General features: G+C 43.1%; 6 protein-coding genes across 9 annotated transcripts in view; 4 read left to right on the plus strand and 2 right to left on the minus strand.

Moving 5' to 3' along the window:
* The first annotated feature begins 949 nt into the window (after positions 1 to 949).
* Positions 950 to 10,123, plus strand: LOC130043978 (zinc finger protein 793-like). The gene is made up of 4 exons (XM_056136523.1): positions 950 to 1,003; positions 5,019 to 5,148; positions 5,981 to 6,076; positions 9,090 to 10,123. Exons 1-4 carry the CDS (start codon positions 989 to 991, stop codon positions 10,073 to 10,075), a joined length of 1,227 nt encoding a protein of 408 aa, XP_055992498.1. The 5' UTR covers positions 950 to 988; the 3' UTR covers positions 10,076 to 10,123.
* A 15,415-nt stretch (positions 10,124 to 25,538) lies between these two features.
* Positions 25,539 to 31,809, minus strand: LOC130043987 (zinc finger protein 829-like). Its single transcript, XM_056136538.1, has 2 exons — positions 31,722 to 31,809; positions 25,539 to 26,931 (listed from the first exon to the last, which is right to left on the minus strand). Exon 2 carries the CDS (start codon positions 26,852 to 26,854, stop codon positions 25,958 to 25,960), a length of 897 nt encoding a protein of 298 aa, XP_055992513.1. The 5' UTR covers positions 26,855 to 26,931; positions 31,722 to 31,809; the 3' UTR covers positions 25,539 to 25,957.
* A 371-nt stretch (positions 31,810 to 32,180) lies between these two features.
* On the plus strand, positions 32,181 to 56,853 carry LOC130043958 (zinc finger protein 568-like). Its single transcript, XM_056136490.1, is given in 6 exon segments — positions 32,181 to 32,297; positions 33,523 to 33,596; positions 52,168 to 52,290; positions 52,544 to 52,639; positions 55,332 to 56,641; positions 56,643 to 56,853. Coding segments are annotated over 6 exon segments (1,698 nt in total). The 5' UTR covers positions 32,181 to 32,271; the 3' UTR covers positions 56,712 to 56,853.
* Positions 56,854 to 74,569: 17,716 nt separating this feature from the next.
* LOC130043960 (zinc finger protein 568-like) lies at positions 74,570 to 91,464 on the plus strand. Its single transcript, XM_056136491.1, has 5 exons — positions 74,570 to 74,601; positions 75,652 to 75,705; positions 86,249 to 86,372; positions 86,656 to 86,751; positions 89,568 to 91,464. The coding sequence occupies exons 2-5, from the start codon at positions 75,697 to 75,699 to the stop codon at positions 91,007 to 91,009; spliced, it is 1,671 nt and encodes a 556-aa protein (XP_055992466.1). The 5' UTR covers positions 74,570 to 74,601; positions 75,652 to 75,696; the 3' UTR covers positions 91,010 to 91,464.
* A 4,502-nt stretch (positions 91,465 to 95,966) lies between these two features.
* On the plus strand, positions 95,967 to 114,935 carry LOC130043965 (zinc finger protein 14 homolog). Of its 4 annotated transcripts, none has more exons than XM_056136504.1 (5): positions 95,967 to 95,998; positions 104,608 to 104,695; positions 107,465 to 107,591; positions 108,582 to 108,677; positions 113,252 to 114,935. In XM_056136504.1, exons 2-5 carry the CDS (start codon positions 104,687 to 104,689, stop codon positions 114,616 to 114,618), a joined length of 1,599 nt encoding a protein of 532 aa, XP_055992479.1. In that variant the 5' UTR covers positions 95,967 to 95,998; positions 104,608 to 104,686; the 3' UTR covers positions 114,619 to 114,935. The 4 variants fall into 4 exon arrangements, with proteins under 4 accessions (XP_055992479.1, XP_055992480.1, XP_055992477.1 ...); XM_056136502.1 differs by lacking the exon at positions 95,967 to 95,998 and adding an exon at positions 102,786 to 102,790 and having other exon boundaries at positions 108,579 to 108,677; XM_056136505.1 differs by lacking the exon at positions 108,582 to 108,677.
* Positions 114,936 to 127,151: 12,216 nt separating this feature from the next.
* The window catches only part of LOC130043967 (zinc finger protein 82 homolog), an 18,864-nt gene continuing 1,836 nt past the window's right edge, over positions 127,152 to 144,179 (minus strand). The window contains exons 2-5 of the mRNA XM_056136508.1: positions 140,958 to 141,035; positions 136,528 to 136,654; positions 133,382 to 133,471; positions 127,152 to 129,192 (exon numbers count right to left, since the gene is read on the minus strand). Of these exons, the coding sequence (XP_055992483.1) occupies positions 127,835 to 129,192; positions 133,382 to 133,471; positions 136,528 to 136,654; positions 140,958 to 140,966 (1,584 nt within the window). The 5' untranslated portion in view covers positions 140,967 to 141,035 and the 3' untranslated portion in view covers positions 127,152 to 127,834. The remainder of the gene's footprint in view (positions 129,193 to 133,381; positions 133,472 to 136,527; positions 136,655 to 140,957; positions 141,036 to 144,179) is intronic.

Raw genomic sequence — 144,179 nt, forward strand, 5'->3', positions numbered from 1 at the left:
AGGCCCATGCCTTGTACGCAGCTGATCTGGGTTTGATCCCTAACCCCTCCTCGTTCCCTGAGCATCATAGGCACAACCCTGGAGGTCCTTGAGCATTGCCGGAGTCGCCTGGGTAAACCCTAGCATCACAGGGCTTGGGCGGCACCACATTCTTGGGCCCTTGAATTGAGCTGCTAACTTGGTTTTCAGAGAATTTCCAGGAGGCAAACCTCCAGAGCACCACTTGGGAGGTACCCCCTCCCTTGATCCCATACAAGAGAAAGTTCATACCAGATCCGTGTATCTTGTTTGTCTGTTTCTTTGCTTGCTATTTCCACTCTAGAAAAGCCCATGTTCACTCCTGAAAACATATTTCCCCTCTTTTCCTCCTCTCACATTTTTCTAAGCAAGTTTCATTTAATAAAAACTACCTTGCTTGGGGCTGAAGTGATAGTACTGTGGTTAGAATTCTTCCCTTGCATGCAGCAAACCCCAGTTTCATCTTCAGCACTCCATATGGTCCCCTGCGCATGAGCAGGAGTGATCCCTGAGCTCAGAGTCAGGAGTAAGCCCTAAGTACCACCTGGTGTGGCCCCCAAACCAAACCAAAAGCAAAACTGACCTTGTTTCACTCGAAAGAGAGAGGAAGGAAGGGAGGGAGGGAGGAAGGGAGGGAGGGGGGAAGGAAGGAAGGAAGGAAGGAAGGAAGGAAGGAAGGAAGGAAGGAAGGAAGGTAGGTATCTTGGGAGCCAGACAGATAATATAGTGGGTAAGGTGCTTATCTTTCATCAAACCAGGATTTGATCCCCAAAACTACATGTCATTCTCCAAGTAGTGCCAAAAGTGATCCCTGCTGCAGTGATTCAAAGAAGGGTTTTGGTATATTCACAAGGTCCAAGATAGCCGGGTTCCTCATTATTCTGTTCTTTTCCCCCACTATCTCTCCCTCAATTTCTATCTCCACAGGTCTCAATTCTTTTTTTCAATACTTGAAAAAGAACAACCAAAAATGATTGAGTACCAGGTAAGTGTGCCATTAATAGCTTACTTTTGCTTCTGCATTAGTTTTTGGGGGGGTTTTATTTAGGGGTCACACCCAGCAGTGCTCAGGGATCAGGCAGTGCCAGGTAATCAAACCGAGGCCTCCAGACGCAAAGCATGTACTTCATCCCTTTGAGTTGTTCCCCCAGCCCCAATTCTCACTTCCTGGGGAAACTGTTCTAGAAAATATTATATGCAGGACCAGTGATGTAGCAACAGTAAAGTACTTAACCTTCCATATGTGATGTTTGATTCCTTGCACAAACAACAACAATAACAAAAAAGGTGGGGCTGGCGGGGGTTGGGGGAGGAGGGAGAGAGAAAAGAAAAAGAAAAGGCAGGCAGGCAGGAAGTAAGTCAGGCATTTCAATCATGTGTATTTTGTCATTTGCTGATTGGGTTCTTAGGAAAACAGACTTGGAGATTTGCACAGAGGAAGTTTCCCGTAGGGAGATTCTTGGAATACTAGTAAGGCAGAGACGGAATTGGGATTGGGTGGGAGAAATTACTGAATAGAGGTATTAGCTGATCTTATAAGATGACCTGGAGTTGAAATGGTATTTTTGGTAGTGTTCTTTGTGTTTGTTTGTTTGTCTGTCTTGGCTACATTCGGCAGTGCTCAGGATTTACTCCTGGCAGGACTCGGGGGACCATATATGATGCTGGGACTTGAACCCCAGTCAGACATGTGTAAGACAAGCATCCTGGCCTGTTGTACTCCGGCTGTGTGACCCAGGTTTTATTCCCAGCACTGCGCATCCCTTGCGCACATTCAGGGAGCTGAAAGTTCTAGCCCTCTAATCACAAACATGCTTCCTCTAATTTCCTTCCACCCTCTGAGAGTTACATCATTAGCATGAACCCCAGGGCTTGCTGTAAAGAATAAGACACTCCTCAACACTGCAGCAACCAAGTATCTTGACAGGAGCCAAGAAGAGCTGAATATATATTCTTTTTTTTCTCTCTCTCTCTCTGTTTTGGGTCACACCCAGCGATGCTCAGGGTTACTCCTGGCTCTGCACTCAGGAATTACTCCTGGCGATGCCTAGAGGACCATATGGGATGCAGGGGATCGAACCCGGTCAGTCACGTGCAAGACAAATGCCCTACCCTCTGTACTATCACTTTGGCCCTACATACTCTTTTATTATAATGTCATACCTTTTCACATTAGTAGCTGGGCATGTCCCTTTGCAGCAGGCTGGTCCTAAGGTAATGGCCTCTTTAGAGTTCAGGCTTTGGAGGTCTGGTTTTGGCATAAAGGCCATACCTAGCAATCCTTGGGCACCACTCTCAGATCCTTGCTTGGGGGTCTTTCCCAGGAGTGCTCAGGGGACTGTGCAGTACAAAGAATCGAACCCAGCCCTCCTACCTGCACGGCAGGCGCTCAGCCTTTGAGCTTTCTCTGGGCGGGCGGTAGGCTCTTTGGAGCACTTTTGTGCTCTGAGCAAAACCAGGTCACCTGGGGACTGCCAGCCTCAAGCCTGGGTGCCAGACTAGACTGCTTCTCTCTGGGCTCTCGATTGAGATCATCTGCTGTGTCGCAGAACTCCTTAACTGTTGAGACCTTGGAGGATCCTGACCTGGCCTCTCTGCCCCTCTGGTCTCTAGGCAGGGAGAGCGCACAGTTTCACAGTCACCCCCATCTTTGTGCTGATGACACACTTGACTATTCCTTCCTGACCTTCCCCCTGAGCCAGCATTCTGTGCCACCCTGCTGCCTGCCAAGTGTCCTCCAAAAACGTCCAACCCAAACACGTCCACCACACACATCTTCTCTTCCACCTCTTGGATTTATCACCACATCACCTCCTTGCCTGAGTCTCTTCCTTCCTTTCTTCTTCCTAGCACCTCCTCCTCCCTGCCCCCACAAGTTATAGGGTGCAGGTTTAACTGTCTAGCACAGTCTTCCTCCTGCTGTCGTACAGGTGAAATGGTCTCCAGAATCTGGTTCCTTTCACTTCTCTCTATGCCACCAACCATGTTTCTCTTCATCCATTTACTTTCTCACATCCATCTGTGAGTGCTTGTAAGCAGCATTGCTTTTTCATCCTGTTTGTCCATTTCTACCCTTTCAGGAGAGTGTGGTCATATATTGTTTTTTAAGGGGCTAGAGAGATAATACAGGGGTTAAGGTGCTTACCTTAACATTTTCCCAATCTGGTTCGATCCCCAACACCGTATATGATCCCCTAAGTGTCGCCAGGAGTGAGCCCTCATACAGAGCTAGGGATAGAACTTAAACATCTCTAGGTTTAGCTCAAAAACTAAAAAAAAAATAGGGGCCAGAGAGATTATACAGGGGTTCAGGTGCTTGCCTTGCATGTGCCAACCCCAGTCCCGTCTCTAGTAGTACATACGGCCAGGAGTAAACCCTGAGTGAAGAACTAGGAGCATGTCCCCCAAACAAACAGAAAGACCTAGCAAAAATAGTGGTGGAGCAATAGTACAGCAGGGACTTGCAGCTCGCCTTGTATGTTTCTGATCTAGATTTGATCCCCAGCACCATACATGGTCCTCTGAGGAGTGATCCCTGAGTACAGAGCCAGCACAGAGTAAGTCCTGAGCACTGTTTTTGGCCCTAAACTCAAAAACAGAACAAAGAATTCGAAGTATGCGTTGAGTATCACCGCTGTGCCCTCCCTTTCAGACAAAATATCAGCAACAAAACCCCAAATACAAAGTTGATCGTTAAATCTGTATCACTGTATCACTGTCATCCCATTGTTCGTTGATTCACTTGAGCAGGTGCCAGTAACGTCTCTATTCATCCCAGCCCTAAGATTTTAGCAGCCTACTGTATGAACTCCATCAAACATGGTATGAAAATAGGTAAGAGGTGTCTTATGATGTGTCGGCCACGCAGTCCAGAAAGCGGCCTGGAGCATGGTGGCGGTTGGGTAGTAGAGGTTGGCTGCCAGGGCTGGGTCCCTTGGGGTGGGGAGGGCTCTTGCCCATCCCCTCTGGGGCACCCCAAATGAAAACAGCCTGGCGCAGAGTCCCAAGATCGTTACATAATATAATATATAATGATTGAGATTAGATTAATATCTCATTTTTTTGTTTTTTTTATTTGTCCCATCTATTTTTTGTTTTCATTTTGGGCCCACACCAGGTAATGCTCAGGGGTTACTCCTGGTTCTGCACTTAGGAACTACTCCTGATGGTGCTCAGGTGACCATATGGGATGCCAGGGATCTAACTCAGGTCGACTACATGCAAGGCAAGCACCCTCCCCACTATACTGTCTCTCCAGCCCAATTAATTGAATACTTTCTAGCATTCTCATTTGTTTCAGTCCAGCTCTGCACACTATGATTTGAGTGCTCTCCCTAAGGATATGGTTTTCTTCTTTCACTTTTCAATCTGGTTAGAGTTACCAATTGTACCACTTGATAGAGAATACAAGGAACTCACCATAGGCCTTATTGAATTTGCTTTCTTCATACACCTTGCACCTCTCCCTTATTCGCGTTTCCATTATCATCCTCTCATCACTCCTTGGACCTCTGTCCCCGTTTCTGGTAGTGGGAAATCGCTGTTTACCCCTCTGCCTCAGTACAGGCTCCTCCCTAAGCATGGAACGTTTCGTCTCTCTGTAGACTCAGTTCCACACAGCCCTGAGAATTCCCGCCTGGACCTGAGCATTTTAGTGGAGCACTGATTTTTCTTATAGCCTCAGTATCCTGCTATTACTGCTTTTAGAACACACAGCTGCTTGTTAAAAACTCAGAGCTTCCTCAGCTCAGGAACTTCTCATGTCTGTGTCCTCAGTGTTTGGCCCTGGCTCATACACACGGGGCATCAGTTTATTGGCTCAGAGTAAATGCCATTGGCTTCCAGTGCCACTGACTTCCAGATGCCATTGGCTTATCTAGCCCAGAGCCAGGAATATTAATAGCATCTAGGATCCATGAATGCATAAGCTCTGGACTATGCGCATGAGAACATCTACCCCTGCCCACATACCACAGTACTCACTACCATTTCGTCCTCAGCAGAGACTTGTGTCATTCAAGGATGTGGTTGTGAACTTCACACAGGAAGAGTGGCACAGGCTGAGTCCCGCGCAGAGGGCCCTGTATCGGGATGTGATGCTGGAGACCTACAGCAACCTCGTGGCAGTGGGTAAGAACAGCTGCATGGGGCAGTGCAGAACGCACTCAAATGATCCCCTCTCTTTTTGCAGTTGCTCAAAGTAATGGAATCACCTAGAGCCTTTGAAGTTCCAAATACTTCCTATATGCCAAAAAGGACATTTATTTTGGGGGGTTGGGGGGTGGGGGTGGAGGAGATTGGTTTGGGGGCCATACCCAACTGTGTTCAGGGCTTACGCCTGGCTCTGTATGCAGGGATCACTATTAGTTGAGCTCCGGGAACCATATGGGGTGCTGGGGATCGTTGCAAAGCAAGGGACTTGCTCACTGTATAATCCCTCCATATGCCAGATACAGTTTTAGCTATTCTTGAAAAATCATCTTACTTAGGGGGCCAGAGACATATAGTACAGCAGGTAAAACTCTTGCCGATCCAGGTTTGATCCCTTCCGCTTCATATAGTCCTTGGAGTATTCCAGGAATGATCCCTAAACACAGCCAGGTATGGTCTAGAAACCAGAAAGGGACCTCCAAAAAATCTGCCCGAATGAGTTGGGCACTGTTAGTGCCACCTGTTGCTGTGGGGCTGCTAAGGCAGAGCCGTCTTGGCCAGTAAGGCTCCCCCTGCAGAGCAGAGCCAGGATGGTACTTGCACTGAGGCGGCCAGCGGCACACTCGGCGTCCATCCTGAGCTGCTGCAGTCAGTGTGGCTTGAGAGTCAGTGGTCCCCCATATCTGTGGGATTCAGGACAGGCTGTTTGTCATCAGCTCCCCAAACACTGCGTCTGGTGCAGCCTGTGTGCCACCTGCATGACCTTGGGGACCACATTGCTCAGCAGGGTCTGGGGCATGTCCCGGCACAGGTTATGAAGGCACCAAACCGTATGTGATCCTCCGGCTGGAGCAGGAAGAGGCGCCATGGATTTGTGAGGCAGCGTGCTCCGGCTGCCACTGTCGTGGTGAGTGCACTGAATGCAGCCAGAGGCACAGGGGGAAATGTATGCCATGGAGGGCTGGGACCTGTGACATTTTGTTCAACACCATGCTCTTAAAGCCTCAGGGTGAGGGGCTGGGGAGATAGTAGAGGGGTGAAGAAGCTCTCATTGCATGCTGCTACTCTGGTTTGATCCCTGGCATCCCTGGCATTGCATGGTTCCTTCAGAACCGGCAGGTGTGGCCCTGAGCATCTCTGGGATTGCCCTGAGCACCAAAGGACTGGAGCCACACTGAATCTTGGTGTCTAGCAATGAACTAACTGCTGGTATCCCCTGGATTGGCCCTGGGCCCCCTGAGTACCACTTGGGAGGCCCAAACTACCCACCACTTCACATAAAAAAGTAAAATCCTCAAGGCAAGCCAGGGTGGTGATTCAAAGGGTTAGAGACCAAGCTTTGCATACTGGAGCCCCAGTTCTCTGGCACCCCCTGATCCTGAGAGCACTATGCTGGGAATAACTCTGAAGCACTGCCAGGTTTACACTCCCACCCCCAGTCCCTCAAACACACACAGACAGACAGACAGATAAACAGACTCTCTCTCTCTCTCTCTCTCTCTCTCTCTCTCTCTCTCTCTCTCTCTCCAGTCTCCCCAAGCTTTTGTAAGCAATGGGAGCACCTCAGCTTTCTTTGTATTTTTCACATTTATTTTGAGCTTCTGGGCCACACCCAATGATACTCAAAGGCTACTCCCACCTCCAATGCTTGGGATTACTCCCGGCAGTCACTTCTTGAGTGTTGGGAGCCATTCTTAGGCTTTTGTTTCTCTACAACTGTGTCCTGAATGCACACCCAGTGAGCTGTCTCAGTACATGCATGATGGCCCTCCATGTACGATGTCTGCCTTATCTGGATGTTTCTCCTTTCCCTCCTTTATATCTCACATCTCTGTATGTATCACTGTTTTTTTTTTTCTCTAGAATCTCTGTCTCTCTCCAAAAAATGTCAATATTCCTTCTCTTTCATATTCAGTCATTCTTACAATTAAGTGTCCTTGACTCTCTAATTCTAGCTGGTTTCTTCCTGGTCTCTAAAACTTTGCAGATGAATCATCTCAAACCTGCTTGCTAGACCCTTGACCTTAGTTCCCACATAATCCCTTCCATCATCACAATCCCTTAACTAGAGGTGACAGGAACAGTTGTGTGGTTTTGCTTAGCTGGTCTTTTAGTTCTTATTATTTTGCGGGGGGGGGGGGGGTACCTTTATTGGTGCTCATGGCTTATTCCTGGCTCTCTGCTAAGGGGTGACCCCTGGCAGTGCTTATGGGACCATATTGTAGTGCTAGAGACCAAACAGGAGTCAGCTGCATGCAAGGCACATACCTTAAGCTTCGTATCAACTTGGTATCAACTCTCAAGGCTTAGTGGATTTTAGCTCCTTCTCCCAACAGTGTCAACCTTGCAAGGAAATTCTGTGTCATCTGTTCCCACACATCCTGCACCATTCATATTTGGTAGTTTTAATTAAATATTGTCTTGATTGATTAACATTTTAATTATATATTTAAATGATTGAATTAAATGTTATGTTAATTATAAGGAGCCATTTTTGTGCTTCTCCCCAGAATGAAGTCGTTGAATTACCACCACGCTGCTCTCATTTCTGTGTTCACAATAGCAGCTGTGGCAGCATTAGCGTGTTGGCTCATTCTCAGTATTATTTGCTCTGTGCAGGGTCTGGTACATCTTTCAACTCATCCTACCTTTACAGTAGTGCCCTCTCGCCAGTGAGAAAACTGCCTTATTGTTTAAAGGGCTGAGAGATGGCTCAAAGCACTAGAGCATATGCTTGCATTCAGTCCCCAGCGTTGCTTGGTTCTCCTGGGACCCTGAACGGAACCCCTCCCCCAACACTATGACAAGAGTAGCTTCTAAGCCCCTAAGCATTGCAGAGAGAGATACTTGTCTAAGAACATACAGCAAATTAAGTTACTGAACAGGGATTTGAACCCAGGCAGTCAGATTCTAGAACTGATACTTTTGCTTTATTTTTTCAGAGTAAATATTTATTATGAACATGAAAATTGCAGTATTGTTAGACTGGAGAGATAGAACAGCGAGTAGAGTATTAGCCTTGAATGTGGCCAACCCAGAGAACACATACTTTTAAGCATCACACTCTTGTGGCCTTCGGTACATTTTAATTGGGGGTGGGGGGAAAGGGTACAGCTGATGGTGTGCTCTGTACTCAGGTGACCATATATGTTACAGAGATAAAATCCAGGTCAGCCACATACTAGGCAGGCCAGCACCTTACCTGCTATATTCTCCCAGCCCTGTTTTGATTTTTTTTAAACTGCTCATTAGCCTCAAGGAAACCATTGTATTCTGTCTCGCATCTGCTTTTCTCTGTCCTCTTTTAAGAATTTCTGTAATGGCTATCCCAGGAAGAAGCATCTTGCAGTCCTGCTCTCTGAGAGCTCCGTGCCCTGTTGACTTGGCTGACCCCAGCCTTTGCCCTCCTAGTTTACTGTATGTTACCTCTTTTGAACTTTATTTGGGGGGGTATTTGGGGGCACATCTAGTGATGATCAGGGATTACTACTCCTGGCTCTGCACTCAAGAATCACAATTGCTCCTGGTGGTACTTGGAGACCCTATGGGATACCAAGGATTGGACCCAGGTCAGCCACATGCGAGGCAAACACCCTACCCACTGTATGATCACTATGGCCCCATGCACCCTTTAAGTTTTTTTTTTAAATATTTATTTATTTATTTATAGCTTTTTTGGGGGGGCTACACCTGGCGATGCTCAGGGGTTATTCCTGGCTCTACACTCAGAAATTACTCCTGGTGGTGTTCAGGGGACCGTATGGGATGCTGGGAATCGGCCGCGTGCAAGGCAAACACCCTACCTGCTGTGCTATCACTCCAGCCCCCCCTTTAAGTTTTTTCAGGCATTTTCTCAAATAATTTTATTCCAGATCATAATGGAAAGAGTCATAAAGAAAGGTTTACTTTACTTTCTCCAGAAAACATTTGGCAAGTTAATGTCCAGAGAAAAAGGCGGCCAGAAGTACTTCTGAGGCAAGGAGCATTCATCAGCAAGAAAACAGTGACCAAGGAAAGGAGCCAGGTATATAATAAGTTTGGCAAAGTCTCACCTCTGATGAGCCCTGATCGTTTCCCTTCAATTTCAAACCCCAGTCACCGGGACCCCTACGGCAAGACTGTGAACTCTCATTTAGACCTAATTGGTTTTAAGAGAAACTATTCCAAAAAGCAGGATGAGTGCTACAGATATGGGAAACTGTTGCAGCATACAAACCATGATAGAAGAGCCACTGGGGAAAAGCTGTGGGAATGCAGCCACTGCGAGAAAGCACTGAGCCCTACCCCGGCCTTGCTGTATAAACCCGCGGTTGCCAGTTCTCTGGTGTACAAACGGAAGAGGGTGTCACCCACTGAGAAGCCCCACGTCTGCAGTGAGTGTGGGAAGGCCTTCTGCTACAAGTCGGAATTCATCAGGCATCAGAGAAGCCACACGGGGGAGAAGCCCTACGGGTGCACGGACTGTGGGAAAGCTTTCTCACATAAGTCGACCCTCATCAAGCACCAGCGAATTCACTCAGGGATCAGACCCTTCGAGTGCTTTTTCTGTGGGAAGGCCTTCACCCAGAAGTCACACCGCCGCGAGCATCAGAGAACACATACCGGAGAGAGACCGTTTGTGTGCAGTGAGTGTGGGAAGTCATTTGGCGAAAAGTCATACCTCAATGTACATCGAAAAATACATACTGGGGAAAGGCCATATCGTTGCAGAGAATGCGGAAAAGCCTTCAGCCAGAAGTCATGCCTCAACAAACATTGGCGGACACACACTGGAGAGAAACCCTACGGATGCAATGAATGTGGCAAGGCTTTCTACCAGAAGCCAAACCTTAGTAGACACCAGAAAATTCATGCTCGGAAGAATACCTTTAGGAATGAAAACATCATGATTGTGGGAAAGCCTTGAACAAGATCAACAGTTTTCATTGTTCCTGCTTAGGAGAACTGGCATGGGTTTAAGTTTTCCAGTAAGTGATGTCACATGCCAGTCGTGATACAGAATTGTCCAGACACTGTCATTTAAAATACACTATAAGATATAAACAATGTCACACTTTGATATATAACATTTTTAAAATGTATTCAAATTGAATGAAAACAGAATACAAAATACATGAATAGAATGTGAAATACGTTATCACCCTAAGCCACATAACCAATATCCATATTTGAAAATGTACATGTGCAGTTAATATGGATTGTTATTGTCACTCACATATGTCGCATTAGCTGTGGAATGCCTTTTCCCATGCTTTTTCACTCTAAACATAACCATTGCCTTTGGGTGTCATTTCAGTATGAAACAACAATGGTAAGTCTGAAGAGAGAGTAGAGAGGTTTTGTTGCCAACACAGCACCCTTGGGAGTGACCTTGGGGGTCACCCCCACCCCTGCAAAAATTCCAACAATAATAATTTGGTGAACAACTAAAAAGTGTTAGGTTATTATACTTGCTATGGTTTGTCTACTATTTTGTAATATATGTAAATAACTAACATTTCTTCTTAACCTCTTCCTAACACTAAGGCAATATTTAATTTTGGCAAGTCAGCCAAAACCCTATTATATTTTTAATGCTAAAAAATTATTTACTGGGGCTGGAAATATAAATTATGAATTATAAAGGGTAAGGTACTTGCCTTGCACACGTCCAACTGTGTCACTGACCATATATAGTCCTCCAACCCTGTCCAGGAGTGATCCCTGAGCATAAAGCAAAAAGTAAATCTTAAGAGCCACTGGGGTGGCCCAAAATCCAAAACATTTATTTATGTTGCCTTTGTGTAATAGTAATCATAATTTTAAAAATTAATAAATTATTTTAAATAAGTTATTTGATAAATATGTATTAAATAAGCACTATAGCACTGTCCTTCCATTGTTCATCGATTTGCTCAAGCGGGCACCAGTAACATCTCACAACAAATTGTGAGACTTGTTGTTACTGTTTTTGGCATATCGAATATGTCACGGGCAGCTTGTCAGGCTCTCTGAGAGGGGCGGAGGAGTCAAACCTGGGTCGGCTGCGTGCAAGGCAAACGCCTTACCCCCTGTGCTATTGCTCCAGCCCATGTATTAAATAAATAATAGTACTATAGAACTGTAGCACTGTTCATCGATTTGCTTGAGTGGGCACCAGTAACATCTCACAACTAATTGTGAGACTTGTTGTTAGTGTTTTTGGCATATTGAATACATCACGGGTAGCTTGCCAGGCTTTGCCATGCAGGCGAGATACTCTCAGTAGCTTGCCAGGCTCTCTGAGAGGGGCAGAGGAATCGAACCCGGGTCAGCCATGTTGGCCGCGTGCAAGGCAAATGCCTTACCTGCTGTGCTATCGCGTTATTTTGCCTTTAGTAATACTGAAAAGGCAAAGCTAAGTAAGAACTTGCTGAATAGCCTGTTATTAACCAAGTACTATAAATTTCATTATAGGACACACTAGTTAGACAGTAGTGGTCCATCCTGTTTCACTGGGCCCTATTCCTATTGTCTTACTCTAGATGAAGTGTTTTTGTATCAAGTCAATAGAAATGAAGAAATACCCTGAGCTTTATAATTTAGAGGTGTTTTGTGAAAACTGAAAGAAAACTTAATTTTTCAGTTAAAAGTAATAATGCTATTTTTCCCTCTAATTTTCCCTGGGAGGGGCCAGAGTGATAGTATAGCGGGGAGGGCTCTTGGCTTGCATGCGGCCAACCCTTGGTTCGAGCCCTGAGCTTTGTCAGGTGTGGTCCAAAAGCAAAACAAAAATGTCCCCTGTGAATTCCCATGTGTTTTCATTATTCTAATCTTTGAAAAAATAGTCTCCTTGATGGCCAGAAGTTTTCCTTGATGGGGTAGGGGGGCGGAGGGGTGTTAAATGGTTTTCTTGACAAAAATTATCTGAGGTTATGTTTCCTTTCTCATTCCGGATTAGGCATTCTCACAGGGAAGCGAACCTTGAACTATGGGGTCATCTTTATGGACAATATGGCAGCTCAAGGAAACAGATTGAAACATTGTTTTATTTTGTTTTGTGGGGGTGATGGCATTCCCAGCAATGCTCAGGGGTTACTCCTGGCTCTGCAATCAGTTATTACTCCTAGTTGTACTTGGGAGGGAACCTTATGGGATGTCAGGCATGAACCAGGAGTTTAATCTCCAGCATTCCAGTCCCCTAGCACTGCCAGGATTAACCCCTGAGCATCACTGGGTGTAGTCCCCAAACAAAATTACATTAAATACCAGTGACTTTTCTTTATCTATGTGCATAGATAATAATGTTCTAAGGAAAAATAAATGCCATGCTAGAAAAGAACAAGAATGATGGGGGAGAGGGACTACAGTACAGTGGGTAAGGCACTTACCTTACATGTGACACACCCTCTTTTGATCTGTCATATATGGTCCTCCAAGCTTGCCAGGAGTGATCTCTGAGCACAGAGCCAAAGTACAAAAAGAACATTTCTTACCAGATGTCAGAATATAAAATGAAGTCAACTAAGCAAATGGATAGTTTTAGCACAGGAATAGATAAATCATTGGAACAGAATAGAACTAGACCTGAATATCTGAGCTATTCCATATACAAACATGGAATTTCAAACATACGCAAAAGGAAGAGATTATTTGATTAATTTTTAAAAAATTATAAAACAGCTAACAATAGGGCCAGAGAGATGCGGGGTAGGTAGGCATTCACAGTAGGAATGGATCTGGGGATACTAGATGCAAAGTATGTTCTCCGGTACTTTGAATCACTTTACCATCCCAGGGAGAGTATTTTAAAAGAATACCGGCACAGTTGAGTTTGGGGATTTTTTTTTTTTGCCACAGCCATTGGTATAGTGTCAAGATGCCTCTGGCTGTTTATGAGCAGTCAATATGTTTCCATACCCATGTGGTAATTTATGTGCATTGGCAAAAATATAGACGCCTATGCATGGGGTTGGGAGGAGATGGGTAATGCAGTTTGGTTATGGGACATTTGTAGAAAGAAAATGAAAGCCAAAAAGAAAAAAGTAGCAGATTATCATATCTCAAATGAGAGATGAAGGAATTCGAGTGGAGGCTAGAACACTATTAATTTGTTAAGATATTTATGGCATAATGATATGTGAAAACCAATAGAAAATTATGAATATATTTTGAGTATATAAATTATGAATATATGAAAAAAATCAGCCCTTATATGTGTACATATGCATGTATATGTTTATATGAAAAGTGTGGAATGGTACACAGGTATTCATTAAGTTATGATAATTGTTTCACGTATATATCTTTGTACTGTTTTATTCTTCTAACATATAAAGTAAAGTAAAGTAAAATAAAGGCCCTCCCGTTGATCATTGATTTGCTCGAGCGGGCCCAGTAACGTCTCCATTAGAGACTTTGTTGTTACTGTGTCTGGCATATCTAATATTCTCGGTAGCTTGCCGGGCTCTCCGAGAGGGGCGGAGGAATCGAACTCGGGTCGGCCATGTTGGCTGCGTGCAAGGCAAATGCCCTACCCGCTGTGCTATCGCTCCAGCCCTTCTAACATATATTACTTTGTAATATGAAAAAAATAAAGGGAGAAGTTTCAAAACCTCCTAATTTTTTTTTCTTTTGGGGTCACACCCGGTGATGCACAGGGGTTACTCCTGGTTCTGCACTAAGGAATCACTCCTGGCGGTGCTTGGGGAACCATATGGGATGCTGGGAATCGAACCTGTGTCGGCCACGTGTAAGGCAAAAGCCCTACCTGCTGTGCTATCGCTCCAGCCCCAGAACCTATTAAATCTTGCAGATGTTTCTGTCTTCTGACAAGGTGGCACACACAAGATGGGCCAGAGATAGTGGCCTATCTACTGCCTTCTCCTCAACTTCATCTTTGGAATATCACCAGAATTTAAAACCATATAGGTTCAATTTTGTAATCAGTTTTATCACAACATATAAGAAAGAGAATGGTATCTGAAAGTTACAGGCAGTTCCAAGAAATAATATTTTTCATTTGTGTTTGTATGGGGTAGAGGGTTGAGCCCTGGCAATGATCAGGACTTAGTCTTAACTCTGTGCTCAGGGATGACTCCAGGCGGGGCTTAGGGGACTGTACATAACCTAGGAGATCAATCTGGAATTGTTATATAAGGTAAACACCATAACACCTGTGCAGATCATCTCTCTGGCCCTATTGTTAGCTGTTTTAAAAATAGTAAAAATCAGTTGCTGTTCCATCTGGTAGAATGAAATCACTGTGCCTACCTAGGGCAAACGTTACTTCCAAGTCCTGTCACAAGAAACGCACAGCCATGCTGGCCATGGCCTTTACAGAGTCCAGCCGCTATGCTGGACCACCTGTCCTACTGTTCAAAGCACTCCACAGGGGCGGGCAGAACACATGCTGCAGCTTGGGCAGAACACGCACTGCAACTTGGGCATCCCTGCCAGATGCTGAAGCAGGCTCTGCAGAGTGGCCCTGGAGATGTTTTTGCCAAAGATGTTGAGCTTGTGGAGGTGGAGGCAGCAATATAAGGCCAGCATCAGGACCCCAAGGAGCTCACCTCGCAGCTTGCAGCCGCTGAGGTCAAGTTCCTGCAGGGTACCCGAGGCCTGCAACGGCAGCACCTTAAACACTCCTGGAGCGATGGAGAAAATCTTGTTCCCACTCAATTCCAGCTTGTTCAGACTTGAAGCCTCTGGGACAGGCAGCAGATGTCCGGGGGCTCCAGATCGCAGCAGGGGAGCTCTAAGGTCTCCAGGGCAGCAGGAGTTAAGGAGAGCAGCAGTTAAGGAAAGTAGCAGTTAAGGAGAGTGTCTCCACAGTCACTTCCAGGTCACACCTGTTAATGCTCAGGGGTTACTCCTGGCTTTGCACTCAGGAAATACTCCTGGCAGTGCTCAGGGGGCCATATGGGATGCTGAGAATTGAACATGGGTCGGCTGCATGCAAGACAAATGCCCTACCGGCTGTACTATCACTCCAGCCCCAGGAAAGAACCTTCTAGAAGGGGCTGGAGCAATAGTACAGCGGATAGGGCATTTGCCTTACATGCAACTGACCCGGGTTCAATTCCCAGCATCCCATATGGATATAACAGGAGTAACACTTGTGTATCTCCAGGTGTGACCCAAAAGCAAAAAATAAAATAAAAGTCTGTTGAAGGAGACAAACATGCTTTCCATAAAGGCTATTTGGTGAAGTTACCAGACATGAGCAGGATATCAGGACATTCAGCTTCATTCTGATGGTATGGAAGCCACTTAAATCAGACAAGACCTCATCTTGTCTCTAAATGCCACAGTGACTTCTGGGTGCATTCCTGAGGGCAGCCTGAGTCTTCTTAGAAGGCTATGTAAGAACAGGAGACTATTTTTATATAAACAGGAACAAAATCTGCTTTGTCTTTCTGTTTGGCTTTGATTTGGGGGGCTACACCCAGCAGGATCACTCCTGGTCAGCCACATGCAAGACTGTATTATTTTACTCCCTGTATCACTTCAGGCCCCTGCCATCTACTCTTTGTTACAAAAGTCATGAAATTTGCTCATACGTGGGCATGAAGCATATCATGTTGAGTGAAGTTAGTCAAAAGGAGAGAGACAGATGTAGAATGATTGCACTCTAAAAAAAAGCGTAATATGAGACTATTACCCACAGACAATAAAAACAAGGGCCAGGAGGACTGGTCCATGGATGGAAGCTCGCCACAAATGAAAGGGTGGGAGAACAGGCTAGAGGTGATACCAGTAAGATAGCAGTAGTTGGAAATGATCACTCAGCAAAAGAATAGAGTACTGAAAGTAGGTAAAGGGATATATATACATATATATATGCACACACATAAATATATATGCATATATATGTGCCTTATCAGTGCCTATGTTGCAAACCATAATGTCCAGAAGGAAAGAGAGAGAGAGAGAGAGAGAGAGAGAGAGAGAGAGAGAGAAGTGCCTGCCATAGACTGTCATAAAGGTAGGCTGGGGTAGGGGGAGGTAGGGCAGTTGGGGGTGGGGAAGATGGTGGGAGGGAAACTGGGGACATTGATGATGGGAAATGTACACTGGTGAAAGGATGGGTATTGGCACATTGTATGACTGAAACCCAATCATGAACAACCTTTTAACTGTGTATCTCACAGTGATTAAATCAAAAAATTAAAATAATGCATCAAAAAAAGACCCCACCCTATAGCATCTGCCTGAGGATTCCCTGTTAGAAAAAGATCCATTTATAAGTTTCAAAACTCTGGCTATTTCCCTGCTTGGCCCATTGAAAAGTCCCCAACCCCCTGGTTCCTGATTGTGAATCCAGGTCAAGATAAACTGTGTTCTGGAATAAAGGTGTTTCACACCGAGTAGAGCTGTCTCAGCACTACTCCATCAGGGTTAGAACGAAACCAGGAGCACAGCTGGGAGTGTTCCCCAAACTGAAACCAAACAAAGGGGTGGAGAGAAAGTAAGGGGGTAAGGAGCTTGTCTTGCACTGAGCTGACTCAGTTTCAATCCTTAGCATCCCGTTCTGGTCCACCAAGCACCACCATGAAGAGTCAGGGCTAAGGTCTGCGTATAGTCAAGTGTGTCTCCCATACACACCAAAAAAATTTTTTTAAAAATCATTTAAAAAAATATGTGGAAATGATTTCACCAAAAGCATGCTTCCACCCTTCCAATGACCAAACTATAGCAGTTCAAAGAAGGAATGTATTCTAAAACTACCAATAGCTCAAAAAAAATGGCTGAACTCCTCCAGGAGCTAATCACTGGGTGGTTACAAACACCATAGCAGGGTCCTGGAGTGCTTGGGAGGAAGCAGAAGAGTTCTGAAACTTACCAGGAGCTTTGACAACCTTCTGGAACTCTACCAGAAAGGTGAAGGGGATCAAGTTCCTCCCTGGGAGTTTTCTCCCCTCGATGTGTCTCAAGATCACAATAAAGCTATCTATCACAATTGGCTCATCTTCACCACGAAACTAGCGTCTATATCCTTGATCATCCATTCAGAAAAGCAGAAAGCACTCTCCCTGGTTGACTAGTAGTTAGGATTCAGTGCTCTCTCAGAAAACCAGGAAGATCCAGTACAGTGCCTCAGTGGTCAAAATGAGTTACTTTTAGGGCCAAACAGTACAGGGCTTACTATGTTTACTCTGCGTGTGGCCCATCTGAATTCTCTCCCTGGCCCCCGCAATCCCCACCAGGAGTGATTCCTGAGCATAAAGTCAGGAGTAAGCCCTTAACATAGCCAGATGGTTTCCAACCACCGCCCCCCCCCCCCCGCAAAAATGAGTTATTTTTTAAATATCTATTCAGGTAATTCATTATACTAGTTTACAAAAGGAGAAATGTCTGATGAGAGCAAAAAATAACCAAGATCATCCCCAGGCTAGAGCTTTAAGTACACAAAAGTGGAGTGACTTTGGGGCCTGAGAGACTGTACAACAGGTATGGCCTTGCCTATGACCCAGGTTTGAACCCTGGCATCCTATATTGCCAAGTAATTTCTGAGCACAGAAACAGGACTAACCCCTGAGTATCATTGAGTGTGGCCCCAAAACCAAAATAAATTTTATATACCATCCTACCCCCTTGTGCAATTGCTCTGGCCCTGAATGATATGCAAAATGTAAATGAATTAAAAATTAAATGAATTTCCAAAGGATTTTTAATGAGTTGCAGGGGTTTTCCTTCATTTGGGGGCATGAGTGGGGGTTTGTCCAGCAGTGTTGAAGACCACCAGGGCTACATCAGGCCATACTTGAGAGACCACATAGCACTGGACTCCAGCCTGGGCCCTGTGCATCCCACACATGTATTCTTCTCCTTTATGCCATCTCATTGTCCCCCGCCCCCAACATATACCCAGGGCTTTACGTTTACAGTATAAAAACAACTTAAAAGAAGCAAAATAAAAAGCAGTTTGGGGCCATGGCTCAGGGAGTAGAGCACATGCTTAACACGTGTGATACACTGAGTTCTATCCCTGGCACCCCACAGCTCTTCACCCTCAAGAACCACACTGTGTTGCCTTGGGGGTCCCCCACAGCAGCATTCTTGGAGCATACAATCCTGGGTTAGTTATATCAGCTTGGCTGGTCCAACACAGGAGCTGGGAGTACCTTTGAAAGGGGTACAGTGAAGCCCTCTCTGCTTCACTGGGTGGCCCCTTTGAAAAGAATTTTTTGTTTATTTGTTTTTGGGTCACGTTTGGCTGTGCTCAGGGCTTACTCCTGGCTCTGCTCAGGAGTCATTCCTGGCGGTGCTCATGGAACCAAATGAGATGCCTGGGATCTACCCCATGTAGGCCATGTGCATGACAAGTGTCCTACTTGTTGTATTATCTCTCAGGCCACGAAATGGGAGCCCTATGTAAGCAGAAATTCTCTAGCAGTAAAGTGTGTGTGTGCGTGTGTGCGTGTGTGTGTGTGTTTGGGGGCCACACCCAGAAATACTCTATGACTTACTCCTGGGTTTGCACTCAGGAATTACTCCTGGTAGTGCTCAGGGAACCACATGATATGCGGGAGAGCAAATCTTGGTAGCTGTGCGCAAGGGGAGCACCCACCCACTGTACTCTTTTTAACCACAAATGCATGTATGTGTTTTAAATAAGTATCACCTATGCCCAGGTGCTAAATATACTCACCAGGAGCAGACCACTGTATCCTCTGGGTTTTGGTAGGGACATTTACCATGAGGGATAAACACAGGCCCCATACACACAGGCAATATTTGCGTTCTACCAAAGAATTCTGAGATCTAGATCTGATATTGTTTTGCTTCTGATCTCAGAAAACAACTTTTTTTTTTCATTTTTTTTCTTTTTTGGTTTTTGGATCAAACATGGCTGTGCTCAGGATTCACAATGCCTACTCCTGGCATTGTGCTCAGGAATCATTCCTGGTGGGTTCAGGGGACCATAAGGAGTGCCTGGGATTAAACCCAGATTGGTTCATGCAAGACAAGCCTTACCCACTGTTCTGTATCTCCGGCCCCTACAGGGTTGAGAGGAGATTGGGCCATACCCAATGATGCTTTGTATTCAGGAGATACTCCAGGTGGTGCTGTGATAACCACATGCAGTGCCAGAGATTAAATCAGGGCCAGTTGCATGCAAGGTAAGCGCCTTACCCATTGTACTCTCTCCAGACTTCATCACTAAGTATGTTAGTGATGTGTGTAGTATGTAGGGCTTTGTCGGTGTTACTAAATTGAAGAAACTCTCCTTTGTTTCTATTTTGCTGATTTTATCATAAATGGTTCTTTTTGTTAATTGCTTTTTCTGTGTTGTTGGTAAAGATTCTGTAATTTTGTGTGTGTTTTTGTGCCACAACTATGGGCTCAGGAGCTCCTGAACTTATTGTGATGAATTACAGACTTCTTATTCCAGTAATTTTGTCTGTATTTGGGCCACACCAGTTATTCCTGGCTCTGTGTTCAGGAGTGACCCCTAGTGGTTATTGGAGGCCACTATAAGGTACCAGATATGTGGGAGGATTGGTGGCTTATAAGGCAAACTCCATACATTTGGCCCCCCTTCTCAGTATTATTGAGAAGCATTTTTTGTTTGGGTTCACACCTGGTGATGCTCAGGGATTACACGAGACTTGGTACTTTAGAGTTACTGCTGATGGTACTCAGGAGATCATGAGGTACTGGGGATTGAACCTGGATCTCCTGCATGCAGAACATAACTTAATCCTTGATCTTATCTCTGAGCATCTATGCACTTGTTAAAAATCTATGCACGCTTCATGAGCTTGGGGAACCAAATAGGATGCTGGGGACCAAACCTGGGTGGGCCACATGCAAGTTAAGTACATTACCTGCTATACTATGTCTCTAGACCCTTAACAGCTGTAGTCACAGCAACAGGTACTAGTTGCTTCGTTAGGTTATGGACCAACTGGACAATGGTTTTAGGGTGGAAACCCTGTCTCCTGAAAGACCCACTGAATACCCTTGAATCAACTTCATTAAATGGATATAGGTCTATGTCTTCAGAGAATCAGTCCATTTCAAAATTTTCACAATGAAAAACTATTATTAAAAGTAGTTTTTTCATAATATTCCCTGATTAAATTTTCAATGTCCATTAAATCTGCAGTAATGCTTGCTGGCAGTACTTGAAGAAATATATGGTGTCTGAGATTGATCTGGAGTGGGTCGCATGCCAGGTGAATTCAATAATCCCTGTACTCTCTCTCTAGCCTTTCAAGAATCGGCTTTTGATTTCCACTTTCAATTTCACTGATTTCAGCTCTAACAGTACTTTTCTTCTTTTATTTTTAATTTTGTTTGGGGGACACACCAAGCAGTGCTCAGGCCTTACTCTTGACTCTGTGCTGAGGGATCACTTCGGGACAGGCTTGCAGTACTGTATGTGGTGTTGGGGATTGAATCAGGGTTGTCCCTGTGCAAGGCAAGCATCCTACCCACTGTACTATTGCACCAGCCCTAACAATACTTTTTTCAGTCTGCTTATTTCAATTTGCTTTTCCTTTTCCAGTTTCCTAAGGTGGAAACTTAGATTACTGAACTTAGGTCTTTTTTCTTTCTAATAACATGCATCGAATGCTATAAAATTCTCAAGTTATTTTTTATACATCCCTTTTGTGGGGCGGGGCAAACCTGTCAAGATCAGGGCTTACTCCTTGCTCTGCACTCAGGGATCATTCTTGGTGGTGCTTGGGAACTTTATGGAGTGCTGGGGATCAAATCTGGGTTTGCATGGAAAGCATCCTATCTGCTGTACTATTGCATTCCACTTTTGATAAGATATATTTTAATGTTAAAATTTCTGAGATTTTTGTTCACTTGAGTGACAGACACGTTGATTCTTTATATCACTTGGTCCTTCTAAGTACTGCAGGGCAGAATATTGCAGTCTGGTTCACATAACTGTGCTAAATATCCAGTCTCAGCCCTCGGCACTGCCTGGGAATTCTGCAGCTAAGATTTTGGAGCAGATTTCTATCGTGATGAAATCTATTATCTAATCTATAATAAATGATCCTTTAATAGATTTCCACGATAAATTTTAATGTTTTCAGACACAGTACTATATGTCACAACATTTTATTATTTTTTATTTTACATCAGGATTATGAAAACTTCATAGAAATAGATGGAGACCCTATTGCTTCATTATAGATTAGAAAATCCTTTGCACATTTGATAACTAAGCAATTTAGCCTGGTGATTATTTTTGTGGGTTTTTTTGTGGGGAGGCCCACACCCAGCAGCGCTCATGGCTTACTCTTGGCTCAACACTCAGGAAATCACTCTTGGTGGTACTTAGGGGATTATATGGGGTTCCTGGGATTGAACACAGGTTGGTTTGTGCCAAGACAAGCACCTTCCCCACTGTACTATTACTCAAATCCCAGTGATCATTTTGTTTTGGGGTCAGGTCTGAGTGCTCAGGGGCTCCTCTTAGCTCAGTGTGCAGGGGTTGCTCTTGGCCATACTCAGGGCACCATATGGTACAGGGGACTGAAACTCAACCTCCCACAAGCAAAGCATGTACTCCAGTCTGTGAGCTCTTTCTAGCTCCTTGCCTTTTATTTTTATTGGTAGCTTCCTATATTTGGATTTGGCTGTTATTTGAAATCCTGGGTTTTGAACATTTAATCCATGAACAATCTGACATTACTTATGAATCTGTATGTTTGCTGAGCTACAGATTTAAACACATATTTGAATACCAACCCTCATGTTTTTCTTCTTCTTGTGGTTTTCACTTTCATCCATATAAACATTACAATTCAGGACTGTTCTTTAATTATGTTCTTTGGAGAAGTATATTTGTATTATTATTGCCTAACATGCTTTTTTTCCCCATTCTGAAAAACAATGAAATCTAAAATAATCTTTTTTTGAAGATTACTATTTCCCATCTTTCTCTGCTTTGCACAAATGTTTTTTTCTCTCTTGGGGGGGCAGTAATGGAGTCAATTTCACAAATACCATTGGGCTGTATTCAGTTTTTGATGGGGTTTTGGGGACTTGGACCACACAGTAGTGCTCAAGGTTTATTCCTGGTTCTGTTCTCAGAAGTGACTCCTGGCAGGACTCAGGAGACCAAATTGGTGCAGGGAATTTGAACTGGGATTGGCAGAATGCAAAACAAGTACCTCAACCTACTATCTCCTGTTCCCTTATGAATTTTTTAAACAAGTATGGTTTTGATTTTATTATGAATATTTTTATTTAATTAAGGTGTTTAAGATGGAGTGTCCTTTCCACAAATAATAAAATGTCAATTTTGATGTTAATATTTGATAAATTCTGCTAAGCACATGCTATTTGCTAGTAAAAGTTTCTTCACTTTACATTTATTAAATTCTAATAGTAATCTACTAGAGTATATATATATACTTACACAAAAAAATTACAACACAGCACTTTTTCTACAAGTTCTTACATAATTGGTTAACTAGGTCACGGTCTGTCACGGTCCTCCCATTGTTCATCGATTTGCTCGAGCGGGTCCAGTAACGTCTCCATCGTGAGACTTGTTACTGTGTTTGGCATATCAAATACGTCACGGGTAGCTTGCCAGGCTTTGCTGTGCAGGCGAGATACTCTCAGTAGCTTGCTGGGCTCTCCGAGAGGGGTGGAGGAATCAAACCCGGCTTGGTCGGGCTGGCTGTGCGCAAGGCAAACAGCCTACCGCTGTGCTATCGCTACTGCCCGGTTATCTAGGTACACACGCTCAAATAAAAAAAAATTTTTTATAGCTGTGCTATGACTGAACTTCAGATCTCAGGCATGCAAGGTGTATACTTTACCACTGAGTCACATTCTTAGCAGTAAAATGTTTTCTCAAAAGATCTGGAAGCGATAGCACAGCAATAGCACAGCGGTAGGGCGTTTGCCCAACATGGCCGACCCGAGTTCGATTCCTCCGCCGCCCCTCTCGGAGAGCCCGGGAAGCTACCGAGAGTATCTCGCTCGCACGGCAGAGCCTGGCAAGCTCCCCGTGATGTATTCGATATGCCAGACACAGTAACAACAAAGTCTCCAATGGAGACGTTACTGGGCCCGCTCGAGCAAATCGATGAACAACGAGAGGGCCTTTACCTTTACCTGGAATAAATAGCAAATTGGTATGATTTGATTGCAATCAGGGAATTGGGAGTTATTGGTTACAAGGAAACAATACTTTTTCTTCAAAACATAGAAACATAAGGGCTTTAGGGTCAGAACTGTGTCTTAGTGGTAATGCAGGTGTCCTGCATGAATGAGACCTGCAGAGCCAGGAATAACTCCTGAATAATCTGCAAAACACAAGCCTAAAAAGCATTAGATCTTTTTTTAAAGCCACATTCTGAGTTGCTTCTGTTTCCTATGCAGTGCTTGGATGTCACTCCCAGCAATACTCAAGGAATCATAGGGATCGAATCTAGGCCTCCATCATGCAAAGCCTGGGGTCCAGCTCTCTGAGAAATCTTCCTAGCCCTTAGAACATAAATTTCCTAACAGTGAAGTTTTAGCAGGCACCATGTTTGTCAAATAAAAGTCAACCACTGCAGTTTTTGGTTTTTTGACCACACACCGAGTAATGCTAGGGGAACCATATGGAATACAGGGGATCAAACCCAGGTGAGCTGCATGCAAGGTAAGTGCCCTAACTGCTGTACTCTTTCTGGCCCCAAGGAGAGATTATTTTACATCATTTAAAAAAATAAACATCTAGGTGCTGGAGTGATCTTATTGCAGGCATGGTGTTTGTTTGCCTTGCCCGTGGCAGACCAGGGTTTCATCCTGGTTCGCCTTATGGTTCCCTGAGCACCACTGGGTGTGGTCCAAAAACAAACAAACAAGAATACACGGCCGCGCGCGACATCTTATCAGAATTTTTTATTATGACATCCTATTATCTCATTCCTACTTTGGACAAACTTGCAGGCTATCGAATGTAGCCTGCCCACAGGGCAGAGTCTGGCAAACTCCCCGTGGCGTACCAAATATGCCAAATACCAGTAACAATGATGGGTCTCATTCTCCTTAAGAGCCGTGAATATAATCTCAGGGCTAGGATGAAAGAGACGTTACTGGGGCCTGCTCGAGGCAATCGACGATTAACAGGATGATGAAATGAAAATGAAAAACACATGCCAAAGAATAAACATCTATACTACTTACTAAAGCAGCAGCATAAGCGCAGGCTGTTGTAGGCAAACATATGATTAACCAAAATAAACTCCTGAATACTAGTAATAGTTAGATATCAGATACTGAAAGCAGTGTGTCTGAAAAACCTTACAATCTTTTATTTTTGGTTTGGAGGCCACACCTCGTGATGCTCAGGAGTTACTCCTGGCAGTGCTCCAGGGAACATATGGGGTGTTAGGGATCAAAAACAAGTTGGCAGTGTGCAAGGCAAGAACCTTACCTGCTGTATTATCTTTCTGGCCCACCCATGCATTATTTTTTAAATAACAAAAGTTTTTCTACAAAAATGAGGCCTCCACCATAAACAGTTACAATTCTACAAGGAATTATAACATATATATCACAATTTATACTATTGAGAAAGGCAAAGATATCCAGGTCACAGCAACAGAAAAAGACAGTTCAAAAATATATATACACACAGATGTGCTTGTATATATTAGTATATATAAATACATATTTGATACACACATATACATATATAGGAATGAATGGAGACGTTATTGGTGCCCGCTCGAGCAAATCGATGAGTAACGGGATATTAAGTGATCAAGTATATATATCCAAGAAGGAATAGAAATCAAGAAAGAAGCAACAGTGTAAGGATTAAGGTGCTTACCTTGCATGCAGCCAATCCTGGTTCAATCCCTGACATCACATATGGTACCCAGTGTACTGCCAGGACTCACCCCTGAGCTTAGACCAGGTGTAACCTCTGAGTATCTCCAACTGCAGCTCTGGCCTCCTTACTCCAAAAAGGGAAAGAAGCAATTGCTGAATGTTTTGAGAGAAACTTTCTTGGGGGGAAGCTAATCTTCAACGAATTTAAGTAAACCTGAATTTCCATTTTGTGTTTTTGAGGGATCACATCTGACAGTGTTCAGGGTAGATATGCAGGGTCAGGTAGATCAGGGAAGGTATGTGGCACAATGTATAAAGAACCAGGCTGGCCACAAGTAAGGATTATCCCTTGTATATCTGGCCTAATATTTCCATTTAAAATACATTTAACTTATTTAAGAAGTTATACATAAAACAGACATACTAGAAAACAGTGTTAATGTGTTACAAGTTGAATTATGATGAAGCACCAGTCTCTCATACCTGTGAATGTGCTCCTATATGGAATAAGGTCTTTGAAGATTTTTTAAAAAAATTTTATTGTATAAAGTAGTTCACAATATTTAATTACATTTAATAGTCAAACACTAAACCCACCACCATTACACCTGAAGATCTGCTCAACTTTAAATGAGGTCATTAGTGAAGGCTCTAATTCAGTGACAGATATCTATGTAAGTCAAAACCAGAGATACAGTAAGTGCATTGTGAAAGTGGCAGAGACTGGACTGATATAGCAACAAGAAAAGGAACATCAGAAGTTACTAGATATTATCATAAGCAAGAAGGAAACAGAAAAGATTCTCACATAAGGAACTAATTCAACAACTCTGATTCTGAACTTCAAAACTAAGAATCAATCTATGGTTTTAAGTAACAGTTTTGTGGTATTTTTTATTATTTTGCTACAATAACCCTAAGACACACTATACAGAGGAACTTCACTTATGCATTATCTTTTTTGTTTTTCACAATACCAGGTTTAATCAATATTATAAAGGCTATCAAATAGGTTCAGCATTCATCCAGCATGAATTCCTTCATGGCGAATGAGGTCAGAGCGACTACCAAAGGCCTTTCCACATGCCTTACATTCATAGGGTTTCTCACCTGTGTGAATTCTTTGATGTCTGGTTAGATTTGAGCCTTTATTAAAGGCCTTGCCACATTCATTACATTCATAAGGCTTCTCATCTGTATGGATTCTTTGATGCTGAATAAGTTCTGAGGTCTGAATAAAGGCCTTTCCACATTCTTCACATCCATAAAGTTTCTTGCCAACATGAATTCTGTGATGGTTCGTAAGTGCGGAAGCACTACTGAAGGCCTTCCCACATTCCTTACATTCATAAGGTTTCTCACCAGTATGTATTCTCTGATGCTTAATGAGACTTGAGCGTTGAGCAAATGCTTTTCCACACTCCTTGCACTCATAAGGTTTTTCACCGGTATGAATTCTTAGATGTGGCAAAAGTTGTGAACTCCTAATAAAAGCTTTCCCACATACTTTACATTCATAAGGCTTTTCACCTGTGTGAATTCTCTGATGATCATTTAGGTTTGAAAAATAATTAAAGGCTTTTCCACATTCCTTACATTCGTAGGGTTTCTCACCAGTGTGAGTCTTAAGATGTTGGGAAAAATATGAACTACACCTAAAAGCCTTGCCACATTCCTTACATTCATAAGGTTTTTCTCCAGTGTGAATCCGCTGATGGCGAGTAACAAGTGAGCCACGACTAAATAATTTCCCACACTCCTTACATTCATAGCGTTTTTCAACAACATCATATTTCTGATGTTGAATAAACTTTGAGTTCTGGCTACAGGCCTTTTTGCACATCTTAGACTCAGATTTTTCTTCATTAAAATTTTTTTGATATGGAGTTAGAAATGTGGGCTGAATAAAAGTTGGCATGTCTTTATGGATAAATATTACTTGACTGAAATGTCTCTTTAGAAACAGTATCTTGTTCTCACACAGCGATTTCAGATCTGAAATAAAATAAAAAGACATATGTTAATTTTTTTTTTGTTTTATGGGTCACACCCGGTGATGCACAGGGGTTACTCCTGGCTCTGCACTCAGCAGTTACTCCTGGTGGTGCTCAGGGGACATTTTGGGATGCTGGGAATCGAACCCAGATCGGCTGCATGCAAGGCAAATGCCCTACTTGCTGTGCTATCTCTCCAGCCCTGGCATATATTAATTTTTGATCTGTTGTGGAAGAGGTACAATAGGTGGGATAGGGCAATAAGAAGAGAAAATAGAAGAAATGTGAGTGATTAAGCAACTAAAAGACCTCTATAATCCTGAAATTCTGGTGTGAATCAGGATTACATGGAACTCTGATGACTGCACACTGCTCAGGGCAATTCTCCATATTATACAGTGACTGGTATATATATACTTGTATATCAGCACATACTAACTTATAAAACAGAGTACACTATAAATTGTGTCTGTAAGACCTACATCAAAGGACCACTGAGGAATAAATGTGATGTATAAATGAAGGCTGGGTGGTATCAGTGATTCACATCAGGAACAGCCTGAAGTAAAGTTCAGATGCTGAATAAAGCAGACCAGAATAGTAGACAGATCCCTCCTGTGGTGTAGAACTGTGTTGGGAGTCAATGGAAAACAGTTTACTTTATTTTAGAATTCTGTGGTGATGACCTCGGAAGAAATAAACTGAATCCTTAAGTCATGTCAGTGACTGGGAAGAGGGGCAAATCTGAATGTGAGAAAGAGCAAGAAAACATACTTTGTAAGGAAAGGACTTCACATATCAACAGGTTTTTTTGGCTTGGGGTTGTGTTTTTTTTTTTTGCACTATCAATAACCATGAAAATGCTGTACATAATTATTCAAAGTGAATTCACAAAATAGAATTGTTAGCTTAGGTCAACTTCAGTTTGTACAAGAAGTCATAATTTGTGGGCAGGAGCGATAGTACAAAGTGGAGAGCATCTGCCTTGCATGCAGTTGACATGGGTTCAATTTCCAGCATCCCATATGGTCCCTCAGCCCACCAGGAATGATCCCTGAGCACAGAGCCAGGAATAAGTCCTGAGCATTGCTGAGTGGGGCCCTAAAACAAAACAAAAGGTATAATTTGGGTTAAAAATAAACTTAGGGGGGCTGGAGCGATAGCACAGCAGGTAGGGCGTTTGCCTTGCTCGCAGCCGACCCAGGTTTGATTCTCAGCATCCCATATGGTCCCCTGAGCACCGCCAGGAGTAATTCCTGAGTGCAGAGCTGGAGTGACCCCTGTGCATCTCTGGGTGTGACCCAAAAGCAAAAAAAAAACAACAAACATAGGTACTTAAGAGGCTACTTCTCATTCAGTGTTTAATGGCTGGTCCTGATGGTACTGGGAAACCATGTGTTGCTGGGGATCAAACCAGGGCATTCTGCTTGCTAAGCACTTGGTCCAGCTAGGAGAGCCATCAGCCTCTAGCTATTCATTCTTACATAATGAAACCTCCCACAAAAAACTCAAGGCATGACTGATAAACACTTTCTTGCTGGTGAACATATTTATATGCCAGAAAGTGACACTCAAATGGGCAGAATCTCCTGTGTGGCACACTCCTATACCTTCCTCTACATACCACATACATAAAGCTTTCATGAGTTCTTTGTTCTAATGAATTATCAAGCCGGAGGAAGTATTTATAGTCAGGCAGAAGTACGGATAATCTGGAAATCATGCTTGCAACTACTGTATTAATTAAGAGTGGTTTGTTGGATGATTTTTTTTTTTTGGTCCCATATGGTCTCCTGAGCATTTCCAGGAGTAACCCCCTGAGCTTTGCTGGGTATGGCAAAAAAAAAAAAGACAAGACATACCAGAAAACAAACATATCAGCCAAACTGTGAAAGTATTCCTTTTTTTTAATAACTGATTTACAAAGTTACCGATAAACTGAGTTTTAGGCATATAATAGTCAACACATATCCCTCTACCAGTATTCCCATATTTCCTCTCCTACCCTAACCCCTGCCATATCCCCATCTGTCAATATGACAAGCACCTAACAAAGCTTCAGTCCTTTCAAGTTTAGATCTCATGATTTCAGTTTTGCTGAGTCTGCGATTTGGTGTATGGCTATACCACTCACCCATATCTCCAGTATAACTGAAGTTCTAGTGCATGTTCACCCAGTATTTCTTGGTCTCTTTTTTCCCAACGTGATTTCTTTCCTTCTTTGTCCTTCTTCTCTCTAAACACTGGGATTAAGAGTGATCTAGGTATTCCCTTCTTTTACTACAATATATTTCCTCATCCAGTATTCTATATACCACAAGTTGAGATCATCCTGTGTTTGTCTTTCTTCTTCTGGTACTTAACTCAACGTATCTTCTAGTTCCAACCAGGTTGCAGCAAATTGCACGGTATCATTGTTCCTTGCAGCTGCACTGTGTATATATACCACGATGAAGTGTTCCAATTTTAAGATTGTTTTTTGACTTCTTACAAGGACCCATCTATAATACAGAAACTAAAACTACAGCAAGAGGCCGGAGCGATAGTACAACGGGTAGGGCATTTGCCTTGCACGCTGACCCAGGTTCAATCCCTGGCATCCCATATGATCCCCCAGCACTGCCTGGAGTAATTCCTGAGTGCAGAGTCAGGAGTAACCCCTCAGCATCATTGGGTGTGACCCAAAAAAGCTAAAAAATAAATAAATAAAACTACAGTAAGTGCTAGAAGAAGGGGTATCATGTAAATAGTTTTTAATAAAATAGGCAACAGCCAGACAAAAACCAAAACAACAATGATGTATACTGGTAAACAATAGACACACGCATTCATAGAATAATATAAATTTATTTTCTCTTATAATTTTCTTTTTGTTGTTGGTATTTTGTTTGCTTTTTTTTATCTTGGGATGCCAACCTGCAAAGCATGTTCTCAGTACATGGTGCTCTCTCTCTTGCCCCTCTTATGATTCTCTCTCCCCCCTTCTCTTCTCTCTCTCTCTCTCTCTCTCTCTCTCTCTCTCTCTGGGCCACACCGAGCAGTGCTCAGGGTTCACTCCTGATGTGACACAGGAGATAGTATATGGTGCTGAGGATTAAACCCAGGTCAATGGTGAGCAAGGCAAGCGCCCTTTCCTGCTGTATCATCGCTCTGTGCCCTAACTATTGCATTTAAAATTATAAAAACCAAGTAAATATGTGAATCCATTTATTCCAAATAAATAAACAGCAGGTATATGCATGATGTTGGGACTTTTCTCCAAAGAGTAGATTCCAGGATCCTAAAATCAAATGACCTATCTTTAGCTAGTGAGAACTTTCAGGAAGAAGAAAGCAGAAAGGAAACTACACATTCCTTGGGCACAACTTGTAGAAGTTCATCATTCATCCTTCCCCTCTGTTCCACAGTCATCACAGTGAGGAGGAAAGACCTGGGATAGGAAATGTAGCTGTGATAGAAAATAGCAAGTTTAGCATAACATGGGGCCCCCATAACCATGCCACTGGACTCTGCACCAGGCTGTTTTAACTTGGGGCACCCGAGAGGGGGGTGGGTGAGAGCCCTCCCTGCCCCAAGTGACCCAGCCCCAGCAGCCTACCTCCACAACCCAACTGCCACCATACTCCAGGTGCTCCTCACACGCTCCGGTCGAGCCTCACATATGAGTGAACATAAACCTGGACTGACACATCATAAGATACTCCCTACCCATTCTCCATAATTATCACACCATATTTCATTGGGTTCAGACAGTAGGCAACAAATCATGGAGGGAAATATATATATACATATATATGCATATATACATATTTTCAGATACCAAAGCTCACATCACCCAAACTTCAACATGTTAGTGATATCCTATAGAATGTCTTAATGGCTCCTGCCCCAATAGAACAACTTTTACACTGTTTCCTATAAGAACACTTTTTTGTAAGCATGTTCAGCAGTTCTTCATAACCGACAATACAAAATATATTCTTTCAGTTGTGTTTTGGGACAGAAACATCCCAAATTTGGTGTTGGGAAAGTGTAATGATGGTGGGATTTGTGTTTGAATATTAAATGTAATCAAATATTGTGAACTTATAAAATAAAAACATTTAAAAAAAAGAAAAAGAACATAGCAGGTTTTCACTGTGGCCCAAACTGGGCAGATCCAAGATCAACCGACCCCAACCAGGCACCAGCACCAGACTGGATGGAGATGGGTGGAGACCTTGAGCCTCAGAGAAAGGCTGAGGGAACCGCAGTTGTATTTTTGTTTTGGGGGACCACAAACGGTAATGCTCAGGACTTACTCCTGGCTCTGCACTCAGGAATCACTATTGGCTGGGCTCAGGGGACCAGATGGGATGCCGAGGGTCGAACTTGGGTAGGCTGTGTGCAAGGCACACACCTACCGGCTATCCTATCGCTCTGGCCCCAGTAGGCTATAGCCTGACCAATACCAGGAAGTTTTCCTGGGGACCGAGTTCTAGAACCTATAATGTTCTAGAAGGACACAGCTAGCAGGAGCCCTATGCCCGCACAATGCCACCAACACTACGCAGTCTTAAACCCAGGGCTACGCCAGACCCGTGCACAATCACGCGCGGCAATGAAATCACATACCACGAAGCCCCCACACTAAAGTGTCGCAGTCACAATCATACCCACGAACTGCCACGGTCGCGGGCCCCAAAATGACAGTGATCCTGGGTCGCAGTGTCACCATCGCTCACAATCCCACAACCGCCCTTTTCAGGCCGCCCCACCCGCACAGGTCCTCGGCCCCAGCTGCGAACTTACCGATCTTCAGTCCCCTCAGCTCCGGCTTCTCGGGTGTCCCGGGGTCGAGACGCGAAATCCGCGGCCGCTTCCCTTTCCCCCGGGTACAACCAGGTCTAACCTCCCGGACCTAACGGTCCCGCCAGGCATAACAAAACGTACGAGTTCCTGCGAGAAGCGAGTCGGGCCAGAGGGCACGCTGGGAAATGTAGTCCAGAGCGGGACCCACGGCCGAGTCCCCTTAACGCCGTGTGACTATGCCTCCAAACGACCGCGCCTGCAGCTCAGGGTCCGGCGGGTCCCATCAGAGTCGCAAGTAGCGTCAGACAGCTCGCTAACGCTCGATCTGCGTCTCCCGCGCGGACCGGGCCGCTCACCATCTCTGGACCGGAAATACAGTGTCCGCGCCGGAAGTCGGTTGAGCCGCGGGGCTCCCTGGGAGACGGTGTTGTATTCTGCGACTTCCGTTGGTAGGCGGGCGCGGAGTTGTAGGTGTGTGGCGTTCTGGCGGCCCGCCTGGCCCTCTCTGCGGGTCGCCTTCCCCCGACCTCCCAGAAAGAGCGCGCGCTGGATGCGCTTTCTAGGCGTTTCCGGCAGGTGACGCTGCCGCGTCCCTTTAAAGCGGGGTCTGGGGCTAGGGGTGGGGCGCGCTCGAGCCCGTGCTGGGACGAGTTCTCTGAGGAGGCCCCGGGGTGGCCCGAGGGGCTGCAGTGCGCGGTGTTGTGGTGGGAGTAAGTTTCTGGAGGGCAATGGGAGTTAATGTATGTGATGTGTAATGCAGTTTGAGGTTGCGATTCAAAGAGAGAGAGTGAGAGAGAGTGAGTACTAGGACAGTGAGATAGTGACCTGTGATTGTGTGATCCCATGGACTTGTGGTCCTCATCATTTTCATGTCTGGGGAGGTGTTAATAGGGGTGATAACATGGGAGTGATTCTTGTCTTACTGACTTGGCTACTATGTAGCACTTAGTATACTGGTAACTGACAAAACTACCCTGAATTTTCTTCCAAGTTGTTCTCCCCACCCTGGCCACCCTTGAGTTTCCTTTGCTGCTATACCCCGCACCCTCACCCAAGAGATCTGGTTTCCAGTTTTCTTTGGTTAAATTTCTTTTCTAGGTTTATTATCCCTGCTTCTCTGGTGATATCTGTTAGCTAGTCATTGTATGCCATGAATCCTCATGCTGCCTAAGAAATCACCCTAGGCTCAAAGGTGGAGCACAAGTATTTATTCTCGTGTTCCCAGGTTTTCAGATTCACTGTGTTCAGTTCTACTTAGTCTGACCTTGGCCAGAATTCCTGCCTGCTCCACATGTGTATATGTAAAATGCCAGATTATTTACAGATTATACCCTTAAAACCTCTGCACCTAAATATACCAATTAGCCTAAGCAAATATCATATTAAGAATATTCACTACACCCACAGTTCAAGGCTAGACAAAGTTAGATGGCAAAAAATGTGGCTGATATAATATTTTTGGTGTGAAGCATTGGGGCTGGGGCCAAGATTCTTCCTTACCATTTAAGATATATTCCTCTTTGTCCTGGCATATGCTTTTGAGTTCAAGCTCTCTCATTGCCCATGATTTTTCAGGTCTTGTTATTTTTGTTTGTTTGGGGGCCATACCAACTGGGTTGGCACTCAGGAATCCCTCCTGGCTGGTTCAGAGGATCATGTAGGATGCTGGAGATCAAACCCAGGTTGGCGGCATGCATGACAAACAAACTACCCACTGTACTATCACTCTAGGCCCAGATTTTGTTATTTTATTTTCCAGGAATTTCATCTGTTCATCCTTTTTTATGACTTTTTGTTTCAGGTCTGCCCCCTGTAAAGAACATATTATTACTGAATTTTCTGTCCTGTTATCCTGTATGATGGTTATTCTGAAAGGTAAGTTGGATTCATTTTTATTTATTGTGATTGCTGTTTATTTTATTTCTTAGTTATTATGCACTTTTGTGGGGGTTGTTTTCAGCAGGGAGGTGGGGGTACATCTGGCAATGCTCAAGGCTAACTCCTGGCTCTGAACTCATGGATAACTCCTTGTGCGCTCCAGGGACCATATGGGTGACAGGAATTAAACCTGTTTTAGACACGTGAAGACAAGTACCCTACCCACTCTTTTACCTCTCCAGCCCTGAAATAATCATAATAATTTTATAGAGCCCAGAAAAAAATATTTTAGTGATTTTGAGTGCCTATTTTCACATTATTATGCCTCTATTGCTACCACCCATCCATATAATTCCATTTTGCATAAATTTTTGCATAAAATTCCATTTTGAATAAAAATTCTATCACTTAATCACTTATAATCACTTAATCCCCGTTATTCATCGATTTATTCGAGCGGGTGCCAGTAATGTCTCCATTCATCCCGGTTGCGTGCTAGCGTAGCCCAATGGTATCTGTTCGTTCTAGGAACATGCAGAGCCTCAAACCGATCATTCAGGGTCTTGACGAAGAAGTCTGACCATCTTATAGGTGGGCGTCCACGTGATCTTTTGATGTCCCGTGGAATCCAATCAGTAATGGCTCTAGTCCAGTGGTTGTCTGTAAACCTCATTACGTGTCCAGCCCATCTGATTTTTGATGTCTTGGCAAATGAGACAGCGTCCCTGATTCTTGAGCGTTGACGAAGATCAGAACTCCGGATTCTATCTCTCATTTGAGTGAATCGTGATATTCCAAGCATAGTTCTTTCGATTCCTCTTTGAGAGACCCGAATAGCGTTCTCATCCTGTTTTCATAGGGTCCAGGTCTCTGAGGCATATGTTAATGCAGGAAGAATAGTGGAATCAAAGAGATGTGCTCGTAGTTGGAGGTTCTTTGTCCTTTTAGTTATTTCTTCAATGCTCTTGAAGGCATTCCAAGCCGCTCTCTTCCTCCTGCGCAACTCAGGTGCCAGGTCATTCATCATGTTGATTTCTCGACCTAGGTATATATAACTGTTGCATTCGGAGATGGTGGTTCCGTTGAGAGCGAATGGAGCGTCAGGAACAAGGCTGTTTCTCATAAACATTGTCTTCGTAAGATTCAGCTGTAGTCCGACCTTTCCACACTCACAGTCGAAGTCGGTCAGCATTTGTGCCGCTTGGCTGATGTTTGGTGTTATTAGAACGATGTCATCAGCAAAGCGGAGGTGGTGTAGTTGTCGACCATCTATCTTCACTCCCATGTTTTCCCATTCCAGTCGTCGCATGATGTTCTTGAGGGTGGCACTGAAGAGTTTTGGTGAAATGGTATCACCCTGCCGAACCCTTCTCTTGATATGGATGATTACTTCTTTGTAGAATGGTGAGATCTTGGTAGTGAATCCGCAGTAGAGCTCACGAAGGATCCTGATGTATTGAGTTTGTACGCCCTGATTGGCTAGGGCTTCCATGACCGCTTCTGTCTCAACAGAATCAAAGGCCTTCTTTAAATCAATGAACGTTAGACAGAGCGGCATCTTGAACTCCCGAGATACCTCAATGAGCTTGGTTATTGTGTGGATATGGTCGATGGTACTGAATCCTTTTCGGAATCCAGCTTGTTCACATGGTTGTCCTTCATCTAGTGTTCTGGTAATCCTATTCAGGATGACTCGAGTGAATAGTTTGTAGATGACAGACAATAGGCAGATTGGGCGATAGTTGCCAATGTCGTGGATGTCTCCTTTCTTGTATAGTAGTACAGTCCTGCTGGTTTTCCATTGGGATGGAACCTTGCATTCAGACAGGTAGCGTGTGAAGAGTCGAGCCAATGTATTGATGAGTACTGATGGTAAGTTCTTCAGGTGTTCAGGTCTGATCTTGTCTGGGCCAGGTGCTCTTTGTTTCTTTACCGACGAGATGGCATGTTGGATTTCGGAAGGGAGAACATTGGGAACGACATATCCATCATGTGGTATGTGGTATGTGGGCAAGTGGATGTGGCTATTAAAGAGATCTGAGTAGAAGTCATGAATAATCTTCTCCATTGCCCTTCTGGAAGATGTGATAGATCCATCATGATGTCGGAGGGCAGTCATCTTGGTTTTGTAGTTGGTGAAGGACAGGTGGGCATTACGAATGTTTTTTCCAGCTTCTGCTGCATCTACCAGTACTGCTGCTCTCCTGTTTTTGAGGTCATCCTTGATGGCTTCTCTGCACTGTTTTGCCAGTTTGGATGTTCGCTTGTGGTTGCCTGAGGCACGTGCCAAGCCACGTTGGCGAATAAGTTCAAGAGTGTTCGAGGAAAGACGGTTTTTTGTGGTTATCTCTCTCTTGGCATTCCTTGCACAATCATGGAGGTGCTGAATCATTCGATCGTATTCCTCATCAATGTTGTCAATGACGGCATCTTCCCATGTTGCCACAATAGAGCCAAAGAGCTCCCAGTTGGTGGTTGTTCTGGGAGTCCTCTTCTTAAACCTTGCATTCTTTTCTCCTCGTTCTGTGAGGTAGAATTTTGCACGAAGAAGACGGTGGTCTGATCCCGTTTGGAATTTTGGGACAACAGCAACATCGGTTAGGCAAAACCGCCGATTGAATATGATGTGGTCTATTTCATTGTGGAACCGTCCATCGGGAGACTCCCATGTCCAACGTTTACATTCAGCCTTTTGGAATTGTGAGTTACCATGGAAGGTTTTGGTTGACATGATGAACTCAGACAGTCTGTCGCCCTGTTCGTTCCATTCCAGGCCATGGTTTCCGATGTGGAGTTCATCGACTGATCTTCTTGGTCCTATCTTGGCATTAAAATCACCGACAATGATCTTGTAGAAGGTGTGATCTTCTTTATAGAACTTCTCCAGCTCCATGTAGAATTTCTCAGTTTCTCTTTCACCATAACTGGATGCTGGTGCATAGACAACAAAGATAGAAACTGCCGGTAGTGAGCCACATTTATTCAAGTGTAATTGTCCGATTCAGGTTGTTAGGCATTCGAATGAATCAATGCTCGTGACTAAGTTTGTGTTGACAAGGATACCGACACCACCGACGCCTCTTTTATCACATGTTCCAAGGAACAGTTCTTCTCCAGTGTCGAAAACAGCATGATGGGATTGATGTCTTCTCGTTTCGGTCAGACCAATGATGTCGTACTTGATCTTTCGCGCTTGTAACATAAGGTCTTCAATGGATGCAGCAGATGCCAGTGTACGAGCATTAAAAGTACAGACAATCATTTTTGTTTTTCTGCGTTTTGGCCTTGGTGTCTGCCTTGGTGTTTTATTAGCCTCTCCTTCCATATCCTTCTCGACTCTGCATATTCAGGGTTAGGGAAATGAGATACATTTATTACTGGATTTGGCATATCAATTTGGTCTATTTGGCATAGACCACGGATAGTTTGCCAGGCTCTGCCGTGCGGGTTGGATATTTAAGGTACCCTGAAAACTTAGAGAAAAGTAAATAAATAGTCATGTGGCCGCGCGCTCCCGGGAGCTTGTTGTGATAATCTCTGGATCCTGGCCGTTGTTGGGGTTACACGGCAGTTGGAGGGTGTAACTGTCTAGCTACTGACAGGTCCAGTCCCAAACCGTGCAGGCTTGGAGATCTCAGCCCCGGGTCCCACACACCTGGGTTCCTCTGCCAGTTCTGTTATGTCTGAGGCTTATCCAAGTGTGTGGAGAGTGGCCCCAGTAAGGCCTTGATTGGGGCCTGGAGGTCTTCAGCTGTTGGGCCCTGGCGAGGATAGTCAGACACAGGGTAGGAGACTCTGCCTTGTGCTCTCCCGGGAGCTTTTTTAATAAAAAAATTCTATACATATACAAATAATAATTCCCTACTCAGTCCTCTACTACCTGACAAATACCACTCTTCTGTCTCTCTGAATTTGACTATGTACCTTATATAAGCAGGGTATACAATATTGATCCTTTTGTGACTGGCTTATCTTAACATAATATCTTTAAATCTCATCCATGTTAAATGTGTCAGAATTTCCTTCTTTCTGTGCTTGTTTTTGACTGGGGGTACACCTGGCAGTGCAGAGGTGCTATTCCTGGCTCTCTGCTTAGGAATGTCCCCTGGCTATGGTTAGGGAACCATATGTGGTGCCCGGGATCCAAACCAGGGTCTGTAGCCACATGTAAGCAAGTGCCTTCACTTCTGTGCTTCTGTGCTATCTTTCCATTCCCCAGTTTTCCTTTTTCTTTTTTTTTTTGTATCCTTCAAGCTGCTGTATCTTTCAGTTTTGTAATTCATTTGATCTTTGTAATTTTTTTTGTTTTTAATTTTAGTTAATCTTTTAAAGGGCTGTAACTGTAGCACAGCAAGTAAGGCATTTGCCTTGCACGCGGCCGGCGTGGCCGACCGGGGTTCTATTCCTCCACCCCTCTCGTAGAGGCTGGCAAGTTATTGAGAGTATCTTGCATGCACGGCAAAGCCTGGCAAGCTCCCCATGATGTATTCAATATGCCCGAAATAGTAACAAGAAGTCTCACAATTTGTTGTGAGACATTACTGGTGCCTGCTCGAGGAAATCTATGAACAACGGAAGGACAGTGCTACAGTGCTACAGACAGTGCTTCATTTTTAAGACTGAATAATTGTGGACATATATTTTGTTTATCCATTCATCTCCCAGTGGATATTTAAGTTGGAAGTAATGCTGTTATAAAATTGAATATACATTATGCTTGGATACTTGTTTCAGTTATTTTTTTGTTGTTGTCATTTGTTTTTTGGTTTTGTTCAAGGATATAACTGATGCTTCTGTGTGCAAATAGTCCTTTGAGCTATACCCCAAGCCCTGCTTTCAGTTCTTTTGATTCTATAATCAGAAGCAGAATTTCTGAATGATAGCATAAATTTATATAAAAATATTCTTTCTACCATACCTTTTTCCATAGTTACTATAACAATAAATTATGTTTTTCTTTCATTTCTTTTGTTTTTGTTTTTAGGTTGTTGCTGCTTGTACTGGAATCAAACTTAGAGCTCCTGCATGCAAAGCATGTGTTTCAGCCCTTTCAGACATCGCCCCAGCCCAAAATCTAAATTTTTTGAGCACACCCAGCAATGCTCAAGGGTTACTCCTGGCTCTTCACTCAGTAATTATTCCTGATGGTGCATTGGGAACCATATGGGATGCCAGAGATCGAACCTGGATCAGCCTTGTGCAAGACAAACACCCTATCCCCTCTACCCCAGCCCCAAAATCTAAATAGATTTAATTTACCTTTATATCTGTCATTGCATCAGACCTATGCTTTTATGCTCACAGGGCATGAGGAGCAGATATTTTGTGAACATCACTTTTATATTTACTTGATATAGACTCTTTGTATTTTTCAAGTACTTGGTTTAGCCTGGATTGCCCAGTCTTGAGTTTTTCTCCAAACTTCTGTTATCTTGAATATAATATCTCTGGTCAGTGATTCCAGAGAATATGAATCCTCAACAGGAAAGCTTATTGTTTGAAACTGTTTTGTTTATTACTTTTAGCAAATTACTGTCAAATTTAGTGACAAACAATAGTATCTATCTTATAGTTCCTGTGGTGATCAGAGAATTTAATGTGTATTGTAGTTCAAATACTTCATGAACATTCAGTCATATCAATAGAACTGCAATGATCAAAAGGCTAAGAACTGAAGAATTTGCTTCCAAGGTGACTGTCACAATAAAGTTTCCTCATCCTTGTTGAGTGTCTTCAGGACATAATGGCTGACTTTCCTCAAATGACATGATACAAATGTGCAAGACAGAAGCCATATGTCTTTTATAAACTAATCTTGGAAGTCATAAACCATCTCTTCTGCAATATCATATTTGGTATATTCAGTACAATGTGTGCTTGGGGAAGGGTGGGAGGGCCAGAGGGGAGGAAGATGTCCAACATGTCAGAATACTAGAAGGCAGTGATTATTGGGGCATAATGTAAATTGAATTTATGCTGTAAGCCTGCAGGTCCTTGCTCTCCAAAGAAAAGACTTATCTCTGGAGTGAGTAGAAAGAAGATTGAAGAGCAGACATGTCTTGGAAGGAGACCATACAGCAGAGTGCTGAGAATTGCTGAACCTGCAGACCACCTTAACTCTTTTGCCCAGGGAATGCAAAACCTAAACAGCAACTCAGTCTTCTGAAATCAACAGGATCTGTGTGACAATGGAACATTTGACCCAGATCATGGAAAGAAGAGGTGAGATAGTTCAGAGGTAAAGAGTCTGGAGCATTTAGGACAGAGAAGATGTACATCCAGGCCCATAGAGTCAAAAGAGGAAAACAGTGTTCCTTACTGCTAAGTTTACTTGGGTATTATTAACTACAGTATACGCATTTATTATTCTCTTGACCATCATCTGCTTTTTGTAAAGTTTTATGAGTGGATGGGCTGTACCAAGTGGTGCTGGGGGGACCAGTTGGTACTGAGAATTGAGCTGGGGGTTTCTGCATGTAAAGTATGTATGTCCTCTACTTTTTGTTTTGTTTTGTTTTGAGGCCATGCACAGCAGTGATCAGAGCTTATTTCTGCTTCTGCACTCAGGGATCACTTCTGGTGGTGCTTGAGGGACCATATAGAAACCTGAGGATCAAAACTGGGTTAATGTGTACAAGGCAAGTGCCTTACCCATTGTATTATCTTGCTGGCCCCTTAGTTTTGTTTTGGGGTCACACACAGCATTGCTTCAGGGCTACCCTCAGTGGAGGCTACTCCAGGCAGTACTCCAGCAACCATGCGGTGCAAAGAGTCAAACGCTGGCCTCCAGAATGCAAGAATGCAAAGCATGTTCTCAGCCATTTAAACTGTCTCTCCAGCTCCCATTTTACATTTTTTATTCTTTTTATGGGGGGGTGGGGAAGTGGTAGAGGAGGTGGTCACAATGGCAGTATTAAGGGACTACTATTGGCTGGGTGCCCACAGGGTTCTCTGGTGACCCATACAGTGTACTGGAATGGCTACTGTTGTACTATCTCTCTGGCTCTTAGTCTTCCATGTTATTTGTTTGTTTGGGGGCCACATTCAGCAGTGCTCATGTCTTACTCCTGCATCTGTATTCAAGGATTACTCCTTGCAGGCTTGGGGGACCATACTGGGTTCCGGGGATTGAGTCCATTTTAGATGCATGAAAGGCAAGTGCCCTGCCCACTGTACTATCGCTTCAACCCCATAATCTTCTGTTTTAACCTAAAGGCTCTGGGTTTATACATAAGACAAGAAATTGTTACTTTTATTTTATTTATATATTTATTCATCTATTTGGATTTTGGGTCACATCTGGTGTTGCTCAGGGAATACTCCTGATTCTGCACTTAGGAATTACTCCTAGCAGTGCTCAGGGGACCACCATATGGGATACTGGGGATTGAACTCAGTCTATGGGCAAGGCATATGCCCTACCCACTGTATTATCTCTCTGTCCCCTGATTGGTTTCTATTTATTTGGGGGATGATGGGGCATACCAAATGATGCTAAAAATTTATTCCTGGCTCTGCATTCAGGCATCACTCCTGTAGGGTTTGAGAAACCATATGGGGTTCCAGGGATCCAAACTGCATAGGCCGCATGCAATGCAAATACCCTGTCTGCTCCAGCCCCCGATTGTTACTTTTGTTTATTTTTATTTTCCTTTCTTTGGGCTTTTTGGGTCACACCCAGTGATACTCAGGGGTTACTCCAGCCTCTGCACTCAGGAATTACTCCTGGTGATGCTTGGGGGACCATATGCAGTGCCAGGGATTGAATCTGGGTTGGCTGTGTGCAAGGAAAACATCCTACCCTACTTACTGTCACTCCGGCCCTGATTTTTATTTTTAATGTCATCAGAATCATGACAGCATATTTGAATGGTCCACATAGTACTGTTACTTGCCTCTGATGAAGTTTTTCCAAGTTCTTTACAGTACTTTAAAATTATTTAAGCCTTTCAATTATGATTTAGATATCATAGGAAAATATTACATTGTCACTAGATTTATTGGGAACCCTTTAACTTTTCAGAAATTCCTATCAGACCATATAGGACTAAATTTGTTATTTCATACACATTTTTCTGTCTTTATATCGTGATGATGGTTAACATTTCTCACTGCTCTAAAGAATATCATTAAAGATCTTAGAGCCATCTGATGTTGAAGATTTTTTTGTTTCTTTATTTGAAGCTCTGAAATGTTTCATTTTTCTTCCCTCAGTGTGGCATTCTGAGGACTCTGCTTTATCCGAAGAAGAGGATATGACCAATTCTCTTGTATGTTTTAAGTATTTGTTTCCTTCATTATTTTCAGTGCAGTAGCAGTGGATTACAATACTTTATCAGTAGGTTGGGGTGATTAATTGATAAAAATAAATCACTTAATCACTTAATCACTTAACTTCCCGTTAGTCGTCGATTTGCTCGAGCGGGCGCCAGTAACGTCTCCATTTGTCCCTGTCACGTGCTAGTGTAGCCCAATGGCATCTCTTCGCTCCGGGAACATGGAGGGCCTCAAACCGATCGTTCATGATCTTGACAAAGAAGTCTGACCATCTGGTAGGTGGGCGGCCACGCGGTCTCTTGACATCCCGTGGAATCCAATCAGTAACAGCTCTAGTCCAACGGTCGTCTTTAAATCTCATTACGTGACCAGCCCATCTGATTTTCGACACCTTGGCAAATGAGACAGCGTCCCTGATCCTTGATCGTCGACGGATGTCAGAACTCCGGATTCGTTCTCTCATTTGAAACGTGATATTCCAAGCATAGCTCTTTCTATTCTTCTTTGGGAGACCTGAATGGCGTTCTCATCTTGTTTGCGTAGGGCCCAGGTCTCTGAGGCATATGTTAATGCAGGAAGAACAGTGGAATCAAAGAGATGTGCGCGGAGCCGGAGGTTCTTCGTCCTCTTAGCTATTTCTTCGACGTTCTTGAAGGCGTTCCAAGCCGCTCTCTTCCTTCTGCGCAGCTCGGGTGCCAGGTCATTTGTCATGTTGACCTCTCGACCTAGGTACACATAGCTGTTGCATTCGGAGATGGTCGTTCCATTGAGAGCGAATGGGGCGTCAGGAACAAGGCTGTTTCTCATAAACATTGTCTTCGTAAGATTCAGCTGTAGTCCTACCTTTCCACACTCACGGTCAAAGTCGGCCAGCATTTGTGCCGCTTGGCTGATGTTTGGTGTTATTAAAACAATGTCATCAGCAAAGCGGAGGTGGTGTAGTTGCCGACCATCTATCTTCACTCCCATTCCTTCCCATTCCAGTCGTCGCATGATGTTCTCGAGGGTGGCACTGAAGAGTTTTGGTGAAATGGTATCACCCTGCCGCACCCCTCTCTTGACATCAACGATCACTTCTTTGTAGAATGGTGAGATCCTGGTAGTGAATCCGCAATACAGCTCACGGAGGATCCTAATGTATTGGGCTTGAATGCCCTGATTGGCTAGGGCTTCAATGACCGCTTCCGTCTCAACAGAATCAAAGGCCTTCTTTAAATCAATGAACGTTAAGCAGAGCGGCATCTTGAACTCCCGAGAAACCTCAATGAGCTTGGTTATTGTGTGGATATGGTCGATGGTGCTGAATCCTTTGCGGAACCCTGCTTGCTCACATGGTTGTCCTTCATCTAGTGTTCTGCCAATCCTATTCAGGATGACTCGAGTGAACAACTTGTAGATGACAGACAATAGGCAGATCAGGCGATAGTTGCCAATGTCATGGATGTCTCCCTTCTTGAACAGTAGTACGGTCCTGCTGGTTTTCCATTGAGATGGAACCTTGCATTCAGACAGGTAGCGAGTGAAGAGCCGAGCCAGTGTATTGATGAGTACTGATGGCAGGTTCTTCAGGTGTTCAGGTCTGACCTTGTCTGGGCCGGGTGCTGTTTGCTTCTTTACTGACGAAATGGCGTGTCGGATTTCGGAAGGGAGAACGTTGGGAACGACATACCCATCCTGTGGAATTTGGTATGTCGGCAAGTGGACATGGCTATCGAAGAGATTTGAGTAGAAGTCATGGATAATCTTCTCCATTGCCGTTCTGGAGGATGTGATGGATCCATCAGGACGTCGGAGGGCAGTCATCTTGGTCTTATAGTTGGCGAAGGACAGGCGGGCGTTACGAATACTTTTCCCGGCTTCTGCCGCATCTACCAGTACTTCTGCTCTTCTCTCTTTGAGGTCTTCCTTGATCGCATCTCTGCACTGCTTTGCGAGCTCGGACGTTAGCTTGCGGTTGCCTGAGGCATGCGCCAAACCACGCTGGCGAATTAGCTCAAGAGTTTTCGAAGATAGGCGACTTTTTGTGGCTATCTCTCTCTTGGCGTTCCTCGCACATTCATGGAGGTGCTGAACCAGTCGATCGTATTCCTCGTCAATGTTGTCAACAATGGCATCTTCCCATGTTGCCGCAATAGTACCAAAGAGTTCCCAGTTGGTGGTCGTTCTGGGAGTTCTCTTTTTGAACTTTGCAGCCCTTTCTCCCCGCTCTGTGAAGTAGAATTTTGCACGAAGGAGACGGTGGTCCGATCCCGTTCGAAATTTTGGGACAACAGCGACATCAGTCAGGCAAAACCGTCGATTGAATATGATGTGGTCTATTTCGTTGTGGAATCGTCCACCGGGAGACTCCCATGTCCATCGTTTAGATTCTGCCTTCTGGAACTGTGAGTTACCATGAATGGTCTTGGTCGACATGATGAACTCAGACAGTCTCTCACCCTGTTCGTTCCATTCTAGGCCATGGGTTCCGATGTGAAGTTCTTCAGCTGATCTTCTCGGTCCTATCTTGGCATTAAAATCACCCACAATGATCTTGTAGAAGGTGTGGTCTTCTTTATAGAACTTCTCTAGCTCCATGTAGAACTTCTCGATTTCTCTTTCATCATAATGAGATGTTGGTGCGTAGACAACGAAGATAGAAACTGCAGGCAGTGAGCCACATCTATTCAAATGTAAACGTTCGATTCGGGTTGTTAGGCATTCGAATGAATCAATGCTCTTGGCCAAGTTTGTGTTGACAAGGACACCAACGCCTCCAACACCTCTTTTATCGCATGTTCCGAGGAACAATTCTTCTCCAGTGTCGAAAACGGCATGGTGAGATTCGTGCCTTCTTGTCTCGGTCAGACCAATGATGTCGTACTTGATCATTCGCGCTTGTACCATCAGGTCCTCGATGGATGCATCTGATGCTAGCGTACGTGCATTGAAAGTACAGACGATCATTTTTGTCTTCCTTCGTTGTGGCAGCCTAGGTCGGCCTTGAGATTTTGTCGGCCTCTCCTTTCTCATCGTTCTCAGTGCTGCCATGTCGGTGAAGCCTTCAGGGTCAGGTGAATGAGACCAGTTGTAGTTACTGGTTTTGGCATATCGAATACACAGCGGATAGCTTGCCAGGCTCTTCCGTGCGGGCGGAATACTCTCGGTAGCTTGCCAGTCTTTCTGAGAGGTATAGAGGCTTTTGGGGTGACCTCTAATCCCCCTTGTAGGTGTTACCATATTTGAACCCTATCAAATATGGTACGACAATTCCAGAAGACAGGTATTTAGTGTCTTATGATGTGTCGCGCGGCCGCTTGCGGCCGCGCAGGTCCAAAAAGCGTCCTGGAGTGTGGCGACGGCTGGGTAGTGGAAGTAGTGTCGAGAGTGGACACTACTTCCACTACCCAGCCGTCGCCACACTCCAGGACGCTTTCCGGACCCGCGCGGCAGCTCCGGCCTAGACCCACGCACAACTGAAGACCCACAGAACAAGGTAAGCGGAACTCTCTGAGACCTTGGACTCCAGGCTCGCCGGACCCAGGGACAGAGCTTCTCTGCTTGCTCCCACCACCACAGGTGACAAAGGGATTCTAATCAGGAGCCCCACCCTACCCTGCCCTGTCTGCTTCCATCAACCACCCAGGGATCGAATTGTGCACAGGAGACCCACCCTACCCAGATAAATACCCCACTGGCAGACTTCCACTCTCGATAAAAATAAAGGTAACAAAAATACAGATGAGGGGCTGGAGCGACAGAGATTAGGGTGTTTGCCTTGCACAAGGCTGACACGGGTTCCTTCCCCAGCATCCCATGTGGTCTGAGCACTGCCAGGAGGAATTCTGAGTGCAGAACCAGGAGTAACTCCTAATCATCACCAGGCATGACCCAAAAAGCCCCCTCCCCCCGCAAAGAAAGAAAGAAAAAAAATACAGAAGAATCAGAACTAGAGGAATTTTGGGATTGCTTAAGCAGGTTATGCATAAGCATGTCTGTAAGGAATCATTATAGGGCCAGAGTGATTACAGCAGATAGGTCACTTGCCTTGCACATGGCTGATCCAGATTTGATTCCTGGTACCACAGATAGTCTCTGAGTTCACCAGGAGTTCACCAGGAGTGAGCATAGAGCCAGGAGTAAACCTTCAGCATAGACAAGTGTGGTCCAAAAACAAAAGAATTTTTACAATTGTGGAGCCTAAGAGTACAGGAGGAAAGCATTTTCCTTGCTTGTACCTGACCCTGGTTTGAATTCCTGGTACCACAGATAGTTCCCCGCATACAACCAGGAGAGATACCTGAGCACAGAGCAAGGAGTAAGCACTGAGCACCTCTGGGTGTGGTCCAAAAACTGGGGGTGGGGAGTGGGGTAAAAGAATCATTGAAGTTGAGTTCAGATTTAATGTGATGCAGAGAAGTAGTGGAAACAGAGACACTAAGTATACCCCATAGTTTGTAGTGCTTATTAGGAAGAAGCTTATTTTCCAAAATAACTTAGTAATTTTTACTTCAGTGCTATTTTTTTGTTGTTGTTCTTTTTGTTTATTACTATATATGGTGAAATATCACATTGTGGTATCATAGATATGCATCTGTTTTTTATTTATTTTTTCAGAAGGGGGATGTTTGGGCCTGTTAGTAGTAGACTTGGTGGGCTATTCCCAGCTTGGTGCTTGAGAATAGATGCATGCAGTCCCAGGGGTCAAACCCAGTGCTCCTGCCATATAGAGTTACTTTTTTTTTAAATTGAATCACTGTGAATTACAAAGTTACAAAGATATTTATGATTGAGTTTCAGGAGTACAGGGTTCCAACACCAGTTCAGTTCCTTCACCACTGTCTATTACCCTCCACCAATGTCCTCAGTTTCCCTCCACCCCCACTGCCCAGTATGTCTCTGTGACATACAATGTTTCCCATCCACCATTATCCTACTCACACCAAGTGCTGCCAGGAATAACCCCTGAGCATTGCTGTTTGTGGCCCAAAACCTCCCCACCCCTCAAACTAAGAATTATTTCCTTCTACTGTTTATATTCTTATCTTCTAATCTGGAATCCATCACATGTGTATTTTAAACTTTTTTCACTTCACTGCTTTTTATCCCCCACTGGCTCCCCACCCCTGTCTTTACACACACACACACATATTTCTGTTGACCATATGATTATGTAGTTCATATTGGCAAGTTTGTTTCTGGGCCTAGACAGATTTGAGTTCACCAACTTAAGTGAATTACCATAATATGATTATTAACAAATTTCTTAGTCTCTTTGACTTCTCCAGTTTTTACTTCCAAATCCCCCTGGTTTTGCATTATCTATAAATGTAGGAATTCTGTGAGGTTTTTGTTTTGTTTTGGGGCCACACCTGGCAGTGGTCAAGGTGTTCCAGGCTCTGCACTCAGGAATCATTCCTAGCAGGTTCAAGGGACCATATAGGATGCTGGGGATTGAACCCAGGTTGGCCATGTTCAAGACAAATCCCCTACTGTACACTCTCCAGCCCAAGAGTAAGTAGTCTGTAAGTGATAAATACTGTTAGTCATTACTGGCTATATAAACCTTTGCTACCATTAAAGATATTTAGGTGTTGGCTGTATTCATTGACCTGCTCTTTTGGTTTGATATGTGAAATTGATAAAATAAGTAGCCTTGGGCCAGAAAGATAGTAAGAAAAATAAGGTATTTGTCTTGCATGCTGCTGCAGTGGTTGCAACCCTGGTTCAATCCCCAGTATGAATATGGTCCCTTTTTTTGGGGGTGGGGGGTCACACCCAGCTATGCTCAGGGGTTACTCCTGGCTTTGCACTCAGGAGTTACTCCTGGCAGTGCTTGGGGAACCATATGGGATGCCGGGGATTGAACCTGAGTCAGCCACTTGCAAGGTAAATGCCCTACCCACTGTACTTTCAATCTGGCCCCTGAGTATGATCCTTGAGCACTGCCAAGTAACTCCTAAAAAGAGAACAGTAAGCCCTCAACACCACCGAGTGTGGCCCAAAAAACAAAACATAAAATGACCTTATTTTTGGATTGAATTAATCTCTCTTCAGCTAAACTACCATAAATACTGCTAAAATGTAAAAGTTTTGAGGCCTTTGACATAGTTCAGTGGTTAAGGCCTTGTATGTAGCTCAACCCAGGTTCAATGCCTATATCACAAGTACTCCACCCACTATACTACTCTGGTCCAAACCATTCAGATTTGCAAGTATGTTTATTTATTTTGGATTTGTGGTTACACCCCTCAGTACTCGGGGGATACTCCACTCTGTTCAGAGGTCACACACTGTCATGCTTAGGGGACATGAAGTGCTAGGATTGGAACTCAGGACTCATGCAAGCAAAGCATGCACTCAGTCCATTGAGCTATGACTCTGGCTCTGAAGATACTTTTTTTATTGAATCATTGTGAGATACAGTTACAAGACTTTCATGTTTGACTTTCAGTTATACAGTGATCAAACACCCATTCCTCCGCCAGTGCACATTCTTGACCACCAATGTCCCCAGTATACCCCCCCCCCTTTCAAGCCCTCCCCTGCCTCTATGGCAAACAATTTCCCCCATACTCTCTACTTTTGGGAATTATAATTTGAAATATAGATTCTGAGATACTATCACATTTGGTCCTTTATCTACTTTCAACACACACTCCCATCCCAAACAATTCCTCCAACCATCATTGACTTAGTGATCCCTTCTCTATTTCAGCTACCTTCTCTCCCAGCTCATAAAACAAGCTTCCAACTATGGAGCAATATTCCTGGCCCTTGTATCTATTCTCCTTGTGTGTCAGTCTCATATTATGTTATTTTATATTTCACAAATGAATGTTGTCGTTCTATTTCTGTACCTCTCTGACTCATTTCACATAGCATAATACTCTCCATAACCATTAGATTCAATTTTAAAGTATAGTTTGAGGGGTTGGAGTGGTGGTACAGTACTTGTCTTGACTTGGAAACTCAGACAATTTCAAATAATTAGTTATTTGAAATAAATAATTGTAATTGAAATAAATAATAAATTTTAAAGATAAAATAATTGTAGAGTAAAACAAAGAATTACAATCTAGAAACATCTACATAGCAACTAGAAAAGTCCTGTAAAATAATAAATAATAAATTTTTTTGTTTGTTTTTGGGTCATACTGGCTGTGCTCAGTACTTACCCTGGCTGTGCTCAGGGGACCATGTTGGGTTCAAGGGATCCAACTGGGTCAGTCGCATACAAGGTAAGCACTCGATTCACTGTATCACTTAGGCCCAACTGTGATTGTTTTATTAACTCAATTATATTGACTCAATACATGCAAGGTACATTGTGTCATAATAAGCTGAGAGTACTGTGACCAGAGAGTTTACTCAGTCCCTGGCACCCAGTATGGTGCCCCAAGCCTACCAGATGTGGGCCCTGAATGCAGAGCGGAGTAAGCCCCTGAGCACAGTGGATATGACACCAGAACAAAAAACAAAAAAATAAGCTGAGCACCACGAGAGTGACCTTGTTGATGACCACTGCACACTAATTGATGTGGCCTCTTTAAAAAATAAAATTTATAAAACATTTAAATGCATCCATGAATTTTTTAAAAAATATTTTTATTGGGAACTGGAGCGAGGTGGGATGCTTGCCTTGAATGTGGCCAAATTAGGTTCAATCCCCAGCATCCCATAGGGTTCCCCCAGCCTACAGGAGAGATTTCTGAGTGCAGAGCCAGTAATAACCCCTGAACATGGCCAGATGTGGCCCAAAAACAGACAAAAATGTATTATAACACCGTATTTACCAAATTGTTCATAAAATTGTAGGAATTAAGTGTTCTAACACCAACCCCAACACCGGTGTGACCTTTCCTTCACCAGTGTTTCCAATTTCTGACCCACCAATCCAGCCTGTTTCCTTAGCAGGCACAATCAAATTTGCTTCATACTGTTTGCAAACAACACAAAGGCAAATGGAATTTTCAAAACTTAGAACAATAAAAATATTCATGTTGTTTTATCTCACAATGGTGTTACTGAATTCATTGTCTGAAAATTTACTTGGTGGATTGGTGGTAGTTGAGTCTTCTCTGTGTTACTGTTTCACTTAGTGAGCTTGTTGGAATTCTGTAGGATAACAATTGGTTTGTCCTTTCTGCTTGCCACAGGGAGCTTGGGTTTATTGGGTTACACCCATCACAGTGCTCCCATTCCTCTGTTTTTATTTGTAACTTCTTTCTTTGTGCTCTGTTGACTTGTAAATATAGTTTTTCTCTTCTCCTTAAGTCAGAGCAATGTACTTTTTGTATGGACACAAGAAGACAGTTAATGCTATGCTTTTGTAACTTGGGAGTTGACTCTGAATGATATTTACCTCCTGGACATCTGTTCTTTCGACTTAAGCCTCAGTTGTCCTTACTTCCTGGCACCCCAAAAGCAGGGTCCTGACGAGGGAGTGGATGGACCCAAGGCAAGATGTGAGCCATGTACTACCCTGGCATCGAAATGGGTCTGGCCAAAGTGCCATAATACTTAACTATAAATTAAGAGCATGGTCATGGACAAATTCTGTCATGATCCAAAAAGTAATAACTAGATTCAGACCCTGCTAGGGTTAGGAAAGATTAATCTGGCATGAGCACAGTAGTCTGAGTCTGTGGCGAGATGTTCCCAGGAGAGCTACCCTACAAGCTTAGTCTATCTCTTACTGTGTCCATACAAAATAACTAATGTTAAGAAGTAGAATTAAGATGCTAATTAAGACTTTAATTAAGTTATTGAACTACAGAAAGGAAAAAACACCTTAAGTGGTATTTTGCCTGTGAGCAAAGGAAGGCCTTTCTTGTGGTGGTTTTGCTACAGGACTGGGTGTAGTGTCTACCCCCAATGCTGGGGAGTTGGGGAGAAACAAGAGAGAGACCAGGACAGCAAGATGGAGCACAGAGAGACTAGCAAGGGGGACAGAGGGAGAAGGATGTAGAGGAAGAATTCAGGAGCAGGCACGCAGAGAGATGAGAGAGAGAATGCGAGATGGAGCACAAAGAGATGAGTGGGAGAGACAGGAGGAGACGGGAATGAGGGGAAGTATGAGGCTAGAATGGGGGCTTAGTGAGACTAAAACAGGCACGTGGGGAGGATAGAATAAATGGCAATTGGTCATCAACCAGCTTGGCCCTTGCTTCCTCCTTCGTCTGCCGATGGCATGGGCAGCCCTGGGTTGGGGAGCAGTCCAAGACCACTCAACCCAGTTTGTGAGAGGGAGAGCCGCTGGGGCCTTCCCTAGCTGCCCGGAGACTATACAGAATTCTATGCAGTTTTCCCACCATACTATCTATAATCATACTGGGCTCACAGTACTATGAAAATTGGAAGTGTTGCATGGCCCCACACATGGCCACATGGCCCAGGATCTATGGAACTAGAATGATTTGGCGACTTGGTAGCTTAATGGGGTTCAGTTCTGGATCTGTACCATTTCTATGTTGGAGAGTGCTGGGTATGGCTTTGGGCTGCTGTCCCTTAAAGCAGAAAAATGGAATTGTTCACCCCTTTTCTGAGAAGGCCCCAGAATCGTCAGCCCAGCCTGGTCTACCTGGGTAGATTCAGAGGCATCATGTACTTTTCGAGATTAGTTGTGAACCTGGGCCATTTCCCTGCCAGCAAGATACCGGCTGTGGACAGGGACTGCTGAGTTTTCTGGGGATGAAGGGATCTGCCTGTCTGCACTCCAAGAATGTCCTAGACCAGTCCCTCCTGGGAAGATTCAGCTGCTCGTCGTTCTTTGTTTTGGGGCTACACTCAGTGATGCTCAGAGGTTGCTCCTGGCTCTGTGCTCAGGAATTCCTATCAGTGCTCGAAGAACCATATGGGATGCTGGGGGTCAAACCTGGGTTAGTCGTGTGCAAGGCAAACACCCTCCTGCTGCAGTATCGCTCCAGTCCCTGCTTGCTACTCTTTCCTAAGATTAGTTGTGGAGGGGGCTGGAACAATAGCACAGCAGGTAGGGCATTTGCCTTGAATGTGGTCAAGCTGGGTTCGATTCCCAGCATCCCAAATGGTCCCCTGAGCACCGGCAGGTGTAATTCCTGAGTGCAGAGCCAGGAGTAACTCCTGTGCATCACCAGGTGTGACCCAAAAAAAGAAAAAAAAAAGACTAGTTGTGGAGCTGGACTCTCTCTGGCAGCAAGATGGTAGATATGGGCAGGACCTGATGGCAGAGTTTTTAATGAACTTTGATCCCTAGCTTAAGGAGTCCTTAGATGTTTTGCCCATGTCATTGATTTTTATTTCAGACTAACTATGGTTGTGTTTTTATAGGCAGCAGTGACGTTTAAGGATGTGGCTGTGGACCTCACTCAGGAGGAATGGCAGCAAATGAAACCTGCTGAGAGAAACTTGTACCGGGATGTGATGCTGGAAAACTACAGCAACCTCGTCATAGTGGGTAAGGTTAGCATTGCAGTTATATGAATAATTCTTTTTCTCTTAAAATAAACTATGAAAATTTTAATTTGCCATATGAATCTAGCTTTCCCTTTTGTCACTTAATTACTGTGCTTGTGTAGAGGCTAATTCCCTTGTCCCATTGTAGAAGTTCCTCCATCTTCATCCGTCACAAGCCCTTATGCTCCATGAACAACATCTAGAGACTTGTCTCCAACATTAATACCCCAAATATTTGATGTTTCACTTGATAGGCTGTCAAGTCACCAAACCAGATGTGATCTTTAAGTTGGAGCAAGAAGAGGAGCCATGGGTGGTAGAGAAGGAAGTGTTTGGAAGACACTGTTCAGGTGAATTAGTTAAAAGTAAGCTCTGAATGAGAAAGCCATATGGCAGTTGTTTCAAGGGATTGACACCATTTTATATTTTTCAAGATTTTCAAATATATTATTTTAATATTTGGGGCTAGAGAAGTAGTACAACAGATAAACCACTTGCCTTGCACATATACTACCTGAATTTGATCCCCAGTACCTTATATGGTCCCCTAAACCTATGAGGTGTGATCCCTGAGTGCAGAGCCAGGAGTAATCCTTGAGTACCACTGGGTGTGGCCCAAAGATAAGATCGAAAAGACAGCCTTTCCTTCTTTATTTTTGTTTGGTGACCACTTCTATCTATGTTTACACATTTACATACATACATACTTTGTTGCATTATTTTGTTGAAACTTCCTGTTCACCTTCTTTACAGTCCTTTTTTCTTTTTCTTGTGGATTTGGCCCTTTATTTTTTCACTGTCTTTTTTTTGTTTTTGTTTTGTTTTGGGCTACACTGCATGTGCAGGGGCTACTCCTGGCTTAGTGGTAGGGAGTAACTCTGAACAGTGCTTATGGACCATGAAGTGCCAGGGATGGAACCCAGGTCCACCACATATACACCATATAATCACCTCATTGAGCTCTCTCTCTCTCTCTCTAGTCCCTTTTACTGTTTTTTTCTTGTCATCTTAAAAAAATTTTTAAGGAGGAGAAATCTTTACATTCAGTTCATTGTTTCTAACCTATTCAGTCATTCATGGTTTTTTTTTTTATGGGCACTGTGGCTTATAATACTGTTAATGCTGTTTGTACTTTTATTTGTTTTGCTGATTTCTGCATTAGTTTCAAATCAAAGCTATTTGGGTATGTACATTTTAATTCTGTTTCATAGCATTTTCTATGAATTAATTTCTCAAAACAAAGGAACTATCGGACTAAAGAGATAGTACAGTGGGTAAAGTGATTGCCTTGCACACAGCTAACCCAGGTTTAATCCCTGGCATCACATATATTTTCTTAGCACCCCCAGCAGTGATTACTGAGTATAGAGTCAGAAGTAACCCCAGAGCATTGCCAGATGTGATCCCAAAACAAAAAGGAACTAGAGATATTTATATTTTGGCTTTTTCATATTGGGATTCAATTACCAATATCATAATCAACCCACTTCACCAAATTTATGAAATCATTAATAATGATGACAGTTGTCTGAGTCACTGTCCCACAGTGACCAGAGTCCTCTGGTGCATTCGGGGCTGATGACCGTCCGCCTGACTGATGGACGAAGGAACAAGGCCACAGACTGGTAGCCAGTGGCACTTTATTCAAATAAGTTAGGATTATTATAGAGAAATCATGAAGGGTTGGAGTACAGCAATTACATTTAGGAATGATTGAATGTTAACATAAACAATGAACAGTGTAAATCCCCTCCTTCAGGGAAAATTCTTCTAGGAGATCCACCCAAGGGCAGCATTCCATCTAGGGAAATATTGCTTTCTCCTTACTGGTGATCCATTTAAATTTAACATACTAAATTTACTTAATAATATTTCTAGTCATTTTGTGTAAACACAGTAGAAGACATAAACTTTTACCTACATCCTAGATTAAGCTTAAAGTGGTCGCTTTGGATTCATTGTAAAGAGTTACTTTTCCTGGGGACATCTCCCTATATTTCCCAGACTATAGTCCTAAGTCAGGTTAGTTTTTTCTAACCCCAATTTTCCTAACCTCTTATTCATTTACTTCTTTTTGGGAATGACAAGTTTGTTCTATAACCAAGTTTGTTTGATAACCAGGCTCTTAGCTAATTTTATGTCTTATGGCCCTTAGGCTGTCCCATGTCAAAGTCAGGGAAGCATACAGCTTGTTCTGGGTTCATCCAAGTCCCTCAGTGGGACACACTTTTGGGTTGTAAGGAACTAAGGTCAACCTAAGGGCAACTGAGGCTTAAGTCAGGTAAATGTGATAGATACCAGGAGTAAATTTTATTTGGAGTCAATTAACACCCATGCTATAAAAGTATTTAGCATTAATTGTCTTCCAGTATCTATACAGAAAGGACATTGCTCTAAAATAAAAATATGCAAAGGACATAAACAGGAAAGCAATATATCACTTACATATACAAAATCCAGAGCTATCAGAAAGTTTGACTTTACATGTTACCATGTCTGCTTTGGATATATTTGTGACTAACAGATATGGGGAGTAGGAGACAATGAGGTTAAAGATTTAAACATGGAAGATAGGGAGTGCCCTGATGGAATTAGGTAGGTCCCCCCCCCAGGAGCACTTTAGCACAGTAGCATTATCCTCCTGTTGTTCATTGATTTGCTCGAGCGGCCCACTAACGTCTACATTGTGAGACTTGTTACTGTGTTTGGCATATGAATATGTCACAGGTAGTTTGCCAGGCTTTGCCCTGCGGGTGAGATACTCTTGGTAGCTTGCCGGGCTTTCCAAGAGGGGTGGAGGAATTGAACCCAGGTCGGCCAGGCAGGCCACGTGCAAGGCAAATGCTCTACCACTGTGCTGTGGGTGTTATTCAATTATCTTAAGTTCCCTGTGGGAGGAGAAAGGACATCCCAATGTTAAGCCTAAGATGCCTGGAACTATGATCCAACAATACTAATCATTTCAGTTGTAGTCATCATCATAATAGCTATAGCAATTATTAGTACAATTCAAAAGTAATCATTTTTGGCTCTTCATTTTAGAAGTTTGGGAAGTTGATGAACAGATCAAGAAACATCAGGAAACGCTTGTGAGGAAAATCACATCTGTCTCCAAAAAAACTTTGATTAAAGAAAACATAAGTGATTATAAAAATGCAACAAAAATATTTTCTTTGACCTCAGACATTGTTACTTCAAAGAAAAAATTCTATGAGTGTGAATCATTTGATAAAGATTTGGAGCACAGTTTACACTTACATAATTATGAAAAAGAATATGTAAAAGAGAAAGATTATGAATGTAGTAAGTATGGGAAGCCATTTTATCATTATTCATCCTGTGTTGTGACCCCATTTAAGTGTAATCATTGTGGACAAGACTTCAATCATAAATTTGACCTCATCAAACATGAGAATATTCATGCTGGAGAAAAACCCTATGAATGTAAGGAATGTGGAAAAGCTTTCAGCAGGAAGGAAAATCTTATTACACATCAAAAAATTCACACTGGGGAAAAACCATATAAGTGTAATGAATGTGGAAAAGCTTTTATTCAGATGTCAAACCTTATTAGACATCAGAGAATTCATACAGGGGAAAAACCTTATGCATGTAAGGATTGTTGGAAAGCCTTCAGTCAGAAATCAAATCTTATAGAACATGAGAGAATTCATACTGGAGAAAAGCCCTATGAATGTAAGGAATGTGGAAAATCCTTCAGCCAGAAACAAAATCTTATTGAGCATGAGAAAATTCACACCGGAGAGAAACCATATGCATGTAATGAATGTGGTAGAGCTTTTTCCCGCATGTCATCGGTCACTCTACACATGAGAAGTCACACAGGGGAGAAACCCTATAAATGTAATAAATGTGGAAAAGCATTCTCTCAATGCTCAGTATTTATTATACATATGAGAAGTCATACAGGTGAGAAACCCTATGTGTGTAGTGAATGTGGGAAAGCTTTCTCACAAAGTTCATCCCTTACTGTACATATGAGAAATCACACAGCTGAGAAACCCTATGAATGCAACGAGTGTGGAAAGGCCTTCAGCCGGAAAGAAAATCTCATTACACATCAGAAAATTCATACTGGAGAGAAACCTTATGAATGTAATGATTGTGGAAAAGCTTTCATTCAGATGTCAAATCTTATCCGACACCAGAGAATACATACTGGTGAAAAACCCTATGCATGTACAGTGTGTGGGAAAGCCTTTAGCCAAAAATCAAATCTCACTGAACATGAGAAAATTCACACTGGAGAGAAACCCTATCATTGTAATCAGTGTGGAAAGGCATTCAGTCAAAGACAAAATCTCCTTGAACATGAAAAAATTCATACTGGAGAAAAACCATTTAAGTGTAATGAATGTGGTAAAGCCTTTTCTCGAATCTCATCCCTCACTCTTCATATAAGAAGTCATACAGGGGAGAAACCCTATGAATGTAATAAATGTGGGAAAGCCTTTTCTCAGTGCTCTTTACTCATTATACACATGAGAACCCACACCGGTGAGAAACCTTTTGAATGTAATGAATGTGGGAAAGCGTTCTCTCAAAGAGCATCCCTTTCTATTCATAAGAGAGGACATACAGATGAGAAACGTCAAGCGTATTAGTTGAGGGAGACCTCTTAAATTCAGCTAAGGAGCCAGAGAAATAGTACAGTGGGTAGGGTGCTTGCCTTGCAGGAAGATGACCCAGGTTTGAGCCCCAGTACCCCTATATGGACCCCTGAGTCAGCCAGGAGTAACTTCTGAGCACTGCTGGGTGTGTCTCCCAAACAAAATAAAAATCAGCTAAGCTTTTTCAAATGTCTTGACAATAATTAAAGCTAACTATCTTTATGGAAGTATTGTAAAGATGTATTGACATCCATTGGACAGATAAGTAGACATAAATACCCAGGAAAGGCATCAGATCTCTCCAAGACATGGGGCTTAATAATATAGTTCCAAGTTCCAAACATTAAACATTTTCTGGAGCAATAGCACAGCGGGTAGGCGTTTGCCTTGCACACAGCCAACATGGCCGACCCAAGTTCGATTCCTCCACCCCTCTTGGAGAGCCCAGCAAGCTACCAAGAGTATCTCACCCTCACGGCAAAGCCTGGCAAGCTACCCATGGCGTATTCGATATGCCAAACACAGTAACAAGTCTCACAATGTTACTGGGCCCACTCAAGCAAATTGATGAACAACTGGAGGACAGTGACAGTACGATCTTCACAAAACAATGTAAAAATTCTCATGAAATAGAAGTTTTATTCTAATTCTTATGTAACAGAATAAACATTAAGTCTATTTCTTATGAAATAGAAGGTTGCTGAGATAATTTTGACTAAACAGAGAGACACCATATACTACACATATTATAAAGTTATGGTCTCTTAAGTTGTGTGGGGTTTGTGGGCATAGCTCAGACAGAGTGCATGCCTCCAATATGGGAATTTCAATCTCAGCACCCCACCCCTAAAATTGTATGCTGTTAGTGTGTTAGTAGGTAAGTAAATGGATTTTACTGATAAACTGCATGGCAACAAACCAATGGACAGGTGACTAAGACATGAAATTATGAATAAGGCCCAATAAAAATTGGGTCATGTGATCCAGAAAATTACACACAACAGAGTTTTATATAGAAACATTTTTTTACAAAGGATTCCAGTGGTTTTGAAAACTGGAATGTGGAAAGCAAAACTCTGAAACCACTGGAAGGAAATAAAATGGCTTCTGTGAATGAGTAAAGGGAGCATTTTTTAAAGATAAAAAAGCTCTGCAGTTCCACTTCTGAATATACATCCTTAATAAACTTACGTGTAATATCTGAACTGTAAAAAATATTAATGATGTGATAATATACAGCAGTTAATGCAATGAATAGAATTGTTTTTTGTAACCTGAATACTTATCTAAAATAATATTGAGAGAAAAAACTCAAGATCCAGATGATGAAACAATTCATGTAAATTAGGTTGAAATACAGAATAATAAAAGTATGCTTTTGTTATGAAATATGTATACATGTAAAACTAAACCAGATCATTTATACCAAATGAATAGTATCTTTGCAGGAAACTTAGTTGAGGGTATTGATCAAAGGAGGGTTTTAGCTTTGTAATTTTTATACCATAAAAATAAGTATGGTGCCATATAAAATAAATTTTGAAAGTTAATTATATGCTATGGCAATATGGAGTTTTGGTTTTGGACCACACATGGCAGTGCCGAAGAGCTATTCCCAGCAGTGCTGAGGGACTTTGTGATGCTGAGCATCAAATCCGGAACTCCTACATGCAAAATATGCATGCTAGCCCTTTGAACTATCTCCCATGCCCCCAAGGACTTCTGCTTTTAGCAGACATAAGGAGCTTAGAAGTCTTGTCATTCCTGTCCTTTCAAGGGAAATAACTGAGCAAAGTGAAATTGTGACTTTCTTAAACCCACAGAGACTTGAGATCATAAAAAATAACACCATTCTGAATTGTGAAGAGAATAAATAAACAGTGACATCAGCTTAGCTGGAGGAAAAGCTACTGAACGATAAAGTGATAAGGACACCTAAATGATAATTGTGACAAATTGCTGAAAGGTGTGTCAGAAATTTTAGGGTCCCGACCTTTGGAGACGCCACACTTTCATGTGTTTTGTCTCTAGGAACTTGACCTGGTTCTTTATTTACAGATCAAAGAAAAAAATCCCTCATTTGGGGGACAGACAGGATGGAAAATAAAAAAAAAAACAAGCCACAGTGATGCTTATGGCTTTCTGTTGACTCTGAGCTCAGCAGTCACTCCTAGTGGTGTTCATGGAGTTGTAGTTGACTTTGTACAAGGGAAAGTAGTGCCAATCTCTGTACTAACTCTCCAGACCTAAAGTAACCTTTTCTTGAATACACTTAAGAGCTCATTACCAGAGAGATTTTTTTCCCTCAGCTCTCCCTTTTTTGGGAGCAGGGTGGGGAGGCAAGTGGAGGCACACCTGCAGTGCACAGGCTAGCCCCTGCCTCTCTGACTTGGGATCACTCCTGATTGTGCACAGAGGACTGTGTATGTGGTAGTGGGGGTTGAACCTGTGCAAACCCCAGCTATGTGAGAAGCAAGTTCCTTGCCCACTGTATTATCCCTCCAGCCCTTTCATTCCTATTAATTTGGGTTTGAGGCCACACCAGGTTGTGCTCAGGGATTACTCCTGGTTCTCCTCTCAAGGATCACTGCTGGCAAGACTTGGGGGGATCCTATATGGTGTCAGGAATTGAACACGAGTCACATTTATGCAAGACAAGCGCCCTACCAGCTGTACTGTTGCTCCACTCCCACTTCTGTTCTTTATTTTTTGCTTTTTGGGTCACACCCAGCGATGCACAGGGGTTACTCCTGGCCCTGCACTCAGGAATTACCCCTGGCGATGCTCGGGGGACCATATGGGATGCTGAGAATTGAACCCGGGTTAGCTGCATACAAGGCAAATGCCCTACCCGCTGTGCTATTCCTCCAGCCCCTTCTGTTCTTTTTTTAATTAATAAGTAAACCACACATATAATCAAAATGGAACAGAGATCTATACCATCCACCAGGAGTGGCAAATTTTTGGTTTTTGGTTTTGGACATAGTTGATGCTGCTTAGAGGAAACCCTAGCATGGTGATTGGGGGACCATGCAATGCCAGGGATTGAACCGAGACCTCCTGCTAAGCATGCACTCGGGATGGAGATATTGGTGTAGTACCCAGAAACTGAAAAATAACTTCAAATGGGGAACTTGGTGAAGGGTAGTGGAGGCTGGTGCTGGAACAAAATTCACCTTAAACTCATAAACATCTAACTACGTAATTAATGATAATTCAATTAAAAATAAAAATAGTTATAATACTATTTTAAACTGTTACTCATTTGTTTTTTGTTTTTGGATCACACCCAGCAATTCTCAGGGGTTACTCCTGGCATTGCACTCAGGAATCACTTCTGGCAGTGCTCAGGGAAACTTACGGGATATTGGGAACTGAACCCAGTTGGCCGTGTGCAAGGCAAACACCCTACCTGCTGTGCTATTGCTCCAGCCTCATGTGTTACTGATTTTTTAAAAAAAATAAGAGTGCATTTTAGGGACTGCAGAGATAGGTAAGGTAAGATAGGTAAGGTAAGAGCAGATAAGGCTTGGGGTACTATATGGAGTGCCAGGTATTGCACTCAGCCCCATGCAATGTACTATATCTCTGGTCCTCACAGAGGAATTTACAGGAGGAGGATCAGACATTAAAACACCATAAAGAGGAATTTTTGTTGTTTCTGTTTTGGACCACATCTGGCAGTATCTACAATATTTTATGGAATCTAACTGAATCTTTAGCTTCAAATGTAAAATAAAATGTAGAGGAAAATGTTGGTTAGTTAGAAGCAATCAAACAAGTCCCAGATGTATCTTCTGCACAAGAACTGGTGTTCTTGTTTCAGTAAAGTCAATGTCATAAAAATAAATATTGAGGGGGCTGGAGAGATAGCACAGCGGGTAGGATGTTTGCCTTGCATGCAGCCGACCAGGGTTCCATTCCCAGCATTCCATATGGTCCCCTGAGCTGCACAGGAGTAACTCTTGAGTGCAGAGCCAGGAGTAACCCCAGTGAATCGCCAGGTGTGACCCAAAAAGCAAAAAATAAAAAAGATTGGTTCCAGCATGTGTGAGTCCCAGGGCCAAATCTCTGGCACTGTGTGAACCCTGAACACCACCACCACCAACACAAGAAGAAACTTTTACTGGGGTCAGAGAGGTAGTTCAATGGGCTGGAGTGAATATGGGAGCCCCAGATTCAATTTCTAGCACAAAGATATCACGCAAGCAGCATCATGAACAACCCTGGAGCATGGGCTGGGAGAGGTCCCTAAGCCTCACATGATGTCCCCACCCCAAGATAAAAAATAATTTCCTTATGTTTTCATCTAAAAGTTTTATATTTTACCTTTCACGTATGTACACTCTAATACATTTTGGATTTATTCTAACATTTAGTTTGTTTTTCCCTCATTAACTTTTTTCCTTGGCTGTTTTTTGTTCATTTTTTTTAAGTGTTGGGGCCAGGCACGAAAGTTCTCAGAGTTTACTTCTGGCTCTGTGCTCAGGTCTGCATCCTGGTGGGGCTCAGGGGCCTGAATTGGTCAAAAGCAAGGCAAGTGCTTTACCTGCTGTGTTAGTTCTCTGACCGCCACTGAGCCCAGGGTTGTTTTGTGGGTGTGGTTCCCACATACCTAACTTTTGGCCATTTAATTTCTTGGGAAACTTGGTTCTGCGTTGATGGGGTCCTGCCAGAGGCACAGTGACAAATTGCAGGCATCAGAAGCCTGAAGGCATTATCAGGCTGCTGATGCACTCGCCCCCCCAGATACAGGTTGACTTACTTGTGGCACCACACCCCCCTGTCTCTTTTTTAAAAGCAAGATGTTTTTTATTGAATGAAACTTATTTAGAAAGATATGAGGGAGAGAAAGAGAGGAAGGATGTGTTCAAGAGGAAACATGGGCTTTTCCAGAGTAAGCAAGCAAAGAGACGTAGAAACAAACAAGCGAGATACGTGATCAGGGGAGAACTTGAAGAGCAAGCCCAAAGTTTTTGGCTCCTGGTTTACAAATGTTTTCTTCTTCTTGATCTATTTGACTATAATTCTTTCTGTTTGTTTTTGCAATCTGGGGAACTGAACCGAGTACCTCACACATGCCAGGCAACTGCTCTACTGCTGAGCTACATCCCCAGCCCTTAATTCTCTTTGTTACATATTTCATGGGCTGGAACAATAGCATAGCAGTAGGGAGTTTGCCTTGCACGTGTCTGGCCTGGCTGACCCTGGTTCGATTCCTCCACCCCTCTCGGAGAGCCTGGCAAGCTACCGAGAGTATCTCACTGTCACGGCAAAGCCTGGCAAGCTACCTGTGACGTATTCTATATGCCAAACACAGTAACTAGTGTCACAATGGAGACGTTACTGGACCTGCTCAAGCAAAATTGATGAACAAAGGAAGGACAGTGATAGTGACAGTGACATTTCATTCCTTGTGTTCCAGTTCTGGAATGCTGTTTGATCTACACGAATACTGACTCTTCATTATACTTCTCATTTTGTTTGTGTTATTTTCCTGATTTTTCCGGTGTGCTTTCTTATAGTTCATCGAGTTTTCTTAGTACCTCTATCTGAAAATTTGTTGATTTTTTTTTCTGTTTTGGGGCTACACCAAATGGTGCTTAGGGCTTACTCCTGCCTCTGTGCTCCAGATGGTGCTTGGGTAATGTATGTGGTGAATGGGCTCAAACCAGGATTGGTAGCATACCAGAAAAGTACCTTCACATATTATTTCTCTAACCCCTATTTTAACTAATTAATTTGTTTGTTTATGTATTTATTTATTTATTTGCTTTTTGGGTCATACCCAGCGATGCACAGAGGTTACTCCTGGCTCTTCTCTCAGGAATTACTCCTGATGGTACTCGGGGGACCATATGGGATTCTGGGAATCTAACCAGGGTCCTACCCACTGTGCCATCACTCCAGCCCCCTTTTTTTAAAAAAAATTTAAGTAAATTAAAAATCTTTGTCTTTTGAATGTTACTGTAAAATTGTTGTGATCCTTTTGTATTAGCATGTTTCTATGTTTATTCATATTTCTTTAAGTTTAATATTCCTTCGAATACTGTCAACACTAGTTAGGGGTTTTTTTTTGCATTTTTGCATTTTGGGTCACACATGGCAATGCACAGGGTTTACTGGCAGTGTTCAGGGGACTATATGGGATGCTGAGAACCGAACCCGGGCCGGCTGTATGCAAGGCAAACGCCCTACCCCCTGTGCTATTGCTCCAGCCCCAACACTAATTAGTTTTTACTAAATGTTTTCAATAGGGAAATACACTACCCCATTCAGGATTCTGAGGTTTTCTTAGAGTTTCTATGAATAAAACTGTTAAACTGTTCTTGCTTCCTGTGGCAGAATTAAGTTCGCATGCCTTCTCAATTCTGCAACATCAAAGCAGCTATGCTCACACTCCCTTTGGTTTCCCTAAAGCCAGGACTAAAACTCATATTCATGTTCTTTCCCTGGCTTCATATTTAGGCAAACTCTCTGCATATCTCCAGGAGTAGTGAAGTGTGTGGAGGAGGTATCCCATCTGAGCCCCGAGAAAGCCTAGAAATTTCAGTCACAATCTGAGTTTTTAACATTTTAATATCTCAGTGAGCTCTGTCCTGAGATGGTGGAGTCCAACCAGAGGCATGGCGGTGGTTTTGGATTGTAGGAGCAAACAGCTGCCAGGGACTGACAAGCTCCCCTCCAATTTACCTTGTTCTGTTCAGCTTTGGCACAAGTCCAGGATTAACTGTGGATTTTGATCTCTTTTGAATAAATTTATATAAATTTGATCTCATGAATAAATTTATGGGTCTCTGAAACAAGGCCAATAAATGAGCTTGTATAACTGAGACAGAGGTGGTTTGTGGGCATGGCTCTCACAACCTAACTTATGGCCATTTAATTTTTCAGGAAAATTGGTCCCAAGTTGTTGGGGTCCAGCGAGAGGCACAGTGGCAATTTTGGGGTATTAGGAAGCCTGAAGGCACCATCAGGCTGCTGATGCACTCACCCTGTAGATTCAGATTGACCTGCTGGTGGCACTGCACTCACTACCATGAAATTCTGTTGGGTTATTTATCCCTGCAGTAACATTAATTTTTTTTAAAAAAAAATTTCAGCTACACCTGGTGGTGCTCAGGGGTAACTCCAGGCTCTGCAATCAGGAATTACTCCTGGCAGTGCTCGAGGGACCATATGGGATTCCAAAAACTGAACCTGGATCACCTGCATATAAGGCAAGCACCCTACCTGCTGTCCTATCACTCCAGCCCAGTAACATTAAATTCTCATTTACAACTTTAGCACGAGTCTGGATATTTTTTAAGTCTCATGATTTTTTCGTATTTCATTGAATTTATAGATGACCTTGAATAAAAATTTTTATTTTAGCATTATTACAGTCAATGAATTTGAGAGGAAAAAGAAGGGACAGGTAGTTGAATAAATGGAAGAGACCAAAAGTATTTTGGAAAGGGAGGCAAAAAATTATGAAATCCTAATCTATTTTTTCCCTTTTTTGGGGGGCTCACACTTGGCGATGCACAGGGGTTACTCCTGGCTCTGCACTCAGGAATTATCCCTGGCTGTGCTCAGGGAACCATATGGGATGCTGGGAATCAAACCCGGGTTGGCCGCGTGCAAGGCAAACGCCCTACCTGCTGTGCTATCACTCTAGCCCCTGGAATCCTAATCTTTAATAGTACATATAAATCAACTCCATATATTATATGAATTGTAATATTTAAAATAAAACATAAAAGTGAATATATATATTAGATATACAGGTCTGAAAAGTGTGTATTAAAAAGTAATTGAGGGGGCCAGAGTGATAGTACAGCAGGCAGGGCATTTGCCTTACATGCGGTCGAACCAGGTTCAATCCCCAGCATCCCATATGGTCCCCCAAGCATCTCCAGAGTAATTCCTGAGTGCAGAGCCAGGAGTAACCACTGAGCATCACTGGGTGTGACCCAAAAGGCAAAAACAAACAAAAAAGTAATTGAGGAAAAACTAGAAATTGAGCTCACATTTGACCCAGCAATACTACTTCTGGGAATATACACTGGGGCCCAAAACACACAGCAGAAACACCATCTGCACTCCTATGTTCCTTGCAGCACTACTCATAATAGCAAGTATCTGAAAACAGCCTGAGTGCCCAAGAACAGATGAATGAATAAGGAAACTATGACACATCTACACAACGGAATACTATGCAGCTGTTAAGGAAAATGAAGTCATGAAGTTTGCATATAAATTGATTGACATGGAGAGTATCATGCTGAGTGAAATGAATCAGAAGGAGAGGGACAGATATAGAATAACTGCATTCACTTGTAGTATATAAAAATATATAGTAGAAGACTAATATCCATGACCAGGGAAAACGAGTTAAGAGGACCGGTCAGTGGTTGGAACTAACCACAAGTGTGTAGGGGGCTGAGAGTAGATAAGATAGGAAGAGACCAGTGTGACAGTAATAGCTGAAAATGATCATGCTGGACAAGATCTGAGGGTAAAAATTAGGTAAAGGGATTTTCTTGATAACCTTTCAGTATCAATATTGCAAACCAAAATACCCAAAATGAGAGAGAGAATGGGAGAGAGAGAGAGAGAGAGAGAGAGAGAGAGAGAGAGAGAGAGAGAGAGAGAGAGAGAAGAAAAATGCTTTCCGTAGAGCCAGGCAGGGGGTTGGGGGTGGAGTGATGGTGGGAGGAAACCTGAGGACACTGGTGCTGGGAAATTTACATGTAAGGATGGATGTTGGAACACTGTACAACAAAAACCTGATCACGAATAGCTTTATAAGGGTCTATCTCATAGCGATTCAATTAAAAAGCTAAAAAAAATAATTGAGGAAAAAAGTGATAGAGGTCCAGAGATAATTCAATTTGACTGGGGTGCATACTTTGTGTGCAGGAAGCCAGTGTCCATTTTCTGGACCACTTGGTCCGCAAGCCCCATGAGTAGCCTCTGTGCACTGCCTGCTGTGCCCTCTGCAAAAAGAAAGATATATATTTTCATTGGAGGGGTGTTGTGCCCACTCAGAAGTGTGCAGGGTTTACTTATGGTTCTGAGATCAGGCATCACTCCTGGGGATGCTCAGGGAACCATATTGGGATGCCAGGAATTGAACCTGGATCAGCCATGTGTAATGCAAACAGCCCACCTGCTATTCTATTACTCCAGCCAGTATAATAATTTGTTTTTAAGGGTATGTCCCCTGATGAGCACCGCAGCTAACAAAATAAGCTTTTTTTCATTCCCTCTTTGAAAACTGAGCTATAGCTGACATGCCATAAAATCTTAAACTCTTAAGTATGCATCATATATGTATATGGTTTTGTATTCATCTAGATCAAAGAATATTTCCATTTTCCAAGAAAGCTTATTTGATTCTTTCCTTGATAGTATCCACTTCCTTCTGAAGTGAGAAACATTTTAATTTCATCTTCATTGATGAGTTTTTGGGCTGGAGCGATAGCACAGTGGGTAGGGCTTTTGCCTTGCATGCAGCCAACATGGCCAACCAGAGTTCGATTCCTGTGCCCCTCTTGGAGAGCCCGGCAAATACTTCCGAGAGTATCTCGCCTGCACAGCAAAGCCTGGCAAGCTACCCGTGATATATTCAAATTGCCAAACACAGCAACAAGTCTCACAATGTTACTGGGCCCACTCGGGCAAATCGATGAACAACGGGAGGACAGTGACAATGATGAGTTTTATATGTTTTGTAACTCCATGTGAGTGTCATCATACAATGTCTTTCATATCTGGCTTCATTTTCCCAGTATTATAAGATTCATTCAGGTTATTGCAGATATTTGTTTTTCTGATGAGGATACTACAGTTTACTGATAACCTGTTGAACAGTTGACTTGTTCTAATGTGAGACTATTACAAACAAAGTTTCCATGAGTTTTTGATAAAATGTTTTTTCAATGTTTCTCTTGGATAAATACTTAGGAGTAGATTGGTTGGGCCCTATAGAAGATCTTGGTTTTCTATTCATTCCCATCTCAATATCTTTATTTTTCTTTTATTCTTTTTGGCTTTTTGGGTCACACCTGGAAATGCCCAAGGGATACTCCTGGCTCTGCATTCAGGAATCATTCCTGGCAGTGCTCGGGGGACCATATGGAATGCTGGGAATCGAACCCAGGTTGGCTGCTTACAGAGCAAATGCCCAATCCTCTTTTCTATCACTCTGGCCCCTAGTTTTATTTTTCCTAGGTTGTCAAGTCAAGGAAAATTACTCACAGTGGCTATGTTGACTACTTGCGTAGTATTTGACAAATACAGATGAACAGCTGCAGCAGGCTTTGGGCAGTGCGTCAGGGAAAAAGCCAAATTAGAGCTCCAGCAGCTGGTACTGGAGTTTAATTAATGATAGTTTCAGTGTTTCCAGAAAACCACCTGCTGTTGCTCTTCTAAATTTAACAACCAAGAACATAAGCAGTTATTTTATTCAGTACTCCCCTAGTCTCCATGGGTGTGACAGCTACATTCCAAATGCTCTTTTCACTCTTAATACTTCTGTATGTATTAGAGAGGCCCAAGTGCCATACAAATATATGATAATATTTGGAACCTTTGGAACACTGTACTTTCTTGATGCATGGCAAGCAAAGATCTTTTTAAGACCTGATGCTGGCATGCAAACAAATTTCTGCCATGTTATGGACTTTCTTAACAAGACTAATAGAGGGACGAGAATAAGCTATAAGTGTTATCTGAAAATTCAGGTACCTGAACTCATCTAATCTATTGGGGAGGGGTCTTTTAGGTTTTGGGCAATTCTCAGAGGCTACTGTTGGCTCAAGTATATGTTCCAACCCTCTGAATTACTTCCCCAGTCCCTAATTGGCCTTATCTATAAATCAAAATAAGTGAAGGCAGACATAGAGATAGTTGAGTCTGTAGCATATCCCCCACAGGATAACTAATCTCCCAGTGTTAGAGGTAGAAGGAAACTTGATAGTAAAATCATTCATCTTCATTTTTAATGATTTTGTTAGCCTATTTTTTCCATTTTAGGTACGTGATTTATAATGATAGGGTTTCATGTAGGCAGTGATCTAACACCACACCCTCCCCCTCCTCCAGAGTGTCCGCTTCCTTGCACTGTTGTCTAAGGGTTCTCTCCTCACTCCCACACAATTTCATTTTTACACTCTTATTTCTTAGTTAGGAAATATATCTGGCCTTTTGTGGTTTGGGGACATATAAAAAATGCTCTTTGAGGGTTGGAGAGATAATTCAGCCAATAGGGTGTTTGCCTTGCACGCAGCCAACCCTAGTTCAACCCCCAGCATCCCATATGGCCCCCAAGCACTGCCAGAGTGATTTCTTAGTGCAGAAGCTTACCCCTGAGCACCTCTATGTATGACTCCAAAACAAAAAATTAAAAATCTTGAAATTTAAAAAATATGCTACAGGAGAATATTAATCTGGTCATTCAGACATTCAGACATAAACAGAAATATTTACCATGGGGCTGAAGCAATAGTACAGCAGGTAAGGCATTTGCCTTGCACGTGGCCAACCGGGTTTGATTCCCAGCATCCCATATGGTCCCCCAAGCACTGCCAGGAGTAATTCCTGAGTGCAAAGCCAGGAGTAAACGCTGTGCCTCCCTGTGTGTGACCAAAAAAAGCCAACATAAGGGAGAAATATTTAGTTACAGAGATGATTAAAGCATTTTTTTGTTTTTTGGGGGGTTCACACCAGGCAGTGCTAGAGCTTACTCCTGGCTTCGCACTTATGGCTTAATCCTGGTGGTCTCAGAAGACCATATGTGGTGCCAGGGATTGAAAACCAAATCACTGTATGCAAGGCAAGTGTCCTACTTGCTGTACTATCACTCCAGCCCAAGCATTTTTTTTTATTGTGGTAGGGCAAAATAACCTCTCTTTATTTATTTTCTTATGAAAACAAATAGCCTTTATATAAATAAACTTCATGTTCTTGAGAAACTTATAGTCTCTCAAGAAACCCTCTCAGCTCTGTGCTTGAGGGGTTTCTTGGGAGACAATGAGGGCCAAAGATCAAATTCAGGCTCCCCACATGCAAAGCAAGTGCTCAGCCCACAAGCTCTATTTCTTTGATGACCATATTTATGTTTTTTTCCCTGCATATTTACTTTTTAAAATAAAATGGTTTGGGAGGCTAGAATAATAGTATAGGAGGTAGGATGTTTGTTTTGCACGTGGCTGACCGGGGTTTAATCCCTGGCATTTCATATGGTTCCCTGAACACCACCAGGAGTGATTCCTGCATAAAGAATCAAGAGTAACACCTGAGCAAAACTGGGTGTGGTCACCCCCACAAAAAAATGGTTTTATCAGCTACCAGAGTCCTTCCCCTTGATTTTTGCAACAACAGTTGAGGTCAAAGTTTTCTTTTAAAAAAAAAACATGTTTTTCCTGAGTGCCTGAGAACAGATGACTGGTTAAAGAAACTTTGGTATATCTACACAATGGAGTACTATGCAACTGTTAGAAAAGATGAAGTCATGAAATTCATATACAAGTGGTACTACATGGAAAGTATCATGCTAAGCGAAATGAGTCAGAAAGAAAGGGACAGACATAGAAAGATTGCATTCACCTGGGGAACTGGTTAGTACTTGGATGGGGAACATAAAGTAACAAAATAGGAGACCAACACCCAAGAATAGCCGAGATAAGTAACAGGAAGATTACTCCATGGCTTTGAGGACAGCCGCACATGCTAGGGAAAAAGGCAGCTCAGATAGAGAAGGAGTACCAAATAAAGGGTGTTGGGAGCTTCCTCTCAGGATGGGAAATGCATGATGAGAGTAGACTATAGACCGAACAGAATTGCCACTCAATGTCTCTTTTGCAAACCACTGCACTCAAAAGGAGAGAGATAACAAAAGGGAATGCCCTGCCACAGAGGTAGGGTGGGATGGGGGGTTGGGGGGTGAGAGGGATACAGGGACTGGTGGTGGTGGAGAATGGGCACTGGTGGAGGAATGGGTACTCGATCATTGTATAACTGAAACCCAAGCACAAAAATTTGTAAGTCTACAACTGTACCTCATGGTGTTTCACTAATAAAAATTTAAGAAAAAAAAACGTTTTTAATTTAAGGAACTGTGAGGGGTCAAGTTTTCATTAAGGGACTAGAGAGATTTACAGCGTTTCATCTTGCCTTGCATGTGGCTGACCTGGGTTGGATCTCAGGTACCTCAGGTATCACATACTATCCCCTGAGCACCACCAGGAATTGACCCCTAAACACAGCTAGGTGTGACCCAAACCGCCCACAGTTTTTTTATTAAATATGAAACATTTAATTTTCTTGGGAGTCTTTGGTGGTGGGTGTGACCCGTGTAATCCCATCAGCGGCCAAGACTCAGAGACTATAAAATCCAGATCCCGGAACCGCATTCCATTCGCAGCCGCGCGACATCTTATTATCTCATTCCTACTTTGGACAAACTTGCAGGCTATCGAATGTAGCCTGCCCACAGGGCAGAGTCTGGCAAACTCCCCGTGGCCTACCAAATATGCCAAATACCAGTAACAATGATGGGTCTCATTCTCCTAAAGAGCCGTGAATATAATCTCAGGGCTAGGATGAAAGAGACGTTACTGGGGCCTGCTCGAGGCAATCGACGATTAACAGGGAGTCTTTGGTAAATTTGATTAGAATGATAAATTATATCTTCAACGTAAACCATGAAATATTGCATCTCATCCTTTGCTTTAGTGCTATTTCTTCAATATAGAGAATAACAAGAGGAAATAGGAATGCGTGGTCTCAAAGGGGAGATGCCCAGACTGTCCTTGACCCTTGAACATAGAAATGAGAAGAACAGGGAAGGAAAGAAACCAAGGTGGGTAAGAAGGAGAGAGGGATGGAGGCATCAGGGGTAAGGTCCAGGGGCATTGAGTGCAGTGGGGAGAAGAGTTATATGCATTTATAAAGAGCCAAAAATGCTGTATGTCCGAACTGTAAGTCAAAATTCAAATTACAACAACCAAATTTTAAAATGTGCCTGTCAAAGACTGGGGAGTGGTGTGGGAGGGAACCTGGGGAAGTTGATGGTGAGATTGGAACTGGAACATTGTATTCCTGAAACAAAGCTAAGAATAACATATCAATCATGGTGCCTTAATGCTTAATTTTTTTAATAGCTCTTCTTAAATTGTCTGATGAAGACAAGGCACCTTTGTCTTTTTTTTCTTTAAATATTTTAGATGGGGGGTTTGGGGCCACGTGACAATCTGTTGTGGACTAAGACATTTGGAAAACATAACAAATTTCTGGAAAATGAGACCTACCCGGGGGACAGAGAGATAACAGAGAGGGTAAGGCACTTGCCTTGCACTGAGCCAAACCAGTTTTAATCCCTGGCACCCCATATGGTCCCCGAAGCCCATCAGAAGTGATCCCTAAGCACAACTGGGTGTGGCCCTCAAAAAAAGTCTAAAAAATTGATAGTTCAAAAGAAGTAAAAGAAAGGAAACGGGGGAAAAAGAAGACCTACAAAACACGGCCCGAATTTTAACTTATTTTCATGGGGGAAGAGAATGGATTTGTCCACACCCAGAAGTACTGTGTACTTCCTTCTGGATCTGCAATCAGGGATCACCCTGGCAGGGCTTGGGAGGGTCCAATTTTAAATCTTAGCCTCAAGACATAAAATTAATCAAATGCAGAATATAAGACGTTCTGCAGAATAATGTAATTTTTAAATTAAGGAATTTTTAAATTATCGTTTCAGTAACATAAATTTTTGTCTGTTTTGGGGCCATACCTGGCAGTGCTCAGGGATTACTCCTGACACTGCACTCAGGAATTACTCCTGGTGATACCTGATGAACCACATGGAATGTTTAGGTTCAAACCTAGGTCAGCACCGTGCAAGGTAAGTGTCCTACATGCTGTACTATCTCTCCAGACCCTAACAGATCTATTCAAGTTTCCAGGAACCAAAGAGATATTACAACAGTTAAGTTGCTGGCCTTGTAGGCAACTGACCAGAGTTCAATCCCCCCGGACTCCATATTGTCCTCTGAGCTCCAACAGGAGTGACTCTTGAGAGCAGAGCCAGGGGTCACTGCTGATTTGTGTGTTCCCAAAAAACACAAACAGCCAATTTCCACATTCAATCCATAATCATTTGATGCTATATGTACTACACATGAAAAATATTTTTGCCCCAAATTTCATAAACTAGACTTTTATTCTAGCACTTAGGATGCAGCATGAGGCAAGTTGCACAGTACAATTTTTGGGAAATATCCCAAGGTACAGGAACCTGTGTGTCAGCCCAGCAGTGTTCTGGGGACACCAGAGCCACAACTGACAGTGTTCTGGAAAAGACAGGGAACTTGGGTTCGATCTCTGACCCCAGAACTACCTCCTTGGACTCCACAATATTATCTTTAGCACTTCTCAGTGTAGTCCAAAATAAAAACAAAATAAGTCCCTTTATGAATATGGAGCTAAGAGATTGCACAGCACTTTCCTTGAACACAGCTGACCTGTGTTCTATCCCTGGAATCCCAGGTGGTCCCCCAAGGAATGATTCATGAGCAGAGCCAGGAGTAGCCTCTTAGCAACCAAAGGACAACAAATTTGATTCAATTTGTAATTTTCTAATTCATCAGTCTTAAGGGTTAAACTCATTCATTTTAAATTTAACAAGTGTGTTAAATAATGCATCATTTAAGAAAACATGATAAGGGGATGAACTGATAGTACAAGTAGGGCATTTGCCTTCCACACAGCTGACCAGGGTTCAATCTCCAGCACCCCATTGAGTCCCCTAAGCCCGTCAAGAGTGATCCCTAAGCTCAGAGCCAGAAGTAAGTACTGAGCACTGCCGGGTGTAGTCCCAAAACTAAATAAAACCAAAAAAAAAGGACACGATGAGTCTAAGGAGGAAGTACAAAGGGTAGAATGGCTTGCCTTCCATGCACTAACATATTTTAGATCCCAGGCACCTCTATGGTAAACAGAACACAATAGTGTGTAAGCCCCTGCCTCCATCCCCACAAGAAAGATCTGTTAGCAAAAGACAAGGGAATACTGATAAACTAATCATTAAAAAAAAGGGAGGAAGGACGAGAAGAGATAGTACAGTGGATAGGGCACTTGCCTTGTGCGTGGCTAACTCAGGTTTGCTGCCTGGCATCCTATATGGTCCTCCAAGCACCAGGAATAAACCCTGAGCATCGACAGATGTGGTGCAAAAACCAAAAACAAAATAAAATAGAAAAAATTCTAAACTACACATCTTAAAAAATTAAACAATTGTAAACAAGTTACTGTAACTTTCCAGAAATCTTCTTAGTCAAGTGTCTATTATACATGTATAAACACTAGTTTTTGCATTACAATACATGTAAACATAAATATTTCCAAGAATTTTGAAGTTTAGTAATACCTTTACCCATCAATATTATTTCTTAAACATATTTTGTATTTAAATCTTTTTGTAACTTAACTTTTTTTTTTTTCAATTTTTTGGTTTGGTCTTTGAGTCACACCTGCCAATGCTCAGGGCTTACTCCTGGCTCTGCAATCAGTAATTGATCACTCAGGGTGATCACACAGGGCGATCGAACCCGTGCCGGTGGTGTGCAAACTTTCTATTCGCAGTATTATCGCTCCGACCCCATGTAACTTAATTTTTTAATGATTGCAAGGGACCAGAGAGATAGTACAGCGGTAAGACATTTTGCCTTGCAAACAGCTCACCCAGTGCGATCCAGCCACTGCATCTAATCTCCGAACCCTGCCAGGAGAGATCCATGGGCACAGTGCCAGGAGTAATACTGAGCACCGCTAGGTATGGCCCAAACCATGGCAACCCTCTACACCCTGGGGGCTCACAACCTTGGGACTCTTGACTCCACCTCCCTCAGATTCTTCTCCAACTCCCCCAATCCTGCGTACGTCCAGTCTGTCACGTCCCATTCTGAGGCGAACGACTACGTTTCCCAGGTGTCTCCAGGGCGGGTCCAGCCCTCAGAAGGCGTCCCCGTGGCCCCGAGAGGTTTGTTCCGAGAGGCCAGATCGAGCTCCCGAGCGTTACTAGGTTTCTGAGTGCGGATGGCGCCTGTCGGCGGCACCTGAGACAAGCATGTGAATTCTGAGTGGGAATCTGGGATTAATACAGCTCAACCGGGAATGTGAGGCGCCAGGAGCTGAGTCGCCCCGGAGTCTGGGAGGAGGCGTCTCCGTTGGTGGCGCGGCGGGGGCTCGTCATCTCCTGAGCCCGCGCTGCGCCCAGGAGAACTGCGGGCTGACTGGCTTCCCGACTTTTCATGACTTCTCACTGGCTCTGGGCTTGGGGCGAAGACCGTCGCCGCGGGATAAACTTTGGTCTCTTCGGGGTTTCCTTGACCCACCCTGGGACTACGTTTCCCAGAAGCCCCCGCGGCTGCCGAATCGCCCCCCCCCCCGCCCCCTCCGCGACCACCTGTTGCTGTCACTCCCGGCCGATCCTCTCGGTCCTCGGAGGACTCTCGCGGCTGGGCGTTCTGGACCGAACTTGACTGAAGGCGAGAAACTCCACGCGTTTCCGGGAGGGAAAGACGGTCGCGGACCCGGGGGGGAAGGGGTTTAGCAGCGTTTCCCGCCTCTCCCGGACTCCAAGCCCCCTCACCCCCGCCCCCAGGACTCTGCCACTTCCGGCCGAAGTTGACCGCCCTGTGGTGAGTTGGCGGGAGTTGCTGGACTTTGAGGGACGGGATGTGCCGGGTGGGCTGACTCCCTGCCGGGAGCGGAATCGATCCGGCTCGAGAGCCCCCGGGCAGTGCGGGGGGTGGGGGCTCTGTCCCGCGCGCCCCGGGCTGCGTGCCGGCGCCTGGCCGGGTGAGGATGTTATGGGGGCTGGGGCGGATCGCTCAGTCCTCCCTGGGTTTCGGAGGTCGTGGCCGCGGGGGGTGTGGCTTCAGCGTGGGGGGCCTGGCGGGAAGCTTGGGGTCCGGTCTCTGGGGTCCGGAAGAGAGGTGGGCGCGCGCGGGCTATATCGGCCGGCGGTGCGGGCTGCGCTGAGGATCGCGGGGGTGCCCTGTCCACCGTTGGACTCCGCGCTCCCCTGGTCTGGCCGCCGACTACCTTTTCCGGGCTGGAGTTCTGAAGGACGCGCTCTTTGTTCTTTCTTAGTGGCCGCTGGCCAGGGTCTGCCTGTGCCTGGTGCGTTTTCCTCAGACCCCCAATTGCTGTGAGCGCTTGCAGCTCGCTCTGCGCTCGGAGTTCAGCCCCGTTAGATCTATCTCCAGCAATGAAAATCCGTTTCCGAGTTTCTGGTGGGAATCCAGGGTGGGACTGGCGGGGGGAGGGGAGGGGAGGGCTCCTCTTCCTTCCACAGGTCTGTGCCCTCATCCGTTGCCGCCTGGGGTCCCGGCGCAACGGAGGTGGCCCGGATTGGAGGATGAGTGTGGGACTTTGGGTGCATCCACTTGGGTTTTGGCTTGGAGCCACAGAGCTCCGCTTGGGCTCACTTAAAGACACTCGGCCATGAAGAACCCCAAGAATTTTTCTCTTAGAATAAGTCGCAGTCTGGGGGTATCTCTCAGTACTGCCGTCCTGAGCGGCCCCTGTTTCTGATGAGCAGAGGGTGGCCGTGTTGCAGGCTGCTCGAGCTTTAGTTTCTCCCTCCCGGTTTGGGGATTGTGGTGGCAGAGATTTGTTCTGAGTCTGTCTTGTCTCAGTCCCCGAGGCGCTCCAGTTCTTAACTCAGCACCTTTTTTCCTTAAGAGAATCCAGAAGAGGAAGAGGGAACCATCCCTGTGCAAACAGAAGTCATGGCAGAGGTAAGTTGCTATGGATTTGGGGCAAAAAAAAAAAAGAAAGAAAGAAAAAAGAAACCTTTCTTTTACCGTTTAACTTTTCTTATGGTCTTTTTGGGGGGGTGGGGTCCACACCCAGCAGTGCTCAGGGGTTACTCCTGGATCTGCACTAGGGATTACTCCTGGCAGTGCTGGGGGACCATATGTGATGCCAGGATGGAACCCGGCTAGGCCACCTGCAAGGCAAACGCCCTCCCCACCACTGCACTATCGCTCAGGACCCTTCTTATGGTCTTTTTCTTCTTATTTTCTCTCTCTCTCTCTCTCTCTCTCTATATATATATATATATATATATATTTTAGAAAATAGAAAACTTTATTGGAAAAGAAAGGAATCTCCCTGTCCAAGGAGGAATCTAGTATAGGACTAAGTTCTTTTGTTTTCCTTTGGGTTAGGTTTTTGTTTGGTTTGGTAGGTATCCATTATCAGATTACAAACATTGCTCTTTGTTTCTAGTTTATTCTGACTTGTTTCTTTTGGTTTGGTTTTGGGGCACCATCCCGTGGTGCTGAGGGCCACTCCATCTTGGGGATCAGAGATTGTTCCTGGAAATGGTTGGGGGGACACACTTGTGAAAGAGGTGGAACTCTGGACTTCCACAGGGCAAAGGATGTGCTTTGCAGTTAAGCTCTTTGGGCTCTCTTTCTGGCCCTGCTCTGATTTTTTTGGGGGGTTACTCCTGGCTCTACACTTAGGAATTACTCTTGAGGGTGCTCAGAGGATCATATGGGGTGCCTGGGATCAGAAACAGAACTCTCGAGTCTATCCCCTGCTGCCTGTAAAGTAAATGCCCTACTTGCTCTACTATTGCTCCTGCCTCTGCTCTGATCTTTTAATCATGAATAAGTATTGCAATTTTTTTTTCTTTTTGGGTCACACTCAGTGATGCTCAGGACTTGCTCCTGGCTCTGTACTCAGGAATTACTCCTGGCGGTACTTGGGGGACCATATGGGATGCTGGGAATTGAACACAGCCAGCCGCATGCAAGGCAAATGCCATTCCCACTGTACTATTGCTCTGTCCCCCAGTATTGCAATTTTCAAATGACTTTCCCCCGCCCCTTCTTTTCTTGTCATGCTGAATGGAGACTGCGCTTTATCCCTGACCCTGAAATACCTTTCCTACATCTCTTGATATGATCACAGTTTATTGGTCAGAGTTTGTTAATGCAGAATTTTTACATCTGTTTACATTTGTGGCAACAGATTATATGTATATGTAAAATTATATACATATACATTATAATACATATATACACATATACATGTACATTATATATGTATATTATAAAATTATATGTAAAATTGGTATATAATTTCTACATTTTAGGCAAGTTCTAGAATCAGTGTTATTTAATCCACAGGACACCACGCTGTGGCCCAAGTCAGTGAGCCAAGAATATTCTCTACGTTTTTATTTTATTTTATTTTGTCTTTTTTTCTTTTTGGGTCACACCCGGCGATGCTCGGGTTACTCCTGGCTTTGCACTCAGTAATTACTCCTGGCAGTGCTCAGGGGACCATATGGGATGCTGGGAATCAAACCCAGGTTGGCCGCGTGCAAGGCAGACACCCTACCCACTGTACTATTGCTCCAGCCCCTGTCTTTCTTTTTAGAGGGAGTGCCCAAACCCAGCAGCACTCAGTGCTTACTCCTGGTTCTGTGCTCAGGATTCTCTTTTGGCGGTACCCCAGGGTACCCTATATAGTGCTGGCGTTGAACCAGGGTCAGCATGCAAGTTAAGCCTCTACCCCTGTACTATCTCTCCACTCTTTAGTTTTGTTACTTAAATAATTCTCTGTTTAGGGGCCAGAGCAGTAGTATAGTAGGTGAGGAACTTGCCTTTCATGTAGCCGATAGGGGTTTTATCATTCCCGGCACCACATATGGTATCTCAAGCCTCACCAGGAGTGATCCCTGAGTGCAGAGCCAGGACTGAGCCCTGAGCATAGCTGGGTGTGGCCCCCAAACCAAGGGGGGGTTGGGGATGTATTTTTACTGATTTTGCCTGTTGAATCTATTATTTTAGGAGATGTTCAGGCAGTGAGGGTTTTCTTTTCTACTTCATGTGTATATGTGTACACAAGTTCTAACCGTTTACTTCGAGTTTTTCTGAGTATTTATGTTTTGGATATTTCTTATAAAAATTACATAGATAGTATCCTGTTTAAAAAAATGCCACGTTCATTAGTGTTTGGGGGAGAGGGATGCAGGGCTACTCCAGGCACTGCTAAAGGTTTAGACAGACAGTGCTTGAATTTAAATTTCACGGGCTTCACAACATGCTAGGAATGTACTCCACCTCTTGAATTACCTCCTTTGCCCTGGAATATTAAAAATTATTATATATTCCCACTCCCTTCCCTTCCTTCTGTTGATATTGTTGGTGTTACTGGAAGTTACACATACACACATATGCACACACACACACACACACACACACAGAGTGTGGTCCTTATACATTTGGTTCCAGTGCTCACCATGGGTCATACTGCCCAGTTCCAGGGGTTGCACATATACTTGGCAGGGGGTGCACATTTTAGTTGCTCTCACAGATGCTTACTGAGGATACCAAATCTGACAGGCCTGCATAATCTTTTTGCGGGGGGCACACCCAGCTGCAAGCCAGGATTACTCATGGCTCTGTGCTCAGGAATCACTCCTGGCAGGGCTTAGAGGACCATATGGGGTGCCAAGGATCATACCTTGGTCAGATGCATGCAAGGCAAGTGCCCTACCCACTGTACTATACCTTCAGATATTTTCATGGTTGTACTTACTGGGAGTTGCACCTTATTTTAGTTGTGGTACTTAAACATGCCTGGCTGTGTTATAACTAGAAATATCTTGCAGTGCCACCGGGATTTAATTCTCAATCTTATGCTGGCCAAAGCCTTTGCCATAGCCATGGGGTCATCTCCTGTCCTCTGGGATTTTTGTTTATGTTCTTGTTTTGATTTTGGCCACACTACTCCCAGCTCTGTGCTCTGGAGTCATTCCCAGCAGTGCTCAAGGGGGACCGTGGCTGGAACCCAAGGTTTTTGTATGCCAGCTTCGGTATCAAGTCCATTTATCTGTACTCATGGTGCTAGAGATCTGAACCAGGGTTGGCAGGATTTGTGAAAGGTAATTTTCTCATCACACTGAGTTATTTTTGCTGTCTTCTGGCTTACATTATTGCCTTTGAATCTTAATCTGTCAAGCCAACTGTGTTTTTGTAGACTATCAGTCTTTGTGTATTTAAGGTTTTGTGTATATGTGGTGTCAGGACTCGAACCCAGGACCACTCAAACTATGCAAGGCAAATGCTATACCACTGAACCATTTCCCTAGCCTGACAGTCTGGCTTTAATCTGAAATTGCTTTTTAATGTATATTTTTTAGCTGTGTGATTTTATGATAATTGTCTTGTTTTCAGTTAATTCGAAAACTCATTGAGTTCTTTAAATTTAATTTTACAGTTCTTAAAATTTCTTAGTTTGTTATTAATTTATCTGTAGCACTGTCCTCCCGTTGTTCATCGATTTGCTCAAGCGGGCACCAGTAACATCTCCACTGTGAGACTTGTTACTGTTTTTGGCTATCGAATACTCCACGGGGAGTTTGCCAGGCTCTGCTGTGCAGGCGGGATACTCTCCATAGCTTGCCGGGCTCTCTGAGAGGGACAGAGGAATTGAACCCAGGTTGGCCACATGCAAGGCAAATGCCCTACCCGCTGTGCTATCACTCCAGCTAGTTCTGTTTTTTTTTTTTTTTCATTTTTTTTCTCACTTTCCTTTCTAGAACTGTATCCATTAAACCATCTCACAAAGTGAGGTTTTTTGTGCTTCATTGACTTTCTTGCCAGCATTTCATGTAGTCTTTTGTTTTGACTCTTTTGATTGTTTGTTTGTTTGTTTGTTTGTGGTGTGAGGGAGACTACATGCAGTGCTGACGATGGAGCCTGGGGCCCTGGGCATGACAAATGTGTGTTCCAGCCCTTTAAGCTATCTCTTCCAGGATATATAGTCTTTGCGGGAGCAAGGGAACCAAACCCAGTGACGCTCAAGGGTACTCTTTGCACTGAGGGATCACTCCTGGCGGGGCCTGGGGTACCTTATGGGGTGCCAGGGATCAAACCCAGCTTGACGACCACGTGCACTACCTTCTGTACTATCACTCCAGCCCCACCTCAGCCATTTTTAAGTGTGTAGTTCAGTGGTACCTAGTGCATTCTCAGTGTTGAGTTGTTAGATTGTTTTTGACTCTGGTCTTTTCCCTTGAAATTTTGCTTCAGATTCTTATCAAGCACAGGCCCCTTTTTGCTTCTGCCAGGAGCATTGCAAAATAAGAGCCACCTTATTGTAGACTCCCACGTGACAGGCTTTTTAATTTTCTGATTCACTTTATCAATATGAGTTGCAGACTTGTATGGAGGTCAATTTGTGGTTATAGTTCTTTGTGTAAAGAACTACATTAAGGAACTGAACCAACTGCAAATCAGGCAGTTTTTTCTTGCAGGCCTGGAGAATGGGGTATTCCTCCTACTTTTTTTGACTCTGAAGTCATGGTCCTAGAGGTCTGCAGTTTCAGAAATAGTTAGACTCCCATCTCAGCCATCTATAAGCATGGTCTCCTTAAAGACCATGAATGTCAAAACATGTTTTCTATATTCAGTACATTGCTCAGTGGTGATTAGGTCATGATAGCCTGTCCCCCACACAATTTCTGTGATAGTCTCTGGGTTTCTGTTTTAATTCTGAGCTTTTTTTTTTCTTTTCTGGGTCACACCCAGCAATGCTCAAGGGTTACTCCTGGCTCTGCACTCAGGAATTTCTGCTGGTGGTGCTTAGGGGACCATATGGGATGCTGGGAATCGAACCCGGGTCTGCTGTGTGCAAGGCAAACTCCCTACCTGCTGTGCTATCGCTCCAGCCCCAATTCTGAGCTTTTTAACAGCAGTTCCCAGTGTTCACATCCGTTGAAGTCACAGCGGATTTAGAAAGCTTTGGAGAAGGGAATTTTGTTTTCAGAGCTATTTCTTGCTTACCTCTCCCTTCCACCTTTGAGTTCCCCTTTGGAGTTTTATGCTGTACAATGACAACACATTGAGCATTTTCTGCTCCCCCAAATGCAGACTACCTAACCAATTTTCTTTCAAAGAATCAGGACACCCCTGACTAGATCTATGCAAGCCCAAAGTGGAAGGCCATCAGCTACAGAGTTACAGAAATCTAGATTCAAATCTCAGCAGTGTCATGCTAATTGGAATAAAGGACTTCACCAAAGTTTCTTTTGAATTGGGATTTTAAAAATACAGACAAGGGCACCAAGAATTTAAAGTATTTAATGCACAATAATTGTATCTGAAATGCTATAAACACTGCCTGTGAGCAGTAAGACTGTGGGACCAGGAAGATGCTCAAAGGACTAGTGTACATATTTTGCATGCAGGAGGCCCAGATTTGATTCCTGGCACCACGTGTCCCTTAGCACCACCAGGAGTGACCCCTGAGTATAGAGCCCCTGAGAACTGCTGGCAGAGGGACACAGCCACGCGGGTTCCGGGGCCGAGACCTCCACGCCTACTCGAATTGGAGTCGAGCATCTTCCACCCAGATCCTCCAAATTCCAGTAGGCGGGGGTCACACCCACCACCTGGCCCCCTGGCGCCGTGTAATCCCATCAGCGGCCAAGACTCAGAGACTATAAAATCCAGATCCCGGACGAGAGCAGTGCAGTCTCTGCCCCCGCGCCTGGGTGTTCCTTCCCGGAGTCCCTTGGAGGGGAGCGGGTTGAGCTTTCCTCCCCGCCCCGACCAGGGCTACGGCAGCCGAAGACCTCCAGGACCAGCCACCACCATGCTGAGACCACTCTCCGCACCCATGAAGGTACTGGCAGAGGGACACAGCCACGCGGGTTCCGGGGCCGAGACCTCCACGCCTACTCGAATTGGAGTCGAGCATCTTCCACCCAGATCCTCCAAATTCCAGTAGGCGGGGGTCACACCCACCACCTGGCCCCCTGGCGCCGTGTAATCCCATCAGCGGCCAAGACTCAGAGACTATAAAATCCAGATCCCGGACGAGAGCAGTGCAGTCTCTGCCCCCGCGCCTGGGTGTTCCTTCCCGGAGTCCCTTGGAGGGGAGCGGGTTGAGCTTTCCTCCCCGCCCCGACCAGGGCTACGGCAGCCGAAGACCTCCAGGACCAGCCACCACCATGCTGAGACCACTCTCCGCACCCATGAAGGTACTGGCAGAGGGACACAGCCACGCGGGTTCCGGGGCCGAGACCTCCACGCCTACTCGAATTGGAGTCGAGCATCTTCCACCCAGATCCTCCAAATTCCAGTAGGCGGGGGTCACACCCACCACCTGGCCCCCTGGCGCCGTGTAATCCCATCAGCGGCCAAGACTCAGAGACTATAAAATCCAGATCCCGGACGAGAGCAGTGCAGTCTCTGCCCCCGCGCCTGGGTGTTCCTTCCCGGAGTCCCTTGGAGGGGAGCGGGTTGAGCTTTCCTCCCCGCCCCGACCAGGGCTACGGCAGCCGAAGACCTCCAGGACCAGCCACCACCATGCTGAGACCACTCTCCGCACCCATGAAGGTACTGGCAGAGGGACACAGCCACGCGGGTTCCGGGGCCGAGACCTCCACGCCTACTCGAATTGGAGTCGAGCATCTTCCACCCAGATCCTCCAAATTCCAGTAGGCGGGGGTCACACCCACCACCTGGCCCCCTGGCACCGTGTAATCCCATCAGCGGCCAAGACTCAGAGACTATAAAATCCAGATCCCGGACGAGAGCAGTGCAGTCTCTGCCCCCGCGCCTGGGTGTTCCTTCCCGGAGTCCCTTGGAGGGGAGCGGGTTGAGCTTTCCTCCCCGCCCCGACCAGGGCTACGGCAGCCGAAGACCTCCAGGACCAGCCACCACCATGCTGAGACCACTCTCCGCACCCATGAAGGTACTGGCAGAGGGACACAGCCACGCGGGTTCCGGGGCCGAGACCTCCACGCCTACTCGAATTGGAGTCGAGCATCTTCCACCCAGATCCTCCAAATTCCAGTAGGCGGGGGTCACACCCACCACCTGGCCCCCTGGCGCCGTGTAATCCCATCAGCGGCCAAGACTCAGAGACTATAAAATCCAGATCCTGGAACCGCGCGGCCGCATTTGCGGCCGCGCGACATCTTATTATCTCATTCCTACTTTGGACAAACTTGCAGGCTATCGAATGTAGCCTGCCCACAGGGCAGAGTCTGGCAAACTCCCCGTGGCCTACCAAATATGCCAAATACCAGTAACAATGATGGGTCTCATTCTCCTAAAGAGCCGTGAATATAATCTCAGGGCTAGGATGAAAGAGACGTTACTGGGGCCTGCTCGAGGCAATCGACGATTAACAGGATGATGAAATGAAATGAAATGAAAAATGAGAACTGCTGGGGTAGGGTCAGAGGTATATTGTGAGACAGAATATCTTGTCACAGGATTTGTATTTGTCACAAGGATTCTGAGAAATAAGCTTTCAAGTAAATCCATTGCAGCCCACATCTAAAGTATTGAGTTCTACTGAGGCTGCTCAAGATCTACCAGTTCTAGTGAATTGTCGGGCTCATTATTGATAATTCTGGGCAGAATGTTTATTTCAGTTTATATTCTTGGGGTAACAGTTCTGGGATATAGGAACAAAGCCAATAAGGAACTTGAAGCACCATGTCTGTTAGCCCTGGGAGGTACTGGAGGCCTCTGCTGCAGAAACAGTTGTAAAGAACTGGGCCTGACCAAATACCCTGTGCTCATGTACCCAACTAATCATGCTTTGGATGCTGGACTGGAGATAACAGCTAGTACATGCTCTGCATACAGGATACCTGCGTTTGCTCACTGACACTGCATAGTCCTGTGAACAACCATCCATCCCAGAGTCAGGGATTACCCCTGAGCACTACTGAGTATGGACCCCAAAAAAACCAAAACAGACATTCATTCACAAAGCCTTTATGGCTGAGTGGCTTCCAGGATGTAGAATAAAGGTTTACCTAGCACAGGTTAGAGCAGGTCCCTTCTGAGTTGGGCTCAGATCTGCTAATTATGGTGGGAAAGTTGTGTTTTCTGTTTTCTGTGGGATTCCCAGGGATTCAGACAAGGCAAAATTTTGTTATTCTCAAATTGAGAGGGGCTGGAGCCTTACAGCCCTACAGCTGGTAGGGTGTTTTCTTTGCACATGGCTGACCGAGATTCCATACCTATCATCCAATATGGTCCCCAAGCACTACCAGAATTCCTAATAACCCCTGAGCTCTGCCAGTTGCAACCTCCAAAAAAACAACAACAAAAAAAAACCAGGAAAAATAATAAAACTGAGTAAGAAGTAAAAAAGTGACTTCTTTTTCTTCCCTTCTTTACCTTCTCAGCATTTCTCTAGGTTAAACCTGGAATAAAACTGGGGAAAAAATCTTCTTAAAGCCATTATTTATGTGAATTTGTATTCGTCACTCCTTTATTTGCATGTTTTATTTCAGACAATTTAAAGAGCAGATTTCTTTTTCCCAAGGCTTCTTGCTACTGAACTCCTCTCCAGTTCTTCCTATTCTAGTGAGTGATATTACTTATAGCTGAAGTCCATTGTTTTCCAAAATGTATTTAGGTGTTATTCAACACAGCTCTTTAGCATTTCTTTTTTCTTTTGTGTTTTGTTTTTGTTTTGGGGGCACCCACTCTTGACTCTGAGCTCAGGGATCACTTCTGGTGGTTAACAGAGGACCATATGGGATGCTGGGGATCGAACATGGGTCAGTCACATGCAAAGCAAGTGCCCTGTTCTCTGTACTATCACTTCTGCCTCACTACTAAGCATTTCTTTTTTTTTCTTTTTTTATTAGTGAAACACCATGAGGTACAGTTATAGGCTTACAAATTTTGTGCTTGGGTTTCAGTTATACAGTGATCAAGTGCCCATACCTCCACCAGTGCCCGTCATCCATCACCACGGGTCCCAGCATCCCCCCCCACCCCCCATCCCCCCCGTCCCATCCTGCCTCTGTGGCAGGGTATTCCCCCTTGTTCTCTCTCTCTTCTTTTGGGTACTGTGTTTTGCAAGAAAGGCATTGAGTGGCAATCATGTTTGGTCTATAGACTACTTTTAGCATGCTTCTCCCACCCTGGGAGGGTCCTCACAACAGCCTTCATTTGGTGCTCTCTTCTCTATCTGAGCTTCCTTTTCACCTAGAACATGTGGCTGGCCTTCCATTCATGGAGCAAAATTCCTGGTACTAATCTCAGCCATTCCTGGGTGTTAGTCTCCCTTTTTGTTGCTTTATGTTCCCCAGATGAATGCAATCTTTCTGTGTCTATCCTGCTCTTTCTGACTCATTTTGCTTAACATGATACTTTCCATGTAGTAGCACTTGTATGTAAATTTCATAACTTCATCTTTTCTAACAGCTACATAGTACTCCATTGTGTAAATGTACCAAAGTTTCTTTAACCAGTCATCTGCTCTTGGGCACTCAGGTTTTTTCCAGATTCTGGCTATTGTAAAGAGTGCTGCAATGAACAAACAATTGCAGATGTCACTTCGACTATACCTTTTTGCCTCTCTGGGATATATTCCCAGGAGTGCTATAGCTGGGTCAAATGGCAGATCAAATTCTAATTTTTTGAGAGTCGTCCATACTGTTTTCCAAAAGGGTTGGACCAGCTGGCATTCCCACCAGCAGTGAAGGAGGGTCCCTTTCTCGCCACATCCGCGCCAGCATTGGTTGCTTTTGTTCTTGTGGATGTGGGCCAGTCTCTGTGGTGTGAAATGATATCTCATTGTGGTTTTGATCTGCATCTCTCTGATGATTAGTGATGTAGAGCATTTTCTCATGTGCCTTTTTGCCATTCGAATTTCTTCTTTGCGAAAGTTTCTGTTCATTTCCTCACCCCATTTTTTGATGGGGTTGGGTGATTTCTTCTTGTGGAGTTTAACAGTACCTTGTATATATATCCTTGATATCAACCCCTTGTCGGATGTGTACTTGGTGAATATCCTTTCCCATTCTGTAGGCTGTCTTTGTATTTTGGTTACTGTTTCTTTTGAACTACTAAGCATTTCTTAAGTGCATTAGGAGTGGGGAAACCAGCCCTCAATGAATACCTTTCTTAATAGAGCTGTTATATGAGGAAATTGAAGTGAATGGTTGAATGGGATCCCATGTTGCAATGGGTTTTCCTACTAGGCAAGAAAGTAACTGATGGGGCTGTATTGATAGCACAGCAGTAGGGCGTTAGCCTTGCATGCAGCTGACCGAGGTTCGATTCCCAGCATCTCATATGGTCCCCTGAGCACTGCCAGGAGTAATTCCTAAGTGCATGAGCCAGGACTAATCCCTGCGCATCACCATGTGTGACCCAAAAAGCAAAAATGAAAGAAGGTAACTGATACTGATTTGATGCATTTTTGTATGTCTCCATTTTCTTACATTGTGAAAATTGTGTTTATTAATTTCATGAGTTGTTTATTTATCTGTGGTTTCAGGGCGTGAAGTTCAAAGATGTTGCCATTTACTTTTCTCAAAACGAGTGGGAATGTTTGCACTCTGCTCAGAAGGATTTGTATCGAGATATAATGTTGGAGGCGTACAATAACCTGATCTCGCTGGGTAAGCTTTTCTGTCCCTCATAATTCAAAATTGATCTTCTGGAATTTTTATGTTCTTTGCAATGAATTTCTGTGCATTTCAAGTGCCAACTGGATTAATGATTCTTGCTTACCGAATAATTATTTGTCTCTTGTGAAGTTGGAGATAGACCATTCCATTAACAACTTTTATTCTTCCAGCCTTCACTGACTTTATTTGGCTTCTCTTTATTTGTCTGCAATTGATTTTTATTCTGGGGCATCTGTAACATAATGATGCCACCATCCTATTTTTCCTTGGACAGGACTTTGTGGTGCTAAGCCAGATGTGATCTCCTTATTGGAGCAGGGGAAGGAGCCCTGGATGGTTAATAGGAACGAGACAAAAGTATGGTGCCCAGGTGAGTGAAGATGATGTGGGGAAGGCTATGGCAGGTGGCAAAACATTTGTGACATGAGATCTTGACATATCTGAAAATTCTGAGAAACAGCTTAAGAACTAGGAGAAAAAGTAAGGATGCTTTGGCATGAGGATCTTTCACAAGTTTTTACTCACTTATCACTCTGCAACCCCAACTCATATTTCCCTCTGATATCAGGATGAAAGTACCTTCCTCCTCCTCATGATATTACTATATTTTTTCTGAGTCTGGGTCTACTTTTGTTCTGACTTTTCAGACAGTTCTGTTGAGGTAAAATTCACATGTCATAAAATTCACTCATTTACAGTTTTTTTAAACATGTTTAAGGAATTTTGCATCTGTCACAAACTAATTTTATCACTGCAAAGTGAATCCTATACTTACTAACAGTCATTTACCATACTCACACTTAAGCAACCACTGAGACTTTCTATACTTATAGATTTAAGTACTCTGAACATTTTCTATTAATGAAATCACATATAAAAAGGGTTGGAGCCCATGCCTTGCAAGTACGAGGCCCTGTGTCCAACCCTTGTCTCTGCATTACTTCCCCAAATACCAGGTTACTAGAGATATTCCCTCTTCCACCAAAAAAGTCTTGTAATTTTTTTTCAATCATAGGAACATTTCCCGAGTTTATGAATGTTGTAACATATACTTGTTCTGCAATTTGTATTGCCAAATAAAATCCTATATTACAAGCACATTTTATTTATCCATTGATTAGTAGATGATTTTTTCTATAGTTTCCACTTAAGATGATATATAATGCTGTTAGATAATGCTGCTAGGGCCAGAAAGGTAACTTAGTGGACTCATAAGGTAGTCTGGGTGTGATACCTGGTACCTCATGATCACAACCCACCTTCAGGAGCAACCCCCAAGCACAGAACTGGAAGTAGTCCTAAGCATTGCTGGGTATGGACCAAAAAGCAAATGAAATAATGCTGCTACTCTGAACATTCACATCCAGGTTCTATTCCCTAGTTTGTTATGGCTTTGTTAAGGGTTTTTTTGACACTCAGCAGTGCTGGAGGATTGCTTTTGGGGATGTCAGTACCAGGATTGAAGCTGGGCCTATCACATGCAAATCATGCTGTCAGCCCTTTAAGATACCTATGTGGTCCAAGTTGTTGTTTTTTAAAACCTTGAAAGGGATTTGGAATGTTTTTGTTAATTGCTTTATGTACATATATTGAGATATCACGTGGGTTTTTTGTTGTTATTCTATTTATATAATACATGAAATTGATGTATTTTAGAATGATAGATCAACTTTATATTCCCTGGATAAATCCCACTGATTCAAGATATACAAACATTTTCATATACTGATAGGTTTGGTTTGGTTTTACTTGTTAAGAATGTTTATGTTGGGGGCTGGAGAGATAGCACAGTGTGTAGGGTGTTTGCTTTGCATGCAACCGACCTGGGTTCTATTCCCAGCATGCCATATGGTCCCCTGAGCTCTGCCAGGAGTGATTCCTGAGTGCATGAGCCAGGAGTAATGCCTGTGCATCGCCAGGTGTGACAAAAAGTAAAGAATGTTTATGTCTGTTTATTCATAAAGGATGTCGGTGTGTAATTTCCTTGAGGTATCTTTAGTTTAGGTATTGGAGCAATAGAATTAGTTGGGAGGTGATTCCTCTTTTTTTTTTTTTTGTTAATTACTTGTGGAGGCACAAACAGTGGTGCTCTAGAGACCTGGGCTGATCTTTGGGGTACCTTAGGGGCTATTGGATAGCAGAAGTCAAAGCCATGACCTTGCATATACAAGGCATATGGTGGACCACTTGAGATACATCCCAGACTCTGTAAAGATTTCTTGGTGGTTAAGTTGGACTATCTCTGTATAGTATATATAATAGCAAGTTGTGTGTGACTAAGATTTGTACTCAGACATTCTGTCTCTAAAGCAAGGGAGGTAAAAGCCTAAAAATTCATGTAGTCTGACCCTAGTACATGACATGACAGCTCTGTGCTCAGGGGTCAACCCTAACAGTGTTTGGGGTATCATGTGCCAGGGATCAATCTTGGCCTTCTGCATGCACAGCCTTTTGAGCTTCCTCTCCAGCCTGAACATGTGTTTGTGTTTTTATTTTACTTCACTGTTTTTGTTTTGGGGCCACACCTATTGGTGCTTAGGGCTTACTCCTATCTGCACTTAGGGATCACTTCTGGTGGCCTCTAGGGACCGTATGGGATGCTGGGAACCGAACCTGGGTCAGCTGGATGCAACACAAGCACCCTGCCTTCTGTCCTATCTCCAGCCCTGAACATTTGTTTTTAACAATTCCTGCAGCTGTATATGATTTGTAACCAATAGTGAAGAACCACTTTGTGCCTGTCTCTCATCTTTTCATATTCTCTACTACTCCCTCTTTTTATCACATTGGGAGTATAGAACTATTAAAATTACTCTTTTTAGGTTTTCATTTCTACCTTAAAATATCACCTTGGGTTTTTTCTTTTTTTTTTTTTGGTGGGGGGAGAAGGGGTTTCACAAGCAATGCTCTTAAGGCCTGGTGACCTCATACTAAGACTTGGGGTGCATTGCTGTTCAGGACTGAAGAGATAGAAATTACACAGCAGTGCTAGGGTTCCTCCAGGGCTGCTCCTGGCAATACTTGGAGGGCCATGTTTTACCAAGGATTGAACCAAGGTCACTTGCACACAACCCTTACTATCTCTTTGACCCCAGACCTTTTGCTAACCTTTGCGATCTGAAAATGCCTGTTTTCTTTCTCTTGTCTTAATGCCTGTTTTTTTTTTGTGTGTGTGTTATCTTACAGACTGGGAGACCAGAAGAGAAACCAGAAATTTTTCTCTAAAAGAAAATAATTGTGAAAGTAAATCATTGCAACAGAAGATAGCGAAAACAATTTTAAGCCCTAACCTTGAGGACAATAGGGTCAGAGATAAGAGAGAAAACAAGTCTCAGTTGGAGAGACCAAAGGAGGGACATTTCAGACAAACTGTGATAGCCTCTGAAGAAAAGTCTACTTCCACTCAGCACAGAGACCGTAGTCTACCTCAGACAAAGCACACAAGAACAAAATCCAGTGATTGCAAGGAACGTAAGGAAGTTGCCCTGAACCAGTCACACCGCATCCCACAAGAAGTAAGTCATAGTAAGGAAAAAGATTCCAAATGTGGACAATGTGGGAAAACCTTTAATACTAGTTCTGACTTGATTAAGCATCAAAGAATTCATGAAGGTAAAACAGGTAATGAAAATAAGAACTCTAATTTTATTCATGACTCTGAAAGTACTAAACGTCAGAGCAGTAATACTGGGAAGAAACCTCATAAATGCAAGGAATGTGGGAAAGCTTTCCGTTCTCATTCACAACTTAATAAACATCAAAAACTTCATATAGGTGAGAAACCCTATAAGTGTAAGGAGTGTGGAAAGGCCTTTCCATCTACCTCCCAACTTAATTTACATCAGAGAATACATACTGATGAGATATACTATGAATGTAAGGAATGTGGGAAGGCCTTCACCCGTCCTTCTCACCTTACTCGACACCAGACAATCCATACTGGTGAAAAACCTCATAAGTGTAAGGAATGTGGAAAGGCTTTTCGTTATGATACACAACTTAGACTTCATCTGATCGATCATACTGGGGAACGCCGCTTTGAATGTAAGGAATGTGGGAAAGTCTATAGTTGTGCCTCCCAACTGAGTTTACATCAAAGAATTCATACTGGTGAGAAACCTCATAAATGTAAGGAATGTGGGAAAGGTTTTATCTCTGACTCACATCTTCTTCGACATCAAAGTGTCCACACTGGCGAAAAACCATATAAATGTAAGCAGTGTGGGAAGGCCTTCCGCCGTGGCGCGGAACTTACTCGGCATCAGAGAGCTCACACTGGTGAGAAACCCTATAAATGTAAAGAATGTGAAATGGCCTTTACTTGTAGCACAGAACTGATTCGCCATCAAAAAGTTCACACTGGTGAGAGACCACATAAATGTAAGCAATGTGATAAGGCTTTTATCCGAAGGTCAGAACTTACTCACCATGAGAGAAGTCACAGTGGTGAGAAACCCTTTAAGTGTAAGGAATGTGGGAAGACCTTTGGTCGTGGCTCAGAACTTAGTCGACACCAGAAAATTCATACTGGTGAGAAACCCTATGAATGTAAGCAATGTGGGAAGGCCTTTCTTCGTGGCTCACACCTTAGTCAGCACCAGAAAACTCATGCAGACTGGAGTGATTGAAGCAATGTGGGAAGGTGGGGATGCTCAGAAATTCATACTAGTAAAACTCAAAAACTCCTGTTTTTGAGGACAGCAACTCATGGATTCATGCGTAGATGTAAGACCTTTACTTAAGGGCTAAAGCAATAGTACTGCAGGACACTTGCCTTGCACTTGGGGATCCCTGGCATTATATACAATCCCCTAACATCTCTCAGGAGTGATCCCTGAACACAGAGCCAGGAGTAAACCCTGAGTATAGCTCAGTATGACCCCAAACAAAAAAAAGATCTTACTTAAGTACCAGAATATACATAACATTAATGTTAGACAATAACATCCTTCCTTATAAACATTAAGAATTGAAAGGAGGGGCTGAAGAGATAGCACAGCGAGTAGGGTATTTGCCTTGTACGCAGCCGACCCGGATTCGATATTCGCAGCATCCCATATGGTCCCCTGAGCACTGCCAGGAGTAACCCCAGTGCATCACTGAGTGTGACCCAAAAAGGAAAAAAAAGGAATTGGAAGGAGTTTGCATTACCGAACTTATTAGCAGAATTCAACTTGTGGAAATTAAAAGTTCCATGAACATAAAGAAATTTAGAGGGTTTAGGAAGGCATTGAATGTGTTAAAGACAATCATTTAAACCTTTCTCATTTTAGGGGTCTTCTCGGAAATCAGAGAGTTTATAGCATGAATGTATTTATGGGATACCAGTTTGCCTTGTCATTATTCTTCTGATAGTTAACACTTACAGAAGGCTTACATTAATATTTAAAACACAGCAGATTCTTCCCTGTAAGTCTTGTTAAATACTTAAAAGTTTATTATATAAAACTAACTTGAACTGAATCTTGACTTGCCTTCACCATTATAATGCACTAGTTAGAGGGCATATTACTACATCTAAATTCTCCCAATTATAAATTATAAGTATTAGTACGAGGTTTCTTTGCATTGTGAAGATACTTATTCAAATACTGTCTGACTCATTGAAGGTGCTAAATGAGAGCTGCTTTATTAATTTTTTTTGTGCCTTTATTTTCACAATTTTATATTAAAGATTATACAAAAAGAAGGCTTTCTGTGTGCAGTGACTCTGGGATCATCTTGTATCATCTTTAGTGGATGCTATTCTAAGAAGAAATTTAAAACCTAAACTTTCACAATTTGTCCTTTTATCTCCACGGGGGCTTCATAATAGATTAGCTGTGGGGATAAATCAGAAGGTTGGGGCACATGCTTTGTATGCAATAACCTTGCTCCCTTTCCCCAGCACTACATAGAACAATGAACTGCTTCCAAGCCAGGTATAGCCTCTGAGAACTAATAAGTATGGCCCAAAAAACAAAAATGAATGGCCGAACGATAGTACAGTGGGAAGGGTGTTTGCCTTGCACACAGCCAACCCAGGTTCAATCCCTGGCACCCAATGACGTTCCCCCAAGTCAAGTTAGCCAGGAGTAATCCCTGAGCACAGAGTCAGGAATAAACCCTGAGCACTGCTGGGTATGTCCTACCTGCCGAAGCCCCCTCGCCCCCCAAAAAGGATCCCAGAAGAATAAGGTTAGATTGCTGTGAGGTCAGTGGGAATATTTGGATGATATAACTTTATAGAAAAATAAAATGTATGCCACCTTATAGAAAATCGAAAAATAATAAAGACTTCAAGCCAAAATTTTATTTCTTCACCAACTGGAGTTTTATATACCAAAGGGAATAGAGCAAATTACACTTGAGAATGAATGACAGAGAAAACCACTTGAAAATTTGTAAGATATAGCAGATCTATGACGAAAAGTACTTTATGTGCTGAACAGTAAAGAAGTTTTAGAAAATTATTTTTTAATTTTTTATTAGTGAATTACCATGAGGTACAGTTACAGACTTACGAACTTTCATGTTTGCATTACAGTCATACAATGATTGTTTACCCATCCCTCCACCAGTGCCCATTCTCCACCATTGTTCCAGTATCCCTCGCACCACCGCCACCCCTTAGAAAATTCTTTAATATGCATAAGCACCAGAATACTTGGTATACTGCTTAATCCTACTAGCTTCTCAGTAAACATTTGTTGACCAGAGCTATTGAAGTGAATAAGCATTAAGCCCACACACAGAAAAACTAACAACATGCCAAGCAAGACAAAAAGCACTTAGATTGCACTGAATTAATAGGCTGAAGTAATAGTACAGAATATAGGACACTTGCCTTGCATGTGACAGACCCGAGTTCAATTCTTGGCACCCACTGTCCCCCAGGAACCTCAGAAGAAATAGATCTCTAAGTGCAGAACCTCACCAGAAATAGATCCTGAGTGCAGAACCAGAATGAAGTCCTGAGCATTACTGGGTGTGACCCAAAATAACTTTTTTTTTTTTTATAAATGAAGCAGCATCCAACTAGAGACAGCAGGTAGGGTGCTTTCCGTGCAAGTGGTCAACCCGGGGTTTTATCACTGGAATCCTTTGTGGTCCCCTGAGCATCACCAGGGGTAATTCCTGAATGCAAAGCCAGGAATAACCCTTGAGCATTGCTGAGTGTGCCCCCTTCTATTTAACCCAATAGAAGGAAGTGGCGTCACATTTGTAAAAGGTTATGTATCTACAAAAATAGAGATTTAAATAAGGCAGTATGGAGAGGGGACACTGTTGGTTTCCTCTGCCACAATTGTCTGCAGCCCACCCTGAGAAAACATGACTATTAGTTTACTAATTTGTTTCTGGGTAGTCTTGGACACAGAAAAGTTAAGCAAAACTATATGTGAGCTTCATATATATATAAAGCAAGATTATTTTGGGGTTTTTTAGGGCATACCTGGCTGTGCTCAGGGCTTACACCTGGCTCTATGCTCAGGGATCACTCCTGGCTGTCTCAGGAGACTGTATGGGGTGCCCAGGATGAACCAGGTTAGCAGTGTGTGACTGGGTTGGTAGTGTGCTTTACCTATTGTACACTCTGCAGCCTCTGGTTTGCTTTTTTTTGAGAGCTTAAAAATGCTCAAAGCAAAGCATGATGTAATAGAGGAAAATAAAAATAGATACCTCTGTTAATAATTACTCGGTTTAAGTGACCAAAATACAAAGACAGTCTACAGAATGGGAAAGGATATTCACCAAATACACATCTGACAAGGGGTTGATATCCAGGATATACAAAATACTGGTTAAACTCCACAAGAAGAAAACATCCAACCCCATCCAAAAATGGGGCAATGAAATGAACAGAAATTTTCTCAAAGAAGAAATCCGAATGGCAAAAAAGCACATGAGAAAATACTCTACATCATTAATCAGCAGGGAGATGCAGATCAAAACCACAATGAGATACCATCTCACACCTCAGAGACTGGCCCACATTCAAAAGAGCAAAAGCAACCGATGCTGGCGTGGATGTGGCGAGAAAGGGACACTCCTTCACTGTTGGTGGGAATGTCGACTGGTTCAGCCCTTCTGGAAAACAGTATGGACGATTCTCAAAAAATTAGAAATTGAGCTCCCATTTGACCCAGCAATACCACTCCTGGGAATATATCCCAGAGAGGCAAAAAGGTATAGTCGAAGTGACATCTGCACTTGTTTGTTCATTGCAGCACTCTTTACAATAGCTAGAAACTGGAAGAAACCTGAATGCCCAAGAACAGATGACTGGTTAAAGAAACTTTGGTACATCTACACAATGGAGTACTATGTAGCTGTTAGAAAAGATGAAGTCATGAAATTTACATACAAGTGGTACAATATGGAAAGTATCATGCTAAGTGAAATGAGTCAGAAAGAGAGGGATAGACATAGAAAGATTGCATTTATCTGGGGGATATAAAGTAACAAAGTGAGATTAATACCCAAGAATAGCTGAGATCAGCACCAGGAGGATTATTCCATAACTTAAAGGCCAGCCGGGTATCCTAGAGGAAAGGGCAGTTCAGATAGAAAAGGGAGCACCAAATAAAGGGTGTTTGGAGGATCCTCCCAGGAGGGGAGATGCATGTCAAAAGTAGACTATGGACTGAACATGTTTGCCACTCAATGCCTCTTTTGCAGACCACAACACCCAAAAGGAGAGAGAGAACACAGGGGATTGCCCTGCCACAGAGGCAGGGGGTGATGGGGGAATGGGGGTGGGGGGATATTATCCATGGTGGTGGAAAATGGGCACTGGTGGAGGGATGGGTATCTGATCATTGTATAATCGAAACCCAAGCACAAAAAATTGTAAATCTACAACTGTAAAAAAAAAAAAAAGAAACAAAATTTAAAAAAATTTAGTAGCACTCGGATGGGGGAGATGGGGGGTGGGAGGGATACTGGGATCCGTGGTGGTGGGAAATGGGTACTGGTGGAGGGATGGGTACTTGATCATTGTATAATTGAAACCCAAGCACAAAAATGTGTCAGTCTGCAACTGTACCTCATGATGTCTCACTATTAAAAAAAAATTTTTAATAAAAAAAAATAATTACTCAGTTTAAAAACATCAAAGGACCTCAGAATGACAGTACTAACCATCTTAACATAACTAACTTTACTAGAACGATCCAGATCCCTCAACTGCTACCTGCAGAGAAAAGGGTAAGACAAAAGCTGGTGTTTAAGCAAACCTAACCTGTATCTAGGTCCTGGGGCTGTTCTGTCTGCTAGAGTTTGGGGGCTATTTCTATCAAGGATCTGATATACCCACATCCCACCAGGGTATCTATGAGTACCTGCTATATGCCGGGTATGTATTAGACCCCAAGACTTCTTTCTCAAGCCACCAACTAGCACAAACCGGAGTTCGCGAGTGTGTTTCAATTGGGAATCGGCTTGAAACCCCTACCCGGACAATCAATTTTGGGGGGGGGGGGGGGGGGGGGGGGGCTGCCGGCGTTGGGCGTTCGCGCAAGCGCATTCCCGAGCTGCTCACGGGGGCGGGGACCAGGCCCTCCCGGACGAACTACATTTCCCACAGGCCTCCGCGCCCCGCTTCCTTCCTGCTTCCTCGGTGGTGTGGCCTCCGAGAGGTGAGTTGATCGCGTGCAATGAGGAAATGGGCACGGGGGTGGCGCGGGGGTGGCGCGGGCACATCTGTGAACCGGCCTGCGGTGACTGTGGCATTTGTGACGCTTGACCGGGCACCGAGGACCCTGTGGCGCCCTCTCCCCTCCGGTCTCGGGGCCGCCTCGGAGACCGCGGCCCAGAATGGCAGGCACCGAGTTAGATCCCTGAAAGCCCCAGAGTGCAGGCCCGCGACCAAGAGACGCCGTCCTGAGAAGAAGGGCCGAGCCTTAGGACGCGGGCGGCAACTCGGAGACGGATGTCAGCCCTGGCCTTCGTTCTGCGGCCTTTCACGCGATACCGCGAAGGGTCAGCGTTGCCACGGGCGTGCTTGTAATCTTCATCGCCTTCTGTGAGGCTCAGGGTGGGCGCAAGTGTGGTAGTGAGCCAGATCGAGGGTGTTAGCCCGAGAAAGGCCGACGGTGGCAAGATTCCTACCCAAGGAAGGCAAGAGAAAGGGGGGAAATGGTTGATAGTCGTGGGTGCGTTGGGGGGTGGGGGATGTTTATAGATAGATCTATCGTATGAATTTGTAGTTTCCGCATAGTTTCATGAAACGTTCTTACCTCCTCGGCCTTGAGGGACATTTGCTTCTATGAAAAAGAGCATATCTGCTTAGATGGAAAAGACGAAGCAGCCCTGTCGAGGTTGACCAAGAAGAGACAGATAAAGCCAGCTATTGGCGGGAAACAGTTTTTCCCGGGTCGTGCCACAGCTGTAAAATGCCAGCACGGGGTTCCAGCTTTCTTCATTCTTCCATTGATGAGCCAGAGAACTTTGGCTCTTGTAGCCACGCGGTCGTTGAACTGCCCTCGTTTCTTAATAGCTCTAATTGCTGCCCCTCCTGATCTCACTTTAGAAACGTCATCTGTTCTCAGAAATTATTGCCGACTACTAAAAAACCCTTCAGCTGGATCAGCCCCTTTCAAAAGAGCTTTTCTTCTCCCTCTCCTTCCAGCCATTCTGTGGAATTTTCTTCTCAGTTACTCTTTCTAAAAATTTTTGGTAGATAAGATAAGCATTTTCCTGGGTTTTTTAGCTGATGAGACTTTACCTCCTGAAATACTCAACCCATTGACCTGGAGCTTTTTCTTTCTCTCTCTCTCTCTCTCTCTCTCTCTCTCTCTCTCTTTTTCTTTTTGGGTCACACCCGGCTTTGCTCAGGAGTTACTCCTGGCGCTGCTCAGGGGACCATATGGGATATGCCCGGGATCCAACCTGGGTCTGCCAAGCAAGGCAAACGCCCTACCTGCTGTACTATCTCTCAAGGTCAACCCTGACTGGAAGTTTTTTTTGCATGCCCTTCCCCCACTGAATGATGGAGCCAATGAGGGTGGGCAGCCAGCTCTTTCCTCACACAAGATTCTCTCAAGTGGATTCTCAGGAATGTCTGACATCTAATTCCTCCTATAAACTGTTTCTGTGATCGTTCGAATGAACAGCAGACAAACCTTCTGAAGGGAGTTTAATTTCAGTCTGGTTGAGAAGATGACATTGTATTTTAAGTAAAATAGCTAGATTTCTTTGCTCTCTACTCCTAAGTTTAGAAGTAGAGGGAGAGGGAGATATAGTACAGGGGTTAAGAACAGATAGAGTACAAGGATTGAGATATAGTATAGGGGCGTGGGGGAGCGATAATACAGCGGGTAGGGTATTTGCCATTGCTGAGTGTGACCCAAAAAGCAAAGTAAATTAATAAAATAATTTTTAAAAAATATAGTACGGGTTTACATTCTTTTTATACATATAGTTGACCCTGGTTCGATCTCCACTACTACAAATGGTTCCTCAAGCCTCACCAGGAGGGATCCCAGAGCACAGATCCAGAATTAAGTCCTGAGCACTGTTGATGCATGAGCAGTGACAGGTTCACAGGTTCTTCAATATTTTCAAGAATGAATATACTGAGTAATGAGATGCTTAAAATCAGTTAAAAAATGATAGAAAAGTATAGGGGAGAGAGCGATAGCACAGTGGGTAGGGCACGTGCCTTGCACATGGCCAACCTTGGTTCATTCCCTGGCATCCTATATAGTCCCCTGAGCATCACTAGGAGTGATTCCTGAGTGCAGAGCCAGGAGTCATCCCTGAGCACCACCAGGTGTGGACCAAGAACAAAAAAAGAAAAGTACACTGGGCAGTAGTCCAAAAATAAGAAATTCATGTGTAGGACTAAAGTGTGGCTCATTTTGTCAGGTTTTTATAGTAAAACTGGGGCTTTGTGTTACTTGTCAAGTAACAAGAATCACTGTATCACTTTCATCCTGTTGATCATCGAATTACTCGAGCAGGCACCACCAATGGCTCCATTCCTCCCGGCCCTAGATTTTTAGCAGCCTCTTCTTACTCGTCTTTTCCCAATGATTGGAGGCTCTTTCAGGGTCAGGGGAATGAGACCCATTGTCGTTACTGTATGTGGCATATCGAATACGCCACGGGGAGCTTGCCAGGCTCTGCTGTGCGGGCGGGACACTCTCGGTACCTTGCCGGGCTCTCTGAGAGGCATTAATGAGTAAGAAGTGTCTTATAATGTGTCGGTTCAGAAAGTGGCCTGGATCGTGGCAGTGGTCGGGTAGTGGAAGTCGGCTGCCGGAGCTGGGTCCCTTGGGGTGGGGAGGGCTCTCACCCACCCCACAGCCTGGCGCAGAGTCCCACGTGACAAGAATTTTACAGAGAATACAGGGTGGTCTGGCTAGTTTAGGTCTTCTGGCTTATCTATTTGACCAGTTGCCTTAGGTGTTACCCATTATCTTTTAGTCTCCCATAAACCTAAACTTTGGGGCAGAATTTATGGTCATGGGAAATTGCTGACTTCCCATAGTCAGGAAGAACTCTAGACTTTGCAAGAATGGAATGAAAACATCTAAAATGGACTTGTCCGCAGTAGCCGATAGGAGGAAACAGGCTTCTTTCACTGCCAGGTATGGTCCCAAAACTAATAAAAGAAGCAGAAGACAAGATGGTGGGATTGGGATAGGGCCTTCCTTTTTTTTTTTTTTAATTTTTATTAGTAAAACTCTATGAGGTACAGTTGTAGACTTACAAATTTTTCTGCTTGGGTTTTAGTTATACAGTGATCGAATACCCATCCCTCCACCAGTGCCCATTCTCCACCACCACTGATCCCAGTATCCTTCCCACCCCCCCATCCCCCCATCCCCCCCCATCCCCCCCATCTCACTCTGTCTCTGTGGCAGGGCATTCCCCTTTGCTCTCTCTGTCCTTTTGGGTGCTGTGGTTTGCAAAAGAGGCATTGAATGGCAATCATGTTCAGTCTATAGTCTATTCTCAGCACGCATCTCCCATCCTGGGAGGGGGTCTTCTACTTTTGACGTTTTGAAGGAGTGGTAATGCTATTTTAACAGAAATAGTTTTGTGTTAATAGAGGGGAGACTAGTAGAAGAAGGGAATAAAGTTGAGTGGATTTTTGTTTTGATTTTTTTGTTTTTTTTTTTTTTGCTTTTTGGGTCATACCCAGCGATGCACAGGGGTTACTCCAGGCTCTGCACTCAGGAATCACTCCTGGCAGTGCTCAGGGGATCATATGGGATGCTGGGAATAGAACCCAGGTTGGCCATGTGCAAGGCAAACGCCCTACCCGCTGTACTGTACTATCACTCCAGCCCCTAAAGTTGAGTGTTTTGAACTTTTTAATGGCATGAACTTGTTTTATTTTTTATAATCTTATTTATTGGCTTTTTGGGTCACACCTAACTGTTGTTCAGGGTTTAATCCTAGCTCTTCACTCAGGAATTACTTCTTGCGGGGCTCACGGGACCATATGGGATACTGGAGATCAAACCCAGGTTGGCTGCATGCAAGGCAAATGCCCTCCCCACTGTACTATCAGTGAGTCCCATGAATTTGTTTTAGACCATATATTTATATGATCTTACAAGGGGCAGTTTAGTGTAGTATCTGTATCGGTTAAGAAGTTAACTTCTTAGGGGCTGGAGCAATAGCACAGCGGGTAGGGTGTTTGCCTTGCACGCAGCCGACCTAGGTTCAATTCCCAGCATCTCATATGGTCCCCTGAGCACCGCCAGGAGTAATATCTGAGTGCATGAGCCAGGAGTAACTCCTGTGCATTGCTGGGTATGACCCAAAAAGCAAAAAAAAAAAGAAGTTTTTAAGAGTTTAACTTAAAATTTGCCACTCACAGTGGTGGACTTGATTAGTGAAACTCAGTCCATGTTATTGTGCACAAGTTACTTCATCTGTAAAAGGAGGATAATAATAGAATCTACTTGGGCCCGAGCGATAGGACAGCAGGCCTTAAGTGTAAGATAGTACACTTGCCTTAAAAGCATTGACCCCATATGATCCCTGCTACCCCACATGGTGCCCCAAACACTGCCAGGAATGATCCCTGAGCACAGAGCCAGGAGTAAAGCTTGGGCAAAGCTGGGTGTGGCTTAAAAATACAAACAAACTAAAACCATTAATAGAACCTACTGTACAGGATCCATATGAATAAATTAATATTTTGAAAGATAATGCTTTGACACATAGGTTTAATTATACTATGTTGTATTTCTATTTTTTTCTTAAAACCCATATCAAAATAGTAGGATTATTTTAAATTTTTTTTTTTTAAGTTGAGGCCTCTCCTGCTGATTCTAGGCCTGTTGATGCAAACCTGAAGATTTGGTGCTTGGACCTGGGAATACATTGTTTTTCAAATCTCGCATTGCCTGGGGGTTATCGGGGCCACATTTGGTAGTGCCTGAAGGGAAACATGGGGCTAGGGATTGAATGCTGGGCCTTGAATATGCCAAGCTTTTGCTTTAACAGTTGAGCTGTCTCCTTGGTTCCCAAAACCACGAGGAATGTGCCACATTTGCTTCATCTCTTTTGTAAATTGTTAGTCAAGGACTTTCCTATCAGAGAAAAGCTTTGAAATTTATTAGTAGCCCAGCAGATAGGACGTTTGCCTTGCATGCAACTGACCTGGCTGACCCGGTTCGATTCCTCCGCCCCCTCAGAGAGCCTGGCAAGCTACCAACAGTATCTTGTCTGCATGGCAAAGCCTGGCAAGCTATCCGTGATGTATTTGATATGCCAAACACGATAACAATGAGTCTCACAAAGGAGACGTTACTGGGCCCGCTCGAGCAAATCGATGAACAATGGGAGGACGGACAGTGCTACAGTGCTACAGTAAAAAGTCAGGCCCCATTTTTTTGTGTGCGGTCAAAGAGAAAAGAAAGAACTCTAGAGAATTTTCTTAATTTTGAGAAGAGAATATATAACACTCTTCATTTTCAGTGATGTTTTTGACTTATTAACTGTTTATTTGCCAAATGTTTATTGGCAAATGTTTATTTGCTAGAGATTGCTTTGCATGTCAGAGACCCAGTCTGATCCCTGGTATCGCATGCTTCCCTGAGCTCTGCCAGGAGCGACCCTCTAAACACAGATGGGAGTAGTCTCTTAAGTACTGCCAGGTGTGACCCTAAGTGCCCCCTCCTGAATGAAAACAAAAAATGCCTTTTGCTGCTGTAAGCCCTTTATTGTGTTAGGCCTTTTCTCTTTCTCTCCCTTTCCTCCTCCGCCCTGTGGTCCAAAATCAAACATAGGATGCCCCAACGCCTCCCCCCCACAAAAATTAAAGTGTTCGTCATCTTCAAAAAAAAGTGTATAGCAACAAATTACCAATAATGGTCATTTCATACACTATTTTCATGGTTTTTCTACTTTTCTAGTTCTATTTTTGTATTTTATATATTTCTTTTTGGAGGGGGGCCACACCCGGTGATGCACAGGCCTTAGGCACTCAGGAATTACTCCTGGCGTTACTCAGGCGACCATATGGGATACTGGGACTTTTTCCTGGGTCGGCCGCATGCAAGGCAAACTCCCTACCCTCTGTACTATCGCTCCAGCCCTATATTTCTATTTTTATGTTTGCTTTAACAAAGTATAATAGTAGCCTTTTAAAATATTTTTTATTTTTACTTTTTTAGCCATGGCTATACTCAGGGGTTATTTCTGACTCTGCACTCAGGAATTTCTCCGGATGATGCTCAGGGGACCATATGAGATGCTGGGGCTCGAGCCTGGGTTGGCTGCATGCAGAGCGAATACCCTACCTGCTGTTCTATCTCTCTAGCCCCAGAGCCTTCTCACATACTCATTTTTAATACCTAGCTATTCATTTGTATGTATGTATTAATTATTAACTACCCATATTAATATTCATTTTGGGAGCAGAAGACATAGTGTAGTGGGTAAGGTGCTTGCCCTAGCCCCACCAGGAATGATCCTTAAGTACAGAGCCAGAAGTAAACCCTGAGCACTGCTAGGTGTAGTCCTAAAATAAACCAAATTATTTAAGCAAGAATAAAAATATATACAGCTAATATTTTAAAAAATACAGTTATGATATCTTTTCACATTAAAATGAAGGGACTAGAGAGGCAGGGTGGGACAGGGGGGATGGGGGGTGGGAGGGATGCTGGGACCCGTGGTGGTGGAGAATGGGCACTGGTGGAGGGATGGGTACTTGATCATTGTATAACTGAAAGCCAAGCACAAAAATTTATAAGTCTATAATTGTACCTCATGATGTTTCACTAATAAAAAAATAAATAAATAAATAAAATAAAGAGACTAGGGCCAGAATGCCCCTAAGCACTGTTGGGTATGCCCTCAAAGCAAACACAGACAAATAAATGGAGCTTATCCTTGTATTTCAAATGCCTAGGACAGTGCCTGATGGACAGTAGCTGCTCGGTAGATGTTTCATGAAAAGCTAGGTACGCTGTTTGCCCGTGTGTTGCAAATCCAGACAAGTTAGCAAGTAGGACATAGCTTTCTGTCTGACTTCATGGATTCTCATGGATGACTAGTAATAAATATTCATATCCACATATAATATATTGGCTTCACCCATTTTGTCAAAATTAAGACAACACTATCGCTTTTTTTTTTGAGAGGGTGGGGCGTCTACAGTGTTCTCAGGGCTAGCTTTGCACTCAGGGATCACTGTTGATAGGACGCCGGGGACTATATGTGGTGCTTAGCATTGAGCCCAAGTTAGACGTATGCAAAGTAAGCACTTTACCCACTTTCTTGTCTCTCTGGCCCCATGGTTTTTAATAGTGTAACTACACTACAGCTCCCCAATTAGGGTCTTTTTAACCTTTGTCCACCACATAACATCTCCACATGCATCCTGATGTCCATGTTTCATATGCCCCAGAAATATACATTGCCCCCATGTATACATTTTCCAGAATTAGTGTTTGTAGGTATGGAACTATTAAAATTACTGCTTCTCACTTGGAGGAAGAGACTGTCCTTTCCCCGTTGAACTTGTTAATAATGGGGCATCATTAGTCTTGTAGATTTCTTCAACCAGTCATCGTAAAAAATAATTTTTTGGTGACTTTTACCTGCATCTCCTTAATTAGTAGGGAGTTTAGGTATTTTGAGAGTTTATTTCTAATTTTTAGTGAATTTCCCCTTCCTTAAATTTTTCTCAATGAGGCAGAAATCTTAGACTTCGGGGGGGGGGGCGGGGGGAAGTTTTAAGCCTTCTTAGTGCAAAAAAGTTTTGAAATGAAGCTCTATTTTTGTTTTGGCCAGAGTGATAGTACAGTGGATAGGGTGCTTGCCTACAGGTTCAATCCCAGGTAGCTCATATGGTTGCCCATATGTTTCAAAAAATATACCCCATATAGTTCCTCAAAACTCACCCCCTGAATCCTTTTCTTTGGAGGGCCACATCTGGCTGTGCTCAGGGCTTACTCCTACCTCTGCTCTCAGGGCTCACTCCCAGCCAGTTGGGGGAACTATATGAGGTTATGAGGAACAAACCTGGGTAAACCACATGCAGCCAAATTACCTTATCATTCCAGCCCTCTATCACTGAGTTTGGACAATGATGGAACCCCTGAGAATCAAGTTTCCTGAGACGTTGAAAGGAGAGTGCTCTGCTAAAGAACCATGCTAAGGATCAGCATGTATGAGAGATTTTTGTACGTAATACTTAGATCTCAGTGATTGTAGCTGCGGCCAGCCAAGTCCCTCTCCCGGACTGGAATCGTGAAAGAGTGGGTGGCCAGGACATCAGGGATTGAGAGGTACTGATTGAGAAATGGGCAGGCCAGGACAGTGTTATAATGGCAGTAGCAGCCAGGCTCAGTCTGCGTATTTTCATCTTCCTGCATAGAGTCCAGGATCAGAAATCCCTTAAGACCCCAAGGGGTCTGTATTGGATTATGTGTCTTATTTCTCCATCCTGGAGAGTTGTCCTGGAGGGAGAAAAAACTCAGAAACAGTCCAAGTAGTTCACTGTCAGGACCAGACCCATAGGACAGGTGAGAACTGGCCAAAAATTCTATGAAAGTCTCTCAGCTTCTGCACAGAATCTGTCATTGTTAGCTGGGTTTCTTTGAGGTTTGAATCTCTCCTCAGTCTCTATTCTCTCCTCCAGTTTCTCTGTCTATGAATGGTGGAAAAGAATTAGAAGAGGCATAAAAGTTCACATTATTACGAATTACTGTTATTGCAAATCATTTTGAGGACGCTAAGGAGCATCTGGCTTTATGGCTTCTTTTTTCCCTTTCAGACCTGCCTTCTCTGGACTCAGCATTTTTTCTAACAGAGAAAGCTCAAAACGGACTGATCAATTCTTACAGCTGGAAACCATGGCCCATGTAAGTTGCACATTAAAGAAACCGTGTGATCATAAGGATATGGGTGAGTTGAATTGTCATCAGTTGAATACATTGACACTCTTAGCATTCTGCTCAGTCCCTTTGGACTGGGAATTGGCATGGGTTGCCTTACAAGAATGAAGACGTGCGTTTTATTTTTTGTTTGCTTTGAGGCCACACCCAGCAGTGCTCAGAGCTGCCTCCTGTTTAATACTCAGGGATCATTCCTGGCAAAAGTTATAATACCATAAGGAGTGCCAGGGACTGAGCCTGGGTTGGCCATATGCAAGGCAAGTTCCCTACCTGTAGTACTCCAGCCCATGAGTTTTATTTTAAAATTTTTCTTTTTTTAGTTTTAAGGCATACCTGGCTATGCTCGGTTCTTACTGCTGACTTGGCACTTAGGGGTTAGTCCTGGTCAGTTTGGGGGACCATAGGGAGTGCTGGGGATCCCACCTGGGTCAGCTGCATGCAAGGCAAGTGCCTTACCTGCTGTTCTGTTGATACAGCCCAAGCCCTGGGTTTATTCCCAACATTTCATGAACTTTGAGTACCTCCAGGTGTGTCCCACCCACCCAGCAGCAGGCAAAAAAAAAAAAAATGGAGGAGAAGAAGGAAGGGGAGGGAGGGGGGAAAGAGGGGGAGGAGGTATGATTTGAACATGAATTTTGTCTATTTTTAGAACTTCATGTGAAACCCTGTTGTTCCATGCCATCTGTTTTGGGGGGAGTGGGGGGATTCCCCAAGCAGTGTGACGCCCAGTTCCCCACCTGTGCTTCTTCGCTAGCTGTGCCATCAATCTCACCACTGGGGAGTACAAGAGATTAGCAGATCAAGGTTATCACTGGCAAACATTGCAAGAATGCTGAAAGCAATAGTTAGTGTGTATGTTTTCAGGATGTGCCAGTCTAGAACAAGGTTTGCTAACCTTGGATCTACTTAATATTTTGAGCCAGAAAACCTTGTCTTGTGGGAGATGCATTGTAGGATGTCTAACAGTGTCCCTGGCTTCTACCAGTGACATATCATTAACATTCAAACCTCTAGCCCTGTTGTGACATCCAAACCGACTTCAGTATTACCTATACACTGGATAATATATTATCCATATCCATTTTTTTATTTTGTTGTGTTTTGTGACCATACCCCACATGCTCAGAGGTTACTCTTGGCTCTCTATTCAGGAATTATTTCTGGTGGGGCTCAGTAACCCTATGGGATTCTGGGGATCAAACCTGATCCACATGCAAGGCAAGTGTCCTACCCACTGTCCTATCTCTCTGGCCCTATCCAGATGTCTTCTGGGGCTAAAACCTTTCCTCACTGTAAAGCATTGATTTAGCACATTATCTACAGGATTCATTGTTCTCTAACTCAAAATGAGCAAAGGTGAAAATCAGTCAGATGTTTAGGGATCAGTTAATGTAAATTTTGAGAGGAGAAGGCTTGGGTTTGTTTTAATTAAAATCTAAAAATGAAAAATTTAAATCTAATATATTTGATTATTTTGTTTGTGAGGTCACAGCTGGTGGGACTCAGGTTATTTCCAGCATGGCTCTTGGGCCTGAGCGGTGCTGGAGATCAGATCCTGGCTTCCCACATGTGAGTGTTCACACGCGCCCTTTCAGCTGTCTCCCCTGGCTCATGAATATAACATATTTCAAATGTGGACAACTATGAAACAGATTTCAGTAAGTTTACTAGAGAATTGATTGTAAATGGGGAAATGTTTACAACTTTAACATACTATATATTGAGAATATAAAAATCTTGGGCGCGATAGTACAGTGGGTTGGGCATTTGCCTTGCACACAGCCGACCCGGATTCAATCCCTGGCATCTCATATGGTCCCCTGAGCACCACCAGGATTAATTCCTGAGTGTACAGCCAGGAATAACCCCTGAGCATCGCCGATGTGACCCAAAAGGGAAAAAAAGAAATCTTAACTATGTTGAATTGAAATTGTTAGAGATTCTATACTATAGCAACAGAAATGTTATAAATTTTTAAATGATATTATGGGGCTAGAGAAATAATACATCAGGTAAGGTGCTTGCCTTGGCAGACTGGGGCTCAATCTTGGCACCCCATAGAATCCGCAGAGCCCCACCAGGAGAGATCCCTGAGCACAGAGTGGGGAGTAAACTGGTTATGCTCTCAGCAATTAAACAGTAAATGATATTAAAGGGAAAATAAAAGACTTCATACGTCTTGAGAATTTGTGGTAAAAACACAGCTTACAGAAGGCTAATGTGCACTATTTTGTTTCATTTGTTTTGTTTATTTTTTTCCAGGGGGAGTCAAAATCAGTGGTGCCAGGGCTTACTCCTGGCTCTGCGCTCAGGGATCATTGCTGGCAGGGCTTGGGGGACTTTATGTAGTGCTGGGTCAGCTGTGTATAAGGCAGGCACCTTATCCTCTGTAATCGCTCTTCAGCCTCTTTTAATTGAAATTATATTTTGGTTATTTTATTCATTTCCAGATAGAGTGGGGTAAAAAGGTAATCTGCCCTGCAGCTGTATTGATGACTTCACTGTGTAGGCCCTCTGCTGCAGCGATACAAATTCTCTCTCGCTCTCCTTTATGTAACCCACGTTTCCAGTCTGGCCCTATTTGCTTGCCATGGGCCCTCTCCGAAGTGTAATTTTCAATCTCCTCTCTTTTCACTTAAGCAAAGTTTGATTTATTTTTGCAAATTATACATGGGCACTCTCTCTCTCTCGCTCTTGATTTTATTATTATTTCTTATGTAATTTTTATGTTTTCAGGGTTTAGTGACATTCAGGGATGTGGCTGTAGACTTCTCACAGGAAGAGTGGGAATTCCTGAACTCGGCTCAGAGGGCCTTATATAGGGATGTGATGTGGGAGAATTACAGCAACTTCATCTCACTAGGTAAGGCTGATCCTCATAAGTCATGCTGACTATCTCCACTGTCATTTTCAGGACTATCTTTTGAGAAACTTGGCAATGTTTTTCAGCTCCCAAAGGAATAGTCTCAGCCCCATTCAATTGTGAATAGACCCTTCCGTTTAACCCTTTGTGACTCCCAAACTGCCCTGCCCTTCAGACTTGCAGTTCTTTTGTTTTATCCTCGGAGGGGCTAGATTTGGATTCTGGGTTTCTTACAATAAACATTTTCAAAGAAACTATATTTCACATTACTTGAGCTCAGAGTTGATGAAAGTGTGGATGAAGCCACCTGTAAGGAGAGTGCCTGTAGAACTTACATTAGTTGGGTCTAGAAAGTTTATTTAAAGCTCAAGTGAACAATGTGCTGGCGAAATGGAGTACAGTGGTAAGGTGCTTGCCTTGTATGCTACAGACTAGGGTTCTCTCCTGGTATCTCACATAGTCCCCTCAGCCCCGCCAGGAGTAAGCCCTGAGCCCAGTGTGACCCAAAAACCAAGACAAAAAAAATCAAATCTCAAGTCAATGCATGGTTAGGTACTATTTTGAGCATCACATTATTAATCTTCATAATAGCTCTGTGAGAAGCACACTTTTTACTATTCGCATTTCATGAGAAGAATAAGAAGACTTTGACACCAGGTTAATAATTTGCCAAACACACATGGCAATGAAGGCAGGATTTGAACCCAAATGATCTGCATCCAGATTCTGTTTTCCACTGGTCCACGACTGCCTTCCAACAGAGCTTGTGTGAGTTTAAATTATATTAGGCCTTAACCTTCTGGTTTCTTCCTGTGTCCTGATACACCCTGATCACCCTGATACAATCATTCTTCAGCTGCGTCTTGCATTTATTTACTCATGGGTTTTATTAAATCAGTTTTCATCTATAGGTTATTATAAGTTTCATTCAAATCTGAATTCTAAGGACTTTGGGGTTTATAATTTTCTGTCACATTGTATTTTAAGCAGGTCCTGCCATTTCTAAACCAGATGTGGTTGCTTTATTGGATGAAGGGAAGGATCCCTGGATGGTTATGAGGGAAGGTTCAAGAAGACACTATCATGGTGAGTCACATGGGCCACTCAAACCTAGGGAACCATTGCTTCCAGTCAAAACAGAGGTGGAGAGGGAAGAGGAATCCTTGTGATGCTTTGGGGGTGGGAGGCTTGCTTCAAAAGCCCATGGCTTAGGAAAATAGGGGCAAGCAGAACTGATTACTGGTTGGAATAAATCACAAGTATGTGGGGGACAGAGGGTAAGTTAGAGAAGAGACCAGGATGACAATAATAGCTGGGAATGATCACATTGGACAAGAACGGAGGATTAAAAGTAGGTAAGGGAGTATTCTTAATAACTTTTCAGTATCAATATTGCAAACCACAGTGCCCAAAGGGGAGGGGGTAAAGAAAGAGAGAGAGAGAAGGAGGAAGAGAGGGAGGGAAAAAGCATCTGCCACAGAAGAGAGAAAGAGAGGAAAAACACCTGCCATAGAGGCAGGCATGGGGGGTGAGGGGTTGGGGGTGATGGAATGATGGGAGGGAACCTGGGGACACTGGTGCTAGAAATATACACTGGTGGAGGGGTGGGTGTTGGAACACTGTAGACTGAAACCTAATCATGAGCGGCTTTCTAAGAGTCTTATCTCACAGTGATTTAAAAAAAAAATCATGGCCTGAGGTCTGGGAAACCTTATAATCACTTCAGTCTTAACTACTGAGAGATAGCACAGTGGGTAGGGCACTTGCTTTGCCTGCAGGTTCATGCAAACCCTTGTCAGCTGCATGCAGAGTGGAGTGTGACCCAAAAACTAGGGGTGATGCTTTGGGTCAGAGCAGTGGTATAGCAGGTAAGATGCTCGCCTTGTACACGGCCAACCCAGGTTTGCTACCTAGAATTCAGTATTGTCCCTGAGCCCACAAGGAGTGATTCCTTAGGACAGTGCCAGGGATAATTCCGGAGCATCACTGCCCAAAAACAAAATAGAAAAAAAAATTGAAAAATGGGATATAGATGCTTTTGTATGTGGGAGTTCTAGAGTCAGTCCCCAGCACCATAGAATTCCCCAAGCACCTTTGGGAGCAGTTCTCAGCTATGGCCCAAAAAACATTTTAAAAAGGGGCAGGAGCAGTAATACAGTGTGTAGGACATTTGCCTTGCATGTGGCTGCCCCACGTCCCTGGCATTCCATATGGTCCGCTGAGCACTGCCAGAAGTAATTGCTGAGTACAAAGCTGGGAGTAACTTCTGAGCATCTCCAGGTATCACTGTCCTCTCGTTGTTCATCGATTTGCTTGAGCGGGCCCAGTAACGTCTCCATTGGAGACTTTGTTGTTACTGTGTTTGGCATATCGAATACGTCACAGGGAGCTTGCCAGGCTCTGCCTTGTGGGCGAGATACTCCCGGTAGCTTGCCGGGCTCTCCGAGAGGGGCGGAAGAATCGAACTCGGGTCGGCCATGTTGGCTGTGTGCAAGGCAAACGCCCTACCGCTGTGCTATCGATCCAGCCCTGCCCAAAACAAACAAAAGACATTTCTTTTAAAGGAAAGAAATCAACGTAGTGAAATTAATGGAAATTATGCTGAATGATAAAAATCACCAAAGGTTCTATATAATATTTGTGAAATAACATTATTATAGAAATGGAAATGGATTAGTAGTTGACAGGAGTTAGAAATCCAGTGAGAAGGGAGGTTGGCTAGAGCCGTAAAGAGTAGGGCAAAGGAGGGGCCGGAGCTATAGTAAAGCAGTTTGGGCATTTGCCTCACACATGGTCTACCCTTGTTCGATCTCCAGGATGCCATATGGTCCCCAGGCCTCTATAGGAATGATCCTTGAGCGCAGCTGGGTGTGGCCCATAAACCAAAAAAGTACTATTATAAGAGAATCTTGCAGTTAGGGAACAGTATCTTGATTGTGCTGATTGAGTTGTACATAAGGTAAAATTTCAAAGAACAACACATGTAACACAAAGGATTTAGACGATTGGGGAGATCGAAATACGATTGGGGGGGCTATACCCATATTAATTTCTTGGTTTGAATATCATACTATAGTTGGGCTGGAGCGATAGCACAGCGGGTAGGGCGTTCGCCTTACAAGCGGCCAACATGGCCGACCCGAGTTCGATTCCTCCGCCCCTCTCGGAGAGCCCGGCAAGCTACCGAGAGTATTCGATATGCCAGACACAGTAACAACAAAGTCTCCAATGGAGACGTTACTGGGTCCGCTCGACCAATAGTTGGTTTGATAACATTAATATTGAGAAAGGCCTTCATGATGTGTTCACTGGCATTTCTTTGCAACCCTCTATGAAGCTACAGTTACTTTAAAATAGCAAATAAATGGGGCTGGAGAGATAGTACAAAGAGTCAGGCATTTGCCTTACACGCAGCAGACCAGGTTCAATCCCCGCACTCCATATGGTCCCCCAAGCACTACCAGGAGTGGTCCTTGAGTACAGAGCCAGGAGAAAGCTCTGAGCCTCACTGAGTGTGCCCAAAAGATAAAACAAAATAGCAAGTAAACAGAACATCGCATTAGGAATTGGTAAAAGATTTGAGCAAAAAGAAGGGGTATTCTTTCTCTTTAACAAATTGGACTATAGTTATCTATATCTAAATTTGTGTTAATTTGAGCTTGGGATACTATAACTATATACTCTGGGTGACTTAAGTAACAGAAGTTCATTTTCTTGTGTCTCTGAGATCTGAATTCTGAGAATAGAGTGTGTCAGCATGACTGAATGATTAAGTTTTTCATTTGCAGGGGCCACACCCAGTGATTCTCAGAGGTTACTCCTGACTCTTTACTCAGGAATTACTCCTGGCAGTGCTTGGGGGACCATATGGGATGCCCAGGATTGAATACAGGTCAGCTAAGAGCCAGGCTAGCGCTCTATCCACTATACTATCTCTAACCCCAGCATGGTTGAGTCCTAATTAGTGGCTCTTTCTGGCTTTCAGATAATTCTCTAGATCATTTTTTTTTAAATGGCAAGGAAAGAAATGGCTTTCATTCTATTAAAAGGCTACTAATCCTGATATACTTATGACTTTACCCTTAGTTACATTCCGAAAGCATGTGTGAATTTTAGTTTAGTTTTTAGGGTTTTTTGTTTGTTTGTTTTTTCGATGGAGGGGAGCTTCAGTTGGTATGGTACGAGGGGGAGGACCATGTAAAATAAGGAATGATAGTTTGTATAACATAGAAAATGGTTGCTTCACAAATAATCTTCCTAATTGAGTGGGTCCAGAATAGTAGGGTGGAACACTTGGCTGGTTCCATGGTAAGGAATCACTCCTGGCATTGCTCAAGGGATCAAACCCCAAGTCAATCACATGCAAGGCTCAAACCCCAAGTCAATCACATGTCAGCCCCTTACATTCTGTACTCCAGTCCCTGAGGAGGTGATGATTGAGTGGAGATATGCAAAAGCAGTCAGACCATATGAACAGATTTAACTATCTCTTTTTTCTTTTTGGTTTTTAGGCCATACCTGGCAATGCTCAGAGGTCTGCCAGGTATGGCCCCAAAACCAAATACTCCTGGCTTTGCACTCAGAAATTATTTCTAGCAGTGCTTGGGGGATCATATGGGATGCCAGGGATCGAACTCAGGTCAGCCACGTGCAAGGCAAATGCCCTACCTGCTGTACTATACTATCGCTCCAGCCCCTTACCTATTTTTCTTAATCTTACATCAACCCTGTAGTCTGTTTTGTTCCCTGTGCTTTTTTTCTCAAAATGTCTGACAATATGTTTCATACAAATATATGAAAATGTATTTCAGATTGCCACTAATAACCCATAATACAAATTAGCTGAATGATGCAAAATAGGGAATGATAGTTTGTATAACATGAAGAGTTGCTTCACAAATAATTTTCCTATTTGAGTGGGTCCAGAATAGTAGAGGTCGATTTATAACATTCAGCACGAAAGGGAGCTGTGCTTTTATTTTGATACTTCATTGTCAGGAGCCCTTCTTCCCTGTGTTAAAATTAACAAATACCCATGACCAGAAATGTTTAGGTCACTTTTGCATAATGTCTGACTCAAGACTTATTAAACTTTTCTGTTCCCACCTTAATGGTATCCTTACTGCATGTACAATGTCTTAGGTGTTAACTGCAACATTTCCACTTTACTTACGGGCATTTTAATATTTATGAAGTGACCTTCAGCTGTGAGGAGCTACCTCTGTATTGCCTCTCGAGATATGTTATTGTATGTTAGTGCATTGAAAGTCCTGAGCACCATTGGGTGTGACCCAAAAACTATAAACAAAATAAAAATTGCATAGATTTGTGAGATCTGTAGAACTGTAGCACTGTCATCCTGTTGTTCATCGATTTGCTCAAGTGGGCACCAGTAATGTCTCCATTGTGAGACTTGTTACTGTTTTTGGCATATCGAATACACCACAGGGAGCTAATTCAACTAATTTTTGGTATGTGATTTTGCAGAAGATGAAAGTTTAAATATACCTGTGTAGTACTGGTGGCAAAAATGTCAATGATCTAGTGCCATAAAGTGTTTTTTATTTTTTATTATTTAAGTTGTCTTTTAATTCTCTATAAAGTTTTATTCTTTGGGATCCAGGAAACAGCATGTTTACTTTATGTTTTTTTTTTTTTAGATTTGGAGTCCAGAAACAGGACCAATACTTTATCCCCAAAAAAAGATATTTATGAAATATATTCATTTCAGTGGGAAATAATGGAAAGGATTAAAAGCTATAGCCTTCAGCAGTCCATTTTTAGAAATGACTGGGAATGCAAAAACAAGATTGAGGAGCAAAAGGCACCAGAAGTGGGATATTTGGGGCCAAGGAAAATTACCTCGGAAAAACTGGCCACTTACAAAAAACATAATTTTCTTGCTGAATATCAGATAGTCCATAATGGAGAAAAATTATATGAATGTAAGGAATGCAGGAAGACCTTTATTCGTCGCTCAACACTTAGCCAACACCTGAGAATTCATACTGGTGAAAAGCCTTACAAGTGTAAGGAATGTGGGCAGGCCTTTAGACAGCGGGCTCATCTTATTCGTCACCACAAACTTCATACTGGTGAGAAACCCTATGAATGTAAGGACTGTGGAAAAGCCTTTACAGTGCTTCAGGAACTAACTCAGCATCAGAGACTTCATACAGGTGAAAAGCCCTATGAATGTAAGGAATGTGGAAAGGCCTTTCGAGTCCATCAGCAGCTTGCTCGGCACCAGAGAATTCATACCGGTGAGAAACCCTACGAATGTAAGGCATGTGGGAAAACCTTCAGGCAGTGTACACACCTTACTCGCCATCAGAGGCTCCACACAGCTGAGAAACTCTATGAGTGCAGGGAATGTGGAAAAGCCTTTGTATGTGGTCCAGATCTTCGAGTGCATCAGAAAATTCATTTTGGTGAGAAGCCCTACGAATGTAAAGAATGTGGGAAGGCCTTTAGAATATGCCAACAACTTACCGTTCACCAGAGTATTCATACTGGTGAGAAACCCTATGAGTGTAAGGAATGTGGGAAGACTTTTAGATTAAGACAACAGCTTGTTCGCCATCAGAGAATTCATACCCGTGAGAAACCCTATGAATGTATGGAATGCTGGAAGACCTTTAGTAGCTACTCACAACTTATTTCGCATCAGAGCATTCATATTGGTGAGAGACCTTTTGAATGTGAAGAATGTGGGAAATCCTTTAGGCTACTCTCCCAGCTTACTCAACATCAAAGTATTCATACTGGTGAGAAGCCTTACGAGTGTAAGGAATGTAGGAAACCTTTTAGACTGCTCTCACAGCTTACTCAGCATCAGAGTATTCATACCGGGGAGAAACCTTATGAATGTAAGGAATGTGGTAAGGCTTTTCGACTTTATTCATTTCTTACTCAACACCAGCGAATTCATACTGGTGAGAAACCTTACAAATGTAAAGAATGTAAGAAGGCTTTTAGGCAACATTCACATCTCACTCAACACCAGAAAATTCATAATGGAAATTAAAATAAGAGCCTTCAATTGTATGTTACAGAACATCTGAAGATTCATTTTTGAGAAAATTTGTATTTTTCCCAACTGAGCATATGTTTCATCTTACAAAAATGTGGTTTTGAATACCTTCCATTGTTTATATTCATTAAATTTATATGAGACTAATGTATTGAATGTGGGCAATTCTTTAACCTTATATGTCATTATCTCCATTTTATTACCAAGGTACCTAAACTTCTGTGCCTCATTTTGATCTCTTGTAAAATGGTGATAATATTAAATGTGTATGTTATTGATTGCTATGTAATAAATTACTACAAACTAGTTGCTTAAAATAATACACATCTTTTTTTATCTCACAGTTTTTATGGGCATACCAGAGACAAATTCTCTACTTCGGTATTTTATAGAGATTAAGATTTCAGCCAGAGTTTGGTCTCATCTGAAGGCCACACTGGGAAAGGGGTCTACGTCCAACCCTACAAGGTTTCTGGCTGACTTCTCTCGTGAGAGCTGTTGCTGAGGTCCTTTCTGGTTGATATTTGGTTGATGGCTGACCTTAGTTATTTGCCACCTGAGCATCTTCAACATGACCGCTTAATTCATCAAAATTGTAGAAGCCAAGAAGGCAGTAGCATCTGTTAACTTAATCGAAGTTCTGTGACTTTGCAAACTAATGAATAAAATAGAATCTCATGATCTTTGCTGCCTTTTACTGGTCAGAGGCAAGTTACTAGGCTCACATACTCAAGGCAAGATGATTATATAAGTGGACAGACAGAGTGAGAGGACCAATTCAGAATGAGCTGGCTGCAGTGTGTAATAAGATTATTATAAAGATTAAGTAGTTAATAATATAGAAAAACAGCAGCTAAATAGCATGTTTTATGTACCAAATTGTTACTGTCAGTATTAGTGAACGTATATGAAAGGAATATCCTATAGAATAAATGTAAAGTGCTTTCTCATTGCCCAGCTCCTGTGATATTTAAACAAAACTTAGCAGGTAATACAAGATAAATTATGATTTGAGCTACATCAAAAATTCCATGCCTAAAAGAAACCTTATAAATAAAATTTGTGAATGTGAGATTAGAAGTACAACTATTAAAGACTCTTCTGTATGGAATTATTTTTCCATTATAGATTCTAAAAAGAAAAAAAACTCTTCAGTTTCTGGGCCACATCTGGTAGTGCTTAGGGCTTATATTAGGCTCTGTGTTCGGGGATCACTGTTGGGTGTTCTTGGGGGGATCATATGTGATGCTAGGAATCAAACCTGGGTCGGCTACATGCCAGAAAAGTGTCTGCTGTACTCTCTCTTGCTGGCCTCAAAAAGCAAATTCTTATAAGCCCTAGAGTCTGAGTAACAAATATGGGAGAAAAAGGAAACTAGGCAACTGGAAGTTTAATATTATGGGTGTGCATGTCATTTTTTTTCTGTAAAACATAAAATAAGCAAACATCATTCCATTATAGTTGTAGTATTTGGTATTCAAATTGCCTCCATCTTCAACTTTGGGGAGTTGGGTCTTCTGAAATGGTTCAACTTTGATAGTACCCTTGATTATCACAATTGGCCAACTATGAAATGTGACTGTTCATTTATTCTAAAAACCAATGAAATGAGCCAGAGTGATAGTACAGTGGGTATTTGCCTTATATGTGGCCGTCCTGGGTTCGATTCCTGGCATAGTAATGATACTTGAGCACAAAGCTAGGAGTAAGCCCTGAACACAGCTGGGTACAACCCCCCAAAATAAAAAAAAAATAAGGAACAAGTGAGCATTTGGGGGTTTTTCCCCCTATATTTACCAAGTTTCAGAGCCACCAAAACTCATGAATTTTTTTTTTTTAAAAATTCTAACTTGGGGCTGAAGAGAGAGTATAGCAGGTAGGGACTTACTTTGCATGCAGCAAACCCAGTTTCAACTATAACTAATGGTCCTCCAAGCGCCACTAGAAGTAATTTCTGAACATCAATGGATGTGACCCCCACCTCCCAACATCCCCCCCAAATCTAATAAATATAGAAAAACTGGTAGCATTTAAAAAGTTTTCCCTAATCTCTAGTAGAATAATGGGTGCAGAAAAAAAGGTCTTCAGTGGATATTAAAACTGTAAATGATTTTTATATAGTGGTTTATCAAACTGTACCCTCTGAGTCTTTTGATCAATTTTAACCTCTATAAAAGTGATATTAGACAATTTCTCCTAAATAATGAACCAAAGGAGTTATGATGACAAATTATTTTTGAGTAGATGAATACCATAAGGAAGCAACTGGTCAGATCCAGAATAAGAAATATTCCACCCCAGAACTACTTGATGCTTTTTCAACTAGTGAATGACATAAACTAAGAGATGGTGAAGGTGATTAAAATAAAAGGGCTGGAGAAATAACTCAAAGGGCTGTAGTACTTGCTTGTATATGGAAGATCCAGGTTCAATCCCCAGCTCGAGCACTGCAGGTGTGACTTCAAAATAAAAGGAGATGAGACAGAGAACTTGGGGCTGAAGACTTAGTACAGTGGGTAGGGTTCTTGACTTCAACTTGGCTGACTTGGGTTCGATCCCTGGCATCCAATATGGTCCTCAAGCACTACCAGGAAAAATTTCTGAGTGCAGAACCAGGAGTAATCCCTGAGTATTGCTGAGTGTGGCCCAAACCCCTTCCCCACAAAGCGTGAGAGAACTAAATTTCTTGTTAGGGGCTGGAGCGATAGCACAGCAGGTAGGGCGTTTGCCTTGCACGCAGCCAACATGGCCAACACAGGTTCGATTCCCAGCATCCCATATGGTCCCCCGAGCACCGCCAGGAGCAATTCCTGAGTGCATGAGCCAGGAGTAACCCCTGAGCATTGCCGAGTGTGACCCAAAAAGCAAAAATAAATAAATAAAATAAATTTCTTGTTAGTCATAAGCCTATGGACAAGCTGAATTAGAAATGTCTTGAACAAAATGTGAAAAGATATTTTTGAGGGGTACAGAGAGATTACAGTGGTAAAGCACTTGCCTTGCATACAGCTAACACTGGTCCAAATTCCAGCATCTCGTATGGTTTCCTGAGCACTGCTAGGGGTAATTCCTGAGTACAGAGCCACATGTGGCTCCAAAACCAGAAAATGTGAAAAGATATTTTTGAGACACTGGGGAAATATGGACATGGACTTAAAGGATATTTATAAATACTAATTTCAATAAAAATAATACCAATATGGTTACTGGAAACCAAAGATCTTCTGTGTGAGGATACAAATGGCATATTTATAAGTGAAAGATAACCCAGATTTGCATTAAAATATTCTACTCACAAAACAAACTGAAGAGACTGACAAAATGTTGATAGTTACTTGAAGTAACGTGGTTTGCTCATGAGTTTTTAATGCTTTTACTCTAGATGTTTGAAAATTTAAGTCAAAATATAATAAAGCCTAATATGTAAAATGCTTAGAAAGTATTTCTTAAAAGAAGCCTGCATCTCTTAATTTGTCTATGGTCACTGACATTCTACGTAGTAAGAAATTAAAGCCCTTAAATTAGGAAATTTTATGGGCTGTCTTCATCTTCCTCAGTTTCCATAGCAATTGAAGCAGGGCCTGTCACATAGAAAAATGAATAAGAATTTGTGTTAAGAAACCAGAAACAGCATGATGGAAATCCCAAGTAAAACAAAATATAGTTACAATCAGAAATCAAGAGTTTAGGCAGGGGGCTGTTGCGATAACACAGCGGGTAGGGTGTTTGCCTTGCACGCGACCGACCCGGGTTCAATTCCCAGCATCCCATATGGTCCCCCAGCACCGCCAGGAGTAATTCCTCAGTGCAGAGCCAGGAGTAACCCGTGTGCATTGCCGGGTGTGACCCTCCCCAAAAAAAAAGTTTAGGCAGTTGTATACACGTCAGAGTAATAAGTATATATGGACAGTTCTAGTCAAGGGAATGAATGAACAATTCTTTGTTTAAAGCAGTATGATGATAACTCTGACATAGCACTGTAGCACTGTCCTCCCATTGTTCATTGATTTGCTCAAGTGGGCCCAGTAATAATGTCTCCTTTGTGAGACTTGCTGTGTTTGGCATATCGAATATGTCATGGGTAGCTTGCCAGGCTTTGCCGTGCGGGTGAGATACTCTCGGTAGCTTGCCGGGCTCTTCGAGAGGGGCGGAGGAATCGAACCCGGCTTGGCCAGGCCAGCTGCGTGCAAGGCAAATGTCCTACCATAACTTAAGAATAATATGTTTATTCCAAAACATGTAAAAAATACAAAGGATTATTTTTCAAAATATCAGCTGATTTTTCATAGACCCCAAATAGACAAATGTGTGTACATGGAAAGAATCTGACAATTATACAAGTAAAAAGTTTAAGATTCCTTTATGAAATTTTACCCACCAATTCTGGAAACTAAAACAATTCTGATACAAAACTACATGAAGATAGCTCCTAAGAAGTAAAATCTAGGTCAGCTTTATGATGTTTATTCACAATTCCAAATAAGGTATATTTTACAAAATTATTCTTCACGAATAAGTTAGTGTTTTGCCTTTGCCTTAGCATCAAACACTTCACAGAGTGTGTTATTCGGCATAAGCCTTTAACTCAACATTAACTGCAAGTTTGTTTTGGAGAACAATTAACGATATTTGGAAAGGAAAAACAAAAATATTTCTTGGGGAAATGTGTAAATGAAGTAAAGTATAAAGAAAATCTACTTTGGGAGGCTGGAGGGATAGTATGGCAGGTAGGGTGCTTGCTTTGTATGCAGTCTACCTGAGTGCAGTCCCTGGCATCCCTAGTCCCCCAAACACTGCCATCAGTGCATTCCTGAGTGCAGAGCCCAGAGTAACCTTGAACATCCAGGTGTGAACACAAAACAAACAACAACAAACAAAACACAAGAAGAATCTACCCTGGGGAAAACAGGAGTGTATCTGCTTATCAAAAGCTCTGGCAAAGACTTTTTTTTCCACACTGTATCTCAAAACAATTGATTTTGGAATTCTCACTCCCATTATCTCTTAACACCTTGAAAATGACAACCACTTTTGTAGATACTACCATATAGCCATAATGAATGTCTTCAGGATTTCTTTCAGACACTATGGTGAGTGGGTTGTATTGGGAGGAGGTATGTGACAGGCCACTTTTTTTTTTAATACCCAAGAATAGCTGAGATCAGCACCAGGATGATTACTCCATAACTTAGAGGCCAGCCGGGTATCCTAGAGGAAAGGGCAGTTCAGATAGAGAAGGGAGCACCAAATAAAGGATGTTTGGAGGATCCTCCCAGGAGGGGAGATGCATGTCGAAAGTAGACTATGGACTGAACATGTTTGCCACTCAATGCCTCTTTTGCAGACCACAACACCCAAAAGGAGAGAGAGAACACAGGGGATTGCCCTGCCACAAAGGCAGGGGTGATGGGGGGATGGGGGTGGGAGGGATATTATCCATGGTGGTGAAAAACGGGCACTGGTGGAGGGATGGGTATCTGATCATTGTATAATTGAAACCCAAGCACAAAAAATTGTAAATCTACAACTGTAAAAATAAATAAATTAATTAATTTAAAAAAATTAAAAAAAAAATTTTGAAGTTCACACTGTAACCTGAAAGCAACCTGCTGCTCAAATGGAGGGTTAATGTTATTCAGTAGAATGGAAAAAGTTCCAGTCTGATCCTTAACATATATTTATCAAATATGCTAACTAAACAATAATTGGATATAGATGAATTTCACTGTAATAAAAATACTATAAAATACCATTCTATATATTCTTTAATTTCTTTAAGAAATCAAAAATCTCTACAGTTATTTCTTCTGAGTCAGAAATGACATTGATTTTGGACTGTTGTATACTTTCAGCTTCATATTTTGTCAAATTGTTGCTTTGTAATTGCACCAATTTTTTAAAAATTTGTTTCGATTTTGGGGTCACACTGGGCACTGTTCAAGGGATATTCCTGGCTCTGCACTCAAGAATCAGTCCTGGAGACGCTTGGGGACCATATGGAATGCTGCGGATTGAACACAGCTTGGCCACATACAAGGCAAGCACTTAAATCTGCCGTAGGGCTTTGCTTTCTTTTAGGATTATAGTTCAAGTGGTAGACCACATACCTGGCATATTTGAGGCCCTGTGTTTGACCCTTGGAACTCTGTCCCGACAAACACCACTGGGTATGGCTGTGATGGTTCCAGTTTAATCAGATGTGGCCCCTGTGGCTTCAGCTCAATCAGGCAGGATGGCAGATAGGGTGATCCCGAGTACCACCTGTGAGAGCATTGCCACCCTGCAATGGACAGAGTTGTGGGCCCTTCAGCATTACAGGGTGTGACCCCTATTTTTTTAAAGATACCCTTGGGGCTGGAGAGAGAGTTCAGGAGTTAAGTACATGCCTCTCACATGTGCCAAACCTGATTTGGCCCCCAGCACCAAGTGGGTTTTCTGGGTAACCCCAGCCCTGCAGGGTTCAGGCAGCCTGCATTCTTGGGCCCCAAAGTGGCTCAGAATAACTGCAAAGGCTTTCTGGACCCCCCTCAACACCACTTAGGAGGTGTTCCCTCAAAAATACCTTAGCCATGGAACAGAAAATAGAAAATGTCATTGTTAGATTTTTTAAAATATAGGTAAATATTGGGGGTTGTAGAGAGTACAGTGGGTAGAGCACCTGCTTTGCACGTGGCCAACCAAAAAAATTTTAACATTAATATAAGTAAAATGTGTTTGGTAAGTCCAGTTGTATTTCCACTATCCTGTTTTTAAATTTTATTTTTGGTTTTTGGCCACACCAATTAGTGCTCAAGGCTGGAGAGACAGCACAGTGAGTAGGACACTTGCCATGCACACGGCTGACCTGGTTTGATCCCTGGGATCCCATATGGTCCTTCAAGCCCCACCAGAAGCATATAGTACTGTAGCACTGTTGTCCCATTGTTCATTTATTTGCTTGAGCATGCACCAGTAACGTCTCCATTTGTCCCTGTTGTGTGCTAGTGTAACCCACTGGCATCTGCTTGTTCCAGGAACAGGAAGTGAGATTTGTTGTTACTGTTTTTGTTACTTGCCAGGTTCTGACATGTGGACAGGATACTCTTGGTAGCTTGCCAGGCTCTCCAAGAGGAACAAAGGAATCAAACCCAGGTCCACGGCGTGCAAGGCTTTGGCCCTACACACTGTGCAATCGCTCCGCCCTGAAGAGTGCAGAACCAGGAGTAAACCAACCCTGAGCACCAATGGGTATGGCTCCAAAACAAACACGGTGAAAAAAACAAATAAATGAAAGTAATGGGTGGCAAAGGGGCTAGGGTCACGGGGTAACTGCAGTGTGACTGCTGCCAAAGGCTGTGCTTCAAGTGTAAAGGCCTGGGCCTCACATTTATGTGGGTGAGAGATAGGGAAAGAAAGCCATTTCACCATCAACCTAAGAAGGAACCAATGTAAAATGATCAAATTGACCTTTTGTGGAACCCTCCAGGAAGGACAACAGGGATGATGGTTACTCCCATCGATGTTTGGCCTGTTTTTTGTTGTTGTTGTTGTTGCTTTCGGGGTAACACACTGGTGATTCTCAGGGGTTACTCCCTCCTCTTCACTCAGGAATCATTCCTAGTGGTGCTCAGTGGACCATATGGGATGCTAGGGATCAACCCCGGGTTGTCTGCGTGCAAGGCAAACGCCCTACCCCCTGTGCTATTGCTCTGTCCCCATTGGCCTGTTTAGTCAGTAGTGCACTGCTGGGGCAACCAGGGCCACTTACCACCCTACAGCAGATGTGGGGCTTGAGAGATAGTACAGCAGAAAGGGTGCTTGCCATGCATGAGGCCAACCTGGGTTTCATCCCCAACACCCAATGTGGTTCCATCTTTATATTTACAAACACCACCAGGAATGATTCCTAAGTGCAGAGAAACCCCTAAGCATTGCCAGGTGTGGCCCAAAAAAACAATAAAAATAATTTTAAAAACATGAAGCTTTTGGGGGGCCAGAGCAATAGTATAGTGGGTAAAGCATTTACCTAGCACAAGGTCAACCGGGTTCAATCCCTGGCACCCCATATGGTACCCTGAGCCTCAAGGAGTGATCTCTGCATCTAGAGCCAAGAGTAAGCTCTCAGTCCCGCCATGTTTGGCCCAATAACAAAACAAATATAAAAGTTATAAGTATTTAAAAGGTAGAGATCAACTATTTCAACTAGACTATTACAATATTTTGTTATTTTCATACATGGGGCTACAATCATGAATACTACAGTTAACAGTATTCACAGCAACAAAATTTTAGGTTTCTCATCTGATGCTATAGAAAAATAACACAATCCATTTTGATTTTTTTGTTTTACTGTGCTCAGGGATCACTCCTGCCAGAGATAGGAGGACCATTTGCGGTTCTGGAGATTGCACCTGGGTCAGCTGAGTACAAGTGCCCAACTTGTTGTACTATCACTCCAGCCCCCAAATTATTATTTTTTTTTTGGAGTGGGGAAGGGACATTGAGTCACACATATTTGTGCTTAGGGTTTATTCCTAGCTCTGTACCCAAAGATTATTTCTGTGATGTTGAGGATCAAACCTTTGTCAACTGTGTGCAAGGCAAGTGCCTTACCTGCTGTACTGTATCTCTGATCCTATGTTAATTTATTTTAAAAAATTTTAACCAGCCTTGTGTAGCTGACATAAATCCTACTTAGTAATAGTATCTAATACTTTTAAAACAATTGATTTGCAAATCTTTCAATACATGTAAGACATCTGGTAATTTTGTGAAGACTTTTGTCTCTGTTTCTGTGAGATATGGTTCTATAGATTTTTGTTGTTTTGGGGCCACACCTGGCAAAGTTCAGGGGTTACTTCTGCCTCTGCACTCAGGAATTACTGCTGGTGGTGCTCGGGGGACTATATGGGGTACGGGGCATCAAACCAGGGTTAGCTGCATGCAAGGCATTATCAACTGCATTAATCTTTCCAGCCTCCTAATTCCATTCTGTACAACAAATGGGCATTTTGTTATCTTATTCTAAGTTTCAGTAGTTTGTGTTTTCAAAGAACTGCGCTATTTCATCTACATCAAAGTTACTGACATCAAATTTTTATTATTTTGGCTTTTGGACCACACCTGGCAGTGTTCAGGGCTTATTCCTGGTAGGGTTCATGGGACCATATGTGGTGCTGGGACTCAAACCGGGCGAGCATGCACCATATTCACTGTATTCTATTTCTAGACCTCTTTTATTTTTTTTAATTTGTGGAACAATTCAATAATAATTCAATGGTATATAAAATTGAGAGAATAAATTCATTTTATAGCTTGAACCACATTAGTAAATCACACTGAAAACAGTAATAAACCACTGAATTCATTATGTGATAAGTGATAGAATCTTGTCCTCAATTTTATTTTCATTGGAATTAGTACCAATGCTTTGCTCTGCTTTTAGGAATTTCTATGAGCACCTATACAAAAAACAACCTGACCTTGGGACTTTCACTTTTAGATTTTGCAGTAGGTAGGGCATTTGCCTTGCACGCGGCCGACCCAGGCGACCTGGGTTCGATTCTTCTGTCCCTCCCAGAGAGCCTGGCAAGCTACCAAGAGTATCTCACCCACATGGCAAAAGCCTGGCAAACTACCTGTGATGTATTCGATATGCCAAACACAGTAACAAGTCTCACAATGGAGACATTACTGAGCCCCCTCAAGCAAATCGATAAACGACGGGAGGACCCTGACAATGACAGTGACTCTTACCTATGTTTCTTTCTCTATTGTAAAGTATAAGCTATTACAAACATTTTTATTTTAATGTATATGGAATCCATTCTGATGACTCCTTTATCCTGATCTTTTTTGTTATTCTGCCTAGACTAATAAATTGGGCCAGGGATGGGGGAGCATACCTAGTGGTGATCATAGCTCTGGGATACTCCTGGTAGTGCTTAGGGGATCATATGCAGAGCTGAGGATCTGTGATCAGCCACGTACAAAACATGCACCTTATCCACTAAACATCTCTCCAGTTTCAAGATTTATCAATTCAAAGCACAACAAAATTATTCCAATAACCCAATCCTTCATTTATTCAGTGCACCTACCTGCTATCATGCTGCCCACAGCTTTTCGGGAAAATGCCAGTGAAAACTCTGAACCATGCGCTGTCTTCTCTACAATTCTGCCTCCAAGCAGAATTGGGTATTTACACGTGGAGTCATGAGGATGTTATACTGCCTGTTTCTAGAAAGCTTGAGCATAAACTTGTTATAACCACCATATCTGTGACTTATCACACCAAACATATTCTAGGTACATTTTAAAACAAGGACCTCAAATATCCATACACTATATTTTCCTGGTAAAATTTTTTTGCACCACACCCAGCAATGCTCAAGGCTTATTCCTAGCTCTGCACTAAGGGATCACTCCTGGCAGGGCTTGTGGGATGTATGGGGTGCTGGGCAGTAGCATACAAGGCAAACATCTTACCTGTTATACTTTCCCCAACCCCTCTATCAAGTTATAAGTCTTAATTTTCAACCCCTCTATCAAGTTAGAAGACTTACTTTTACTGTCTTATTTATTTTCTGGAATTCCCTGTCTCTGCCTCACATTCTGGATTTGGTTGTCATTTATCACCCAAGCTTCCTGTAATCTGATGGTGACTAAATCAGGGTTTAGTTCAAACCTTTTGAAACTTTTTAAACTTTTGAAAAATTTTTCAAACAAAAATTTTTCAAAACAAAATTTCAAACCTTTGAAATTCAGGGTTGGCCACATGACAGGGAAGCCCCTTAACTATCTCTCCAGACCCTGGAATGACTATTTTAGGCAAGAATATTTCCTTTAATAAGGAGTTATCAAAGGTTAGTAGTGATCAAAACAAGAAACTTGGCTCCAATTTGAGAAAATTCTTACTGGCCAAAGATGAGATAATTTGAGGATTTTGTTTGGGGACCATACCTAAGCAGTGCTCAAGCTAGGTATATGCAGTTCTGTATTCAGCGATATCTCATAGCAGGGCTCAGGGGATCATACAGGGTCCTGATTTCAGATCAAACCTGGGTCAGCTGCATGTAAAGCAAGCACCCTACCTGCTGTGGTATCACTCCAGCCCTGCAAACTGAGTACTTTTAAAAGGCTACATAGGATTTTAGTCTTTTAATTGTTGTGTAGGCCATACCCAATCTTTCATTCATGATTTTTTTTTTGAGTGGTTGGAGTGGGGAACATTAAGCTGTGCTCAAGGCTTGCTCTGGTTCTGCAATCAGGGATCACTCCAAGCAGCAATCAGAGATCACTCCAAGCACGCTTCATGAACCATAAGGGTTACTGGGAAAAAAACACAGGTTAGCTGTGTGCAAGGCAATGCCTACTGTAATATCTCTCCAGCCACACACAAGTTTTCAAGCTTATTACTAGTGTTAATAATAATAAAACAATTTAGTGATAAAAAACAATCATATTTCATGGTTTTGTCAAAATCTTATATAGGGCATTCCGGCCAATTTTTCTGTTCTAACAGCATCAGCTAAGGTCATTCAACTGGCTGTTGGTCTAACATACCCAAAATTATTCCACTCAAAAGTCATGGTGGAGTAAGATTGGCCCACATCACAAAAAGAACCAGTATTGGGAAGGGTGTGGGGAAAAGGGAATCCTCATCCATTGTTGATGCAAATGCCATCTGGCTCAACTTCTGTAGAAAACAGCAGGAGAGCTTCCATATGATTCAATGATCCCATTTCTTGCCACTTACCCCCAAGAGCCCAAAAATTCATTTGAAAAGACATTTCCACTCCTATGTTTATTGAAGCATATTCACAACATCCAATATCTGGAGACAATCAAAATCACCAAAAAGAGATAAGCAGATAAAGATGATAAGTAGATAAGTAGATAACATGATGGGGTTTCTCAATTATAAGAAGAGCTTAAATCTGCAATTTGCTTCTATGTGAATGGAACTAGAAGGTACTAGCTGAGTGAAGTGAGTCAGAAGAAGACAGCCAAACACAGAATGATTCATCTCAGGTGGACTATAAAGAAACATTGGAACAAAAAATTATCAGTGGTTAAAAAAAAATTATCAACGGTAATAGGCCCTACAAGGCAAATAGCCCTGTCTGCTGATGGGTTGGAGAAAGCCTGGGGACACTGACCATATAGTGTGAAAGTGGAAAATATACATTGGAAACATTACTTCTGACAGTAATGTAAATCCCAATGTCTAAAAAACTGAAGCAAGTTGAAAAGCAGAGTTGTAGGGCTGGAAAGATAGTCTGATGGGTATGATGCTTGCCTTGCATGCAGCCAGCCCGGTTTGATTCCTGATACAACATATGGTTCCCTGAGCCTTCCAGGAGTGATTTCTGAGCACAGAGCCAGTAGTAAATGCTGAGCACTGCCAACTGTAGCCCCAAAACAATATGTGTGTGTGTGTGTATGTGTGTGTGTGTGTGTATATAATAGAAAATTGCAGTGGGCTTGTCAGCAAGCCCCGCAGGGCTGAACAGAATCTCTGTAGTCATGTGGTCATAGGACTTCCCCAAGTGGTCTGTTCAATAAAGTGAACACACTTGTAAGGTAACAGCAGGATCTCAACTTGAGTGAATTCTTTCGAGAGAGTAAAATCTACCAGTAAGTCCTGGGTCCAGAAACTGGCAGAGCACTACTTTTACTCAAAGCAGTCTCAGTCTGCCCATGTTCATGGAGATTGGATGTGGAACCCATCTCTTGCTAGGCAATGTTAACAAGTCTCTAGCCATCTTCGTTATGTCACAGTATTACAACACCATTTTACAAATTTAAGAATTGGAATAGCAAGCACAGAGCAGTTGAGCATCTTGTTCAATGTAACACAAATAGGAAAGTTATGGGATAGACATATCTTTCCCACTACTGTTAACAGGAATTTAAAAATAAATATGAAGTTTATCAGGTTTGTGTGATGATAGGATATATGAACATTCTTTCCTTTTAGGTTTCTGGGCCACACATGGCTTAAATGCTCAGAGTTTGCTCCTGACAGTGCCTGGGGACCATATAGTGCCAAAACTGAACACAGGCCTTCCGTGTATAAAGCATGTGCTCCAGCCCACTGAGTTCTCTCTCAGGCCAACAAATTCAATAAATCAATTGATGAACTCCCCTACCCCGCTGCCTGTGTGAAGCAAAGGGATTAAATAATACAACTCAAAATTTTATACAGCACAGAACTGAAAAGACTTTCTTATATTTTTGCATTATGAACCTTCAGATGATGGGTAAGGTGGGAATGTTGTCGAAAGGCCTTCTTACATTCCTTACACTCATAAGGTTTCTCCCCAGAATGAATTCTCAGATGTTGAATAAGAGATGAATTAAGTCTAAAGGACTTCTTACATTCCTTACATTCAAAGGGTTTTTCACCAGTATGAATGCTCTGGTGGAGAGTGAGTTTTTGGCGCAATCTGAAGGCTTTCCCACATTCCTTACATTTATAAGGTTTCTCACCAATATGAATACTCTGATGCTGTGTAAGTTGTGAGAATAACCTAAAGGCTTTCCCACATTCTTTACAGTCATAGGGTTTAACACCAATATGAATACTCTGGTGGGAAATCAGTTGGGAGTAACGGCTAAAGGCCTTCCAGCATTCTTTACACTCATAAGGTTTCTCACCAGTATGAATTCTGTAATGAAGAATAAGATGATACCCACGACTGAAGGTCTTTCCACACTCATTACATTCATATGGTTTCTCCCCCGTATGAATTCTCTGGTGGAGTGTTAGTTGTTGTCGCACTCTGAAGGCCTTGCCACATTCCTTACATTCATAGGGTTTCTCACCAGTATGAAGTTTGTGATGTGCTCTGAGGCCAGATCCACACAAAAAGGCCTTTCCACATTCTTTGCATTCATAGAGTTTGTCAGCACTATTCAGCTTTTGATGGCGAGTAAGATGTGCATACTGTCTAAAGGCCTTCCCACATTCTGTACACACGTAGGGTTTCTCGCCCGTATGGATCCTCTGGTGGAGAGTAAGCTGGCCGCGCACTCTGAAGGCCTTTCCACATTCCTTACAGTCATAGGGCTTCTCACCAATGTGAACTTTCTGATGCACTCGAAGATCTGGGCCACACATAAAAGATTCTCCACATTCCTTACATTCAAAGAGTTTTTCACCAGAATGAAGTCTTTGATGTCGAGTGAGGTGTGCAGTCTGTCTAAAAGCCATCCCGCATTCCTTACATTCATAGGGTTTCTCCCCAGTATGAATTCTGTGATGAAAAGTAAGTTGTTGGCGGACTCTAAAGGCCTTTCCACACTCTTCACACTCATAAGGTTTCTCAATGAAATGAATCCTCTGATGTGTAGTAAGAGATGTACATTTCTGGTAAGAGGACGCTTTTTGAGATGTCATTTTTACTTGACCGAAACATCCCTCTTGTTCTTCAGATTTTCTTTTGGCCTCCCAATCACTTCTTAAAATGAAGCCCTTAAGACTATGGTTTTTAATTCTTTCCATTATCTTCCACTGAGGTAAGTTTATTTCATAAATGTCATTTTCTGAAGCTAATGTCTTGATCTCACACCTACTCTCCAAACCTGAAACGAGAGCAAATACAAAGATTTTTACTCCTAAAAGTAGTACTTATATGACAGATATAAAAAGCAACAGAAAGGGGCAGGAGAGACAGAACAGGAGCTAAGGCACTTGCCTTGCGTGTGGCTGAACTCAGTAGGAATCCCTGGAACCACTAAGGATCACTCCTGAGCACAGAACCAGAAATAAACCCTGACCACTGCTGTATGATGCACAAACACCAGAAGAAACAAAAATCATGTTCAATGAAATTCTAAAAATATACTTATAAAATTATAAAATTCAGGGTGGAGGGACTGGAGAGATATTACAGTGGATAAGGTGCTTGCCTAGCACGCAAATGACCCAGATTAGAATCCCTGGCATCCCAATGTTCCCCAACAACTGCTAGGCATAATTCCTGAATGCAGAGCCAGGAGTAACCCTTGCGTATCGCTGGGTGTGGCCCAAAATCCAAAGTGAATTAATAAATAGCTCAATGGGCTGCAGTGCATGCTATGCATGCATATAAGAGGTTAGGGTTTGATTGTAGGCACTGCATGGTCCCCCAAACTCTATGGGGTGTGACCCCAAAACAAAAACAAATTATTTTTTAATTAAACTGAAAACAGGTCTGAGAGCTCAAAGAGCTGGAATACATGTTTTGCATGTGGGAAGCATGGGTTCAAATCCCTGCTATAAGCTTCCTCAATCCTAAGCACTGCTCAAAACAAACAAACAAACAAACAAACAAACAAAATAAGGCCAGACTAATAGTATAGCAGGGAGGGAGTTCCCTTTAAAGCAGTCAACCCAGATTCAATCCCTGCTACTACATATAGTCCCCTGATCTGTGCCAGGAGTGATCCCTGAGTGCAGAGCAGAAGCCCTAAGCACTGCCAGGTATGACCAAAACAAAAACAAAAATTTACACTGAAATAATATGATTTATATAATTTGTGGTGTAACTGAAATTAAAATAAACATGAGACACAACAGAAAGAAAAGTTTGGCAAATTTAAAGTATTGGGCAGTCATATCTTTTATTTTATTTTGGGCCAAACCCTGGTTCAGAGCTAACTCCTGGGTCTGTGCTTAAGGATCAGTCCCAGAAGTACTCGGGGAATCATATCAGATGCCAGGAATCTAAGCAAGGTCAGATGTTTTGATCACTCCAGCCCCCAATCATACATTCTAATGCTTAAAGTTAAAAATATTACATTAGTGGTATGTACATAAAAAAAATCTAATCTACATTAATGAATAGACCAAATCCCAATCCAATTCTGCTGAAAGACTTCTAATTAACACTGAGAATAGAAAGGGGAAAAAAGAAAAGTTCTCCCTATCAAAGGTATCTTAAAAAATCATAACTGTTATTCCTCTCACAGCAGAAACTAATCTTTAACTAAATGGAAAAAAATCACACAAATCATCTGGACTTGGGATCAGAGAGAATACAGTGGAGAGGGCCCTTTTCTTGCACATCCTGTTCCAGGTTCAATCCCTGGCATCTTATATGATTTGTCAAGTCCATCAGGAGTTATCCTTGAGTGTAGTGTCAGGAGTAAGCCCTCAGCAGAGCTAGGAGTGGCCCAAAACACCACCACCACCCCACCACCAACAACAAAATTATATGAATTTAATTCTTAAATATCCTGGGGCACTGTTATTACTGACCTTCTTGGTCTGTTGACACAATCAACTTTGGGATAGAGATCATTTATTTCCAAGAAGCTGTATTTGCATTTCAACAGTGGAGCTAGTATACCAATCTTTGAAAACAGTAAGTAACATCTGACATACAAGTTACTCTCCTGAGTATCAACTTAAATTTTTAACATAAATAAGCCCAAACTGAATGCTAATACTAATACTCACATTCTATTCATGGTCATCTTTCTTACTGCATGTGAGAAAATAGCAATTATGGAAGAATGTGCTATCCTCTCTCGACCACCTGCCTCTCCTACTGCATTCGTTCCTTTGATATTATCCCTTATTCCATGCCTGTCTTTTTTTTGCTTTTTGGGTCACACCCGGCAATGCACAGGGGTTACTCCTGGCTTTGCACTCAGGAGTTACTTCTGGCCTTGCTTGAGGTACCATATAGGATGATGGGACTCGAACCCAGGTCGGATGCGTGCAAAGCAAACACCCTACTCGCTGTACTATCACTCCAGCCCTCCATTCCTATCTTAAGGACCCTGCTTGCAGTTTTGCTCTCTAACTGCATCAAAACAATGTCAAGCATATTCTTTAATGTAGTCTATTATTATTATCATTATTAATCCCGTGTAATCCCATCAACGGCCAAGACCCAGAGACTATATAACCCAGCTCCTGGAAGCGCGCGGGTCTTATTATCTCGTTCTTACTTTGGACAACCTGGCAGGCTAGCAAACGTAACCTGCCCACACGGCAGAGTCTGGCAAACTCCCCGTGGCGTATCCAATATGCCAAATACCAGTAACAATGATGGGTCTCATTCCCCTAACCCTGAAAGAGCCTTGAATATGGCACTTTTTAAAATCTCAGGGCTAGGTTGAGACAAATGAGAAATTACTGGTGCCTGCTCGAGGCAATCGACGAACAACAGGATGGTCGTGATCGTGATTATTATTTTATTGAATCACTGTGTGATAGTCCATGACAAAGCTATTCATGGTCAGGTTTCACTCAGTGTTCTAATACCCATCCTTCCACCAGTGTACATTTTCCAGCACCAATGTCCCCAGTTTCCCTCCCACCACCCCCAACTTTCCTCGCACCCCCCACCTCTATGGCAGGTTCTTTCTCCCTCCCTTTCTCTCTCTTTCCCTCTTTCTCCTCATTCCTCTCTCTCCCTCTGTCTCCCCCTCTCTCCTTTTGGGCACTGTGGTTTGCAATACAGATACTGAAAGGTTATCATGTTTATCCCTTTACCCACGTTCAATACTGAGTTCTTATCCAATGTGATCATTTCCAACTATTATTGTCATACTTCTCTGTCTTACCTACCCTCTGTCCCCTACACACTTGTGGTAGATTCCAACCTTTAATGTAGCTTTTTATTTCCCAAATATTTATAAGAAATATTAAGAAAAAAAGGTTTCCAACATATAACTAAAATAGCCTTCCTACCTCATGCCACCCTCTAAATACTTACTTCATAGCACACTGTTTTATTACTTGATACTACTTTCTATTTATAGAAAGTAAGTTTCTTGGGGGCTGGAGCAATAGCACAGTTGGTAGGGTATTTGCCTTCACGCGGCTGACCCGGATTCAATCCCAAACATCCTATATTGTTCCCTGAGCATTTCCAGGAGTAATTCCTGAGTGCAACCAAGAATAAACCCTGAGCATCACCGGGTGTAGCCCCCCCCCCCAAATACAAACAAACAAAAAAGAAATTTCTCTAATTATATGAGCATAGGTACTCTACTGGGGTTTTTTTTTTGTTTGTTTTGGTTTGGTTTGGTTTTTTTTGCACTCTACTGGTTTTGTTTGCCATTGTATTGATGGTGTCTAGAATCATGCTTGGCTCTGCCTTTATCCATTTAGAACTATTTATATTAATGTGGAAGAAAGCAAATGAATTAAGATAGAGAGAAGAATGTTTTCTAAAAAGGAACTTGGAGAGGACTTTCCATCCCATGGAAAACTGAAGATTTACCGCCAAAAAAAAAAAAAGTAATAAATGGAATAAAGAAGTAGTTCTAAAATCCCCAACTAAGACCTTAATTTGCTCCCCAGGTGTCAACCTTTTCTCAGGTCATGGCCCTTAAAAGAGGCCTTCCTACCAAAAGAGAATAAAAGGGAATGTGCCTGCGGGAGGCAGGAGAGATACTGGGAACATTGGTGGTGGAGGTATGGGTATTCGATCATTGTATGACTGAAACGTAATCACCAAAGTTTGTAAATCTGTAACTATATTTCAAGGTGATTCATTAAAAAAAAAAGAGGCCTTCCTAAATAATGCAGGGCTGGAGAGGAGAGAGATAGTACAGCGAGTAGGGTGATTGCTTTGCAGACCCAGGTTTGATCACTGGCATCCCATATAGTGCCCAGAGAACCACCAGTGTAGTAACTTCTGAGCACTGCTGCTTGTGCCCCCCCTCAAAAAAAAAGAAATAAACAGAAATATACGTGGCTTCCCAACCTACTTCCTCCCTAGTTGGGTGACCTCCTCTGGTGACTCCTTCCTCCTGCCCACAAGCCTTTACTCACCTGGATACGTTTTTTCTTTCCTCACAACTTTCCAGGGCTCTTGTCCTTGCTCCAATAAGGAAATCACATCTGGTTTAGAAATGAAGTCTCCTAATTAGAAGAAACATTAATACAGAAATGAATAATAAAAAAATGAACTGAGAATTTCCTTGTTCAGAGTGTTAGGAGAGTGGGTAAGACATCTGCCTTACACACATACAGCTGACCCAGGTTTGATTCTTAGCACTGTCTCTGTGTCTACGGTCCCCCATGTTTCACTAAGGAGTGATTCCTGAGTGCAGAGCCAGGAGTAAGCCCCAAGCACTGCCAAGTGTGGGTACCTCCCCATCCTTTTAAAATAAATTATCTTGTTTAGTCTTGGTTAAATTTCCAATAAACTTGGGGCCAGAGAGATAGTATAGCAGCATTTGTTTGCATATGGCTGATCCATATTTGATCCCTGGCATCCCATACCCCAAGCACTGCCAGGTCAAAACCATAGGTCAAACTGAATTAGAGGGGCTGGAGCAATAGCACAGCGGGTAGGGCATTTGTCTTGCACGTGACTGACCTGGGTTCGATTCCCAGCATCCCATATGGTCACCTGAGCACCACGAGGGGTAATTCCTGAGTACAGAGCCAGGAGTAACCCCTGTGCATCGCCGGGTGTGACCCAAAAAGCAAAAAAAAAAAAAAAAAAAAAACCCTGAATTAGAATTAACAGAGCTTTTAGAAAAAAAGAAAAAAATGGTTAAGAAATGTTTGGTTTTGATACTCCTGGGAATATATCCCAGAGAGGCAAAAAAAGTATAATCAAAGTGACATCTGCACTTGTTTGTTCATGGCAGCACTCTTTACAATAGCCAGAATCTGGAAAAAACCTGAGTGCCCGAGAACAGTTGACTGGTTAAAGAAACTTTGGTACATCCACACAATGGAGTACTATGTAGCTGTTAGAAAAGATGAAGTCATGAAATTTACATACAAGTGGTACTACCTGGAAAGTATCATGTTAAGCGAAATGAGTCAGAAAGGGAGGGATAGGCATAGAAAGATTGCATTCATTTGGGGAACATAAAGTAACAAAATAGAAGACTAACACCCAAGAGTGGCCGAGATTAGTACCAGTTTTGTTCCATGGCTTGGAGGCCAGCTACACATTCTAGGGGGAAAGGGAGCTCAGATAGAGAAAGGAGTACCAAATAAAGGGTGTTGGGAGGATCCTCCTAGGATGGGAGAAGCATGCTGAAAGTAGGCTATAGACCAAACATAATTGCCACGCAATGCCTCTTTGGCAAACCACAACACCCAAAATGAGAGAACAAAAGGGAATACCCTGCCACAGAGGCAAGGTGGGATGGGGAGATGGGGAGTGGGAGGGATACTGGGATCAGTGGTGGTGGAAAATGGGCACTGGTGGAGGGATGAGTGTTTGATCATTGTACAATTGAAACCCAAGCACAAAAATTTGTAAATCTACAACTGTATCTCATGGTGTTTCACTAACAAAAATAAAAAAAAAAGTAAATGATGGAGAATAGGCACTGGTGGAGGGATGGGTGCTGGATTATTGCATAACTGAAACCCAAGCACAAAAATTTGTAGGTCTACAATTGTATCTCATGGTGTTTCACTAATAAAAATTTTTAAAAAAATGTTTGGTTTTGATCCACACTAGGTGGTGCTCAGGGCTTACTCCTTATCTTGTACTGCATTTATGAAAGCCAAATGAATAGTGTGCATTTTATGTAATAGTATGTAAGATTTACAAGAACTGCCTTAGAACAGATGCTAAGAATGATACATATTTTATTGTCCATTATTTACTTTTACTGCTGTTTTATTTGATGGAAGATAAATTTTCAATGGGGCTAGAGCAACAGTATAGCAGGTAGGATGTTTGCTTTGCACATGGCCAATCCAGGTTAAATCCCCAGCATCCCATATGTCCCCGAGTACTCCCAGAAATAATTCCTGGGCACAGAGTCAGCAGTAACCTCTGACCATTGCTGGGTATGGACAACTTCAACCCCCCCAAAATAAACATTTCCCAGTTGCTGTTATTTTACAAGATATTTATATAATACTACTAAATGGAAAGTTCTTTGATTGAACCCAGGTCAGTCACATGCAAAGTATTATCACTCTGGTCCCTAAATACTCCAATGTTATATGTTCTTTTGATGGTCACAGACAAATCATCAGACTCTAGCAATTTTCCTTAAAGTTCTATCAGTAGGTGCTGGTGAGATAGTACAGTGGGTAGTTTTACACATAGCTGACATAGATTCAATCCATACCACATTATATGGTTCACCAATCACTGCCAGGATGGATGCCCAAGTACAGAGCCAGGAATAAACCCTGACCCACACTAGATGTGGCAAAAACCACTTGTCACCCCCACCCCCATTCAAAAAATTTTGAATGTATCAATACATCTTAACAAACACCTACAGCACTTCTGAGTTTATCCCTGTATTGTCTCTAACCCAGCACTTCTGAATTTAAACAAAAAATTAAATGAGTGACACTGGTAATCACCATGATATCAAATCTAGTCCTTTCATGATTAATAAAGGCTATAAAGGGGCTGGAGAGACAGTATGGTGGGTGGGGAATTTGCCTTGTATGTGATCGATCTTGGCATCCCATATGGTCCCCTGAGAGAGCCAGGAGTGATCCCTGAGTGCAAAACCAGAAGTAAACCTTGAACATCACCAGGTGCGTGGCCCCAAAACCAAACCCAGTCCCCACAAAAGAAAAGAGAAATGCTTCTAGAGGGATGGTACAGTGGGTAAGGCTCTCCTGCCTTGCATAGAGCCAACCAGGGTTCAATCCCTGGCACCTTACATAATCCCTCAAGTCCTGCCAGTAGTGATTCCTGAGCATCAGAGACAGGAATAACCCCTGAACACCACTCAGGGGTGGTGGCCCAGAAATGAAAAACAATAAAAACAAAAACAAAAAAAGAAAAGAGTCTAAAGGGTACTAAATTAAGGATGGGTGAAAATGCAAATGCCTAATATATATGAATGAAGTGCAAACCATTCCTTAAATAGGGAGCAGGAATCCAGTTTTTTAAAAAGAGATATTGCTGAAATTTCCAACGAAGAAAGCTAATACTGCAGAGAGGACAGTTTAAATTACTCAAGGTAGAAACTTACCCAGTGAAACCAAGTTGCTGTAGTTCTCCAACATTACATCTCTATACAGGTCCCTCTGTACCAAGTCCAGAGATTCCCATTCTTCCTGGGAGAAGAGTATGGACACATCACTGAATAACACAGACCCCTGAAATGACAAGCCAGATACTACAATTGAGATCAAAGAAATCGTGTTATAACTGAAGGAGAAAAGATGGAAGAGACACTGCAGAAATGGACCATTTATCAAGTGAACAGGCATGGACTAGAAGCCTCTAACATGCTGTGTGAATTTGTGTGCCACTGGAACTGGAGAGTACAGAGGACAGGGAACTTGCTCTGATCGTGGCTGACCGAGGATGACTTTGACCCCAACACTAGCCTCTAGCTCACCTAGCTCTAGCAAAAGAGAAGTGGGTAAGAAAGAAGGTCTCTCTACAAAGCCCATTCTCTGCAAATAGATCCTTGGTGAAGCATCAAGGAAACAACTGGCTACAAAGGCCACTCAGAGAGTGCACCCTCTGCTGGAGGGGGTAAGAACCCTCACCGTTACAGACCAGGTACTGAAGCACTCTGAAATTTGGCATTATCAGAAGTCCACTGAACTTCTGAGTCACAAACAGGTTCCCTTTCAGCATCTGGTATGAGAAATTGTTCAGGACTTCAACACAGATTCTGGAGGGAACTTCTAGAATACAACTACTGGTGCTTTGCAGGAGGCAGTGAGACTTATCTGGTTGGCCTTTCTAAAGATACCAATGGATGGGGCTGGAGAGATAGCACAGTGGGTAAGGCATTTGCCTTACATGCGGCCAACCCGGGTTCGATTCCCAGCATCCCATATAGTCCCCTGAGCACCGCCAGGAGTAACTCCTGAGTACAGAGCCAGGAGTAACCCCTGTGCATTGCCAGGTGTGACCCAAAAAGCAAAAATAAATAAATAAAATAAAATAAATAAAGATACCAATGGAGTGCTATCCACGTTAAACATGTAACAGTTGTGCCAAAAGATATCCAACTAGCAGGCCGCATATGTGGAGACCTGCTGAAGCATATAGGATGAGGCCCAGAGAGATAATACAGTGGGGAGGGCATTTGCCTTGCATGAGGCCAACCCAGATTCAATCCTTAGCACCCCATAAGGCCCACTGAGCACTGCCAGGAGTAATTCTTCTGTGTAAAGCCAGGAGTAGCTCTGTGGCTGCCTCCCATCGCTCCCCCCCAATCCACTATGATGGAAAACATTTAATTCTAAAAAATTTATTTTCCCCTATTCTTTCTGTTATTGGTTGTTCTAATGTTGTTTTTATCCCCATGGGGTCAAAGATACTTAAGAATCTGATTGCAAGGGGTATGGTGCCGCCAGCAGGTCAATCTGTACCTGTGAGGCAAGTGCATCAGCAGCCTCATGGTGCCTTCAGACTTCCAGATACCCCAAAATTGCTGCTGTGTCTTTGGCCAGACCCAAAAACTTGGGGCAAAGTTTATCAAGAAAGTAAATGGCCAAAAGTTAGGTATGTGGGAAACACACCCACAAACCACCTCTGGCTCAGCTATATAATTGGAGGCATGGCCTCTCTGGTTCCTAATTGAACTGCTTAATGACCATGATCCCAGAGACTCAGCAACAAATCTCGAAACCCAGCGGCTTTTGGCAGAAATGCATCCAGTCCCTGTAGTAGGTTACCGGTGCTGGGCCAACCCAGGTGGGAATAGGTTTCATACCTTGGCCTGTTCTCTGGGCGGCCCGGTGGCCGCCATCCTTCAGAAGCCACTGGACAGTCAGGTTTGGGCCCCCAGTGATGAGACACACAGGGCCTCACGGGATGGGGGGGGGAGCCGGGTCTGTCCTCCCCACCACAATGAGACCCCAAGTCATCGCCCACGAACGGCCTCTCTGGCTCCTGATCAAGCTGATTAACGGCCATGATCCCAGAGACTCAGAAACAAATCTCGAAACCCAGTGGCTTTTGGTAGAAATGCGTCCGGACCCCATAGTACATTAGTGTCACCAGGCCAGCCCAGGGAGGAAAGGTTGTTGTTCCTCAGCCTCCTCCCCCTTGGTGGCTCAGTGGCTGTCATCCTCCAGAGGCCATTGGACAGTCAGGCTTGGGCCCGCAGTGATGAAACTTGTTGGGCCTCACAGGATGGGGGTGGACCCAGTCCTGGTCTCCCCGTCCCAACCAGACCCCAAGTCATCACCCACGAACGGCCTCTCTGGCTCCTGATCAAGCTGCTCAATGGCCATGATCCCAGAGACTCAGGAGCAAATCTCGAAACCCAGTGGCTTTTGGCAGAAATCCCTCCAGATTTAAGTGTGAAAATTTCGGAATTTCAAAATCACATGGCCCTACTGCAGCCATGCGACATCATATGTTATTCATAACCAGCAATAGAACACAAATTGTCTACTGTTGCCTTTTCAGCAGACCTGAGTGTTGGGGTAAAATCTCAAATAATAATGGTGGGTCTGGTGACGAAATATTGAATGTGATCAAAGTAGAGAGAGAATAATGTGGAAATCATCTGCCCCACAGGTAGGGGGAGGGTGTGTGATGGGGGTATACTGCGGTTTTTGGTGGTGGAGAATGGGCACTCGTGAAGGTATGAGTGTTTCATTGTATGACCAAGACTTAGACCTGAAATCTTTGTAACTGCTCTCACGGTGAGTCAATAAATAAAATTATAAAAAATGAAAAAAAAAAAGTAAGGTGGAGTTCATGCACAATTCAATCAGCTAATCAGTGGCTGAATAAATAGCAGCACTCCTACATTTAAAAAAAGAGAAAAAAAGAATCTGATTGCAAATGGAAAAATACAGGACAGAAATCAGGCACTGGCAGTTTTTCTATCATTTGTGCATGAATTTTTAATATAATTTGGGAACATCAAACATTAGTGCAAATTAAAATGTTTCAGTGAATAAGTTTTAGCAGTTCAACTAGATAACAATTATAAACAAACCTAAATTTTTCTGAATAATGCCAGCTTTCGGATTTTTTTAAACAAGCAAAGTAATTTCTTTCTTTTTAAAATTTCTTTACCTCTTAAAAAGTACATGTTTTAATGTCTGTTTTCTTTCTTTTTTTAATTTTCATTTATTTATTTATTTTTTGCTTTTTGGGTCACACCCGGCGATGCTCAGGGGTTACTCCTGGCTCATACACTCAAGAATTACTCCTGGCAGTGCTCGAGGGACCATATGGGATGCTGGGAATTGAACCCGGGTCAGCCATGTTGGCTGCATGCAAGGCAAAAACCCTACCTGCTGTGCTATCGCTCCAGCCCCTTAATTTTTATTATTAAATGAATTACCATAAGGTAATTACAGGCTTACAAATTCTGTGATTACGTTTTAGTCATACAATGATCAAGTACCCATTCCTCCATCAGTGCCCATTCTCCACCACCAATGTTCCCAGTATTCCTCCCGCCCCCTCCCCTGCCTCTGTGGCAGGCACATTCCCTTTTACTCTCTCTCTCCTTTTGGGTGTTATGGTATGCAATATGGATTTAATGTCTGTTTTCTATGCTAGTCCTTTAAGTAATTTATTTTTGCTTTCTTTGGGTCACACCCAGCGATGTACAGGGGTTACTCCTGGATCTGCACTCAGGAGTTACTCCTGTTGGTGCTCAGGGACCATATGGGATGCTGGGAATCGAACCTGGGTCAGCCGTGTGCAAGGTAAACGCCTTACCCGCTGTGCTATCTCTCCAGCCCCAAGAAATAATTTTTTAAAAATTCAAACACTTTTCTTCTAAAACATTGTTAGAAATGGATCTGACAGGGCTAGAGAGATAGTACAGTGGGTAAGGTGCTTGTCTTGCATGCACCCAAACCAATTCAATCCCTAGCACCTCATATGGTCCCTTGAGCCCCACCAGGAGTGATCCCTAGCACAGAGCCAGGAGTAAGCCCTGAGCACCACTGGGAGTGGCAAAAAAAAGGAAAAAATTAACCTAAATAAAATTAATGAATTTTTTTTCTAAGTTCATCACTGAACCAGATCATAACAAAAACATTTTTCCAGGTATAACAGATTCTCTAGTGAACTTAAAAAACTGGTTGAATATTAGTCTTTATAATGGATATATGAGACTTAATTATTCCTCCATAGGTAAATATTTGTGGTCTACTACTGAACTGTCAAGGTTCAAAGTTTTCATAAATCAAATCACAAGAAATGGTCAAACATATTTATCTACCAATTTATTTCTGTGCCACTGCAGTTCTTAGAACAATAAACATGCATAGAAAATAGTGAATATTTTATTCAATTTACACATACGAAGTAATTGGGGGAAAAGCACTACTTTAATCTCAGTTGGATTTGGAGGAACTGGAAAAAGGTTCTTGGATGGGCCTTTGGCAAGAAAGAAATTTCAGAATAAAATACTCACAGGGCCTTACTTAACACAGAAATAGTCCAGAAGGAGAAAGAGTAACTTACGTGGGCCATGGTTTAAAATTCAAGAACTGGTCAGCTGTGCCTGGAGTTTACTTGACTGGAGAGGCAGAGTTCACAGGGCTAGCGGGGAGAAATGGAGGCCGTGAGGTCAGACAGGGTTGCATAATTCCTAGAAGTGACTCTGCTTCTGCTGCTCCCACTCCCAACCTGCATCTCCTTCTCTCCTCTCCCGATCCCATTTCGTGTCGCTCTCTGTTCTCCTTCCTTTCAGACTCAGGGAGAATTAGTCTGAAAAAAAAAAATCTAGGGGCCAGAGCAACAGTACAGGGGTATGGCATTTGCCTTGCACACTGCCAACCCAGGTTTAATCCTCCTGCAACCCATGTGGTCCCCTGAAGGCAGAGCCAGGAATAACCCTTGACCATCGCCGGGTATGACCTAAAAAGCCAAACAAACAAACAAAAAACAACTAGTCTCAACTCCTAAATTCTAGAGCAGTTAAGTGGCCACATCCTCTAAACCAGACTCTCCTTCAAACCTTTTTCACATGGATTCACCAGGCTCCAAAAGAGAAATTCATCAGGATTAACTCTGATAGTCATTACCACTGTGAAATGCTGCAATGTAGCTAGATACCCTGGACAAAAACCTAGTTTCATCACTGCTATTAATAAGTTAGCTCAGGGGATTGACCAAAATTCCATCCTTGATATGGCATGACCCCTCCCCACCCAGTACCACTGGGTACAGTCACTGTAGCCTGGTGGCCCTGTGGACCTCAGAGCCTCTCCAGACCCCAGCAAGAAAGCATCCAGCTTAGCTGACACTATATATACATTGGCCCCAAGAATACTGCTTGGAAAGTTAAAACAATAACAACAACAACAACAACAACAACAACAACACAAGAACAACCTTTTGGGGGGGGGCTATACCTTGTGATGCTCAGGGGTTACTCATTGCTCTGCACTAAGGAATTACTCCTGGTGGTGCTGTGGGACAACCATATAACATATCAGGGATTGAACCCAGGTCAGCCTCCTGCAAGGCAAGAGCTCTACCCGCCCACTGTACTATCTTTCTGCCTTCTTACCTCCCCTTTCTTTTTGGGAAGTCTTTTTCTTTTCTTTTCCTTTCTAATTCTTGGCCATACTTGGTGATGCCATACAGGAATTATTCCTGGCAGTGCATGGGGGACCATATGGGATGCCAGGGATCAAGCCCAATTCAGCCTATGTGCAAGGCAAGTGCCCTACGCATTACACTCTCTAAAAAAGAAACTCACCTGCCTTACTTTCTCTATGACTTCATTTGCCATTCTCTTAACCTAGGCTGAAAAGCCCTGAGCAAACAGACAATAATACAATTCTATAAAGAACGTTCATGTTTTATTTATATGTTAACTAAGGATGCAGAACTTTCTCAGCAAGAGGAGTAAAATCACTTGCTGAAACCCAGTTCAATTTTTTAAAATCTTGTTTTTCTTAAACAAAGGTCGCATTCAATTCTAGCATTTGCCTCTGAAATCCACAACTTCATGTTCCAATGACAGAACTATGAGCATTCATGATTCACCAAAAAATAAAAATAACATAGGGCAGAGACATAGTACAAGGGGGTAAGGCACCTGCTTTGCACAATTCCAGCCCAGGTTCAATTCCTGGCACATCATATGGTTTTCCCAAGCCCACTAGGAGTGATAAAAATCATCATCATCATCATCATCATCATTATCATCATCATCATCAAATCACTAAAAGAAAATATATCTCATCTTTCGAGATAACATATAGTCACCTGAGAACCTCCATGAGTGGTCCCTAATATCAGAGCCAGGACTACATAGCCTCTGGGCAGCCTGAGTGTGGTTCACCCCAATCTCAAACACTATGATGGCATTTTCATTCTTCTTATATTAAACTTGCTGAGATTTTCTAAAATGATTCTTCTTACAACACAAATACATTTTAAAACTAAGATTGATGTATTTTTCTTACAAATTAATTCATCTTAATTAACAATATTAGCAAAAATGAAAAAAAGACAAAAGTCAAGTAGGCCCCTCTTGCTTTCCATCATTCGGTGTGACCCAAAACACCAAAGAAAACAAATACATTTTTAAAAAATCCTAAAGAATAGGACAAAATATCAACATACTACACATATGACAAAGTGCTAACATGAGATATTATATCACATATCACAAGAGTTAACAAAAACAAAAAAAATAAAAAACCCTATCAAAAATGGGACAAAAAGGGCTGTAGCAATAGCACAGCGGGTAGGGAGTTTTGCCTTGCACACAGCCAACCTGGGTTCGATTCCCAGCATCCCATATGGTCCCCTGAGCACTGCCAGGGGTAATTCCTGAGTGCAGAGCCAGGAGAAACCCTTGTGCATCGCCAGGTGTGACCCAAAAAGCCAAAAAGAAAAAAAAAAGGGACAAAAGCTAAAAACACTTTAACAAAGACAAAGAGGGCCAAAGACACATAAAAAATTGTTTATTATCACTTGTTATCAGGAAAATGCAAATCAAAAAAACAATAAGGTAACATATAAGCTCACATCACAAAGACCATAAATAACAAGTAGTGACATAAAAACACATCTAAGGAGCTGGAGCAATAGGTAAGATGCTTGCCTTGCATGCAACGAACCTGGATTTGATCCCCAGCATTCCATATGGTCTGTGAGCAAACCAGGAATGATCCCTGAGCACAGAGCCAGAATTAAGTCCTAAGCACCACTGAATGTGACCCCTCCAAAAAAAATCCCCACAAAACAAAACATAACTACCAAGATTGAGACAGTACAGAAGGCTAAGGAGTGGCCAGAGTCGTAGTATAGTAGATAGGGCGTTTGCCTTGCACATATGGCCAACCTGAGCTCAAACTCCAGTATCCCATGTCATCCCCCAAGCACCACCAGGTGTTATTCCTGAGTGTAGAGACAGGAGTAACCCCTGAGGATTGCTGGGTGTGACCCAAAAAGGAAAACAAAAAGGCTAAGGAGCTTTGCCTTACAGTAGGAGACGCCAGTTTGCTACCTGGAACTCCATGAAGTCCCCTGAGTAAATCAGCAGTGATCATGAGCACAGAGTCAGAAGCAAGCCCTGAGCACTGCCCCGCCCTTCCCCCCAATAGAATAGCCTTATATGCAGCAATTCCACTTCTTTCTCTTCAGTTTTATCTTACTTTTGTGTGTATTGTGAGGTGGGGATTGTGTTGATCCACACCCAGTTGTGCTCTGGGCTTACTCCTGGCT

Source organism: Sorex fumeus, unplaced genomic scaffold (assembly GCF_029834395.1).
Source record: "Sorex fumeus unplaced genomic scaffold, SorFum_2.1 ptg000122l, whole genome shotgun sequence".
NCBI classification, from domain to species: domain Eukaryota; kingdom Metazoa; phylum Chordata; class Mammalia; order Eulipotyphla; family Soricidae; genus Sorex; species Sorex fumeus.

Excerpts from the sequence above, each read along its gene's own strand:
- LOC130043978 (XM_056136523.1), top strand. Across the intron at positions 5,149-5,980 it reads CAGCAACCTCGTGGCAGTGG|GTTATGAAGGCACCAAACCG; the intron begins GTAAGAACAGCT and ends GTCCCGGCACAG. Across the intron at positions 6,077-9,089 it reads CTCCGGCTGCCACTGTCGTG|AAAACATTTGGCAAGTTAAT; the intron begins GTGAGTGCACTG and ends TACTTTCTCCAG.
- LOC130043987 (XM_056136538.1), bottom strand. The coding sequence starts at position 26,854 with ATGCCAACTTTTATTCAGCCCACATTTCTAACTCCATATCAAAAAAAT.
- LOC130043960 (XM_056136491.1), top strand. Across the intron at positions 86,373-86,655 it reads CAATAACCTGATCTCGCTGG|GACTTTGTGGTGCTAAGCCA; the intron begins GTAAGCTTTTCT and ends TTCCTTGGACAG. Across the intron at positions 86,752-89,567 it reads GACAAAAGTATGGTGCCCAG|ACTGGGAGACCAGAAGAGAA; the intron begins GTGAGTGAAGAT and ends GTTATCTTACAG.
- LOC130043965 (XM_056136502.1), top strand. Across the intron at positions 107,592-108,578 it reads CAGCAACTTCATCTCACTAG|CAGGTCCTGCCATTTCTAAA; the intron begins GTAAGGCTGATC and ends TTGTATTTTAAG. Across the intron at positions 108,678-113,251 it reads TTCAAGAAGACACTATCATG|ATTTGGAGTCCAGAAACAGG; the intron begins GTGAGTCACATG and ends TTTTTTTTTTAG.